The sequence below is a fragment of the Falco peregrinus genome, chromosome 5, assembly GCF_023634155.1.
Source record: "Falco peregrinus isolate bFalPer1 chromosome 5, bFalPer1.pri, whole genome shotgun sequence".
Lineage (NCBI taxonomy): Eukaryota > Metazoa > Chordata > Aves > Falconiformes > Falconidae > Falco > Falco peregrinus.
In genome coordinates, this window is record NC_073725.1 from 60,037,161 (window position 1) to 60,181,339 (window position 144,179).

At 39.2% G+C, this 144,179-nt stretch overlaps 1 protein-coding gene across 1 annotated transcript; it reads left to right on the forward strand.

Moving 5' to 3' along the window:
- Positions 1 to 19,819: 19,819 nt before the first annotated feature.
- On the forward strand, positions 19,820 to 102,242 carry MINDY4 (MINDY lysine 48 deubiquitinase 4). The gene is made up of 18 exons (XM_005240965.3): positions 19,820 to 20,094; positions 22,223 to 22,342; positions 23,843 to 24,051; positions 27,832 to 28,090; positions 29,124 to 29,542; positions 44,942 to 45,000; positions 45,349 to 45,458; positions 46,598 to 46,714; positions 50,223 to 50,311; positions 54,788 to 54,889; positions 55,872 to 55,935; positions 57,297 to 57,362; positions 57,616 to 57,683; positions 75,363 to 75,426; positions 77,318 to 77,479; positions 88,770 to 88,950; positions 93,729 to 93,801; positions 98,614 to 102,242. Exons 1-18 carry the CDS (start codon positions 20,032 to 20,034, stop codon positions 98,660 to 98,662), a joined length of 2,274 nt encoding a protein of 757 aa, XP_005241022.1. The 5' UTR covers positions 19,820 to 20,031; the 3' UTR covers positions 98,663 to 102,242.
- Positions 102,243 to 144,179: the final 41,937 nt, after the last annotated feature.

Genomic DNA, 144,179 nt, shown 5'->3' on the forward strand with positions numbered 1-144,179 from the left:
GGAAGACAAAGCCAAATTATCCTCAGAGGTGCACAATGAAAAGACAAGAGGCAACGGACACAAACTGCAGCAACAGGAATTTTGGAAGGATATGAAGGAACAGCTTTTTTCAATATGAGACTGGTGCAGCACAGAGACAGGTGCCTGGAATCTCTGTCCTTGGGGATTTTCAGCACTCAGCTGATGAAAACCTCAAGCCACATGATCTGACTTTGAAGTGAATCCCTCAGGGCAGAGGCTGCACTACAGACCTCCAGAGATCCCTTCCAACCTACATGGTTCTATAATTCTATCAATCATGAGCACAAATCTATAATTCTGTATTTCAACAACCTTGGCATGTAGGGGCAAGGCTGACTCAAGCAAGATTACCTTGTTAAGCTGAAACCACATGAACAGGGTCTCTAGTGCTGGGATCATAGAGGCCCCTTCAACATCAAGCCATGTAACTGAGGTGAAGGTAATGTTGAATCAGAATTTATTGAAAACCTGAGTACAACAGTTACCCAGTGACATTTTAGGCTTAAAATCACTGTCCTCTTAAATTACTAGAAAATGAGGAAGAATGACTAAAAAAACCTTTAAAACAAATTATGCATGCAAAAATGCTTCTCCTTACCCTCCCCCTTCTCTCCCCCCCCCCCCCCCCCCAAGTGTTATATCACTCAGAGGACAACACCTGGGCTCAAATCTCACTGTGCACACAGCATCTGACATCACCATCACCGAGAGCTTGTCTTCAGCAGTGAAGCCTGCTGTTGCAGGAAGGCTGCTTTCTCTCCCAATCTATCACGGAAGTGCCATGCCTAGCTCCACACTAGCATCCACACATATTTCAAAATGTCCCTATTTTCACAAAGCAGATGTACTGTTTCCCAGCCAGTTCTACTTGAGAGAGTCCCTATACCTCCCTCCATCTGCTCCCCAGGCCTACGCAGGCAACAAACTGTGCAACCTTGTAATGATGATCTTGGCTCTATGCCTCCACGAAAAAAAAAGAAAAAAAGAAAAAAAAAGAAAAAAGTCATCTGCTTCAGCTAGTTTTAGTATCTATAATTAGCTTCTACCAAAAAACATGAACATAAAAGCATAGATTTTTTTTTTATAATCTTTGAATGATGATCCTAAAGACAGCACAGGAATATTTCAGAGCCACAAACGTTTCAAAGCTACCTTATGGGTAATTTCTAACAAGCTTCTGATATTGAAGGCATGCTTTCAGTAAGAACAGAAACAGAATCATAAATGCTTGCTTGGACTGCTGGAAAGGCAGGATACAATTTCCATTGGAATTTTACCTTTCCTTTCCCCCAGTGAAAAACTCAAATGTTTCTCCAGAAGAGCAAATTCCAATACCTTTGATGGTTGGACAGACCTCAAGGTCTTCATTCAAATTAGGTGAACATGTGAAGTAGGAACAGCCCTCAGGCATAAAACATTTTAAATCCAAATTTTAAATACCTCTGAATTTTGAAAGAGATTCAAGGTTCGGGAACTGTCTGTTACAGGAGGGAAGAACAAAACTGACATTGGAGTCAAAATACATGTTTGATATTATAGAAGATGAACACTCTTAACATCTGAAAGTTTTAATTGTAGGTTAACTGTAAATTACAGATTGTTTGAAGTGGAAAGTTTTAGCCTTTTTCTACAGAATCTCTATTAAAAATTATTTTTACTTCCCCCACATTCTCCTGAATTTTACTGCCTATTTTCAATTGCATGTTCTTGCTGTAATCAATTATTTAATCCCTACACCACTTTCCGATCCAATGCCACTTCTATGAAGGTTTTCACTAAACAATCTGTAACACAAACAAAACCTCCCCACACATCTGGATGAATGGTGAGGGAAGCAGAGGCTCCAACAATTAGACGCTGTTGTTGAACTACATAACACTAATGAGGACAGTTGTTCAAAAAAGGAACAGCATTGTTAGATGAAAACAAATGGCCCATAAAAACAGAGCAATCAAAAGAACTGACATTCAAAGATATGTAAGCAGCAACTGTAACCTTATAGCCTCTTATCCATGCTGGAGTAAACAGATAATTGCTGATGCATAAACATAAGAAGGCCTTAGGTCTCAATAAACAAAAGGATTAAACTGAGAACATTCACAAACAGGAGAAAATGAAAAGTCCATAGACTCCTCTTGAGAGGCAACTATGCAGCATTGTGCTATGACCTCCTGCACTTACAGCCCAGTTCTGTGAAGCCTTTATCACTGAAAGCTAACGATCCACTAGGCTTTCTCCCTCAGTCTGATTTAAAACATGGGGAAAGCAATGGGTAAAATGGTAACATCCCAACTAATCATCTCCTCTTGAGGCTCCCTTGTGCAGCAAAACCTGTGTGACACAGGCTGATGCACGTGAGATGTTAACTTACCTCCCTCACTCAAACACTTGCTATTCCTGGACTTCACTAAACTCATTCACTCGATTTCTGTGAATCTTCGTTTTTAAACCCTTTTATGCATGGAAAGATTTCCCCATCATCAGGTCTGTTCTTAATATAAGAGAATCCAATCAAAGTGACCTTGGTGCAATTCTATATAAAATAGATATACGATGCCACACCAAAGGGTGTCATTAAAGGTGTATTTAAGAACAGAAATAAGGTTTTGCCAGACCTGTCCACTGCAGATTTTCTTGCACCTGCCAGTGTGACCTGGAGAGATCTAGCCTAAAAACCATCATGATTTCATCCTGTTGCTACTCCAAATTGCAGAATTACCTCCAAAACTTGGACTCTAAACGCTGCAGTAGGGTCTGGATCAGTTAATCTAATTCTGAGTTCAGGAGCTTGCCATAACCCAGGGTTGTGGTGCAAATATACAGTACAGTTGTCTTGTATTTGAGGTAGCAATGCTGAGGACTGAATAAATGACCAAGACAGCAGCCACAGAAACCATATGACTTATTAACATATGTACATACACACAAGTAAGTGCGTGCCTGCAAACCTACAGATAACTTCAGCCTTATTTTTCAATCCAAACATTAAGCATTTTCAGTTCCTGTGTAGTTTCTGCAGATCTCATTTTTTCACACAGTCTAGGTACAAAATCCAAACAAGTTTGTAAGCTGCTGGACTGGAAGTGATTCAAATTACAGTGCAACAAATGCAACTAGGCTTGAATTCCTGCAGGACCTTGGGACAGACATCCTTTTACATTGGCTCTCAGCAAATACCCAGGCATTCCTCTTTTAGCAGAAATACTCATAAGAAATTAGTTTCAAGATCTCATGGGTGCATATTTGAGGCTCCAAAGACTATCTGTACACACACAAGTATGTTATTCATGCCAGAACTGCTCATCCAATCAAGGAACGGAAATGCTACTACTGTTTGTGGTTCATTTACCCAAATGCTCCCAAATACTGCAACGGAAATTTAGAATAGTTGGGACCACTACGACAGTGAAAATATTCAAAAAATGCATGACAAAAATTCTAACATTACACTAAAAATCCTGTTCTTCTCTCAGAAGGGGAAAAAAAAAAAGAAAAAAGCTTATGCTAAATGGGTTCCAAAACACCTGGAACTGTTACTGGCCAAAAAAAAATCATATGTTTTTGAATAAGCAGTGGATAAGGATCTGTAAATAATATTTTCCTAATTAATTATTGAGAATATTATTTATGTTTTTTATTAAATTACATTTCAACTTCAATTAGGCAAAAAAATATATTGCTACAACATGGAGTAAAAGGCAGTATTTTATTTAAAGTTTCTTTTTTATTTATGGTTAGGAGAACATGAGGAGGCTCAGCTCCCCAAGCAAGCATCTGGAAAAAACTAGAAACCATGAATCACGAGCTCACCCTAGTGTTTTAAAGTAAGACTGCAGTAAGGAACTAAAAAATCCTTCACGTTAGATTTAGCATCTTCATAAATCATTTCATTTGTCTAACTTTTCCATATTAAAGCCACATTACTTGCCTGAACTCTGATTTCTTTTGTTGGTATTTATCAAATGGTTACTGATCTGGATCCCCCATTTTACAACAAACTGAATATATTAAAATGTTTTGATGTAGATTTTTACATCAGTTAATCAATTAAGGCCAAAGCAGTAAATTCCTGTTTAGTTTGCAGACTACAAGCATTGCAGAATTTATCATGGAGAATCCCTAGTAAATTATTAGTGAAGATTTCACTCTGTATCTTCAGCATAAGACACAAGACGGGAGAGAAGAGAGGGGGGAAAAAGCAATCGCTAAAAATCTGAAGCATTTCATGTGGGATTTATAAGAAATTCCCAATTCATTCATGACCTGGTTTTCAGAAACTAGTCCATTTACATAAGTACAGTCTGCATGCAGCTACACGCTGTCTTTCTAATTTTTCCTCCTTTTCCCTGCCTATTTTTAATTCCCAATAAAACAATACATTTCAAGCATACAGTTTGATGCCATTAATGATGACACACTCCAGGGAGGAGGGGGAAAAAAAAAAAAAAAAAAAAAGAGACAGGTTTTTTGCAAAGCAATACCTATCAGCTGTTAATTGGCACAGCAACCCTCTTCAGTCTGCCTACAAACAGGAGGACAGAAAGTATCAGGAGGAGTGGGATGGCAGACACTTCAATTTCAACAGAAGCTTGCAGTAGGCTGCAAATTGTGGGAGAAAAGGAAAGGAAGGAGATGTCAAGCCTTTGAAAACTACAGTAGGAAAAGCTTTTCAAGGCCAGATGCAAAAACTTCTGCAGATTGCTCAGTACTGAGAAAAAAACCCCACAGCTAGCATGTTGTCCACAGCAGGTGAATTTCTTAATAGAAGGTGGCTGCACATTTTAGGGGAAGAAAAGAGTGTTTTGCAGCACGCAGAGCACTGTTCTCAGTCAGTTAGCCTGCAGAGTTGGGGGGGGGGGGGGGCATTGTAAATTTGCTGAGCCAGAACTGTGCTCCAAAGACATGCCATTATTCATGCATTTTCCAGTAGAAAAAGGGACAATAGGATGACACCAAGAAGAAAACTGCTTGACCATCCCAATGTGTCACTGTAACTGTGTATAAAAGAAACAAAATAGCAATGATCTGGTATGAGATGAGGGTTCTCAATTCATACCAGAAGTCAAAAACCACTGCAAACACACAGCAGGTGCAAAAGCTTGAGATGGACTGACATATTTGAGGGCAAAACTAAAGGAAGTGGAGCATTTCTGTTTATTCTTAACAGCTTTAAAGGTGTTTGAAAGGATGCTAAGGCAGGGCCTTCTGGCTGCTCCGTCTTCTCAACTGCTTCTTAAAATCCTCCCCCAAAGAAACAACAAAAAAGGGATCTCAATCTATTTCTGTTTCAATCAGAACAATTAGATTCTGCAAGAAGTTACTGCTTGAAGGTAAAGGTTTTAAAGACAAGATATGAAAGCAAGGCTAGTCTGGAAAGGAAGCCCTACAGAATCCATAAAAGCAAGCAAAATCTTGAAAGAGTCAAGGCAACAATTTATTTTGTTGACAATGATATGCACAGAAAAATGAAACATCTCATCTATTCTTTTGATTCATACCCTTGTATTAAACATATGTTTTATCAGAAGGGAAAAAAATCTTAAAAGAAAAAGGATGTTTGAAAACTGACTTGACAGTCAGAGCATGTATTTTGTACCTGCAATTTTATTCTGCATTTTGTTTATTTCCCAGTCTATCTGCCAAAGCATATTATTGTTCACTACTGGTTAATTATTTTCCTGACAACAGTGCCAATTTCTACTTAAATAACAGAATATACTCTTGATTTTCCACACAGTCATACAGCTGTTACTAGAAATCATTCTGAACCAGTGAAATCTTTCCTCAAAGTTTATCAGTTTTTCTGGATCTTTGAGATGCAGATCATTGCAGAAAAAAAAATAATGTGAGCCACTGAACTTAAACTGCTTCTGTTAAGGTTTGCAAGTAGACTGGGCACTGCCTTGAGATTTAGTTAACTGAACAGACCATGAAAAACTACGGGACACAACTTGGAAACTCCTGCCCCTTAACTCCTGTCCAGAAATAGGTATCAACAGCTTACTGCACTGCATGAACTGCTAGGAGAGGTATCTGTTCTTTCTGAACACAGAGTAGCCCTATTCTGATTATTTGACTTTTGGGATGGTGGCAGGTGGACTCAGCAAAGGTAGAGCGGTCATTATCAAAGCATTTCCATGCAGGAAAGTAGCAACAGTTCCTATGAAGGGTAGAGAGACCACTGAGAGACTTCCAAAGGGGTGGGAAAGATGCATTTACTGAGAGTGCAGCAGCCACCTAGATGAATATCCCCTCATACGGAGCAGAGGAATTCCTATCTTTATATTTGTGATTTACATAGGCAAGAAAAATGGGCAACGTTTTTACATACTGCACTTTGTAATGGGCACTTGCAAACACTACACAAGAGCTTCATACTTTCAGGATCCTAAGCAAGCCATCTAAGTCACCAGAGTATCAAGCCAATGGAACTTGTTCCCATGGTAGTATGGGCTCAGAATTACTTCTATGCCCACACAACCGCTCCAGCAAACAAAGGACGCATATCATAACAAGGAAAAAAAAAAAAAAAGAAAGTTTGGTTGAAGTACAGTCATCTAAAATAGACTGTAGTGAAGAGAGGTTGGCCGATAAGAAACGTCCATCCATGGCCTCTGTGTTCTCTCTCTTCTCCTGCTTTACAAATTGCAGGACAACAAAGTTCTGCAAGAACCTCAGCAGACATCAGGACAGTTAACTCATTAAGACAGGATGAAATAAAAAAGGGGAAAAGTTCAAGAAATTTAGGCTATCAGCAACTATGCAAGAGTTGCACAAAGAATGAGCAGAAAAGCCTACTGTTATCAGATGCTGCATGAATGCTACAAAACAGACCCCAAGTTGTATTGCTTCCATATTTCCAACAGAATAATGATGAACATTTGTTTATAACTATTATCCCAGCATTAAGACAAGACTAGTTTCTCTGACTCCTGCTGCTTAACATCTTGTATTAGCAAACAGTCCCAGAGATTTTGACTAAATTAGTTTTTAACGATTTAAAATGCAATATTCACACAATTATGACAACCTGGTGTTGGGAAACTAATAGCACCATTGTTCCCAAGATACACATCATTACACACAGGATATCCAGTACTCTCTTAAGAACAGGGCTGATGAAGAACAAGGCATCCATCACATTTCTAGATGAAATATTACAATATTAAAAATTACACAGCTGCTTACTTTCAAGGCCTCAGATGCAATTATAAAACTCAGTGGTAGAAAAGTACATATTGTTTGCTTTCATTAGTGTGCTTCTAAGAAATTTGTACCTTTGTTTTATACTTCTTCTGTAATAGAAGGCTGTTCCCATTAATCCAGTACTCATTTTTCAGAGAAGCAAGACAAAAAGATAGATGAAGTTTCAGACTGAAACAATGCCATAACTCACACTTCATGAGTTATACAAGGGATTACATTACTGTATTTCAAACTGCATCTGGCATCTCTGTGATTACTTGCTCTATGTTTGTAATTCTCAAATACGCAGAACTGCACAGACCTTTAGGGAAACAACCAATGCTACCATGCAATACAGAATAAAGGCTTTTTTGAAGCATTTTCCTATGTTCCCAGTCCCCCTTAGACTGACAAGGAGTAAGGAATGCTGAAAAAAAGCATGGTGCCATGCCTTTTATTTTTATAAAATGAAACAGCTTTTCAATCGCACATCAATAAAGTTCTTAAGAAAACACTAGCCAAACATTCCTCCTGAGTCCAGGGCTGGGACTGCAGCAACCTCAATAAAGCAGGTGTGCTCTGGTCAGATTACTGAATCCAGACCTGGTAGGAGGCCAAATGAAATGCTTGACATCTAATGACTGCCCCAATAGCAACAGACATCCCAAGGATCCAGGGAAAACAAGGTCCTTCAACAATGGGATGACAAATGCCAAGTAATCAACCTTGCAAAAGTAACAGAGGCAGGTGTATAATTATTTAAACAATATTGGAATACATGTTTGTAGTGTAATAGCATGAAGATGTTATAAGAAGAGAGAAGCGTGGCAGAATCCTTGAGGTTAGAAGTCCCACAACCTAATTCCAGTTTAGCACTGGAACTGGACACTACTGATCCCCATAAGGGTAATGACAGTGATCATGAGATGCTGAACACAGAAACTGTACATTTTGGACTGGTAATAAGAGGAGTTAAAATACCAAAACACAGAATGGGTCAGCAATTTACCAGGATGATATGCAGAAAAAAAACTCCTAGAAGAACCTGCATAGGAATGCACATAAGAGATGCTATTTTGGATTTAGATTCAAGTGGTGCTTGGGAACCAGTTCAAGTGGAATCACTGGAAGAGCTGTTCTTTAGCAGTGATCACAACACAATTAGGCTACTATAGAAAAGAGTGGGTGAGTGAAGAAAGCACTAGATAAAAAGTGTGAAGAAATGGAACAATGTAAAAACAAGGCTATTAGTCAAGAAAAAGATGAAAAGAACAGTCCCAAAAGCAGGAACAATCAAATCTACAAACAATCTAAAAACTGTACAGGATACTGGATTAGAAGCCCAGATAAAACATGGACCAAAAGGAAAAAAAGGAGGACCCTCCCCCCCCCCCCCCCGCCTCCTTAATTCTTGCTTGGCTCAAGAGGGAGCTAAGAAGGCTGTCAGAAGGAAAAGGTCAGAATTTAAAGAAATGGAAAGCCTGTGCACATGCAGAGAACAGAAAACCCATACAACATGCCAGGTGAAATGTAAACAAGAAATTAAGATGGAAATGAATTCAAACAGCACCTTTCAATAGATACTCAACTTCATAGTAAAAAGTTCTTTAAAACCACTAAAAGCAGGAGGCAAGCTAAGAAATCAACAGGACTGCTTGATGAAGAAAGCATAATAGAAGCACTCGAGGGTAGAAAAAAACCACTCAGTGAATTTCTTGCACTGGTCTTGTCTGATGAAGGCCACGGGAAGATTCCCACATCTCTGACATTCTCTATAGTGAATCAGCTTCAACACACAAGTACTGGACCAAACCAATAATGCTACTGAAATACCCGAACGGGGCAGCATTCTTTCAAATGTGAATCTGCAGAACTGCTGGCAAAGGCCTGCTGCCCAGCCTTACAGCTGCTCTGCCAGAAGCCTGCAGCACTGCTGACACAGTTCCCATCCATAAGGGCTTCAGTAGGTACCTTAGAATTATGGGCTTATTAATGTCCTCCCTGGCAGTGACAGTTCAAAATAAAGAATAAATTTTGAGCACATACACAAATACAACTGTGTTTGGAATGATTTGGTACAGATTTGCAATGAGAAATCCGGCCTGACTAGGCTGCTGGATTTGTATGACTGTTATCAGTCAGTATTTGGGTAAAGGGAATCCCATGGACATGATATATTTGTATTTTCAACTAACTTCTCATTAATAAGCTATGTTGCCTCAGGGTTGGAAAGAAGATACTACACCCAGGACATGACCAAAGAGCATCCATGCCCAGAAACATGCTAATACCACCACCAGGTGATGAAGAAAGTGCAATACCTGCTTCCTAGAGCAACTACTCTGGGGACATTTAAAAGCCTTTCAAGTTCCCTTGTGCAATACTGTTTTTTTATATGTATTTTAATACTTCTGCAGCTTATCAGCTGTAATTTCCTATATTCCTGTTCACAGCAGCTCTAGAAGAGAATACAGTCAACACAAACTACTTTACTTTTAAATAAAATGTACAACTGCAGAACGGAAATGGAATTATTTCTAATGAATATCTGCATTAATGAGCCAAGCTCCAGCTAAACACACCATTTTTCTCAAAACCAAATTCTATAATTTGAAGTGGGTGTCATAGCCTTCAAGAGCTTAAGCACTGCTTTAAAAGAATCTGTCAATTATTTAATAGAAATCCTTTCCTAGTACAATGTTGCTGATCTATGTCTCACATCCAAGGTTAATTTAATGCTTAAAATGTAGCATTTCAAGTACTGTTGCATGAAATAATTTATCTTGGAAAAAATGTAGAGAACAAGGCAACACAATTATTCATGTGAATAAGAGAACATGAATCACAAAGGAGAGAAAATTGTTTCTCTAAAATGCAGACATGCAAAGATCAATCCATTATACCAGGAGTAACAAAGCAAGGAGTTTTAAATTGTAGGGTAAAATTATAGCTACATACAGTACATTTTAAATACTAAGAATCTGGTTCACCATCTGGTCAAGTCAGTCAAGGCGCTACCATGCCACCCAGAAGATCTCTTTAAACTCACTCAGGTATGTCTGTACTGTCAATACACACTCTTCCTTCCAAAGGTCTCAAACAATCAAGAACACACATGAGCACTTGGTAGTTCCACAGAGGAACCCACACAAAGGTTAGCCCCAAGGAAAAACCAAGGAGGGTAAGTACCAGGAACAGGACCTGCTTTTTCAGCAGAAAGAGGATCAGACACCTAAATTTTAATTTATCAGTGAGCCTAGATGATGATTAAAAAAAGAAAAAAGAATAAAACCCCCACAACCCTCAGACCTCCCATGAAGTCTCAAAGGCCAGCTTCATCCATTTTCCAAGGTCATTTCAGTAAGTGGCCAAGAATCAAACCACTGCTCTAGAGCAGGCTGGTATAGCTGCCCACATTGTTTGTGACCAGGACTCCAAATCATTTCAAAGCTCCTACCTTGGGGTTTGGCCCCGTAATGTGGAGAACCCCAGAGCCAGATGACAAGGCAAAGAACCAACTTCCTGTCCAGAGAGATTTGGTACTTCCCCTGGGCTTGGATCAGGGATGCCAAGGAGAGACTGCCAAGGCTCATCAAGCCCTTGGGCACTTGCTGCTCATTCACATGGGCAGCAATGATACAGTCAAGGGAGACCATGAGCATATCAAAACAAAAGATATTTTGATAATCTGAATGATTAGAGCTCTGTGATAGACAGATTACAGGTTATAATGGAGGAATTCAGAAACACTGCAAAGGCATATGGAGATGGTGTTAGAAAAGCCAGAGCTCACCCACAGTTCATGCTTGTAGGACACTTCAAGAGCTAAAAAAGGAGCTGCTTCTCTCACATTAGTAATGAGAGGCTGACCAAAGAAAACAAGGGCCTGTTGCTCTACAATGCAGGTGACTTTATAATGGCAAAGAAACTTAAGCTTAACCTAGACAACTTCTTCTTTGCCTCATTTGCCGCTGACAAGGTCTCTCAGGCCTCTAAGATTCTCTCCAAGATGATGAACTACTGGCAGCAGATATGATTGAAGTCAAGGATTACCTGTGACAGCCTGACTTCACCAGTTCCATAAAACCAGATGGGTTTCACCCATGGGTGCTAAGAACTGACTGATATCATACCAAGGCTGCTCTCTGTCATCTCTGATAAGCTGTGGAGATCCAGGGAGGTCCTCAGTCATTGATGAAAGACAAACATAGCAGCTGTCCTAAAAAAAAAGCCAAAAGTTCTACCCAGGGACCTGTGAGCTAGTCAGTTTTCCTTCTGTCAGTGTGGAAATGGTGGAGTCCTCCTGGAACACAGGTCTGAGTGTGTGAAGGAGATGGTGGTTATTTGGAATAGTCTGTGGAAAAGGACATGGAGGTCTTGTTAGTCAGCAGTCTGCACACCAGCCAACAGTGTGCCATGGCAGAAAAAGCAGCTGACAGCATCCTGCACTGTATTAAAAGGAGCATGACCTGTTAATCAAGGAAAAATGACCGAGGGAAATTATTATCCCCCATGGCTCACTAGATAACATCTACATGATCTGTAGATGTGAAACATCACATACATTTTTGGGACCCCTGGTATGAGGAAGACATTGAACAACTGGATTCAGTTCAGCACAGGGTCACCAAGATGGTCAGGGGCTGGAGCACATGCCCTGTAAGAAGCAGCTGAGGAACAGGCCTTGTTCAGTCTGGAGAAAAGCCGCAGGGTGGAAGAGATCTGTTAGGTTGTGTGAGAAAAAATTCATCTTCACAAACACAAAGAAGCACAGATAGTGGTAAATAGGAGAACCTGAATATTATCTTGCCCTGACTATTCTGAGATACCACAGGAGTCATCAGCTTGAAGGAGCACAGATGAACAACAGGTAAGTGAACCCCAATAACTCACCCAGAGAAAAAGAGCCCCTGCCACAGCTCCTCCCAGGGTTATCACAGGAGAGCCATCAATGAGACAAGATGAAGCTCTCCTGTGCATCTTTTCAGACAGTGCAGGAAGAAAAACAGGATTGTTCAGAATTTACTGGGGACACGAAGGAATGAAAGCTTTATTTCTAAAATGTCCTGGGTAAGTGTCTCTCTATTCTGCAGCTACGTGTGTACACAGAGGTCAGAGTCATCTGTTTCTCTCTTATGCTTTGAACTTGTTTTTTCCCCACACCTCTGACTGAGCTAAGGGGAAAAAAAAAAAAAAAAAAAAAAAGACAGGCAACAGAAAACCCAAAAACAGTGGACCTAAATAATGCTTTGGCAACAAGGAGCTCAACCAGCTTTCTTGTTTAGCAACCCATATACCAGTGAAGTCCTTTCCTGTATAAATCAGTCACTCTCCAAAACTCTTATTTACAGAAATTTCTTCTGTTCACAAAACATTTATGCATTTCATATTTAGAAAATCTTTACAGAACTTCACTTTCTCCTTTAACATATAATGAAATGTTCTGCACTTTCAGAAAAAAAACAAACCCCAAACACCCAGGAACACTGCCTAGCCAAATAAAGGTAATCTCAAAAAGCATCTAAATCATCAGGCTTAAGTGCAATTATGTTCTCCACAGCACAAAGCTGAGAACAATGGGAGTCAACAAATTGCAGCACATACACAATTTTGTGCAATTATACCAGCAATATATAACTTGTTCTAATTACTTTGCATTGATATCAGACTCTATTGTATTCAAAATTCTGTATCAAAAAGATGTTAGCTAACTCCAGGTGCCTTTTAAAAGCCAGATCTATTCTACTCCTTGTGCATTACTCAGGAATTATTCATATTTACAGACACCGCAATGTTCAAAGCGTATTTTAAGAAGTCTTTCCAGACCTCCCATTTGCTGGATTGCTGGAACTGTCACTCACATTACTGACAGTATTTCCCTTAGCCCCTAACCAGAAGAATGTTTCTGGATCGCACATATTTAGTAGCTAGTGGTGCTGAACTAGTCAAATTAAACTACACACCGTGCTACCCCAGCTGCTATGTGAACAGGCTGTGAGCTCAAAGTGTCTACCATGACTGTCACCAACTGGGATCCTGAAGCTTGGACAGTGATACTTGTGGGGTTGGTGACTAATTAGAAACAGAAGCCTATAAAGCAGCCCCAGTTACTGTTGATTAATAGACCCACACAGACAGGAGTGCCATTTCCCCAGAGTGTGACCATTCAACAGCCCTTTGCTCAGACAGAGATGAAGGATACATGGGAAATTTGCAGTTAACAGCCTCAGAAATGCCTCTGCAGCAGCTGTGGAGATGCTGGAAAACCAGAGCAGATGGGATGCAGCTGCACTGGGGGAAAGGTCAGAGCACAGTTAAACCATTGGAAGCTGGTGCCCCATCTATGGGTTACACAGCATCCTGCTGCCAAACTGGGCTTGCTGCATTAGGGGCTGGCTGCTACTGACCCGGCAGCTGATTAGGAGAATCAAGTTTACGGGACTATACAGAAAAGGCGGCTGAGCACCCTTATGCCTCAACAGCATCACATCTTGGCAGACCCTGTCACTCAATGCAACCAAAAATCATTCTGGAGACCTTGGAGAAAGGGAATCTCAAGGAGTGTAAATCTCAGCTCCAACAAGCTATGCAGTTGGTTAACACAGTCTGTAATCTACCATAACAGCTCTGCAGAAAATCAAACACCCCAGACTCATCTAGGGTCATATACTACCAGCCAGTCCCAGACATGCTTGGACCAAGAGCTGAGGCTGCATCTCTCCACCTGCAGCAGTAGAATTCCCTAAGGATGGAGACCCTACAATCTGAGGACCAAGATTTACCTGCTGGGTGGAACCTGAAGGCAATGAAATCAATACCTTTACATATAACAAATATGATGAAGTACCAATAAAGTTACATTGATACAGAAGGGAAACCACCAGTGGTGAAATGCCTACACTGTAATGAATCGACATTGCTTAGAAGCCACTCTGGTTTCACATGTAGCCTCAGAGTTGCTAGGCCCATTAGCCTAGGGATATATCCCGTAACAGTGGTGCCTGTATGTTGCTTACTTTGCTGTACATTACTACTATAGCCCTTTGTTTGCATAAGTTACAGCAAATGGCTCAAACTGTTAGGATCTAGACAATCTAGTCTTCAGTATGTATCTGACAGGGGGGATGGAGTTTGCAATGTTGTAGGCTGTAAGCAGTGGGCCATAATAGTGACCTCTGGGGAAGGAGACCACAAACCACCCTGTGTCAGGCAAAATCACTTCCAGTCTACCCCAAGACAAATGAAACAACAGTGGAAAGACCCATGTGTGCCAAAACTTAATCAGATCAGAGTATCTGAGCTTAAATATATTTAACAAAACATCAGGAACTTTTTAGGGAACTCTCAAGGGGAAAGAACACAGCATGCCAGGTCAGGTATGTTATATATATATATATATATATCAGGTCAGGTATCTCCTATATATCTATATGAGAGAGCTCCAGCCTGTAGCTGACACCATGCTGGAGCAGGAACCACCACACTTATTGCCTCAAACTCCCAGATTGCCCATCTATTCATCAGAGGGATTTTGATGACTCCATCAGCTGGTGAAAATAAGGGAATATAAAACAGTGAAATGGGAAGATGGAAGTGTTTATCTGTTTTCTCCTTCCCTGCACACACACCACACAACCAATGCACCCTCCCCCCACCCCCCCCACCCCCCACCCCCGACCCAGTGCTCAAATCATGGTTCAAGAGTGGTGGACAACAAAGTAGCTCAAGTAAAACAGGGCAACTATAAACTGCTTCTCCTGCAATGCTGTTTCTGAAACTCAAGGAGCACTGGCCATGTAGTGCTCCAAATACTGTTCTATGATCAAACTGGACTGTAGAGCACATATGACAAGATACTACACCGGTAACACTAGAGATGACTGAAGTTGGATTGCTGTTGCAGAGAAGCATCTTAGCATTATCGCTACTAACTCCCATAATCAGCATATGCAGTCATGGAGATCTAGAAGGCTGTGGCTACCGTGCTCCAGACTTGGCAATAAGTTTGGAGAAACACAGTAAAAATAGCATAGCCAATGCTTTTAAGTAATTGCTTTTCATTAATATAGTCTGGATTATCTGTCTATAAATACTGCATTTTCCAGATAGATCTGCTATGCTTGGGAAATGTGGGACTGCACCCTTGCCGATGTCACCACCCCCAATCATGATGTGGTAACCCTTGACATCTCGCCCACCTTCCTCTGCAAAGCAGATCTGCTCTTGCTGTTCTCGGACACTGGAAAAATGGATATCATCAGCAGAGACTTCTGATTAAATGTTCTCCCAACAGTGCTCATGCTGAGCATGGTACACATCCCCAGCAGGTGCCCTCAAACTCACATTACCGCTGATCAACAGGAACCCAAAAGGCAGAGTGAGGGCTTGACAGCCAGCGTCCCTTATCCCTCTGTCTGCATAGAAGTGATCCTGCCCAGATCACTTGAACATACAGGTTTTTGGAGTATGTTGTAACAAGGTTACTGGCAGAAAAACTATATAAAGCAATAAATATACTACATAGTAAAAAAAAAAATATCCCCTTCCATGGGATTACACACTGAATTTTCTTAAGTTAATTTTCTACAGAAATAGCACATCCCCTTTCCCACTGCCTGACACAACCTTACTCAGCTGAGGAACCCCATGATCCCAGGGGTGCCTGCCTTGGGCTGCAGGGAAGTGGAGCATGCCATTGACACCTGATTTTGCAGCGGGGCTAGGTTAGGAGATTTGCCACATGCCAATGCAGCAAATGCTTTAGACCTCCACCGCTCGGTACTGCTCTGTCGGTAGCTGCATGACAAGAGCTTTTCTCAGTGCTGCAATAGCGACTTACAGGAGCCAGAGGGCATTCCTGGCACTTTCAGCTCGGGAAAATGCACTTCCAAGAGCCATTACCTCTTTTAGAAGGAATCAGAGGTATCAAAAGCTGGCAATAGGCAAACGGTCCTGTACTTTTTGTAAACACGTAACAGCATCCATTTTTTCTAAGAGAAACTGAGGGTAAGACACTGTAAGAGATTCAGAAGTAAAAGCTCTGAAGACCTTACCTTTGTCATTCTATATTACATTATCTTTGTAGTTCACTATCTGCACCTAGATTTTTTCCCCTCACATGCTAACCCAGACTCTTGATATAGCTTTCTCCACAGGCCTCCTGTGGCTTCCCACTGCACGAGCACCTGCAGGACTTCCCTCTGCCATCTAGTACTCTCATCTGATAATACTGGTTTCCCACCCTTCTCTTCTTCCCACAAAGAATTAGGGAGTTCTTCCTACTCTACAAAAGTAGGTCGACGTAGAATCAACTTGTGAGCATGTCCTGGTTTCAGATGTCAAGACATGTTCAGTATATAAGATGTGGGAAGAAGGAAGAGGTGGTGGTGTGTCACAGCACAAGCAAACAGCGAAAAGGCTTTACCATTGGCCAAACTCTACTGTCCATGCTGTTTCTCCATCCTCCAGAGGCCAGACCACGCTCCTTACCTCAGCTACATTGAGGTTTTCCTTCATCCAGCATCCTCCTTCATCCATATCCTCTTTCTCTCTGCTTCATCCACCACAATGATGATGACGATGACAACCACCCCCTACAGCTGCACATCATCCATGTCAATCAACCCACTGCCCTCAAAGCAGGGCCACAGCTGCATATTATCAGCATCAATCAATCCACTACCTTTATTCCCCTTCTGGGGAGTTATTCACAGTGATGGCATTTGTTTTCCCCAGCAACCATTAATGTGGGATGGAGCCTGGCTGTCCTGGGGATGGCTGAATGCCTGCCAGTAGGAAGTAGTGACTGAATTCTTTGTTTTGTTTTGCTTTGCTTGCAGGTGTGGCTTTTGCTTTACTTGTTAAACTATCTTTCTCTCACCTCATGAGTTTTCTCACTTTTAAGCTTTGGATTCTCTCCTTCATCCTACCAGGGGGAAAGTGAGTGAGTGGCTGTGTGAAGCTTAGCTGCTGGCTGGCTGGGGTTAAACCACAACAGAGCAGAGATTCTTCCATTTTTGCAGACAACATTTAATTCTAAGTAGCTGAAAATACTGTGTGCAATGTCTTTAAATAGTGCTACAAACGCCACAGCCAGAGCTGTGCTGCAATCACTGAGCAGTCATTACATTACACTATCCCTGTTCCTTCAGGCATTTTGGTGATCAGTGTATTGGGTTTACATTGCAGCAGAAGGGGGGAAAAGTACAGGAGCCAGTGAGGAGGTACATTAAGAGGCTGGCAGGAAGCAGAGCCAGGACAACTGATCCAATTAGCCAAAGGGATATTCCATACCATAGAGTGTCATGTTCAGTTTATAAACTGCGGGGAATTGGCTGGGGCCTGCCAATTGCTGCTTGGGGACTGGCTGGGCATCAGTCAGTGGGTGGTGAGCATCACTTGATTTTTTTGTTTTTTTTTTTTTTTCCTTTGGGTTGTATTCCTCTCTCCTTCTCTCTCCTTTTCATTACAATTGTTGTTAGTATTATTATCATTAATAATTCTGATTTGTTTAAATTATTAAATTGTTCTTATGTCAACCCACAAGACTTTAGCTTTTTCCCCCAACTCTCCTCCCCATCCCTCTGAGGAAAGGGTTGGGGGAGAAGGGAGTGAGTGAGCAGCTGCATGGTACTTAGCTGCTGTTTGGGGTTAAACCAGGACACACTCTTTTAATGAACTCAGGGAGAAATATTTACACCACCAGCTGATCTACTCAAGTGCTGACAGTCATTTACCTAAAACAAAGTCCACCCTCCCAGGTCCCTTCTGAAATAAAATCTGCTTTTTTGCATTGTTCACTAAGCTTCACAGGCACATCACCCTTGCTGTCTCCACTGGCTGTTCTTCCATTGTAGGGGTCCTGTGAGTCGTGTTCCACCCTCTGTCAGTCACAGAGCTGACATGCACATGTGGCAGAATAAAGGCTGGTATTTCAGCCCTACCAAGTAAAATTATAGAAAACCCAGCCAGTTTTTTCTTGCAGGTATACCATTTGTTACTTCTGGATGCAAAGTTAACTCATAAGTAAGCAAGACACCAGGTCTGAAGTTGCTAAAAATGGCTCACCTGACAGGATGGCTACAGGATTTCAAGAGAAGAGAAAAGAAGCAAAGAAAAGGGGACAGGAGAACTGTGCTGTATGCAAAGCAGCAGTCTGAATGCAGAGACCTGCTATGCAACAAGTGATGAGCCAGGCAAGAGCTTATGGGTCAGGACCAAAACAAGGGTCAAGAAAAGAGCTATTGCTGTGGGGATCTGACACAGTCTGCTCCATCGAGAGCAAAGGACTTCTTCAGAGAACTGGAAAAAGATTCACCGTTACCAGATCTTGCTTCTCATGCAGGATTTCAAGCATCTCAACATCTCCTGGGAGAGAAACGTGGCCTGACACAACCAGCCCAAGAGACTTCTGGAGTGTGTTGACAACGTTTTGATGTTGTGCTGGATAGACTAGCTGCTGAAGACGGGTGCTCTGCTTGATCTGCTACGCATGCATATGTGAATATGGGTGAAGGTGAAATGCAAAGCCCTGCAATAAGAGGGAATATACCCACTCAAAAACACAGCCTGTGACTTGGTTACGCAAGAAAGCAACTTTGCAGAAAAGGCTCTGGGAGAGCAGGTAAACAAGCTGAAATTTAGTCAGTAGGATACACTTGCAGCAAAGGCACCTAACCACATACTAGAATGCACTAGTAAAAGCACAAATGCCCCTCTGTGAAGCACTCCTGAGGTCACACAGGGAATACTTTGTTTTATTTTCCTTCCTCCACTGTTCAGTTTAAGACAGATGAAGTGGATCACATACAGCAAGGCACCAGTCAGGCAATTAAGGGGCTGAAGCACACAAGAAGCAACTGAGAGGGCAGCATATGCTCAGCCTAAACATAAAAAGAACAGGTAAGGCTCTAGATGTTATATGCAGCTATTGAATGTTGGTTAAAACAAAGATAGAGCCAGACTTGCCTCAGAAGGCACAGTTAAAGGGGGTGAGACAAAACAGTCAGTAACTGTAGCAAGTGAAATTTTAACTAGATAAGAAAAATAGCTTCCCCACCCAAGAGTGGTCAACTATTGGAAAAGGAAGCCCAGGCTGAGCAATCTCTATTCTGGGACAATACCTTTCAGTAGAGTACCCTTCTATATGACCTCTGCAACCTAAATCAGATCCCCAAGCCCAAAGTGTTATCCACCACAATCTCAATTTAGCATATTGTATTACTGGCCAACATAGGTGTAGGCTGAAAGGAAAGACTTAATTGATGAGTGCTCCCACACTAGATGTTGCCAGTATGACAGATTAGGATTAATTTAGCAGCTGGATTGATTGTTTGTTTTACACCTGAGTGTAATTTTCCTAAAGAAACATACATAGTTAAAAGCTGCATTAGCACAGAGGTAATAGGTTGCAAATAACTATGTATGCCTCTTTAAAAAAAACCACATATATATATCAGGAAACTGTCTCCTCTCTCAGATTTGAACATTCCTTTCTCTAATTTTATTTAAAACAATTACTGAGATGCTTGCCGTAGTGTTACACCACGAGCTCTTTCAATTTTAAGTCTATCATCGGCTTCCTTCCCAGGGGGAGGAGTTCTCTCTGCTTCCGATGACATGGTCTCCACAGCAACGTACCTCCAGCAACTGGACTGCACACAGCCCTGCCGCTGCCAGCCAGCCCGCCGCCGCCCCAGGACTGCAGGGGCTGAAAGCCGCGCCGAAGAGCTGCAATGCTGGCAGACTTGCTGCAATGCTGGCAGACTTGAGTGATTTGTTAGACGAAGTAAAGAATACGCCCCCTAAGCACACTTCGGGCTAAACATGGACAACTCCTTTGTGGAAGAAGTGGCTGCATCACTGGTGAGAGAATTTCTCAGTAGAAAGGTAACTTGTCTTGATTTTCTCCAGCTAGTACAAATGAGAATGACACATGAAAAATATTACGTACTAAAAATTGAGGAATGCTGGGAGGGGGGACTTATTCCTGCCTTAAAGCAGCTCGACTTTAACAGTAACAAGCCTGTCGGGTAAGTATCTGCACTACATTTCCCACAATGCCTTTTTATTGCGGAATATGGAAGCCAGCTTCCTCCGTGTTAGAGAAAGCCCGATTCTTACCCACACACGCCTGCAAAACCCAAGATTAAATCAAGTATCAGTTTCAGGGTTTCTTTCTCATCAATTCCCTGTCTTGCTATTGTCCTTGTCTTTACAAGAGGCATACAACACTTCCCAGGACAAATATATGTATAAAGTCAAAAGGTACCGGTTTTAGACAAACTGGTAACAGGTTTTGTTTTTTTTTTTTGTTTTGGTTTGGGTTTTTTGTTGGGTTTTTTTGGGGGGGTGGTGGTGGTGGTTTTTTTTCAGATTTCAGTCACAGTTTGGCAGACAGCAGATTTATCTGGGGGGAAGGGGATGGGCACAAGGGGAGCAAAAAGGCCATTGTACTTTTCACAAACTTAGTGTTATAAAGGAAACTTTGTACTGTACCTAGGTGTGGGGAATGTGTGACTGAGCAGAAGAAAGGGCACCTTCACATTTCCAGGTGAAAGTACCTACCACCTTGTATTACATTTAATCCTAAGGAAATATTGCTGATGTCCAGCCCAGTCAGTGCCCCAGTGTCAGGAACGCATTAGCCTGTATCAGAAATTAAACAGCCACCGTTTTATTAAGTGCTACATAAACCTCCATTTCCTTCATCTGCTTTGCATCCAGTCTCCAAATGCACATTTTCAATGTTTGCAAACAAAGCTGAAACATTTGCCAGCAATTTCAGATGAAGAATTCATTATTTGTCATTTACTACTAGAAGTATGAGGCTCAAGTCTCTCAGTTCAACTGACTGCAAAGATCTTTCAAATTAAAGACATTTACGTTTCTGAGTTAGATACCTTTAAAGGTAAAACTGAGGGGTGGCAGGGAGGGAAGCAAAAAAAGAAAGGGAATGACCTGCTGGTAATGCTGGTAAAAGAGACCATGCAGCTTACAACAGGAATTTATACTTGAATTGCCACATCTGTTTCCTATGATACCCTCTGGAGTCAAAAGAAGGCACCACTAATAATCCTTCAAGCTTCTGGACAAGTGTTCCCCTGCTTCCCCCACATACTTACTACGTATCAGTGCCAACTGTGGTAACAGTCCTTTATTCACCACAACTTGTCCATAGCTCCCTAAATCTGAGCCAGACAACCCATTCACAGAAAAGGAAATCCTTTAACACTAACCCTTTCATGGAAGGAATCAGGACTTTTTTTCTCTCAAAAAGGTGGTCTGGTGTTATACCACTTGAATTAGTTTGGGATCTGTCTCTGCCATTTCACAACGGATCAGTCTCTCCCTCCAGAAAGTGAGATGCCCATACATTTAGTTTCTGAAGTACCGATGTATGCTGACTACAGATTAAAAGTACCTGAGGAAGTTTGAAGACCCCAAATCAGATGATTGCATGGAGATCTGACTGATTTCCAACCAGAGACTGATCAGAATAACTTCAGCTCATGATAAAGGTTCTGAACCCACTGAGAGCTAGATGTTCAGACTTTGTAATTTCCCAAGTCAGAAGCACATTTATGAAAAGCTTTATCACATCTCCATTGAAAAAGCAAACACAGTATTTATGCAACTGTTTGTACCAGAAGACCAGGTATTAGCAGGGGCCTTCCTGCAGACCAGTCACTCTTATGAGGCTATTTAGCAGCTGAAGTCACCTGCATAGAGATTTTTTCTTTTTTTTTTTTATTTTTAATTATGATTTTCTTTTTATTCTTCATTCTTCCATGTTTGGTAATTTCCATCTCACAAACAATATAGCTACCTTAATTATTTTCAGATCTGTGGGTAATAATACAAGATTGTACCATTTAAGTATAGGTTGTAAGGGTTCACTTGTTACTAATTACTGCCATCCAGAAGTTTCACATTACATCCAACAAAGTCAAGAATAAAATACTCTGTAAACTGTACTGTCTCACGTACTCCAAAATCTGACAATTTTCCTTCTCAGGGTTTGAAGAAAACCATCACTACCATGGACCGAGAGCTTCCACGTTCTGCACTTAGCATCAGTAACAGGAATGAACTTCGAAATGTCCTACATCTGCACTCCTTGTACAAACAGAACAAGGTGGGCAAACAGATTATGTTCCCCAAAATGTGGTATCAGATATCATGAAACTAGGCCAACCAGATCAAGATTAGTGTATGTCCAAACTTCAGAGAACTCAAGCTCGTGTCTAGTGCAGCATTGCTGTGGGAACACTGACAGTTCTCTGAGGAATGGAGAGCTTAACATTTAGGTGAGACTGCAGCTTGTGGGATGAAGCTGAGGACTTGGTGGTTCATGAACCCTTGTTACAAGATGCAACCTCCAACAAACCAGGAGCAGTTACTTTAACACCATTATGGCTAGATTATTCAAGTTTGGAAGTACCCTTCAATGCCCATTTCAACTTAGAACATTGTATGTTGTAACATGGCAGGTAAAATTACACTTCTAGCACTTATTATTCTTTGAAATGTAATACAGACAGCAGTATTTGATGACAGGGACATTGATGGACAATTTCCATTTTCAGTTCACTCATGACTTAAGGCACCATGATGCTTTTGGTAAGCATCATGACACTATCCTGTAGTAAGTCAGTTCAAAAAAATCTGCCAGTGTAGTTGCATCACTATAGCAGACATTGTAACATTTTTTACATAAGCCCTAAACTTCTGTCACATTTTTTTGTGTGTGTGTGTGTTTTGTTTGGTTGGTTGGTTGGTTGTGGTTTTTTTTTTAAATGACATTCTCATGTACACAGGACACATTTTCAAGAGCACTGTTGAGAAACAATATAGTAAGTGAGGTGGAGTGTTGTCCTGTATCTCATGCACACGAACAGAGTTCTAGAGTCCATGCTTCACACCGAGTTGTCATAAAATAAACCATGGGTATTAAAAATACTTGCAGTTCATTCTATGTTTTTCTCAGCTTGACCAGGTAACATTAAAAACAGTGTATTCCAGCAGTTACCAAAATGTGCAGTGTTTAGCTGAAATCTCATATATTTTCGAGCCACTATGCAGCTTATCGGCTGTATGGTACCATCATTTTCCCAATCCTGCAGGGAGTACAGCAGAGCCTGGCCGCGGTGTCTCCACTCCGCTCCACCCTCCACTGCTCCTCTAGGACAGCAGGGCGTGTGGTTTAGGGAACTGTGGTGATGTAGATTCTGTGCATGCCAACCGTCCGAAAGCCGATAGCTGTATTTTACTCCCAAAAGCCTTCTATAATACTACACTTCTATTAGGACCCAATTTTTCTCTAATTCCGCCCCTCTCAAAGTGATTTTCTCACAAATGGGGATAAGGAATGATTGTAACAGGTCATTCATGTATCATGCTTACTTCCTCTAATGCAGCAACACCTTTGAGCTCTTGACATTGTCCAACTGACATCTTCCAGTTATCTGGAAGGTTTGTACAGTTACAACTGGGATACACCCAGAGGCAGCTAACTCTGTAACATAGTTAATACGTTCAACTACTGTATGGTGTGAAAACCACCCTATCTTAGGCTGCAGGTAAGACTGACAGAGTTTCAAAGTCATCAAGAACATTCATTTTTCTTTTTGGATAGGCAAAGGAGAACCCACTGAAAACACTTCTTGAAATAATTACTAATTACTTCCTTGAGCACCGTGGGACTTCCAGAAGCATTGGTTCAAGTTCTGCTCTATCAACTCCTCAAAGTAAAAGCTCAACATCTCATCCACCCGACTACTTGGATGAAGATCATGTACGTGGGAGTGCCACTATGCTCGATGAAAGCGGAACTCAAACCTACAGGTACAGTCTTACTTATTTTTGCTTCGTCTAATGACTTTTTTCTTTTAATTAAATAAGGGAAATGGTGTTAAAAGTTTTATCATTTATACCTTCAGCTATACTATCTTTTATTAATTATCCTAGTAACACAAAGCTTAAATTTCCAGATTGAACTCTCCTATGCAAACCACCCCTCGAAAAGGCTTTTATGTTCCCTACCAATTACAAAGCTTGATAATCCAAATGACATTTTTCAGTCACTGAAGCAAACAGAAATCTGAGCTTGTATGCCTTGAAAATTGGAAAGACTCAAATTGAAGCATGTTGTAATGTGACAAACTATAGGCATATTCATGCCTTACATAGTCAAAAGCAAGGCCCATTATCTTAAATTCAGTATTGTTACAGTGTAGGTTCAGTTATTTCCATCTTGCAAAACACCTGAAACCAGCATGTAACTGAATCTTCAATTACATTTATTATTGCCTCAAGGTGGAGGAACAGCCCTAACTGTGCTTCAACAGAGAGCTTTTACAATGGGCACGAAAGAATAATTCACCATCGCAGCCTTGACTCTCGGGGAATAAATCCCAATTTTATTCCTCATCCTACACACAGCATGCTCCAAGTAGCTATATCTGAGTGTCAGTACTTTGAAACCCCCAGAAAGTCCTTTCTTATAGGGTAAGAGAGCCAAGATTTTGGAAGTTGATGCTAGCAGCTGAGAAGGAATGTTTGAAAAGGAGGCAGTGCAAAGACTTAGTTGCTTCTTGTTCAGGTACAGGATCTTTTATCATGTTGTTAGTGATGTTCCCTCTCCCTGTCTGATCCTATTCCTCCTCACGCTGCCTCAGAGCTTATACCTGCCTCACTGCCCTAAACCCTGAAGTTGTCCCATTCCTCCAGCGAACCTCCCCAGCACCTGCTGAGCTTTTTTTTTTTTTCCAACAGCAAAGCTTTCTCCTACAGAGGAATGCACTAACACCCCACTGCGACAGCTATCAGCGGAGCTTCACAGCTACTAATTAAGCCCCGATACCCCCAACAAAATGGCGGCTCTCCCCTCAGCCCGCAGTACTTATAGCCCGCCAGGCGCACGCGCACTGGCAGTCAGCGCGTCCCGCCACGGCCCGCCGAGCTAGGGGGGGCGGGGGGTGACGGCAAAGTGAGTGCTGGGCTGCTGGCCCGGAGCGGCCGTCATCGCGCAGGAAGTGCTGCGTTATGGGGCCGCTCTGCTTTACGCTGGAGGGTACTCTATGGTTTTAATTCGTCACGGGCGGGAAAGACGTGTAGTGCGAATGAGTTGCACAGCCTCCATCACCACAGGTGTACCGCACACACGTACACACTCACTATATACACATCTCTGCACACACACACGCGAGAAGAGTTAAAAGTAAAGCCCCACGTGCAGAAGCAACATGTGTGGGTGGTGGGAGGGAATGGGGATGGCACCAGTGCTATGACGAAGGGCCAGCATGGCACAGGTGTTGGCCCTCAAGGACTGAAGAATTTCTTCACTGAAAGGGTGGTCAAGCATTGGAACAGACTGCCCAGGGAGGTGGTAGGATCACAGTCCCTGGAGGTGTTTTAAAAACTGTAGGTGCAGTGCTTAGGGACACGGTGGCCTTTGCAGTGTGGGTTAACGGTTGGACTTGATGGTCTTAAAAGTCTTTTTCAACCTAAGTGATTCATTGAGTCTAAGTGTTCCCCACCCCTGGCCAACAACAGGGTGGGGGCCAAAAATGTCCAAGTAAAGGAAAAGTGGAAAGCAAAAACTGAAATGCCCAACCCTTCATATGTATGAGCTTGGAAACATTACCCAGCCACACACTGAAAGCTGCCAGCTCTGAAGAGGGCAAAATCCTGTACTGACTTGCAGGCTTCCATCTAAATCCTGTGTGATTTTGTGTGTATTTTCTTCCCTTTGTGAGCACCCACCTCGCCGGCCGTGCCCTCCCGAGGCGGGGGAGGCCGAAGCTGGCTGGTGGCACAAGGGAGGAGAAACGGCCGAGCGGGTGTGCCAGGGGAACATGGCTTTTGGCACCTGTCCTGATGCGCATCAGTATTTGTAACTGATTTTTCTTTCAAAACCAGCCAAGTATCTGGCCCTTGGGCACAGGTAGGCGCTCCTAGGCAGGTAGCTGCATTTTTCCCTTGGATCAGGACCTGTCCCAGCCGTTCCGTGGGGCAGCATTTCTGTGACATGGCAGTGAGAAGAGGCTGCAAAGTTGCCGTAACAAGGATTGTCACGTCGGCAGGTTGATGGGTTGGCTCAACCACATCCTATTTCACCCCACAAAGTGAACCGGTGAGAGAAACACCATGGCAAAGCACAGCTCTGTGATCCTCCCAGCCATTTCCATCCCCTCCAGCAAGGAAAAGTCAGGCATTACCAGGTCAACCAGCCAGTGCCTGAAATTAGTTTTAATTTAAACTACCTGGATAATTTTTAACAATGCTTTCAGGAGTGGAGAGTTTAATTAGACAGGCACTTTGCACTGGTTCCTTGTTAAAGAGTCTTCAGCTTACCTTTTGAAGTGTTTTTGAATGTCTGTAACAGTTAAAACAGCGTGTAAGCTGTCATGCTGTGCTCTTTGGCACTGAGGGGTTACATGGTCCTAGGTCAGGAGTAACAGTCCTCAGAGTTCCTAATGTTCCCAGAGACTGATCATGCTCCCTTCAGTTTACATCTGCAGCGTGCCTTCACAACATGAGACATAACAGTTCAAAAAACAGTTTTTAACGGAACATTTTTGTGGTACAACTCATGGAATTGCTTTACTATGAAAAAGGTTGAAGGAAAACATCCTAGAGTGAAAAACAAGTTAAAAGACAGTTATTGTAAAGAAAGCTAGCATTTTCACATTACACTAAATATAAATTCACATTACACTAAAATAAATATAAATTTATCAGCTCACACAAAAGAGGTCTCAGTGAAGTGGGAACTACTCAATAAAAGAAATTTCATTTAACAGTGATCTAGTATTATGCAGAGAGTGAAACAGATCCTGATGAAGAAAATCAGACTCATCATGGTTTCTTACAGGCTCAAATGATAACTCTTTTTTTTAGTAAGAAAATGATTTGTTAAAAGATATTCTAAAGAAAGAAATGCATATAGTGTTGTACAAATGGTGTCACAGACCCAGGTGAATCTCACTTGCTTTTCAGAAAAGTTTGTTTATAGTATCAAATATGTGTAGGAAAAGAGATGCAAATGGTGAACCGCACCTTGTGTTGCTACATGGAGGACGAGGCTGCAGAAATCGGAAAAGGTCAAATGAGAGCACTGTAGCAACCTATTATCAATGAAAAGCCCAAATATAAGAACAGCTTTCTTTTTGAACTAAAATAAGTGTTCTACATTTGAACAGTGAAAGGGATCGGTAGAGTCAGTCTAAATTATAACAGAGGATGTTAGCAAAAGTGTTAACAAATTTTCAAACTACCAACCAAGCAGATGGAGAAGGAGCAGGAGCTGCTGGTGGTAGCTAAGGACCTGTCTGGGATGATATATATAGTTTGCTTTCTGTTATGATACGGTACCTGTCAAAATACGTAAGCATAACATTAAAGTGTTACACATATTATAACCAATAGTGATGCATAATAATGATACTGAAATAATGTCCTGAAGACATAGATATAGATGTTTAAGTGAAAAGTGATCGTATTTAAGTACCATTGCTAGATAATAACTTGACAGCAGTGCTTTAATTGGCCAGACAGATATTTTCCCTGATTTCTTTGTGCATTATTTTGCTATTTGAAGTTTTGCCTTTTTCTTCCTTGTAGATACGATGTTGAGAATCCACTTGATAAAATCCTTCCATCCAGAAAACATCAGCACAAAAGTGAAAAATGCCACACAGGGACAATACACAACATCCACTTACCCTCTGATGGGGATAAAAAGTTAAAAGATAGTCGAGAAGATTTAAAAGCAGCAACGATTTCTGAGGAGCTGAAATCCACAGTGAAGGAGAAGCCAAGGCCCAGATCTGGTCTCTTTGTCAAAGGAATGATGGCTGGACCAGTAGCAAGTTCACCAGAGGTGATTTCCAACACTTACAAAGTATTTGGCTTGGCCATGGATTTTATATCTAACCTTCTGTGATAAAATTGTTTACAAGTAATATTAAACTGACTTCTGCATGCTAATCCATTAATTCTGCAATCTGAAAATATGTGGTAAGTTAGGGAAGAGGTTCTGCTTAACAAACTGTTTCAGATATAATCACTACATGCAACTACCCCCTGCATGTTTCTGATCTTAGGTTACAGAATTTCTTTATAAATCATTTCTATTCTTGATGTCTCTTGAGAGATGGGATTTTCCATTTTCCTAGGAAAATTGTTTTTTTACTTTAGCAGTATCTATAGCTTTCAAAGTTTTCTTAGCTATGGGTATCTGTTTTACTGTTTTTTTTTTTCCCAAAGCCCCACATTTAATCAGTAGCAGTTTGGAGTTGAAAATTACTTTCAGTTAGAAATATGTTTTTTAATTGGTCCAATCAGACCATATTCCATCCATAAGTTTTCAAACACAGTTCTGCAATCATTGCCTCTTTTTTTTTTTCCCCCCTTCATGCTGCTTTTATATAGCCAGGAATGTTCCCTGTGTAAAATAAGGCTTGTAATAATGAGAAAATGAAATATTTTAAACATATCATTTAGATAATACTGAAGAGAATATGGAAGTTAAATGAATTACTTGAATTTTTCTAAATATCTCTGATTTGAAAATATAGACTAGGTACCTGTGGTGGGTGTTTCTTGTACAGTCTTTCCTGTAAAATGTCTTATATGATTTTGTTTCCTGACTTGGGTACAACCCCAAAATTAAGCTTTTAGGAGGTATTTCTTTGATGTTCTTGGGTAGAAGAAAGCAATTTTTAGCAGTATACAGCATCTTCAGTACTTTTCAAATTTTAAGTAAAAGTGTGTGTCTGTCTTATTACTGATTTTTAAAAAAACTGATTTACTATATAACCAATCACTAATAATAAATTGCCTAACTTTGCTTTTCATGTTTATTTAAAGATGCTCAAAGTTTAATCTAGGGTTTTAATGGCACTTATTTCTAGGATCTGCAAAAAAGGAGGCTTTCAAAACGATCCACTAGCATAAGCAGCACAGCACGGTTCAAGGGTGAAGAACATGTAGAAGATGACCCAAGTGTCCCAAGTACTGATTTTCAAGAAACCAAAGGATCTTCAACACAAGTAAATATGGAGTTTGCATCAAAGACTATATCAAGCTCATACACAAGTTCAGCCTCAGAAAAACTAAGACATATCCCCAAAGATACAGATGACTCTTTTGCCAGACTGCTGTCTGAAAGAGAGAGGACCAAGACAGAAGAAAGAAAACCGGTTCCAAGCTTTGGTACAGACAGCAGTGAAAAAAGCCTTAAAGTGAGTGCAGCTCACAGACATTCAGGGACTGGAAAGGAGAAAAGAGACAGATCCCTCAAGAAAAGTGAGAGTCGATTGTCAGGCCATAGGTAAGAATATTTATAAGAATATTATACTAAAATATTGAGGATATCTTATGGAGGACTAGGAGCGACTGAGATACACCTCCTGATTTCATTGAGAGGAAGCAGCTGGAAGAGGTGAAGATACTGAAAGGCAGACAAGTTGATTTAACTTACTATCTTTTGACATCCCAAACCACTCAAGACTCCTATCTTGGTCAGTGGAGAGACCCTAGAGGTGCTGGTTTCTCTTTTACTGCAAAAGGGAGCTAGTTAGTATTTCAGACTTAGACTGCTTGGACATCTAAGCAGTACAGGTGACACCCACCTGTGGAGGTTATCTGCAGTTTTCCATGGAGACATTGCTTGCTCCTTAGGAAACAGTGTTGATTATATTTAAATATTGCAGTAGTACATCCAGAAAACCTCAGAGGATAATATTAAGGAGTACCAACCAAGTGCATACATATGTCCACATGGTTCAGTGCAGTGCTGTGTTGAGATATCCAAGCCAAGTGCATACATATGTCCACATGGTTCAGTGCAGTGCTGTGTTGAGATATCCAAGCCATGCCCAAACAGGCTGGTTTAGCTACCAGCACAGTGCTGTACCACGTGGAGACACTGCGGGGTGTCTTTAAAGCAGAAGAGCCTGTGTCATTGCAGTATTTAGCCAAATTAATGTCCTCATGTACCATAATGCTACAGCCACACAGTCTCAAAGTATTTTACTCAAAAGTTAGCTTAGGTTTTTTTTTTTACTGTGCTGCATTGCTTCACATTGATATAAAAGGTTTAGAAAAGCCTGCTTCTGTTAGCTCCAAATATGTATTTTTGGCTTTTCTCTGTCTTACACTCTTAATTTTTTTTCCTGTGCAAAATTTGAGTGGGAGGCATGGGGTTTTGTTTATTTGGGAGTTGTCAAAGCATTAGGACCCAGACTGCCACATGTGAAAGCTAGCTTTGTAGTGGGGCTGTGACTTGATTTGGATTTTCAAATGCTTCAGGTTCAGTTATCCATCAGTTTAACCAGTATGGAATTCTGAACCACTGAGGGTGCTCTAGGTCTGAGGAGTGCAGAGCATCTCGTCCCTGTCTGTGCACATATAAAGTCTGCATAATAAAACCTGCTGTCTCATTATCTAGCCCCTCTCCTCAGCAGCTCTCAAACAACTTCAAGCAGGAGGTATCACTCTGCCCATACTATGGATGGGAAAACTGAAGCAAGCAGAGAGCAACCTGCATGCAACAGGCCACCGAGCATGTCAGCAGTAAAATAATGTATAGGGCTCAGGCACCCTGAGAGTTGGTCTTGTGCAATCTCCAGTGCTAGAGGTGAGCATGTGTTATAATGGGTAGAAATGTTTTCAAGTTTATATCACCTGCTGCTCCATAAACTAAGGCACATGCCACTTCTTTGATCACTACTCCTTTGAGGAGAACCTGAAGCAGGTAAAAGGAGTGGTTATGTGCCTTAGTTTATGGAGCAGCATTCCCTTCTGTGGGCTGTAAAGTAGTATTTCTGTTTTACTAAATATAACAGCAGCCAGGTTTGCTGCTATTTTTTAAGTGCTGAAAAGGCTCATTAATATGCTAAAAATACAACCTCAGATTTTTAAAAATTATTATTACTATTTTGTTTCCCTGTTTAATTACCTATAAACCTTGAGACACAGTATGTGGAGGGCCTGTTGAGATCATGAGGAAGCAGTGATGTATTAGGTCTTTCCACACTTATGTTAGGGGTACTGGGAGCTAACAAACTGAGGATCTAATGGGGTTGCAGATGGGCCAGGAGTGGCACTCACTTCCTATCTGGAACCAAAAAGCAACTGAAAATAGCCACCAGCATTTAGTTAGCTAACTTCATTTATAAAACATTATTGAGTAACAGACCAAAGTACTACAGTCTTATGTTTTAAAATCCGAAAGAGGTCAGTTCTCCATTATGTACTGTACTGGAAAGCTGAGCTATGTCAGGTAATGGCTGAACTCAGGCATTACATGTCCAGATGTTGCTGGACTGGAAGTGGTGCCTGCAGATCCACCTTTGATGTTCTGCTTCCAGAAGGATTTATTAAGTCTTGCATGTCTCTGTGTGAATGCAGAAAGCCAGATCCTAAGTCGCTGGGGAAGCAGAAGCAATGGAATCTGACTCCATTAAACTCTTGTTTCATATGACTTGTCAAGAATGTATAAGGCAGTGCTGACCCATCACTTCACCCTTTCCAGTTTCAGTATGGTTTCTTACCTCATTTTCAGAATGCATTGAGGTACAGAACACAGCTTCAGTGGGCTTTTGACAGCTCTCCAACAAAGCTGAGAGGAGCAAGTGTATTCCTGGTATTTGATAATCCATGAATATATAGTACCTTATTTATGAGTGTCAGAGGCATATTGGACTGGATAAAATTCTTTGGGAAGGCACTGTCTGATCAGGAAATCTCTTGTACTAACTTCACTCAGCTGTAGTTGGACGTGCTGACACTTCCTAACCTTATGCAGTAATTGTGGAGTGGGCAGAAAAGGAGAAGCTGCTGAAAGGGAACTAGCCCCTGTGTACCATTTTCTGCAATGTGCTGCAGTACTGTGCTCCTTTGCTGTAGTAAGTGGTTTGAAATAGTTTGGTGGGTTTTTTTTTTTTTTCCTTCAGAGGGCTGGTTTGGTTTCAGCAATAACTGAAGAGGGAGCTATTTCCTAAGCAAAGTACATGTAATCTGTTTCCAAAGCAGAACGGGGACATTCCTGCCAGACAGTTTGACTTAAGGCCAGTAGCAGAGCATTTGAATTCATGCTGAGCTCTGAGCTCCTGAAAACTCTCACTAAAATCAGCAGGACTGCTGATACTCCTGAAGTTAAGTGGAAGTAACAGAGAGTTGAAGTGAGACTCCAAATAAACATCAACCATTGCAATATTAGGCCTGGCTCTTGCAAGACTTCTGTATCCGTTTGGCCAAATCCTGCAGTGTTTGAAAGCCTTTCAGGATTTGGCCAGAGTGCTTGAGCATTTTGATGCATGAAAAATTACAATGTAGGAGTGGATATTTGTCCAGACCCTCCATTCTCTGTTACTGCTACCTAATGCCTCTGATATAAATGCTAAACTAAGTATTTAGATGAGTAGCTAAAAAATCTATATAGGATTAACCACAGCTGGCTCATCCACAGACACTGCAATTCAGGTTTTTGTTCCCATACAAAACTAAAGATATAAAAATCTTATTTTTCCTTCCATTTGCTGTAGTTTTTCATTCTGTTTTCTCATATGCAAAAAATGCTATTGTTGCATATAGGCTGCAGGCATCCATTGCTACATATGAGAAAAGCAAAACGATTGCCATGCTTCAAAAGACAAGCTGAATGTTATCGAATACATGCTTGCAAACTGAGTGGACAGAAATACCTAGCTATAAAAATATCCTGTGGAAATACAGATCCACAGTATTTTGACTCACATGTTTTAATGAAAGAAATGATCATGCTTTTTTTCCAACTGCACTTGGACTTGCTGAACTTCATGAGGTTGGCAGGGGCCACCTCTGAAGCCTGTCAGGGTCCCTCTGGATGGCATCCCTTCCCTCCAGCATGTTGACTGCACCACACAATTTGGTGTCATTGGCAAATTTGCTAAGGGTCCACTCAATCCCACTGTCCATGTCACCAATAAAGATGTTGAACACCACTGGTTCCATTACGGACCCCTGAGGAACACCACTCATCACTGGTCTCCACTTGGACATCAAGCCATTGACCACGACTCTTTGAGTGTGACCATCAGCCAATTCCTTATCCACTGAGTGGTCCATCCATTGAATGTATGTCTCTCCAGTTTAGAGACTTAATGTTGATCCCCTTGCAGACATACTGTCATTACATAATGAGTGCACTATATTCCTTTAATCACAGAAAGATAGAGGTGAAAAGCGATTTGTTCACCTGCATCTTCATTTACCAACATAGTACCTAGCATATGATGCCTGAATTCTTCCCCAGAAAAGGAAGAATAGTGGTTGCAAATAAGTAGAAAAAAGGGATTATTTTCTTCCTTGTATTACAAGGGGAACAGAAATTTTTCTGTTGGGTCAGTGATAGCTCTCTATGTCCTGATTGTGTTGTTTTCCCTGTTACTAGGAGTTATTCCATAAAGAAAGTATAATATGCTCTAGAGTTTGCCTACCTACTCAGATGTCATTGTGAATGCAATCTATATTACTTTTTTGTTAAGAATTCCTTTATTGTTAATTAAACCAGAAAAAAGCAATATATAGGTGACAGCAAATCGTCATGTATCCTTAGCTATAAACAAACAGCAGCTAATTTCTTGATTCATAGAATCATAGAACACCAGGTTGGAAGGGACCACAAGGATCATCTGGTCCAATCTTTCTTGGTGAAAGTATGGTCTAGACAAGATGGCCCAGCACCCTGTCCAGCCAGATCTTGAAAGTGTCCAGTGCTGGGGAATCTGCAACTTCCCTGGGAAGATTATTGCAATGGCTGATTGTTCTCATCGTGAAAAAGTTTTCCTCTTGTGCCCAATCAGAATCTCCCCAGGCGTAACTTGTACCCACTACCCCTCATCTTTTCAATGTGACTCCTTGTAAAAAGGGAGTCTCCATCTTATTTGTAGCCAAATACTGGAACACAGTGATAAGCTCTCCCCTAAGCCTTTTCTCAAGGCTGAACAAACCCTGTTGTCTCAGCCTTTCCTCACCTGGCAGGCTTCCCAGCCCTTTGATCATCTTTGTGGCCCTTCTCTGGAAATTTCCAGCCTGTCCACATCCTTTTTCTATAGCAGGAACCAAAACTGAACACAGTATTCCAAGTGTGGCCTGACAAGTGCTGAGTAGAGTGGGATGATGACTTCTTTATCTCTGCTGGTGATGCCTTTGGTGATGCAGCCCAGCATCCCGTTGGCTTTCTTTGCCACAGCAGCACACTGTTCATTCATATTGAGCTTGTCCACCAGGACCCCCAGGTCCCTTTCCACAGAGCTGCTCCCCAGCCAGGTAGGTCCCAGTCTGTGCTGCACTGCTGGATTATGTTTTGCCAGACACAAGACCTTACATTTGTCTTTGCTGAACTTCTTCAGGTCTTTGTTAGCCCACTCTTCCAGCCTATCCAGGTCTTCCTGCAGAGTGGGCCTCACTTCTGAAGTGTCCACTTCCCCACTCATTTTAGTATCATCAGCAAACTTCATTAGGGTACACTTGATCCCATCATCCAGATCACTTACGAAAATATTAAACAATGTTGGGCCCAATATCGATCCCTGGGGGACCCTGCTTTTGACAGATTGTCTGTTTAAAAAGGAGCAGTTTCCACCATGGTGGAAATGCCATGGGTGCGGCATTGTGTTGTGGTTATTGTACTGTGTATATTGTGGTGTTGGTAATGGTAACTGGTCCTTGGAAGCTGTAGGTCCAGGAGGTTATTACAAGGACAGTGTTTCAGTCTGAGTTTTAAACTTTTCTCGGGAGTTGGTTTTCTGAGTTTTCCTATTCCATGACTTTAGATATAATGCTTCAGTGGCTGCAGTATATTTCTTCCTTTTTGCCTATATTATGTAATAGTAGTACAGTCATGAATATATGAAGTAAATAAGGAAAAGTAAAAGTTTGCTTTGACAGAGAAATCATGCAGCAGAAGTAATTAACAGTGAATCAGTTTGTAATACTTCCCTATGTGACTTTATCATGCGAAGGTAGATTGTTGATGAGTTTTCTTGTTGTATAAGCTAATACAATGTATACAGCACTCCTATTATTTTACTGTAGAACTGTCCATTTTAAGGAAAAGAATGATGTTTCTCCAAGACCATAGGGAGACAAACACAAAACCAAGAATTTGTATGTTGATACCAAATTGCACACACACACACACATCTATACAGAATTATATCAGTAATTCCTTCATGCTCTTTCATAGCAATTTTATTTAACTTAAATTAAAAATCACATTTTTGTCTCAGTGCCACTTCAGTGGAGAATTTGAAACCCCATCCATCCTTCCATGTTATTTTGATGCTGGTGTTTATAGTTAATTCTCAAAGGAGTACTTCTTACTGTTCTTTTTGTTGAGTCCATGTTCCTCCCAGTAGCGTTAGTTGTGTGAGAGGCACAATCAAAATGTGGATGACTCACTACTTTCTGTTGTTTTTTTATTTTATTTTGAGATTTTCAAGGGAATAAAACATTATGTTTAAAAATACACAGTCAATATGAATGATCCAAGATTCCAACTAGAAAGTTGCTGTATCTATACTTACGATTATGTTAAAATGCTTCAAGTTCCGCAGGAATTTGGGAGACATGATGTTGAAGGAACATATTCAGGTCAAAGGTGCCAAACTATGAAAGACTTTCCTGAGTCTTTGTACCTGTGCAAAGCCTTGATGGACAGTGAGGAAAGGTTCTTTGCCACCTTTAATACCTTGAGGTGGGGTCAGCTCTCCTTTGAGCAGGGGGGTTGCACCAGATGACCTTGAGAGGTCCCTTCCAACCTCAGCCATTCTGTGATTCTGCTTAATGCTGAATTCCCTACAAGAAGGAAGTATTCATCACTAAACTGAACACACAGAATGAAGAATGAGGGTCTGTAGTGGAATGGAATTAATGATCTTTAGGAAGTATAAAAAAATAAATAACTGTTAAAGTTGATGCCTGACCTTGGATTAAAAGTTTTCTGGAAAAAACATGGTGAATATGAATAATGAGTTATTTGGGAAGGCTAAATGGTGTTAGAAGGTCAAGATTTCCCCATGTTTCGTGGCTTTAGCAAACAAAATGGAGAAAGGCAAGCAAACCCACTTCACAGCAGTTGAGAAACTGTTCTTTTGTCTCAGCTACAGAGAAATACTACAGCTGTTGATACAGCCTCTGAAGTTGAAGTGCTCTCCTGATTTTCCATGCCCCTTAATTCTATCAATGCAAGGTGTGTTACTGATGTGGAAACCCTCCAGTTCTCAGCCAAATGGTTTCTAAATGAGTAAATGTGAGCTGCCCAGCTGTGTTCTGACTGGGCAGTTCTGCAGTGTAGTGGAACCACATTATGCTGAGTTAGATGGGCAGATATTATCTGTAGACCTCAGTTTCACTTCTGGTAGTTAAGAAGAAGAACATATTGGAATGTCTGAACTGCTAATTTTCATGCATAATGTCAACCACCCTCCCTTCCCCAATTTTAAGAAAAATAGCATAGAAACTAGAATCAGAGCAATGAAGGAAGAAAAAAGTGTAAAACTGGAATCAGAGACTAAAGGGAATAAAACAATTTAGCAATTGACTCGAAGTTAAGGATATCTTGCCAATTTCATAGAAACTGAAAGGGAATGGCTATCAGAAGGGCAAAAAGAAATCTGAGTATCTTTACATCAGAACAAAAATTTCCTTCTGCCATTAGCAAAAGGATACAGCAATAGATCCCATTGTCCAAAGGCAGAGATCTATAATACAGTTTCAGGAGCAAGGAAGATAATTGATTCTCCACTCATCCTTTGATTGTGAACAAGCAGCCTACTTATCCGGTTCTTCTAATTGCTTCTGCCATACCCTCCTTTGCCTTGCCATTAGTCTTGGCTGCAAACTGAATGTGAGCTAGTGGTTTCCTTTCAGAATTCTGCCAGTACAGATGACTATTTCAGACAGTAGGGACAGTTTTATGACTGTGTAGTTTGGCTTCAGATGCCTTTTCCAACCAAAACCTAAGTATCTTTGATGCACTTCATCTCCACCACCAGGAAAGCAAGTGCCAGTGAGTTCAGAGCCAGGGTTTCTCTTACTGCAATTGCCTCTCAACTGAGTTCACCTTACATGAGGACTCTTCAGTGGTTCCCAAAATATCACTCGTTATTTGGTAATAAGCGTTTTTCTACCAGTGCTCTGCATTCAAACACAAATAGGGTAGGGTTAGTGAATTGTCATAGATACCAAGTTCCTTAGTGGAATATTACTCATATTTCATAGAAACTTAGAAATTACAGATGGAGAAGACCTTTTAAGGTCATTTGTTTCTATGACAGATTATTCATTACTATATATATCTATTTGCTGTAATACTTTTTCCAGAGTTTTGTCTAGTCCAGTCTTAAATGACTCAAGTGACACCTCTCCCCTAAGAATATGTTCCAGTGTCTAGCCTTTTGTTTTAGGCTGATTTCCCTTATATTCACCTTACATCAGCTTTCTTTCTGGCGTGTTATACATAGCTGAAGTTGATTTTTGACTGATCTTTGTGTTCCTTGCTACATGTTCGCCTCTTTTGAAATACTTACAAATATTTTTCATGTTCCTTTAGGCATTTTTTGTTTTGTTCAAAGCTTGTACTGTCTGCTTGTATTTTTATCTTTCCTGCTCTGAAATTTTGCTGTTGTTTTTCTGTTAGGTTTTGTTGATTTGTTTATATTACTTCCATGTATTTAAGGACTGCTCTAACTTTGTCACTCTGTGACTCTCACTGATAAAGGGTAAGAACAGTCACCTTCTGCTCATAGCATGATTCTCAGCATTAGAAAATTACATTAGCACATTTGTCACTGCAGTTTATCACAGGCATATGCCTTCTTACTTCCAGTTTCAAGCACACTGAATGCACAATTTCTTCTCAATGTTTTAGTGTGTTTTCCTCCAAAATGGCCTTTATAGTATAATTATGAACTCAGTCTAATCTTCTGTGGTAAGGCAATATGTGTTCATAGAGCAAAGGTACCTGCCTTCAACTCCCTGCATTTCTGTGTAAGACTGACAAGGAGGGAATGGCTTGGCTTTGCTTTGCTTTCTGAACTACCTATGGCTTTCTTCATCCTGAATGGAGACCAGTACAGGTGAACCCATGGTGGTACTGAAAATTCCTGCCAGTTCCCTTTCATATGTTCCAACAAAAATTCCCTGAAAATTCACTTTTATGGAGCTGGGAGATCCTTAAAGGAAAACAAAATACTAATCTTCTCAAAAAAATCCTTTACAAATATATGCAGGTTTTTTGTATTCTTTCAGATATCTGAGAATTTCACAATAGTATTTTGAAAGTGTTATGGTCCTTAAAGGGTAAATATTCACACTTTCTGTTATTAACAAGAATAAATGAGCTTATTTTCTATGTGAGGACCAAGCCTATATACCTGTCAGTTATACATGACTGAATGCCAAAAACTGCCAAGATCCTCTCACACATTTTTATCCTGGACACAAGCTGTGCTGATTTACGTTGGAACATTGGCAGAGAATGTTGACTGTGAATTTCTCAGCAAGTCCAGTGCAGGATTTGACTTCATCAGCATAAGCAGAACACAAGCAATCCAGGAGATCTCTGGACTGCACTGATGATAGCTTCATGATACAGGTGATTGGGAAATATTTTCCTGTGGGAGTGGAAACAATGGAACAGGTTGCTTAGGGAAGCTTTGGTGACTCCATCCTTGGAGATACTCAAAACATGACTGGACATGGCCTTGAGCAACTTGCTCTACTTGAAGCTTCTCTGAGCAGAAGGTTGGACTAGGTGAGCTCCAGAGGTCCCTTCCGACCTCAGCTATTCTGTGATTCTGAACTCATGACAGAAATAAGAGAGCTGAAGGAGCTGACCTTTTAAATATGGGCTTTCACTGAAACAGGAAAATACAGTGCCTAATTATAGTTAATATATGAATGTCAGATTTCATAAAGAATACTAATCAACATTTTGGTTTTAATTGTATTTTTTAAATAAAATTGATTTCCAACTCAAAGGAAAAATAGTTCCAGCAAAGTTATGTAATGTATATTATTTACCCAACAGATATGATCAGCTCCAGTCTTTTCTACTATGCATTTTGTTGTAAAAATAGGTTTTCTAGGAGTCATGAATTCTGTACTGTTTGCCCAGTGGGCTGTAATATTTCACTATTATATACAAAATCAATCTGTCACATGAGATTGCTTTGTCTAAAATGATATCTGGCATTTTAGTAAGTAATAAAGTTTTGATCCTGTGAGATGATGAACAGTTCCTAAAAGTACTCATCACCTTGATAGCGTGTTCTGCAAAATGTGGTCTGAGCTCAGATGGCCATATTGTTATAAACTGTTATAAACAGTCAGAAAACCCCAACTGATTCAGTATATGCCAGCATACTCATTCACATGCAGTATGCATGAGCAATGTCTGAGGAATTCATTAATTTTTTCCCACTGTGAGAGGAAGAGGATGTATGGGGCAATAGTGGCATTTCTAGGAAATAGTTTAGTCAGAGTGCAACATTTCAGATAAAACCAGAAAAGAATGCAGAGTTGGAGCAGCCTAATAGTAAATTACCTTTGCATGTTTCCTTCCATCTTTCTTTGTGATCTGTGTGTAGCATCAGGCGTTGTCCACAAGCCACATGAAGAAGCACATGGCGTCATCTCAAGTGTTCGTCAATGCTTCGGTGTGGCTTTGTTGGCAGGAAGCACAGTAAGAATAGTGCAGTTGGCACCTTCCCTGAGAGACTTAACCAAACCCTCCCGGAGTGTGCTTAGCGCCAGCCGGGGAATAAGTCTTTATTTGGCTCTTGCAATTGGCAATCAGAATGGCTGTCAAACAAAATGGGGTCACTGTTGGGCAACATGGATTTAACTAGCCCATATATAGAAAAAGAGAGAGAGAGAGATACTGAGTGCCAAATCACTCAGTAGTGAAAACCTTCAAGTTACATAACACCTTTTATAACATAATGCTTGGGCTGGAAAAAAGAACCTAAAATAAAAGTAATAAACTATTGTGACTTTTTGTTTTGTGCCAATGGATTTATGGCATCAGAGCCTTCGACATAACATCTGTGTGTGCTGCCATTTGCCCTTTTAGTATTTTTCCAGCACTCCATAGGAAGAAGCACTTTGCAATTACTGGAAATGACAAATGGCTTCTGTATAATTTCTTTATTTTTGGAAAGGATGTAAAGTGGGAAGGGTCCAGCCCATTGCCTAAAATGCGTTCAGTCAGTTGAGAACTTGCCTTGTTCATGCAGACATAGAGGGAATCTAGATCTTCTCAAATGGAAAGCAAGAACAGACAATATACATCGTATATCACTGATAAAGCTTCACACCATTTCCTTTCACTGTGTCTACATATGAGCATCAAGGAAAGCATGGTAGGAAGCAGCATAAGAAATCACCTGCTCCTTAAAAACAATTAGTTGTTTGCAGGTAGTACAGGGAATTTTTGTTTCCTTATCTGTTACTCTCCCTAAGATTAGATTACTTTACCAGGCATTAAAATCTTCTCTGCAATATGGGTGCTCATCACTAGGCGGTTGTATGTATTTACCTTTTTTAATAATAAAATAAGAGAACTACACTACTCCTCAGTGTAAGCTTTTGTCTTCTTCCAATTTAACACTTGATATTAGCTTTCAGGAAGAGAATTTATTTTGCTAAAGTCTGTCAAGTTACAGGGGGTTGGATTGTTAAAAATCTGAGGTTTCTGACAAGAAGTGTAAGGCCCTGAAAATTCCACATCCTTAAAAATAAATGGTCTAAAACCTGATGGCCAAAACCAGGCAGAGTGGGTGCATATGCCTGAAAAACAGAATGGAGGGTTGTATTCACCTCCACTGATGTGAATTGATTGAGCGTTGAAGTCTGGGAACTCTTCTTAATGTTTTATACAGTGTCTCTTAACTGGTATCTTGTAAGCATCTATCTTTAGTGGAATTTTAGCCCTTAGTTTTAATTTACTGATACTTGTTTATTTTGCTGGCAACTGTTTTGAGTTGCTAAATGTAATGGTCAGTTCACACAAGTGGTTGGTACTGTGCTCCTTGAAAATTCCATGGTAGGAATGCTGCACAGAAAATTTTTTGATAAAGTACTGTATGAATAAATGAGCTACACTTTTATTATAGTAGGTCTGGTTTTACAGCTGGAGATAAATATTTGTTTCTTGCCTGTGAGAGAGCATTCTATTCATGTGAGCCCAACTCATCATGCAGTTCAAACGATCTTGTAGCTCAACTCGTGATTATCATCATTATTTTTTCCATACACAAACCTTCTCAGCAAAGGTGTTTTTTTCTCCTGAATTGTCACTACAGTTAAAATGCAGCAGGACAGATGCAGATTCGTGTGTGAGCTTATTAGAAATGACTCTTTCTATGACAAAGTTTTTTTAATTTACCTTGTTCATGTCTGTCAATGAGCCATCTGTTCATGAATTATCTTTCATACTGCTAATGTGCCAATCAAATCAGGTGCAGGCCTTAACTAAAAAAGAAGTTTGGAGAAATTAAGTGTATGAGCTCTGTTGCCTTTACCAACCAGGCTTGCAAGCATGTCAGAATTTTTATTAAATCTTCTTGACAAGGCCTTTTTCCTACGGAAATATATTACCTGGTATTCATTATGATGCTTTGCATCTTTACAATTGCTTTTAATAATTCGGTTCTTATAATTTTGCCCTAAAGCAGTGGCAAGCTGCATTGCATACAATGGCCTTGTTTACCCTTTTGCAGACATTAGCAGTCTAAATTTTCTTATCTACTCCCCAGATCTTACTGTACCAAGAATGACATATGTGTCTGTATATGGTGTAACAGCACAAGGCTGGAGGATTGCAACTTCTAGACAACCTTCTGACACTATATTATGATGCAGAAAATATGTATGTCCTGTAGAAAAGCTGTTGTAATCAGGCAGTGAAAATAAGTTTTACCAACACAGTCATCTTAAAGCCAGTGATGGTCAGTGTTTATTTTTTAAGCTCCTTTGTTTATTTGACCTTTTGTGTATTGTAGTATAAATAGGAAATAGTGGAATGTGCATGCACTATTGTGCCAAGAAGTGATTTCTCTGCAAGTTCAGCTATTCTTCGTAAATTCAGTTTTCTGCAATGCGTGAAGATCAAATAGGACTGTTCAAATATTTAGAGAAAGTACTGTATACTATGTTTATAATGAAGCATATTTTCTTCCTGTCCCATTTTTCTGCCATGACGGATGACTTCCCCCTTCCTCAGTATTCTAACTGTATGGTTTTATGTGTACAATAAATTTTCCTGAACAGTAACCATCTGCTGAAATGGAAATTGCAATAAATGTCCTGACAGCGTTTTGAGAAACACAAGTTACCCTTGAAGGAACATACACCTGCAAAAATACCCCACTTAACCGAAAAACACCCTACATCAATCTTTGATGTCCGTACTTTCCTCAGCTTGATGGGAATTCCTAGCCTTGAGAATTCAAAGCACTTTGCGTCCTGGGCTTGGTTCTTCCTGGAATGGGTGTAGAACCAAAATCTTCTAGACTTTCCAGAACAAACCCTGGTGCCACGTGGGCTATATATCAATTATACCACAATTGACTTGACTTTCTTTTACAGATTTTTTCAGATGAAACACTGCTGAGGAGAAGTGTTTGGGACAAAAATGAATCAAGGCTACTAATTTGATGTAGGGAGTGATCTATGTGCCTAAACAAAGGCGCATAGTGCTATTTGACACTCTAAGGTATCCAAGACATCTAATGAAGCTAGGAGATATGATACAGTACCTATAGGAGACCAAGCCCTGAAGCAGCAGTTGAGGCTGGATAGTATGCTGTAACCTGTAGTGCTGCATTCTTAAGTACTAAGAGCTCTGCTTTTTGCAAAACTAGATTGAATTGGATTGACCTGGGGAGAAACACATTATTCTGTAGGAAACAAGAAGCAATAGTGTACAATTTCAGGCAGAACAAAATTGTGGATTGTGGCTATGTTTAGGTGTAGTTGTGACATGAGTACCTGGCTAAAAAATATTTTATTGGCAAATATAGTGTCATTGCAACCCTTTCCCTGACCCGGAAAGATGAAAATACTAGCAGGTAGCTAGCAGAAAAAAATCTCCACTGAAATTCAGTATTAGAGAAAGCAAGAGGAAATCTGATTGTATTTTAGAATATACCACACTCAGCTATTTGAAACTCTATATCACATTTAAAGTACTGTTATATTCAGCAAGAGCTCAATACTGTTTACGCCACTACACAGATTTGCTCTCAGCCAGCCCTTTTATATTGACCTGCTGGGCATCCTATTTATTTTTACCTCAAATCCCTACTAACAAAGTGATTCATTTCTATTTTATCTTTTTTAAATTGTGGCCATCCACATTTCATTGCATAAATCCTTTACCTTGTTTATAGAGAAAAAAATGTTTCTGTTCTTATAGTATCAAAGACTGCCAGTGAGAAAGGTGCCAAAATGCTTTTAAATGGGCAAAGTCCTGAATGTGATAGGTCTGTGTTCTGCTTTTGTTCATCTTTCACACACTGAAAAAGGAAATTAAGTTAGTGGAAAGTATGTGATATGACAGCAGTTGTTGCTATAATAATATCATGCATACAAAGAATATTGCTGAGGAAATTATTCCATACTATTTTTGAAAGAACTGTCAATGCAATACCTTTTTTCCAAAGCAAAGGCCAATGATGCAGTATTGCTCTTTTGAAAAAAAAAGAAAAAAAAGAAACTGAACCAAAAAAAACCCACAACCAAAATCCCCCATGTTTTTACAGTAGTTATTTGAAACTTTTCCTTGGTTCTGAATTCATTTTGGTATCAATTCAACAGGAAAAATAAATCCATCTAATCTCTGAAAATCTAACATTCTATTTAAGTTCTGACTTCTCAAACAAGTTTAAATGCTTAGTCCTTTTAGTAGTTGTTTATATGCATTTTCTACCTGTTATTTATTTAATATACAATTAAACCACAAGGGCAGTTGGACAACTGCTACCTATTAGTGCATTAAAAAAATTACCCTGGTAAAGGAAGCTAGTCTAACACCTAATCCCACTTATATTATTTGGATATTTCAAGTAGTTTAAGGACGAACTTATATCTCATCGTGATCCTGATCAGAGATGTAAATTTTATTTTAGGTCCAGATCCTTTGAACTCAGAGGCAGTCACATATCAATTAATTTCTTCACTTGAAATTCAGGGCAGTATAAAATATGCCCCTGTACATGAGCTTACAGGACCTGACATATACTGAAATTACAGAAATTAAATGAAACTGATGTTGAAAGAAGACTGAAATTCTGAATTAATTGCAGCATACTGCCCTGTGCTGGCAGTTTTTACTGATGAGCTCTTGAAGTTCAGCTTTCTTCCACTGAAAAAGTTTTTTTGCTCTAACACCATTTATTTCCTTATTAAAAAAATGTTAGTGAGACTGAGCTTCTTTGTATGGAACATTTTAAAAGCTAAAGGTGAAAACCAATTAATATGGTTTTTAGCTATGTGCCTCTTTTATTATCTTTCTCTACTCACCTACACACCTTTCTATGTGTGTGTATACATATATATACACACATAAAAATTGTATGTTTGTGTGGGCACACTCAATATTTCTCTTTGTTTCTTTGAACAACTCTTCTCATTAGAAGTGAACATTTAGTCATTCATGTTTTGTTTAATTTTAATGTAGGAAGTCTCCAACATCCACTTGCTATAAAGAAGACCAGATGAAAGATGTCCTAGAATTAGGTAAGTTATGTCAAGCTTCAGTTTGGCTTTTGCCACTGTATTCTTCAGAGCAGCTGTAACCAAATGTGTATGAGTCGCTTCTTTGTAACTCTTCATTGATTCAGAATAATTGCATTTGATATTAACTTCTTAGGTAAGACTGTGTAAAGAAGTCATTAAGAAGTAATTAAACAAAGGCTGGCTCATGTGTTTTTTATCTGTCTTTCCTGGCTAAAATTGTGTTTTCTTTTTTATAAAGACACATGAGAAGAAAGTGTTAATTGTCATATTGATGAACCCCTGTCACCGAGCCTGCTGGGGGAAGCAATTTTTTTAATCCAACACATTATATGATTTATTTTTTTTCAGTTGATGTTGAGGATGAAGGAACAACTGGAGAAGTTAGTAAGAACCCGGATCTTTCAACACTGTATATGCTTCAAGTAGTATCAAAGGCAATTGATATTTCTCTTGCAAAAGTAAGATGATAGTGGATACGAATAGATGTGTGAGAATGTTATTTTACTTCAAGTTAGCCAAAGCTGTGATGGAATGCTCTGTGTTGCATGTTTGTGTGGGATTTAACGTGCTCTATTCATTCCCGAGTATATTCCTTACTTAGTGTTCAAGTGGAAAAGTAATATAGGGATGCCTGTCCAAAATTCAGAAAAATACCAGAAGGGCATGCCACTTGAAACGCAGATAACAGCTTTAATTAGTGAAGCTTGTATTATTTTATTAATGCCTCTAATGAGTTATTCACATGCTTATTCTCCAGTCCTTAAATTGACAGTGGTTCAGAACAAGTTTATTATTACCCTGTGTGTATCTGTCCCCATATCTATGTTTCTCCCTTGCTTATCGTCCTTATTTTAAGCAGAGATGGAACCATTAAATACCTTTAATATTCTCCATCCCATTCAAACAGAGGGAATAAAAAACAGAGAAAAGATGGCGAGGGTGCCTTCCAATTTCATTTCTAGATCAAAGAGCTCCGAGTAACAATACGAACACCGAGCAGTCTGTTCTTACTTACTCAGCTTTACTTTAGCATGAATGCAATTTCTTCAGTTTAGCTATTCCTGAGTAGTAGTGGTCTGCAGTTGTTCAGGGCCAAGACCTGAATTTGGCTTATGCTGATATGCAATCTGACATACGGTAGTCAAACGTTTGAGAAACATTTATCTTGTATCAGCAATTTTGAGGGGCAAAACTGCCTTTTCTCAGTCCTGCATCCAGCAACAGTGCTTTTCTCTTCAATGTAACCATTAGTAGGCATTGCTCTTCTAGCTGTTACATTTAAGGCAACATTCTGTAATGCATTCATGGGAAACTGTGCCCCAGACAATCTGCATAAACAGTTTCCGATGCTGAGCAGCACACGGCATTATGAGTTGAAGGAATATTGCAGGAAAAGGAAAAAATTGCTCCTTTTCATTTGGGTGTTGCTATTTACAGTATGTATAAAACAGAAAAGGGTGGGTATAGTGAGTTAGTCATTACCCTTCCACACTCCTCCTTTCTTTTCTACAAATAACTGTAAGAAAATGTACCCGTGTTTTGGATTTGTTTTTAAAATGAGAATTTTTTTTTCTTTTTCTTTTTTTTTTTTTATTAGGAATTAAAAAATCTTTTGTTTGGCTCTAGTCTTTCTTGCTTCAGTGAAGAATGGAAAATACAGAGTTTTACATTTAATAACATACCACAGTTAAAATACGGCATTGTGCAAAAAAAGGTACTGTAAATTACTTCCTTAAAGTCATCTTTGCTTTTTACATTGAGTTTACAAAGGCTGTGATTCAGCAGTAAAAAAAAAATGTCTTCTAAAGACTCTTCTCTTTCTTCAACTTCTCTGGTTATCACTGGTTGATGTCAACTTGTCAATCTTATTAGAAGACTTGAGATGGGTGGAATATTTCTGAAAGAACTTAAAGTAGCTACAGAAAGTGTGTAAATGTGTGTGTGGCAGGGAGTTATTTGTAGGGAGGAAGACAAGCCATCTCAGCTGAAAGCTAGTGGTGGTAAAAGAATAAAAGCACATAAATCAAGGGTGGAGTTTAAGAGAAAAAAAGATATGTGGGAGCAATGTTTTATAAGTTTAAGGTGGAACTTGATCTGTCTCAAAATGAGGGGATGTAGCAAGAATTGCCTGCAGTGCCTGGGAAATCACAAGGAGATTTTTGCCTCTTAAAGACATGGGTTTCACATGATAAGGCTCATTTCTAAAATAAAAAGAGAACAAATTCCCCTGCAGTGTTACTGGGACTGGGGACTGGGACTGCTGGTGGGACCACCTCTTTTGCAGCCATGTTTCTATAATTGTGGACTGCAGCCACAAGATGCAAGCTCCTCCCTAAAACAAGGTTTTCATCAGTTCCTAGGCATCATCTACCAGATGGCCCTTTCTAAAATCCCCAGCAGGTCCCTGTGGTGACCAGATCTGGTAAAACCACCATACCATGACCAGGGTCAGCCTGGAAAGCATGTTTCCAATCCACAGAAATTTTTGGTGCTAACAAAGGTCTCTTTGGTCTAGGGCATTGAGTGGGAGACTCACTCATCTGGTGTTTATCTTGTCAACCTTGCCTGAGCACCCGATTCTTACGGACTGAGACTGCAGTGCTTCAGACTGTCCTTCTACTCTGTATGCAGGATGCAGTTGGTCAGTGTGGTTTCTCAGCTGGTCAGTGCATAGACCCAGACCAGGGACCACACATAGGGCACAAGATATGTAGCTGCCTCCAAAGTCAAACAGATCCATCATAAAAATGCATCCTCCTCAGCTGCAGCTTAATGCTTTCGTCTCTGTGGCTCCATACATATGCTTCTGGGATATCCATGTATCAGGTCTCTTCTCTTAAGAGCAATGATCTGAGGACTTCAGTAAAGACTAGGAAAGGAGCAGACTGCTCGTTACAAAACACTCATCAAGCTTCTGTGCTGATGCAGAAAATCTTTATCTGGCCTGAGAGAAGTAGACCATTACGTACTATACAGAAGTGAGAGGAAGAGAAGCTTTGGGGCAAGGAAAATGGCTAACAAATGATGTCATTAAGATTTTTAATTAACTTACCTTGTCTAGTTAAATATTTCATTAGGCTGATTATGTCAGAAGAAAGCTGCCTATGTTTAAGCAAAACCTAGCAGGAAAAAATATATTAAATGTTAATTTAAACTCCAAAAGGAATCATGGCAGTAATGTTTACTGGTGCACAGTAAATTTTTGGTGTTTCCAGACCCTGCTGCTAGAGAAAGGATGTCTTGTCACTTTTAGCAACTCACTGGCCATTAGATTTCCTACTGCAAGTTCCACAACAGGAAGGGTAAACCAGAATGTTTTGCTTAGATGCTTTTATTTCACATAGTTAATATATGCCTCCTCACTTCCAAAATTCATTTCAGCTGAACATTTGTTTGATTCTTTCCTACGTTAAGTTTCTGTGGTGCTATAAGAAGATATTCAAAGTGGTTCCTATAGTTTTTTTGACTGGGAGAATTTCCCTGGTGGACTGAAATAAACCTTGTTTTTTTCCTTAATGTGTTTCAGATTATTCACTCATTAGTTATGTGTGTAATTCCAGAGAGGTAGCATGCATGTATTACAAATGAGAAAATGGAAGTTATCAGTATCTAAGCTATTTTCTGGTTACAGGACCTTTATTTTCCAGGTTGCATACTGTGCATAACTGCATGTACCTGCAGGTCTCATCCCTTTAGACAATGCTATACTTGAGACAACTAGAGAATTAAACTGATAATCTTGATCACATTGCTATCAAATGCAGCACTGCTGGCTGCACTTTTAATTCTTCTCCAGGGTTTTGAGAAGAGTTTGACAGATCTTAAACTGATTCATCACAGCCTGGTTGTGATCTACAGAGGAAATCAGAGGTGCAGCTGTAGCATATGGCAGCAGTGTAATCCTGGGTTAATCTCATGCTATGGAGAGTAGCAACAGCATAGACTTTGTCATGGGTTAAAATCAGAAAACAGACTCTCCAGAAAACTTTCTTACCCTTATTGTTGGTTTTATTTTTTATTTTACCTGGCTAGACAAAGCTAGCACTGATACGTCGGCCAGTATGAGATGCTGGTTTAGGAGGGACCTGTGTTAAAGTAATGGACTTCCTAATGTTAAGAATGAGCCCATTTCTGAGAATGGCAGCATGTGCTGACAGACACATGGGAAAGCATCTGCGGGGTTTAATATACTGAATCCTCTGTTAAGTTGCAGTAATTCCGAGTACTGACAATGTGACGTGTGGTATTGTAGTATCTGTGATAGTCTTGTGTCCTGCACAGCCTGCTCCGTTCATGCATAGGTGTTGCAGACAAATGATGGCTTTTCTGTGTCTCCTCCGAAAACTACTTGAGTAAATAATATGATATGAGCCATCTGGGAGAGAACTGAATGATAAAGGAGGGAGACTTGTGCTGGAGGAAGTTTTCTAGGCAACAAAAGGGCATACCTTTTACTTCTCAGGACAGCTTGTACAGCTGTCTGGCATATAGTTAACCCATAGGAACAGGTCTTGGGCATGCCATATGGTGGGCTAGATGGCAGGGAATAAGCAAGGAGAATGAAATACATTGCTACCCCATCTCATAGTCTTTCAAAACAGCTATAAATCTATTTTCCATAAAGTTTAAAGTTAATATGGTATTTACTGGTATTGTGATTTTTTCCTAACATTAATAATTTGAAAGGTTCAAACTTCCTTTGTTTTCTTTCTCTTCACCAGTGAGATAGCTGCCTTGTACAGAGGGCTAGACATAAAACTAAAATCTGTGTTAAGTAATGTAAATGGGTTCTAGAAGGGAGGCATCATGGTCAGAGGAGGTAAAAGAGCAAGGCTTATTTTCACTCTTTGGAAAACAGTCAGATTTGATTTCTCTTTGGAAGTTAAAGTAGACTGTGGGTCAATAGGTCCACATAATTGCATAATTGCAGATCTGATTTTTAAAAAACTTTCCTTTGATGTTATATGTCAATATGTCACGACAGATGTCTAGGCATTTTCAGGAAAAATAAGTGGAAAACACAATACCAGCTAGTAACAATGATTTTCATTGGCTTGCAAAAAAACCCCATCAGCCAGAGGGTAGTACAAAGTCATGGATGGAAAGAGAGAGATGAAAGAATGACTTAAGCCTCAGTGGAAGCATATGGCTCGCAAAAGTTTTCATCAGCACCAAACAGTGCAAATTGTTTTGCTCATAGAGTGTCCCATTATTCCCCTCAGGGTGGCCCATGTGGAGTACTGGCTGCAGTTCAAGCTTGTGTCCTACAACAGCTTATCTTTGCAGACAGTAACAGGAATAAAGACGCTCGGTAAGTCAGCAGTTGACATCAGAAATATTTTCCATATAAAAGTATTTTTTTTTTTCTCTGCTGCAGCCACTCAGGAGCCTTTTGAGTTTGAACTTATTGAACTTCTCTTTGTGTCTGAGAAAGAAATAAAGCAGCATATGATTTGCTTGTATTTACTTCCCTTTCAACTGTAGGAATTTAAAGTTGGTGTTTTATTTGTATAATTACTTGCTTGTCATTAACCCAAGAATCTCTAAAAAAATTGAACAGCTTGAATTGAGGCCAATGAAAATTATTTAACTTTGAGATCCCATGGAGATGTGATTTCAAATAAAATGTAATCAAGGTTTGAAAGACCATGAATTTCGTGCAGTTTTTGACACTAAGAATCTCAGGGAGGGTGAAAAATTAAAGTAACATCTATAATTATTTTTTATTGCTACTGTCTTTGATCTTTCACGGTTAAACTCCTTAACAGAATTTTAATTTAAATTCTGTATGTACTTAATTTAAAAGAATATTACTAAGCATTGCTAGTGTCAAGGAAAATTACTTGGACTGCTATAATACTAATGTACTTGTTACTTTGCTAAAGGAACAGGGTTATTCAGTGAAATGCTAGAAAATAATGTCTAAAAAACTACTTTATCACCAGACTGCTTGTATTTGCCTTTTGTTTTCAATAAGAAATTAAATGCAATACAGAAGAAAAAAAAGTTTTCCTGTGTTTTATAGGTACAGTTTGTTGAATAGGGATAACAGTATTTTACTGGTTTAAGCTGCTATCACCTTGTGTTATTTGTGGGTGATACACTGAACACAATTCAGCCAGAAGAAAAGATTTCATGCTGAGATTTTTCTTAAATTTCATTACCTTACAATGTAAACATGTTCATCGTGTACAAATTTGGCCTTAAATATACCCTTATCTGCTTGCAACTGTTTAGGAAAGGACGGTCTCTTTTGATTTGTCTTAGTTTTGTCTGTCTGGCATTTAATGTAAATTCGTTGTTTGGGCTTTTTTAATCAATAATTGAAAGAATCGGGCACCTGTAGAACATCATTATTTGTCTTCAGCACCCAGGATGGGAGGTGACAGTTAATCAAAGGATTACCAAGTCCTAGGGGTAATCCAAGTCCACGCAAGTGCACAGGTCCAGCAGTTCTAGCAGATAGGCAGTCCTAATGTGAGACACCTAGTAAGCCATTAGAAATGTTGAAAACCAGGCTTAGAGTCTGAACACAATACTGAAAGTTGTACCATTACTACTATTGCTGTGGCTAGTTATTATTGGCACTGATTGCTTGCGGACCCCAGAACAAGGGCCAAATAAGTTGCTATGAATTCATCACTTGAAAATTGCCTGTTCCTTGAAGTCACTTAAAAGCAATTAGCATGGGCTGATAAAGAGACGGGGTCAGTGATATAAGATATGTGCAGGGTGTAATGTCAAGTTAATTCTAAAATGTTATGCAGTTTAGGTTTTTTCTTCTTCAGTTCTTCAATATATCTCATTGTTAATTCATATCAAGAGCCTGCTGTACAAAGTACACTTTATAAAAGTGCAAAAATTAGCTAGCAAAACTTTATTATTCTAATTCATATGATAATGAGAGGCACATTAAGGCTCTTGTCCACATAACAGAGAAAAGTCAGAAACTTCCATGCAAGAAAATCAGTACATATTTAGATTTTATGAGCAGGAATCTCCACAGAACTCACTGAAGAATTATTTCTGGTTATGAAAACCAAGAATTTGTTTCAGCTTGGAGGACAGCCTTTGATCATCTGCTCCTTGGTCCCTTTGAGTCTCAGGTCATCCTTAGTGAAAATAGAGATGTTAAGCTTTTCTTCTTTCAACACAGTTCAGTGATTGTAAATGATATAAAAATAATGTGGCACCCAAATAACAGGATTGAGGCCAGATTTTTTATACTACTAATGTCCGAATGCATGCCAGCTACAATGTGTCCTGTTTACTTGGCAATATTTGCCTCTCCTATTTTTCCCTTCCTATTATCCACATGGTTTTAAAAGATTTTGTTTTATTCATGAGATATAAACATATTTTTCTTATGATGTGTTTGCCATGGGCAGAAACTCTTAGTCAAGCAGAAAGAAAGGGAAATCTCAGAGCCTGAAATGAGAGGATTAATATTCCTTTCTAATTCTAACCTAAATTTTCAAATTATTAGGCACTTCACAGTAAGTGTTTGACTTCAGGCTTCTTCAATATTCAAGAAACAATTATCATGTCTCCTTCTTACTCTGTTACCTCTCTCAGAAACAAAAAATAGTTGCTATGCTTACCATAAATTTCTGAGTGCCTGTATTAGAACACAGGCAGAGATAAGAGAAAATTATGATTATATATTTTTTACTTGAAAACTCTCACCAATTATTTCCCATATCTCACATCCTTCAGAGAAGGAAATATTCTCTAAATGAACATTATGTTCAAGGCAGACATTGTACTTGAAAGTCTGTTTAATTTTTTGATGTTTGGTGTTTCTTGTTTAGTCTTTTGAATTATTAGATCTTTTACTGTAATGCTGGGAACAGGTTTTGACATCATCTCCCATACTGGTAACACTCTTAAGACTGATAATATCTGAATTTCAAAGACTGCCATTCTTGAAGCCACTAGAGAAAATTCCAGTTCTATACTTCCCAGGGGTATGGATCTGTTGTCCATTTCTTTAGGCTCATGAATGTTGGGTTTTATTCTTAAATCTGCATTTTCCATTTTCTGACTTTTGGCCTCCTTGTCCTAATTTCTCTGTTCATATCTTGGAAGTTAGAATAACAGGAGGTATTAGAAGACTTCATAAAACACAGTTTGTAGGAAATGTGTTGACAGCATTGCTTCCATGTTTGGGATCAATAGATTACTGTAAACATTCCTTAGTTTTGCGCATCATTGCATAAGTTCCAAACCAAACATCTAAGTAAAAAAAAATATCCAGAAATAGTGGGGCTCCACAGACCAATATTGGGTCAATTACTGTAATGTTTTAGGTCACCACTTTGAGCATACCTTATTTAAAAAACGCAAACATAGTGTTGATTGCAGGTAGTACTTTAGATAGTTTAGTAGTAGGTAAGAACATTATGGTGTATATTTGTTGAAAAGAGTTAAGAAATAAAAACTTAGAAAGAAATTAAGTATGAGGGCCTTTATAAACTAAAAAACATATTTAATATATAAAACAACCCTGTTACAGAATAGTGAAACAACTTAATTACAGATTTAAAGTTTAATTAGCTTCTCTTGTCCATTATTTACCAATACATTATTGATTTCCTAAAGTATATTTACCTGTTTTTTTTGTCCAACCATTTATAAATATGTATTCTGAAAGAGCATCCACTATTTCTTTTAGAAGATTAGTTTTCAGGGTATGCTTATAGATCTATGTATAATCAGTTCTTGTTGTTGATCATACCTTATTTAGTATTCTCTTGATTTTGGTCCATTGGTCTTAATAATATTTTTGTTATAATCGTTCCTTATAAACTAGACGCCATCTTTAGTATTAATCTCCTAGAAACAGAGATTGTGTATTTCATCTCTTAGATTCACCTGTATTACAAGGGTATTGTCATAGAACATATAGACATAGGCTAGCAAGCTTAAAATTTCATAGCTTAAATACTCATAACAGTCTAACCATCATTACAAGCAGCAAAAGCTCATTGAGATCCCCCAGACGCAACACACTGCTGTTAACACTTGACCTAGGTGAATTAATTTCCCTTAAATTTCTCTTTTGCTTCTGTCTTCAGAAGAGACCTACCCACTGTGGCCAGTTTGTTTTATTAGCAAGCTAAAAAGGAAGTTGTTTTAGATACAACTCTATTCACCAGATCTGATCGTCTTCAGTAAGATCCAAGGTACCTTCTTAAATGCCTAAAATAAGATTTAAGGTGGTTCACCTCAAAGAATGGTTCCAGAAAGCCCATACATACTCTAGTGGCAACTTCAGTTGCATCGCCCTCTGTAGAGCTCTTTAGGTGCTCAACATCAGCGCCACATTCTCCTATCAACTTTTCAGCCCATTGCTGAGAAGTCTTCATAGTGCGTGCACAGCGAGTGCTCTCATGGCATTTCATTCAGATGCTTTATTCTTAGAGAAAGGTCAAATTCAACTGTACCTTTATATTGGCATGTGTTCTCAGTAACAATACTAGCTCCCTGTTTAAATCAGGATTTTTTTTGCTTTGGCCATCCAAGTTGTCTATTTCTTGACTACAGAAGGAACTGAGATACCTAAATGATCATTTTCTGAGGCAACTTGACAGAGCCTCATTATTAGGCACTACAACACCTACGTAGTCTCTAAAAAAAAAAGAAAAAGAAAAAAGCTTTGTTCTTTTGGCTGCAAACCTGCTATGAATTTGTGTATATTGTATTTGGGGCATTTTGCCCTCTGATGAGTGAGCTTCCCAATACATATTTTGGTATTTCTCTGTTTCCTGCATCTCCTGGACTGCAGTTGTCTTCAGCCTTCAGAAGTTCACAGGACCAAATGCCTTACCATGGCTATTGCAGACATACTGTGGCGTGCAGGAGGCAACGAAAAAGCAATCGTGGCACTGTAAGTAGGAGAAGCAGTTTTAGTTGTTGTACAATGCTCCTGTGCTTGTGCCTGTTATATATGTACATGGTTTATCAAATGAAAGTTTTGTAAGATGTATTTATGCAGTCTAAAATGGCTTAGGGAGAAATGCAAAATGTCATTCCTGCTGTCCCAGTAGCTGGGACAGGATAGTCAAATTCTTTGAAATTGCTGTGAAAGATACTGTAGATATCATTGAGGCTAGGGTTCCTCTAAAATCTTTACAACAGTTATTTTTCCAGACACAGCATTTTCCTCCAACAATTTTATATTGCAGGATATTTTGTTATGGCTGGGATTATTTTCCTTGTGCTGTAGCTGCCTACGTTACTTAGATTATACTATGCAGTTAGGCTGTTTGTACACAAGTCATCTAACTTTAAGATTGCTAGCTTTGGCTGTACTGGATCCTACATGATATTTTTAATCATGTAAAGTGAACCAGGTTTTGTGAGAATATGTCATATCTTTTATTAGATCAACTAAGATAGCTGAAAAATAACAGAGAAGCACGTAAGTCCTTCTTCAAACCTGAGATAGAAGCAGCAAATTCAAAGACATTTCAAGTGATATTTTGCATATTTTACATCTATAAAATGCTTCCTTTGTGATGATATTGTAGATATGTTCTTCTGCTTGTTTTAAAGTATTTTTAAAATATTCTTTTCCAATAAAAATGTTACTAACATCTTAAAACTATATTTATCCTCTTTTGTATAGAGAAACTCGTAATTCATATTAAATTGACTGGGAGAGCACAGCACAGCTAAATTATGTGCTTCATTGATAAGTTTGTTTAATATGTAAAATGAACTTATTATACAAGAAGTCCTTTTTAAAAAAAGTAGTTAAAAATATTAATACAAAATCTTTGGCTCATCATTCAGTTCATATAACATGTTGATTTCTCACTTTGTTCCTTTTAACATGAGCTTTGGTTTTGTCTGAGTATCTTCTTCAGGCCATCAGGAAGACAGCAGTTCATTCCCATAGGAAAATACAAGGCAGATGGAATCTTAGAAACTGTAAGGCTCTGTGTAACTCACAGTAACATTCTCCATATATCCTCTTTCTAGCTATTCTCATTTTAGTACAATGAATCTGATTTCCATTGCTCTTTTAGTGTTATAACATCTTTTATGTCAAATTAGTTAGTTGTGATTCAAAACCCAATAGGAAATAACAAAATCCTGTAGCCTCTTTGGCTCTGAAGTGTCCCAGTATCTGTGGGCGATTGGTCTCTCTGAAGTCCTTTTTGTTCTGTCTACCTTTCAAGCTTATAAACTGTGCCTTTTATTAATATGTGATAAGAGTGAACTGGGTCCTTTCAAGTTGACCAGCATGGCTGTGAGCATTAAAAGGCAGTATTTTCTTCTTGTCTTACATAGAATTCTTTGCTTTTTTTTTTTTTTTTTTTCCTTCAGAAGTTCCAAATGGCAAAGTGCTTTCCAGTTATGTCTTGTTTCCGTCTGAAGATCTCAAGTAGTTTTGCAAACAGCAATGCAATAAGCCAGGCTTCAGTGGTTTGAGGAATTAGTGGCCTCCTAAATGGAGGAACGGATGATCTTTTAAGAACCAGCCAGTTTTGGAAGAACTGGAAGTGAAAATCTGTATAAATAGGGTGAATGCAACAGAAAACCTTGGCTATAATATGCTCTTCCAAGAGACAGGATAGATTATTTAATTAATATGTTATCATAATTCTGATCTGCTGGCTATTTCAGAGTGCAATGAACACCATTGTGCTGCCTCTAATATTGCTTAACAAAGGTAATGTGGGCATAACCACAGAGAAAATGTGATGGAAAAGAATATAATCCAGACTGCTTGATCTTTCCACACACAGTATCCACAATACCATCATTTCTGTCAAAATCTGAAGATGGAAAAATAGACAAAGAATGTTGAAATAAGGGCCTGGATCTGTGAACTTCATGTTAAATAAGAGTAGTCATGGGAGTATTCTCTTGAGTATGATCAGAAATGCTCTGATATATGGCTGCTATAGATGGCCCAGCACATACATACAAAATCCTGAGCTACTTTCCATTCTGTGTTTTCTAAAGCTGCAGTATTCCTGTGTTTGTTGTAGGAATTGTTTTTCATTGCATAAACAATGCTTAAAATTGACTCAAACTGTCTGTTTAATTAATTTAAAAACAAGAAGCAGTATTACAAAATTCAGAATATATGAAGTGCTGAGATACAATATTATACCAAGAAACAACAGTAATAGGTAGAGTTCATTAGATCTTTATTCTATTTTGTTAGTTCAAATCTTTCCAGTCAGATTTAAAGTTTTCACTACTTTAGCTCAGCTTTCAGGTTATAAAAATGCATTGCTATTGTTTCAGTTACTTTTTTTTCTTTTTGCATTTCTTCCCAGCTAATACTACATAGTGCCACAAGATACGAAGATTTGGTTGTATTTCTTCAGCAGAATATTCACCAGGTACTCTGTATAGAGAAGATAATAAACCTGTTATAGTTCAGCTGCTATCTTTCTGCTTTTATCAGTCTCACGTGATAACATCTGAACATTGTTTCAAACACTATATGGGTATGTCTTGCTTTTTAAGAACCAGAGCAAGAAATTAAATTTTGGCATAAATGAGAACAATTCTGCTTTCTGTTTGATTTGCATTTCTTTAGAATTGGTCAAAAAATGTGCGTAACAAAATAAAACGTGTCCTTTTCTTTTTCAGTTTGAAATTGGTCCCTGCGGGTGCATCCTTCTGACTGTGTCTGTCATCTTATCAAGATCTATCAATCTGTGAGTGTCTTTGTATCTGTGTTTCATAAACTGCAAAGCAAGAAAGCTGTACAAAGTGAGGAAATAACTGTGATGTAGTTAACTCTCTGGCCTTTTTAATCTATCTTGATGTTTACTCTGAAAAATATAGGGAAGTTATGCAGATTTACTCACTTAATCTTCGTTTCATTGTATACACGCACACACACTTGTGTATATATATATTTATATTTGCTGTTAAAGTGGCAGTGATCAGCCCACCACATCTGATACAAATGACTCCATCTAAACATTAAGCAACATGTTTAAGGTAGTTGCCTATGCTCCCTGTCTTGACAGCTGAAAGCAAGACTCATTTAGAGAGTTATTTACGTCACATACTTTAGGTATCTGTCTTAGGTAAGGATGAATAACTTGTTTGTGCTGCCACAATCTCTCCATCAATGATGATAAAGGAAGGCTAGTATACAGTGGATTAGCAGCTCACTTTTAGGTAGCTATAAATAAGGTATGACATATCTGGTCTCAGTTTATTGGTTGGATAAATATACTGAGTTCTAACCAACAGGTAGTTGTTATAGCCACTTTTAAAAACTCATTGAGGCTTGCCCAAGCACATTTGCAGTTATTTGTGCTTTTATACAGATTAAATGTATTTCTGTGTTACTGTGAATATCGGAGTGGATCACAATATAAAAGCTTTCTTCATTTTTTCAAATTCCACTTCTGTAAAAATCTCCTAGCATTATCTGCAAGTGAAAAGAACTGTTCCCTGACAACTTGCAATAACCGCTGACATGAAGAGAGCAGTTGTTCTTGAAAAAAGCATGGGTTTATGTAAGCTTTTATTTCTTACTTCACTACATTGTCTTGAAAATAAATAACAACTTAGTCCGAATTTGTGATAAACCTTCAACTTCTCACCTACTGAGATTCCTACAAGCATTTACAGATTTTAGTTTTGGTTTTGTCATTTCTTCCTTCCTTCTACAGGCCATTGGCTTAACTCCACTTTTGCACCCTTAACACAAATGATGTGATAATTTTATAGCATAAGTAATTTATTCTCATTTTTCTGAGCTAGTTACCACAGAGAGGTCCAGATTAGTAAAGGTATTTGAACAAGTAATGGTATATTTCGCATTTGGTAGGATCACCAAAAGCACCAATGTTGCTAATTGCTATTGACTGCATTGCTTTACTTGCTATAAAATGGTAAACATTCTTTAATAATATAAGCAAGGAGCTTATTTTCCCCATCACCTCTCAGTTCTTAACAGATGGATTATGACAAGGCCAGTCAATCATCTGGGTTTGTGTTTGGGGGAGCTAAGTGTCTATAGTGAGTGTGAAAATTCCTTATGGTACCTATTTGCATTTTTAGGTATCTAAATATTTTTACATTTCTGGACCACAGTGTCAAAATTGTTTATACAATGAATCAAGTAGGATTCATGACTTTCTCACAGAACTTCATTTTAAAGTACCTTTACTCTTCTAGCTTGGTACTGTGTAATACATTGCTTTGCTACCTATCTTTTGTTTATAAGAATCAGGAATTTTTCTCTGTCATTAGATACAGTGGAATGTGTTTTCAGATCTTTGCATATTTTTTTTTAGAAGTGCAAACTGAATTTTGTTTATGTAGTTTTCAGTAATAAATTTTAATGGCTATGTCATAGTACTTCCCTTAGGGTATTGCAAATATCAAGACAAATAACTGACTGCTCATATCATCAAGAAACATGTACCATTTAGTGAGTGTTACAAGCATTGTAAGTAATTATTTACATAACGGGCATATTTCTGGATGAATAATTGAAGACAAATAAGAGTTGTTTTAGGTAATGGAATTTTCATCCAGTAAGAGATCTCCCTTGGATTTTTGTCACAGTATTTTAAAAGAAAATCAGTGGTTTGGTTGTTTTGTTTTGTTTTTTTTAAAGAAAACTCCATGGAAGTTTCAATTATCCTCATTTTTGTGTGCATATTCTATTGAAACAGCTAGATTAATTGATTAATTAATTAAATAATTTTAGTGGAGAAGCTGACATATTTTAGTTTCCGAAATCACATTGAAATGCTTCTGTTTGGGTCAGTTCTTCACCGTGTGCTCATAATGCTGACTCTCCCCCCTTGGTAAATATCTCTTCTATAAATAACTGGCATTTCCTGTAAGCAAGTTGAAGGCTGAGAATGGAATAGTCTCGAACCGTGGTTACCATAAAGATGCAGAGGTATGTCCAATGAAACCAAACCAGAGCATTTACATTTTGTACGACAAAGAGAAGACTGGTATTTTGATTAATGAATACTGAAACGTTTCTTTCAATCAAAAATATCTCTCCCAATGTTTTCTGTTCCATGAATAAGATCCACTGTTCATTAAAGCTTGCATGTTAGGATATAATTAGAAGAAAATAATAATACTTTATTTTATATGGAAGCATTAATTACAAGTTAAAAGGCAGATCACTGAATGTGGACTAAATGGTGAGGTTGTTTTATTGAAGGGTAAGTACCACTTTAGCAAGACCTGTGCAGTTCAACCCATCCAGAACTGATCTAGGAGTGACAGATAATGACACCACAAAGCTTACAGACTCCTTAGAGCAGTCCCATCTGCTTCCTGTCTCTGTAGAGATGGAAGATGGCATGCAATTGTGACATGCCATGTAACTTGGGAATGAAAACTGCAGTGGTTGGTATGTTTCAGAATGATCAAGACCTGTTAGCACCTTCCTAAATCTGTGACTAAGTTTTAGCAGTTCAGAAAGATCTCATAGTGCCAACAATGGAGTAATCTCATATGAATTTAACCTTCTAACAAGTATGCCAAGTCTCAGTCCTCCCAGCTCCCTCTGTAATCAATGAAGAGAGAAGCTTTTCCAAGAGTCAGCCCATTCAAAAATAAGTGTCAAGAAAGGTGAAGAGAATTGCTGTGGACAGTGCCTATATTTTTTCTTTGATTTTGGAGGGAGAACTACTAGCTAAGACTCCTATTTTTTTAGGTGTTTACTGTTTTGAGGGTAAAGATCTACCTTACTTATCTTTATTTACTTTCTATGGAAATATGTACATCTAGGCTTTCTTTATGCCCCCAAAAAAGGAAAAAAAATGTCACTGTTGAATTGACTTATTTTGAATGACTAGCTTAGAAAGAGATAAAACGTGTCCTGAAATGCTTACTTATCTCCCCTACATAAAAAGAAAATCTAAATGACCTACTCATAGAGGCTTTACACTGTAAACATCAAGTAGTGAAATGAATTCTGTCTTACAGTGACTGGTCAATAAAATGGGAGATGAAATTCGGTGTTAATGCAAAGCATTACACATGGTCAAACCACAGTCTGAACTATACTTACCTAGTGATGGACTTTAGTCTTTTATAAAAAGGAGAGAAAATCTGTTACTACTACTAATAATTTAATTATCTGAACATATAAATTCAATTTTCTGTGATAGACAAAGAAGAAATTATGCGTTGGGAGTTACAGTGATAAGAAATGAGAACAGAATAAAAACATGGTAATACAGTTGTGTAATATATGATCTTCTCATGTTTTTATCTTGCATGTAGTCTTGTCTCGCAGGGTCAGTAAAGACACATTAGAACTAGAACACACTGGAAGACAAAACCAAAGCTTCTCTAGTGTGGACCAGCTTCTGCATGAGGACAGATAAAATCCTTCCTCTTTGGCATTGATGGATGTGATAAAAGTTTAGACATCTTTGATAAGATTGAACAAGGAGTGATTATACTTTATTTCTCAGAGTCCAAAAGCTTGGGCACTGTCATGGAAATGCTCAGGCTTCAGTTTTAAAACAAACGACAGTACTTTTTTTCCACAGCATAAGTAACTTTCAGTACTAGAAGATGAGGGCAAAAGTATGAAGAGGTTCAGATAAATTTAGACAAATTACTGGAACACACATGCTTCGGTACCTTTAAATACACCTGTCTAGATGTAATCTCTATGTGCCCTGTTTTTGTGTTCTGCCTTGATGTTTGCTACTGCTGCTGCTGACTGTATGCTGGGATAGGCTGACTTTTGGTCTGGCTCCATAATTTTTACATTGTTACTGAATTTTCTTGTAAATGGAAATTCCAGATTTCAGCCAGGTCTATTGGGCAGTTGTTCTAAATCACTGAGAATATAAATATTTCTATTTAGCACTGCTTTGTAGGTTTTCATAATGAGTTTATCATACTCCATGCACTAATGATCATCACTGGTAGAACTGATAACAAATGGCCAAAGAGGAGTGAGAATTTTTGAGGAAGTTGCTGAGAACGTGTTGTTGCTTCCGGTACAGGAAGGAATGCTAGTCAGTAACAATTGTAACCTCTTAACAATTGTAAGCTGTTTTTAAATTTTTTTTACAACCAGTGAAAAATTAAAAAATAGTAAGCATATTGTATTAGCTCAGGGGACTAATCTTCCTGAATGTGCAAAATGTGTACTAAAATCTTCATGTTGTTAAAAGCTACAAAATATTTTTCATGTACCTGGGAGACACTGAGCGTAAAGGTGGGCTGTAAGCCCCAGTGTGGGCCTCACCATTGCATCCAAGACTGGCACATTGTGTGTAGGAAAGTTATGAATACTCAGGAGTATACTCAGGAGTTATGAATACTCAGAATCACTCAGGAGTGATTTATGCTGACCCCCATAACGGCAGCTTCAGTAAACCCAGGTTTAACTGAAGTTGCAACGTGTACTGGAACTGCAGTGCAAGTTTTCTCTGCTAGATGCTGCCTCATCACCTCTAACACTTGGCACCTTCCTCATTGTCCTTACGCATGCAAAACCATTGCTGCATTGGGATGTGGCTGATTCTGATCCACTCGTTGAGAAGCCTTCGTTAAGTTTCAGCTTCTTACCAACCAGTCACACTGTTTTCTTTGCCATATTTTTCTTGATCAGTGCAATAACTTTATTGCATAAATCCATCATTATTAGAACCTGCTATAGCAAAGAACATATTGAATGAGGAAATTCCTTAGGTCACATTCCTTTGTAGAAAAGCAGTTTATTGCCATTTTCAAACTACCTGGAGAAAATAAACACAGACTTGTGTTACTCACAAATTTGCTGACCAATAGAATCAAACCTCCAGTGTTTGCAATCTCTTTTGTCAGCTTAGGGATGTTATCATTTACTGATAGCAGATCACAAATGTAATTCTGCAGTCAGCATTGGTCATTTGGGTATGTTTTCAGTTTTTTCTCTGAAGTGTTTTTGTGAGAATAAAGAAAACAATGGTTTTTTCTGTGGAGGAAAAAAAGCAGAGTGGTTTCTCAATTCAAGAGGAAGCTGTGTACTTCATTAAGGTTGGCCTTTTATAAACCTAAGAAAATGCACAACACCGTTTTCCTTATTGTGATCCCACAACTCTAATAACTATCTTTCTGTAGTCTTTACTGCTCCAGAAATGTGTACACCCTGTTTCAAAATTCTTCGTGCTGTTTCCATTTCTGAGTTTGGGAGTTTTGATTGTTTGAGGGTTGGTTTGGTTTGGGTTTTTTTGCTTTTCTTTTCTTTTTTTTTTCTCCCCCCCCCCCCCCCCCCCCAAAAGCCAATGCTGTACTATTAAATTATTAAATGTAATAAATCACATCTTGATTCCTTAGCAGTCAAGGACTTCTCAAAGCAAATAAGTCTGCCCTTAGTTATCAGCAATTTATCTAGTTTTCTGAAATCATCTGTCATTTAACAAATTTTTACTAAGGGGAATCAAGTGATGAAAAATATGTTGTTTTGTGCCCTTGAGCGCTTATTCTTCATTCCTTTGCTACCGTTTTACTGAATGAGGGAAGTTAAATTTCTTTCACCTGTCATTCTAATCCATCCTTGAAATGAACACACAAACATCAAATCATGTTAATCGCTATCTGGTAAACCTGTTCCATCTCAAAAAAAATCCTTCCCATAATAAATGAAGCTGAGCTGCACTTGACATATTATAGGACAGAGAAGTTTTTTCTTCTTTGAACTTCATGTAAGAGGAAAGCCTAATCAGAAGAGCTAACGAACCAGTGGCTACAATCCCTCTCTGGCTGTGCAGAGCATCTAGCCTCAGCATGTACAGAACTCTTATACCTTTGAATTAACAACTTGCTCATCTGAGGAATCTGATTTTTAAATGCTCTGAAGATTTTGGATGAACTATGCATTGTTATCATTATTATGGATGTATGCAAATACATCCATTTGTCAACTTGGTTTTACTCACGTAATTATTTGTCCAGTTTCAAGCCATATTCCAAGAATCTTCCTGCTTTAGTCCATTGGCAAACTATTTTATCGATTAAAAAAATTACTCAACACTTCTGTCCTTACTTCCTGTGTAGAACAGCATTTCACAGTGAGACATACTGTCATGTACGTACTTTATATATTTATAGTACAGTGATATTTATGGGCTGTAATGAAGATCAGAAGCTCTCCTTGCCAAGGAGTAAGAAAGAGTAAAACCACATCCAGAGTCACCTCAGCATACCACTTACTACTCCCCAATCGCCCTGACCATATATGCCCCGATTTATGGGGCAAACAGATGTGTTCATCCTTATTTCACACAGGAGAAAGTTATCTCAGATTTGCTGCAGGGTAAGAGCATGTATATATGTAATTCCTATGGGTCACACTCTACCTGGCATCAAGATCAGTTGTTTGCCCCTAGCCACACAATTCCTGCTCTACAGAGTTTTCATAGAACAGGAGAGACGTGACAAATGGGAAGCAGAAGCCTGTAGGGATTTGTCAAAGAGCTTCCAGATGTGTATAATTTGTTGGGCATGTGCTATAAGCATGTGAGCACATTGGTTTTCTGTGGCCAGAACGAAGTGCCACAAATCAGAGAAGAAACCATAAACTGACTACTGAACCTTGACATCTCTGGCTGTGCTGTTACCTGCCTTTCAGACTTGATTTGCTGCTCCATTTTCATCTGGATTATTTCATATTGATGCAAGAGCCAAAGAAGGTGCAGAATAAGCACTCTTAATTAACCATAAACATCATTATGATTAACAATTTTAAATAATCTCAGGTAACCTTATTAACATTATAAAATATTAGCGCAATGAAAACATATTTGAAGCCAAGCATTGGGAAGACTACCTTTACTCAATAAGACAAGTTTTTATAGAGTTCTGTAACCAAAAATAATCATCACTGTGGTAATCTGTATCAAGCCATTTTCTTCTGTATCTTTTCCTATATCCTTTCTGTATCCTTTTTGATATCTTTTACTGTGAAATAACCCTGATTCTGACGTATTACTTGACTTTGAAATCCTTCAGTGACTTAGGACACTGAAAAAGAAAGTGATGCTCTGTTGGCACATGAATTGCGGATGGAACAATGGGTCCTCCACCCTCAGTCCACTTTCCTTAACTGATACCTTTTCCTGTCTCAGATCCAATCTTTAATTTAGAGTTCCCCTAAAATGCACCTACTTTCCTCACGCTATTTGGCTTGTGAAGAAAGGCTTTCTGTAAAATGACCATTTGGCTTTTCCAATGGTAAAAGCAATTAGAACTTTACATAAAAGATCCAGTCACATGGGGCATACTCAGTTCTTGATGGAGATATATTTTTCTGTGAGCCAGTTTTCTGGGAAAACTTTTTCAGAGGTAGTTCCCACCCCACTTGAGAATGCCTGGGAGACCAACAGCAAGGGGAAATTACGTGTGTGAGCAGTTTTCACTCTGTCTAGAATTATGTAATAAAAATACACATATTTTATGGCTTAGTCTTTTGGTGTTTGAAAAAGATAGGGAAGCAGCTATTTTTAAGGGGAAACAGCTGTCAACTACGTTACAGTGCTAAAAACAAGTAGCTTGACCTAACTGAAAAATCCATATTTGAGAGTCTCAGACCTCTCCAAGACCCATTTGTGACTTTACAACATGGAGGAAACATGAGATTAGATTTATCAAGAACAGTGGGAGGAGAGCAAATGGGAGAGTTTGTGTGGGATCCAGTCCTTGGTAGGGAAGAACTGAGTCCTTGTTTGTTTGGGTAAGTGAACTTCTGTGCTTCCTGCTTGATAGGTTGCATGCAATTCATAATCTTCAGGATCTTCCTTGTCTTTGAGGCTCTCATGTGTGAATTAGACAGAGGCCTGTCTAGCTGAAGTATTCTGTGGGCAAGAATTGCTTTCCACATTAATAAATATATTAATAAGTGTAGAACTTTGATGAAGGACAGATTTGCAGCATCAGCTGCTAAGAGGTGATAAAGAAGGGAGTTTGCTTGGAAGAAGTTTATGTTTTTCCTTCAAAGAAAGACAAGACATGGGCAGTAAGTGAGGCAGCCTTAGCAATATTTGAAGGTGGATGTGAGACCAAGATCTGATGCTATGAGATTTATATTCTTTCATAAATGGATATGCAGTGGCATATATTGATGTATGAAATGTCATCTTATAAAACTTGAGGAAGATGGGACTGAAGAACAAAAGAGTAAAGCTAGAAATTATGATAGAAGGGGATATTGAAGACAAGATACAGAAAGGGAGAGTAGGGTCTGACACAACACAAATATGTAGCATCTGTGAAATCAAATCTGAAGATAAGGAATCTATACAGATGAGGAATATGACCCAGGTGGAAACACAACCACAAAGGCAAAGAAGAGGAAAAGTTGAATTAGGTTTGAAGAAGTTTGCTGCACTGAAGAACAAGGTTTAGTGGTAAAGGAGACAAAAAAAAAAAAAGAAACCAAATTCAGAAAAAAAGGGAAGAATCAAGAAAACAAAGAGGTTTTTGTCCTGACTCTGACATATTGCTAGGTAAGGGAATGATAGATATATTGGTACATAATGGGGGTGTGTTTGTGTGTGAAGACAAAAAACGTGGGATTTGAGCAAATAATAGAGAGAGACATGTGACTCTAGTCTCCCTGTTAAGAAAACTGAGGAAGCCTGTCACCAACATGGGTCCACAGAACAGAGTAGTGGACTGTATACTGGCTGATAGCAAATTTGGTGTGGAAATGCAACAGAAAGATTTCTTATGGCAACAGGGGAAAAAGTCCAGATACATCCCCCAACACATCCAGTTCCTTCTAGAACAGACAGAATAAATCATAAAGTTGAGGAACATGCCCAAAGAGAAGGAACCTTATTAGCTCGTCCTCTGAAGAATTTTCTGATTTCTAAAGAAAGAGTGCGAAAGAATGAAAACAGAGAGGTGCTCAACAAATAGCTCTAGCACTAGCAGTCTGAGTCCTGGTGTTGGAAAATACAAAAATTATGTGATGCAGATGAGGTCAGACCCAGACCTTGACTCACAGAAATTTAAAGCTAAGCAATTTCCTTATTGTACCAATAAAACAATATCAGGAAAATATGTGAAGTTTCTGTGTAGAGTGGATGTGGCTGTTACTAACAATAAAGTAAAGAATGCTCCAAATCTAAATTAATATTCTGCCTTAAATTTCAGTAAGGAGGTCAAGATTTTCAGTGGTGCAAAGTCAGTGTGGGTAACTGGAATCCGTGCATAGAAATTGAATTAAATTTGTAGGAGGTAAAACTGAACCTGAAAATGTGATGGCTACACAACATGAAGAAAAAAAATAAACTAGGTATCTTTTTGCCTGTATCTTATTCCTAAACTTAGGTAAGATTTTCTGAGCTCTCTTTTGCTTTGTCAGACTTTATGAATGGACTTGATGCTGAAAGCTTACATACTTCGTCATATTAAAACACTTGCCCCATTAAAACATACAGTAACCTTGTATCTGTGGGGCAGTAAGTCTGGAGAAGTTGGTGTTCTCCATCTCCAAATACTGAAATAGCTAGCACCTAAAATCAAAGATACAATGACAATAATGCTTAATACCTTTTCACAATACAGGTCACCATATAAATGTGTGACAGCAAACAATGCTTCCATTTAAGAAAGATGGAAAGGCAGACCAAGCAACTTGGCCTTTATCTCAGCAAGTTGAAAAGCTGTAGGCAAAATTCTGAACAAAATGTAACTAAATACAGAAATAAATGGAAAATGTCAGGGAATGCAGTCTGATTTTACAGAAGAAAACTTATACAAGACTGAACTGATATTCTACTTTGATAAAAGAGCTGACTTTTTAAAGTGGGAAATGAGATAGGTGAATTCTATCTGAACTTCAAGAAAGCACATGCAATTATACTACTAAATGGAGAATTTTTAGTTAAACTGAAAAAAATATTGGAATAAAATAAGTTAATGGAGAGGTAATAAAATGCTTTTGTATTTGATATTATGCCAAATGAGAAGTCATTTGCTAATGTGAAAATAAGAGATCTTTTAAGAATTGTAAAGGTGATAAAGGTGCTCAGAAGAGTTATTACTGTGGGGGAGGTTACTGACAGAGTTCCTCAATGATCAATCTGGGATTAAACTGAGGTTTTGTTCCTTACAGTAATGTTGGAAAAAGGGAGTGGTGTGCTCATGAAATGTACTGATGACTCCAAAGTTGAAAGGTACTGTCAATACATAGAACAAATTGTGTTGCACAAAAAGAGTTGGCTCAGCTTCATGAGGGATGGTAATAAAAGAAAAATTTCTTTTAACTGCAGAATCGACAAGGTCATGCAAACAGAGACTACTTACTACTGTACTGTGGGGATTCATAAATTGTAAATGGCAGGATGAGCAGTTGAGAAAAGTAGTGGAGCACGCAGTGACTTTGAGCCAGTGTAATAAAATAGCATTGAATCTACTCTTTAGGGTGTATCAGCATAAATAGTTTTAGGAGGTGAAGAAATATTGATAGATTGTGCAAGGCACTCGTGTGTCCTCATTGAAATACCATCTCAAATTGGGATCACCCTTAAAACTGGGAGAAGTGTAGGGAAAGGGAAGATGAGGGGAATGAGAAACTGTCTCATAAAAGAAAACCAAAAGTTTTTATCTTACCTAACCTCAAAGTCAAATTTAGAAAGGGAACATAACTATTTTCTAAAAAATGAGAGGGTAGCAGTTGTAAGTAAACAAGATGGACTGAGAAGAGTTATTTAATTTAAAGAACAATGTTGGTACCAAATGAAAGTGTATCAGTACATTTAGCCTGTCATTCAATAAACCTAGTCAAAATGTGACCAGATTTCAGGTTCCTAAGCTACCACTGAGAAAAGTATGGAAAGCCAAGAAAGCATCTAAGAAATGTGGTTTTCTATGAAACAGAGTAACCGGGATGGCTGGATTTTACCTGCCAGATGCAGAGAACATGGTCTTCCTTTCCTCCTCTCTGCAACTCTGCTTTATCCCAGTGTGGGATATGGCTGTATTCCACACCATGGCTAATACAAGCTCAGAGTATTTGTTCTGAGAAGTATTTGAGATGTGAATTTTGTCGCCCCTCAGTTCCATGAGACTGTCCATATAGGGTCCAAGGAAAGGTTCATCTAGCCTATTAGCCTGTCGTTGATAGTGGAAAGCTGCGGCTGCTGAAGGAAACTGCGTGAGAAATGGGGTGAATATGGAGCAATTATTCTGCTGGTATATTCTCCATATTTCCGATAATAATTCAGAGACTTCCTAAGCTGGCAGTTGTATCCGGACCATTAAGTTTATTAGCCCTTGATGAATCTATCCTCCATGAATTTTTCTAAAACCTTTTTGAACCCTTTAATTGTTTTGGCCTTTGCACATCCTGGGGCAATGAGTTCCCCAGTGTAGTTATGTGCTTTGTCAAAGATTTTTTTCCCTTTGGTTTGCTTGAACCAGTTGCCCAGTAAGTCTACAGAGTGTTGCCTAGTTCTTGTTATGAAAAGTAGTGAGAACATGTTCCTTAATCATCTCCTTAGCATTGAGAAGTTTTTGAACTTCTGTTGCAGTCCATTAGTTGTGTCCTGCAGTGAAATGGTTCTCATCTATCTAGTCTCTTCTCATAGGAGAGCTGCTCCGTATCTTGACAGTAATTTCTTCTGGCCATCTGAACTTCCTCTGCTTCTACTGTCTAAATCCTCAAATTCTGTTACTGTTGAGCTAAAATCTATAACAAAGTGGCTATTTGAAACCGAGTGTTCATGCGTTGGCTTTAATTGACTTGTCCAACTGAGGAGTCTTTTTTTCCAGGCTGGCTACCCAGTGTTGTCATTTCTATAGCAACCTTATTTCTTAGTTGTATTCTAAAAAAAATATGCTCATCCTGTCTGCAGTGCCGGCATATTTGTGAGTATGATTTATCTGTCCAGCCCCTTGTATATCACAATTAGATGGCAATGCCCAAGTCATGGAAGGTTCGCTTTACTTTATGTTAGTCAGATGGAGAAAAGGAGTTTTCCAGTATTTTCTTTTTCTACTCTGCAAATTATGCAAGGTCACATAAATTACCTTCAGAATGTACCAATTTCTCTCCATGTACAAAAATGTAAAGAAGACCAGAGTAATTAACTGATGTTTATGTGTCCATCTTTAGATATAGGAGAATTAGTGATATGAAGCCCATCTTTAAGTGATTGATTAGCTTTGTCATTTTCCCAGTCTTGTTTTTTTTCCCTTTCAGGAAATCAAAGCAGTTCACAAATGAACTCTCTTGATTTTAGGGACATAAAATATGTTTATTTAAAAAAACCTCCTAAGATGTGAAAGAATAAGTGTGGTAATACTACAAAATAGAGCACTAACAAAAACTTTCATATTTTTGCCAAATATCAGCCAGTGTACTGTCATACTGTGCGCTGTTCAGCTGTTTGATAAACATAAGGGCAATATGGTTAAGCAGATCTGGGTTTAGGATCTTTGCTTAATGTGTTGCAGTCAGGAAGACATATTGCATTCAACAAGAAAGATAATTTATTTTTTTAAAAAAGTAGTGGATTGAATGTGCCAATAGATTAATCATTTCTCACATCAGATCTATCCCTCAGAAATACAAATACTTCCTTTAGCATGTTAGCACCCTGTAGCAACAAAGTTGATGAATTAGATGTGCATGATTGCCTCAATACATTTAAGAACTTTGTGAAAATAGCAGGTACATGAAAAAAGTGATAAATAAAGAATGAAGCCATTTCTTGCTTTCACTGCTTTGAATCCCAAGCAGCAGTCTTTTTTTGTCTTTTTTTTTTTTTTTCTTCCCCCCAGAGGAGCCTTTCCCTTCTTTTTTGAACATTCATTTGAAATCTTTGCAGTGTGCCTGTATATAAAAAAAAAAAATAATAAAAATGGAACATTTACACAATACGCCAGTCACCCATCCTGTCATTTTCCACATCCCCATTGTAATTATTTGAAATCCTTATGCTTGAAGATGAATTTTTCTCCCTCCCAACCCAAATTCTATTTTCAGAGTAGACTTGTAATTGTGTGTTTGTTAATATAGCTGTCTGTTGCCATGAACAAAGTGAGGTCACTTTTATTACAGCTTTGCCACATGGCTAAGGACTATAAAACATCTAGCACTTACTTGAATGCATGATTTTTTCGTTTATATTGTTTTATTTTGTTCTACTGTCAATCCAAACGATATCAAGGGTAAATAACTGACATGAACTAACTCATATTTTGATAGTCTGGAATTATTCCTAGTGTTACAGTTTGTATGTGACTTTTGTATTTAATATTCAATGCTCAGATGTTCTCTGTTTTAGACTTGGCAATAGTTTTCCTGGAAGTAAATTGAGATTTAAGGTGTATGAAGCATTTTAAAAATATCTTATTTATCTGACTAAATGTTATTTGCTAAGAAAAATTTAATCTGACTACGGATTATTATAGCATTGTATTGTATTATTGTAGTATCCAGTGCTCAAAATATTTATATTTATGCACTTTTAAAACTTCAGTAGAGCCCATACAGATCACTGTAATTTGTTTAATCAATGCACCATCACTGCTAAGGTTTATACTGCCATTACAGTTTCTTCTAACTGTGGTGGTTTTGTCTGTCTGTCTTAAACTCTTAGAATATTTTTTTAGAGTTTTCATGTCCCAGAATGGATGAGCAAATTGAAAACATGAGGCAGATTCCTAATCAGAACTGTCATGGCTACGCTGAAGTCAGCAAGTTATGTCAGTGTGGCTGTAACAATTCAGAGCAGTCGAAGGTTCAGCTAAGAACATCTATACATCTTCAGTGCTTTACATCCTTAATAAACACGTTATTTACAACTTGAAACTAACAGTTTCAACAAGGCTGAAGATAAACATAGAATCACCAACAGGAGCGTGGAGAGAATAGGAGATTTATAATACTAATGGTAATTTTTGGAAAAGCTATTTCAGGCATTCCAGCCCCAAAACCAGCAGCATTAGAAAACATGAAAAAATACATATAATTCACACCAGATGTATTTAGTTGATTTCTGTCATGACAGGATTTCTCCAGTTGCTATAAAGCAGGTATTTTCTCTGAAGCCATCTTACACCTCTTTTGGTTTTGCCCCGTAATAACATTCCTTTTATGTGATAATAATGTGAGAAAAAAATATTTGGTTGCATGCTGAATAAAAAGACAGTGAAGACCAAGGATATAGGTGCCTTACCCTGATCATCCTGTTATGGAAAAAAGAAAATATTTAAATAGAAATATATTTTAAAAGAACAGCACAGAATTAATAAGCCATGTGGAGATAAGTTTTGCTATGTTATGTAGGTTTTGTGAGTGTATAAACTACATTCACATTTTGTCAAGGTACCAGAAAAGCTGGACTAAGCGATTCCAGATGAATGGAGAATTCAGCAGTTCAAGGGTTCCAGGGCAAAAACTGAAACAGCAAAAGGTGAAACTATGCCTAGCATTTAGGGAGTACGTTAATCTGGGTGTATTTGCTGCAGTCTCTCTCTCCTCTCAACAGGCTGCTTCTGCCTTAGCAGAAGTCACATCTTCACTGGCTCCATAGAGAGTTCAAATTCCCTTCTCCTTGGTTTCAGCGCAGACGTAAGACATGTTACGCACATTACAACTGCACATAAAAATCAAGCTGGGAGATCTTACAGAGTGATCTGAAATCTAGCAGATCACATTGCCAGCTTTTTGTTTGTGTATCAACTCAGGAAATAAATTCTGCTGAAGATTGCACTTAAGCATAATTGAACACATGCTTAATTTTAAATATTTGTCCAGGAGATTTTAAAAATCAGTATCTTACTTTCTGAGAATTTCTTTTCCACAGATTTTACAGGATTACCAGGTGAGGCAAACACCACCAGTCTGCCAGCAGTCAACATCATCCTAGCTCACTCTGCAGTTAGAATTAGGTTTACTACCATGACACTGGAAAATACTGACAATATAACACAAGGAAGAAATCTTTACTATTAATGCTGTTCTGTTTGGTGTCTTTTTGCTGACTATTTACTTTATAATTCTGTCAAAGCAGCATGCAGAGCACTGGGCTGTAAATTAAGGAGGGATTCAGTAGAGTCCAGGCCTTTAACTCATTGTCTGATGATGACCGGCATACTTAAAAAGTCTGCTGGCTTAAAATTAATGGGGTTTTCTGTTTTAAAGTGTTTTAAAAATTATAAATGGAAAATTCCATGCAGGGACAGGCTAGTATTAGCAGTAATGATTTATCCATTATGTCTATTTTGACATCTGATAGCCAAAACACCACAATGAACAGATGGTTCAGATTTGCCTGTCATCAAGGAATGTCTTCACAGCCTGGCAGAGAACAAAATGCATTGTTATCATTATCTGATATTTTTACAATGCATAGAGTGTACTTGCAAGTAAAAGCTGAACACTTTTTATTCTAACACAATAAATACACCTGCACAGAAACTGTTAAGTCTTTGGCAGGTATGAATAATAATCTTAAAACCATTTAGAATAGGTGTAAATCTCCTAGCTATATGCCTGATGTTTGTTTCCTCATTAGCAAAAATGATTTGAAAGGCAGATGTTCTTCTTGAAAATCTGAGCTACACCTCTAAACTCCCATATTGTTTGTACCTACAGATGAAATTAGAACTTCCTCCTATTGTCTTTGTCGTACGTCCCATCGTCCCTAACTGACGCATATTGTATAGTCTACTCATTTCAAACAAGGCTATAGCATTTTCAAGATGAAACTGTTTCTAAAACTAAAAAATGGCCAAAATCCAAAGATTATTATCGCCTCATCCAATGCTTGCAATGTTGCATGAGAGAATTTTCCGTATTAGAGGCATACTTTCTGTGGTCTTTTCTTTGATTTCACGCTAATAAGAGATGTTATTGTGGCATGTTATCATTGAGACTGACTTGTAAATGATCTTTAAATTAAATTCTTTTAAGAAGGACATTGTGATTTAATGGCTATGACTTGATTGGAATGTTTTTAAGCATCATTATGGCTCAAGATCTTGTATATTATATATTACATTCTGATCTTGGCATTCAAAGAAATCTCATGAGAAAATAATTATGTAAAGTTTGGGATGAAGTCAGTGAATGTCCCAGCTTTTTACTTAAGGTATCAATTTTTTAACAGAGCATGTGTAGTAATATTGAAATTGCTAGCTAGCTCTACTCTAACCATGTACATTCAACTCTTACTTTGTCATAAACAAAATATTTTCTTTTTTTTTTAAATAATCATGCTAATTGCCAGGAAACAGGAATACTTGGGTGTATGGAAATTTTACAAATCAAATGAGAGTGAGAAGGCCAGATGTATGTAGAATAGCTAAGTTTTAATTGAGGATTGTTCAAGCATTCTCTCTACCTTTGTAATACCAAAATAAGGAAGTAGCCAAAACAATTGAGATTGACATATTTTATACTAAAGGGAAATTGCTTTTTTATGAACCATAGAATTAATCTGTGGAGTTTATTGCCATAGCTGTGTCAGAATATAGTACATTCTTTTTTCTCAAAACTAGATTAGACATTTATATGTACAAAATAATATTTGCAATTACATTTTATATGCAGGATAAAAATGATCACAGTTACAACCTTTCTTTTATAGGTTATCAAACAATCACTAATTCAATAATTCCAAGAGTTATGGGAGAGGGAACTTAGTTCTTGGAGATGTTACTCCATAATTATCAATAATGCAATTTCATGGACTTTTCTCTTTGATGTTATAAAATAGAAGAAGGAGTCACACAGTGGTATTATAAATGTGTACACCTAGAGATCTGAGTATTTTCTTTTTCTTTTCTTCATTTCATGAACAATGTACAGATTATATGATCAGTTTGTGGTTATATTCCAAGTATTGATGATAGGAATAACAAATACATGCCTTTGTGAGAACAGCTTATCTAAGTCCTGGAATAAATTGCCCAGGTAGGTTGTAGAGCCTAACTCATTAGAGATAATCAAAAACCATCTAGACAAGGTCCTGGGCAACTGGCTCTATGTGGCCTTACATCAGTGGAGGGTTGAACAGGGTCACCTCCAGAGGTCCCTTCCAACCACAACCTTCCTGTGATTCTGCAATTCTGTAAGACAAGTAGTCCAGCAGTTCTAATTTCTAAAGTTCTATCTAGCAGTAACAACGGCTTCTTTTGTCCTCTACAGCTATTTTCTTTAGTCTACTTCTAATAAACTTTTGCTTGTCACAGGTTTTGTTGATATAGACACTTTTCTTTTTTCTGCCATGCAAAAAATCATCATGAAAGGATTCTGAAATGTAGAACTATATTAATGGTTGAGAATCAGTTTGGTGTTTTTTTCCCCAGGATTTAGACATGTTAAGTCTAATGAAAAGAAGCAATTGTATTTAATTTTAATTGTATTCTCCATTCCTTTTCAGGGTGCGCAATGATTTTGATGTGCTTACAAACCGATTGATTGGCAGCCATGGCTACTGTACTCAGGTAAGTTAAGCATCTGGTCTTTGGGGTGTCATATGGCTCTGCATGCAGAGCTGTGAAGTGACCTTTGGGAAGAGATGGTATTTTTTATTTTAAGCTCCTTGTGCTTTTCCTTTTTCCCCATAATGCCAAGCACCTTCACCCTTTATTTTTCTTTCCATGTGTTTTCTTGTCTTAGCTTTCAGACCCTCTGCTTTTTTGCCTGATCTTATGGTCCACGTGTGTCTGTATCTGTGTATGCATGTTCTCATACTCTTCTCATCTGCTTCTTTTGAACTCCTTACTTGATCTTAGTGCTGGGATAGCGCTGAGACTGCAAATTCTGTTTCCTCCCTGCTGTTTCAGAAAGGTGGCTGAGGTTGCATGTCTGATCATACAGCTGCTCCATAAACGGTCACTGCCCAGCTGACTGAGCTGATGCTGACAGAAGCTAACTGGTACTTCAAACTGGAGACACTGACTTATAGGTGTGTCTCAAAGACATGGTGCTTGAAAATAAGCAGTCTGAATTGCTGTTTGACAGTTAGGACCACAACTTCATGTAGTCTAAATTCCAGTTTGTGTCCTGGACCAAATGTGTCCCTGGCTCTAGGCCTGTGGAGGCACCCACAGAGTTGGAAATACTTTGCCTTGGACACATAAGTGGAATGTAGATCCCAAAATTCTGGGACATGGATTCCCCCAAAGCTGTGACATGGACAATAGTATAGTCTGAATCTGGTCCACAGATATTAAATGTATTTTATTAAATTGTATTTAATTTTAATTGTATTGCCATTTTGGCTGAAAAAGGCAAACTTCATGTTCTTCTCTTATATTGTGGTTACACAGTGATTTCTCAAGAAAGTGGTGGAACACCACTGGTGGATTAGAAGTCCTAAAAACATCCGTGAAAACCTGTAAATTTTTGGGAGTCTTTCAGAAGAAACATGGGGCTTTAAATGTGTGTGGTATTTTTTAAAATCATACAAGTCCAAACTGGCAATACCAATGTTATTCATCTTTGGGCATGGGCATTTGGACTATTTTCGCTGGAAACTTCTTTCTTGTTATTTCCCCTCATGTTTCTTGACATATGTTATTTATTAATAGTTAGCTGGTTGATTGCTGTAGCGCACAGTCTGCTGCGAGATATTGTTACATGCTGATTCAACGTAGCTGGCCCTTGTGGGATCTTATGCTAAGCAAAATGTCTGGTGTCTCTGTTGCTTGAACGTTACATGCACTCGCATGTGTACATGCACACACACACCTCCTTTCACACATATTTAGCTTCTGACACACCCATACTCCTAGTTCAATTGGAGAAGAAATAATCAACAACCTGCTACAGTAAGTATACTAGTGATATGAACCAGATGTGATGCTATATGGGTGACTGTCTTACTGAATGAGATTAAATGCATCCAGAAAAAAAAATATTAACAAATCTTGTCCAACATGCAAAATACATCACTGAGCACATGCAGAAATATCAGATAGTACTGTACCGACTTTTAATTGACGCAATTCATGTAGTTGTTTTCATTGTATAAAAAAAAGGAAAAAAATTATTTAATTTAAAAAAACCCCAATCTTAATATGAGAAGGTTGAGAGTTGGATGTAAGAGTAAATTGATTATCAGCAGTTTGCCTCTGGAAAGATGAACACTGAAAACTCTGCTAATATTTCCTCATTTTACTTTGGAAGTAGACTTTAACCAAAATATCTTGAAAAAAAATTATAAACAATCTTAATCCTAACCCTAAACTTAAACCCACCACATAAGTTAAGGTTCTGGTACATGTGTAACTTTATCAGTCCTGAATCAATCTTGTATTGATGTCTGGTAACGACAAGACGTTTAACTGCTGTTTGTTTTTGCTTTGGATTTTTTAAACATGTCACAAACAGGAATTGGTGAACTTGCTTTTGACTGGCAAAGCTGTGTCCAATGTTTTCAATGACGTGATAGAGCTGGACTCTGGAAATGGCAATATCACAATTTTGAAAGGTATCACAAGCCGCAGTGATATTGGTTTGCTGTCTCTCTTCGAGCACTATGATGTTTGTCAGGTATGCTTTCCATTCTTCTGATTTTAATTAAAAAGGACGCAAATTTAAAATTGGCTTGGGGCGAGTGTAGCAGCTTAGAAATTATGGGCTTGATTCAGTAGCTCACTCAGAGGCATCTAGTGCTGGTTTAAATGCCCCAAGGCAGAGCATGGTCTCCCTTCCGGATGCAGGTTCTGTGTCACGACTGCCACCCCTTGGTAAATGACTTGGTTAGTCTACAGCACCTAAAATCTTACATGCCTGGGTGGTTTTCTAACAGATCTCCTGAAGTGGGAGTCATTTTACAGACTAACACACTTCTATTTAAGGGGCTATTGTATAGATCTGTATGCGTGAACTAGGACCTGCTCAGTGCAGTCTGTGGAGGTGAAAGCTGTTCAGCTGACTAAACATAATTATGTAGTCTAGGCTGAGCTGAACAAGTTCCCCTGACTGTATTCACTAGATCTCCACTTACTATAGTGGAGTTGAGACACGCAGCTCATAATTGGAAACCTATGTGTTAGTCAGGTGTATGTAAGCAACTGAATCTGGAGTTGAAACTCACCCTAAGTATTTGGTTTTCCATGAGTTCCTGTGTGATGGGAAGCTAGACTGAATACTCCATGCTGTAAGGGTGATCATATTGTATTAGCAGTAAAAAAAAACCACCAATAGATAATTAAAATAGTTGTCAATATAATGGGACCATTCCCTTTAACATGTCTTTGAAAATAGTACTTTAACTGCAGTCATCACGAAAATTAAGAGATAGATTAAAAGTTTCAAAGAACATTTGTTTTATGTTAAACAGACAATCTTGTGTTTGACGCAAGGATGCATTTTGAGATTCTCTTGCTTGTGTTAGGTGCTGGATTAGATAATTGTAACAGTCCCATCTGGATTTGCAGTCAGTGCCTCTATAAAAATTAAAAATATAAAAGTGATGAGCAAAGAATTTGTTTGTACTGATGTAATATAAATGTGCGACTGAAAACAAAGCTTGATTTTAACTGTTACTCAGCTAAAGTCAGTTACATTTTCCTAGTACTGACAAATTATATTTTTTTGTTATTTTAATTAACACAATCCTTTACATTATTCACAAGATTATAATGAGGCTTAAATTCAGGCAAAACAGCATATCAGTGTATCCAAATCAGATTACTTCAGAACAAACTGGACTAAAAATAAATTAGCTTCTGTGTCTAGTTCAAGCTCCTTGCCCTTTTCAATAAACACTGTAACATTTAAAACCTAAAAAAAGAAAAAATTAAAAAAAAAAAAGGTTAGGCACCACTGTAGCATTTTTTCCATTTTCTAGTGAGGAAAATGACTTCTAAGTAGCAAAATGGTGAGGTCAGTGCAGGTAAGAGCTATTTCTTTCCCATCTGCCCTCTAAAAATAAAATAAAAGTTACCCAGCGAATCAGACACTCTCTTCCACTTGCTCTGCAAATTACATGGTGAAGGGGGGCTGTTTCTGCTACTGCTGTGCTCTTCACTGGGAGCTGGACTCATGACCAGTGATCTGTTTTCCAAGCCAGTGACTCTTAATCAGTTACAGAAACTCTAGTAGATGTAGTTTCCGTTTTCTCCCGTCTACACTAGTTAGGCATCTGATGCGAATTGTCTTGCTTTTTATTAAGAACATCTGCAAGCGCTCTCCATTTTGGTTTGTCTCAGCACACGCTGCAATGCCTGCCTTAGGACTAGGACAAAAGTCAGATTCTGGCCTCAAGTCTGCGGAGTCTCCACTGTGGCTTCAGGATGAGGGGCCAGATTCTGCTTTTGGTTAAAAAGGCGTAAGTTTAGAACAGTTTAGAAAAAAATAAATGTCACTGATAGTTTGCAGTAGTGGAACTGAGAATAGCATTTGGCTGTAACGCTTTCAAACTGACTCTTTCCTTCCTCTCAGTGTTTCAGTAAGTGGATTCAGCATCCAATTACATTGTGGCTATGAGGATGGTAACTGAAACCAGTCATGGAAAAGGACTGTCATTTTTGGTTGTTTGGGGTTTGGTGGGGGTTTTTTGTTCGTTTTTTGTTTTGTTTTCAGGAGTAAGAAAATCCTGAGCATGATATACGTATGGTGAATCATAGACATTAGAGATGGAAAACTCCCTTTGGGTCATATCCAGCCAATCTCTCAGAGGATAATTCAGGGCATTTTTATGTCCTCTTGTATAGTAGGCTTTCTTTTAAAATCTGTGTCTGTGAAGTTCCTGCCTTTTTGTTCAGATAGCCATTTTTTAGGATCGTAGTGTGTATAACTGTGGTCTTACCTTTTTTCTCAGGTCTTTTTTTTTTTCTTTCTCTCATGCTTTAAAACATGAGAAAGTGCAAATACAGATTTACAAATACAGGCACTTGTGAATGTGGAGATTTTAATATCTACTACACAGCTTGTGCTTTGGATATACTAATATTAAATCTGACTGTTCATTTACTTAGTTTCCTCTGATTATCATTTTTACTTGTAATCTAACCTGCCCCCTAAACAATTAATCCCCATCCGCTAGACATTTGCAAGCTGATGTAACAGTTCCTCCCTTTTTCATCAGTACATCCTGTCCAAAGCTTATTTTTATTGCTCTCTTCTAGACTTCTTCCAACTTACCAACACATTTAGGAAGGATATGCAAGATTCCAGGCTAGATGCAGTAAATCTGCATGGAGAAAGATTTCTATACCATTTTATCTCCCTTATCTAATATATGGAATACTTGTATATAATTCACAATTTCCTTGCCATGTCTTCTGAGCTGAAAATATCATGAGGGCATGAGGATGGAATTAATCCTTTTGCCAAACTTCAGCAGTAGCAAAGCAAAACAAAATGATCAGTCGGTTTTTCTCCAGAGATTGCCTGAAGAATCCATCTGTTGCTGATCCATTAATCTCTTTCAGTGGATCATGCTGGATGTGTTATCTCTGCTGATTAGAAAAATGTGGGCTTCATGTAATTTGTCTGGAATTGTTAATGTCTAATCATCACTCTTAGTCCTAATGTATCACCAGACTCCGTATATTTTTGTAATGCAATTACTTGTTGCAAATTGTTTCACAGTGACAGGTGGATTCATTCAATCTATTTCATATGCAAACATTTAGTTTTGTAATGAGATTCTGTATTTTATTGCAAAAAAACCTAAAAGCCCAATTCTGTTACTTTTTGGTAAGCAAGTTACACATCTTTGGATTTCTTTTCTTTGTGCTAAGCCCAGATTTAAGCTATATTGATTCCATCTCATCTTACACATTTAACTAAGAAGCCTAACTTCAGATTTTAGGTTTCCTGGGATTTCTTTAGATCTCTTAAAGCAATAGGAACATTTTCAAAAGCTGGTCAGTCCACATACAATTGGTGCCAGCTTTCCTGTTTGCTGGGCTGCAGCACGCAGCAGTTCAGCAGTAGTGTCTTTTCTGCATCGGGGACAAGACCTCAGAGAAAGGGGTGAGGCACAGAAGTGGGCAAGGCCAAATACAGAAGTCATTAGTGAAAAAGTCCCTGCATTTGGGTCGGAGTCTTTGGCCTAAATGTCATGTTAAGATTGCAGGTGAAAAAACTTTGAGTGATAAAATGCTCTTTAAAACTAATTGTGACATTAAAAGTAGAAACAGATGCTCATCATATTTATACCAGCTCACTTAAGAGACTAACAGCAAAACCAGGGAAAACTAATCTGCATTCTCATCTGAAAAATTTAAAATACACTACTACTAATGGTAATAATTATCATTATTATGATTAATAATGTTAACAATAATAATATCTAGCATTTGTGTGTCATTTCCTATGGATAGATTTGTGCTTTGCAAAAGAGGCAAGTATAATTTCCATTTTACAGGGCAGGGGTAACAGAGAAACAAATGTCGAAGTGCTTATCCCAGTAAGTTATCCACTAAGCTAGTGGCTGAATTGGGAGGAGAGTACAGGTCTTCTGAATCTCTCATTCTAAAGCTAGTATGGTATTGGCTGATGGAACTGGCTATCCTTCTGAAATGCTTTTTGAAACCACTTCAGTAATGTGCTACTGTACATGAAGTGTTGGAAGTATTCAACGTTACTTGCCTCTTTTGAACCTTGACTCTGATTCCTCTTTGTCTTCAACTGATTCCTGCTTTTAACCTGTCCTGCTATAGTAGTTAAACCTCCTGTCAGCTGACCTTCCAAACTCACCCTACTCTGACTCTTGACAATGTCCAAGCCTGCTTGAGCTGTCAGCATTTCAAAAGACTGATGCTTTTTAGTTTTTGCATTTCTGAAAATGATGAGAGAATGTGGCATTGACAAAGATGTTATGCTCATTTTTGCTGTTTCTTTTCAAAAGGAGAGAGAAACATAAATAAACAATTTTTTTCATTAAAATTCCACAGATGGGAAATATTATCTTTGGTCCTTTTGATGAAACCAGCACACCCTGTGCTATAACAAGACCTACTTGAATTATTAAATTCAGCACACATGCTCTGTCTTCTGGCACCTCACCTGTTTATTTGTCCTGTGGAACGTCCTTCCTATAACCTTCTTTGCTGGGAAATATGTCTGCTAAACAGGCGCCTTTCTCAGTCAGATGGACTGGATTCAAGCCAGGTCATTGGTGGGGCTGTGGAGGGGACGAGTTAGAAAGAGGTTTAACCATCTTGTTTAAGAAACCAACAACAAAAATATACATGTGCAAAACAGAAACTGATGGTTGGTTTTAATTTTTCACTTATTTTTCAGTAATGGGTATACGGTAGATATTGTGCCCTGTAGACGCGTTCGGCAAGGGGCCCTGCTATTTCTGTAAGACATTTGTGAGCGCCAATGTGGGCAAAACCATGTGATACGTATGAGTTTGACTGAAACAAAGCTGACAAAGCATTGGCCATTTAAAAAGTCTGTTCTTCATTCCTCATTTTTACATCTTCCTTTCTAGCCTGGAACTGAAATTTTCCTTAATGAAGTCCTGTTGTCCTCCTACTTATCCATGGACAGTTATTTTCCCAGAGGCCAGTCACTGTTGCTGGGATATTGGCATTGATTTCTTGTCAATGTCCTTCCAAATAAAATAAAATAAAATCACAGAGTATTTATTTAAGACAGTAAGAATAACAAACCCCACATGTTTAAAAGAGTTCTGAATGTTTTGCATACAGACAAAACAGAAAATGATAAGTCAAATACTTTCCACATGTCTCTCTAGACTGTAAATAGCTGCATTTGGATCTGGATTTATCTCATCTACCTTTGGGTCCTTTATAGTCTGAAATTGCTTCAGGTAAGAGGCTAGCCAACTCCTTTTATAGCTGGTGAACAGGCGCATCTAAATTTCTGACAATACCCATTTCTTCCTTGTTCAATTTTACAGATAGCCAAAGCCTAGGGGCCAACTGAGGTTAGAGGGCTTAGAAATAAATGCTGAAGAATTAAGTGGACTGAATCTTAACCTATCTTTGTCATTGCAATGAAGTAACTTACTGAAGTGAATTATAAACTCCTTCATGTGTATTAAAGGAATGGCAAAATACTGAAGCCTGAGTGAGGGTCTGAATCTCCCTCAGCATTTATTCACTTGATGGGACATACCAGAAAAGCAGCAGAATGGGACAAGGATAAAGAAAAGTTCCTGAGGCTACCTGGCACCCTGACATCTATTTCCGTTGCCACAACTGTTATGTTCTTTTGTGTTGTGGCAGAAAAAGAGAACTTTAGTCAAAAGCCAGTGCTTTCCAGGAGTCTTTGTCCTGGGATTGAACACATCACTTTCTATTCTTCTTCATTAATGTTGTCCTTTCTCCCCCCCAAATTCTTTATCAGAAAGATTTCCTCTTCTACAACGAAAAGGATTCAAAGCTGCAGAGAAATTATGTAGGGCTTGCACATAGCAGTACTGGGTTTTACTACAATTTATAAATATCTAGCTAAAAACTCTTCAATTTCTGTCTAACCTGGCATACTCATGAAGTTATGCATACTCTGAACGTCAGATCTTGTGAACATTAGTTTTGTTTTTCTTAATCTGATAGAAAGCAAGTACATATCAATGGCAATAACATTCTCCTCACAATGTCCTTTCACTATATGCAAATGTAATAGCAGTGTGGCTGACCTGGTGTTCTAACACTGCTGGTCGAGTAAGTGAACTGAGTCAGTGGTGTTCTTGATCACCCAAGACCTTTTGCAAGGGTATCTGTTTTTACAGAATTGACACTTTGGTCTTAACACTGTTGGAACATCGTTTAATATTAATTCAGCAAAGGTCATTGCAATTTTGAGGAAAAAATGTTGACAGAAGAAATATGCTGTGGACTGTAACCATGAAAGCTTTGTCTAATTATCCTTTTGTCTATCAATTCTATTGCATTCAGTACAGCTAGCAATTACACAATTTGACAGAACGCAGACCTTTGTGGAATTGTGTGTGGGTTTCAGTACTGCACTGTATGATTACTTTGGAATATAAGCATCTATAACTGTTGTATTCAGGCAAACAAATATAAAGCAAGAAATGACTGAATATTATCTCAATTTTTTTAAAAAAAAAGTCCCACAAGCAAAGAAGTGAAATTATATTCAGTGATAACAAAACTAGAGAAAAATACCATCACATTAGCCATATCCAGTGACCCTCCTTGGTTTTGATATCATCTTCTCTTCTTCTTTGAATCATAGCCACTGTGTAGGAGTGATAACCTCATGCTTGTTTCTGTTCAAGGTAAATTGTGTAATGGAGTCACAGAAACACATAATCTAGGTTATATTTCTTGTTTGTTTCTTTTGTTGTACACATGGCAAAAGATAGCCCGGTTCAATAAGCAAATAAAAACTGAATGGCGAAGTATCATACACTCATTCCAGCAGATATACTGGAATAATTCTCCAGTAATAAGTGTTTGTCTGTAGATAATTTCACCATTGTGTGAATACACATTAAAGTCAGATGTGGAAAAAGACCGTTCATAGTGTTGAAAATGAGCCCTTTAAAGGTGCTTGCTTTTGAGAAGTTGACATTTTCCAAAGATGAAAATTGTGTTCCTGAAAGTTATGAGCGTTCTTGCAGGATTTGTAAGGGAGAGGATTAGGGTTAGTGAAGTCTCCATAGGAACTGAAAACATACAGCATGAAAAGGCACCTAATTCATTCCTCCCCTCCCACCTTTTTTTTTTTTTTTTTTTTTTTTTTTTTTTGGCTATACAGGATTCATGAGCATCTTTGAAAACAAATATTTTGAATAGTAATGCGTTGCTACTCTTCAATGCATTATGATACTGCAAGCAGGAAAAAAAAATTATGTTTTGCAAAGTAGAAATACAGCCATTGAGCCCTTAATAAAAATAATAATATTTAGTAACATAGATTGAAGTCACATATTCCTGATTAGCCTTTGGAAGTCAGAGCCAGCATTACAGTCATAGAGCTGCATACAACAGCTGGAAAGAAAAGCCCCATTCTCTGGCAAGCACTTGCTGGATGACACACACTCTGACTGAGTTTAAGGGGTTTCCTAAAGATTCTGTACACTGAGTATTCATGCGTGTTCTTCCCTGTCCTGCTTCAAGGCCCTGTTATATTCCAGGCCAGGAATATCATTCCCTATAATATTCCAGCCTGGCCATGCAATTGAAGAAGCACTCACCACTCACCAGATGGACCAGTTAAATGAGGGCATACTTTTAGTCCACTCAATAAATAATGCTTGAAGAGGCAGGCAAAGGAATCCTCACAATAAGAATTGTCCTTACTTTGTCAGTAGCATGGTTTCGTATAATAAGTTGTAGAAAAAAATCTAGACATGTTTTGGGGAATGACATGGAAGAGGACAGTTCCTTATATGAAGTCTAGACAAAGTAACATGTTTGGGGAGAGGAAGAAATTTTCACCTTATGGATAAAACCTATTTCATGCTGCTTGACCTTAAAACTGGAGTGTAGGAGTAACGTGAGGTATCTGGAGAGCCAGAAGTCCCTGGAAGGTTGATGGTAGTGGGACAGAGTGGCCAGTTTTGGGGAGAAGTAAACCTGCAGTCCTGCAGTGACCGGCCAACAGCTGGAACACAACTAGATGTTAAAGGCAGCAGCTAATCCTCAACTACTGTAACTGATGTAACTGAAATGAAGACTTCTCCCTTCATAGGGGAGATGAGGATTTGACCTGCAATGTTTTTGAGTTCTCCTTATTGTCTTAAAGTTCATGACCTTGTCTTCTTGTGCAAGCATTGTACTTGAAAACTATACATATTTGGAAAATGTTCCTATGGACCTTACTCATCTGAAGGGTTTGTCCTGAGTTCAATAGGACTGTTCATGTGAGTAAGAGCTGGGGTGAATGTGCGCTTTGAAGCAGTTCTGTATCTCTCTAATCTTGTTTTGTCAAATGTTGTTTGATGAAACTTAGAAGTTACTTCAGCAGACGTATGTAGGAAGACATATTTTTAGGAGAAGACTGGTTGTTCCTTTTAGGCTTTGATCTATCTGCATATTAAAATATGCATGTTTGTGAGAATGAACCTTTTCATCCATATCCCTCTAATTTGCCATCTTTTGTTACATCTGTGTATTTCCCTTCTTGATAAGTCCTGTTATGAGTATTTTTGTAAGCCTGTAAAAAAATGTCTTTACTTTTAAGCCAAGAGTTTACATAAAAAACAAAAGCTGTTGTATAAAAGGCTGTTTTAAATAGATATTAGCAAAGTAATGAGTCAGGGAACAGTTACTTAATTAGCTGGAGACTTGTTATCTAACATAAGAAGACATTCCTATTGGGAAAGAAAATTGATTTTGTGCTCATATAAAACTTCAGATATAAATTCTAAATCTCAATAATAAAAAAACCACACACACTCCTTATCACTTAGGATGCTGTTTAGATTTTTAATTACAACAGCATATATGTTGGCTTCTGCCTCTTAGCAGTATATTCGATGACGTTTGCACCTGTGTGCTCAAGGTGAAGAACTGTAGAAGCTGTATCTGCAAATCTGTATCTAGAAAACATATAAGAATTATTCTTTTTAAAGTCTTCCAGTTTCCACTATCACCCACTGCTTATGCTGAAGCATAATTTAAATCCCATAGTGGTAAAGTTAAAGGTAGCAACAAGCAGACATGGTTTCTGTAGATTGTATCACTTACCATATTACTGTGCAAACCTCTTCAAAACTACCTTAGCCTCTAAACTAGCAATGTGTCTTTGATCCATGTGTCTGTATTAAACAGATAGAAACTGATTCTGTATTTCTATGCAAATATATTTGCAGACTTGTGTGCCATTCCTTGTTTTGCATAGCCATAGTATACCAGCTACGCAACATCTGTTTAGCAAAGGATACATAAAATCAGGGGTAAAATAAAGATGGTTATACACAGTGTCCTGCACAGTAGTGATTCTGTCTACTGTAATAGTAATAAGCAGAGCTGTCATCAGAAGCATTCCACTCAAAGCAAAAGTTTTATGTTATTTTTTAGTTTGTCTGAGCAAATTATTGATGATACAAACCCCAACAATACAATGAGGGGAAAACCAGCATTATTTGGAACTTAGAATACAGCTTTCAATGACAGGACTATAGCTAATAATACATATTTGTTGTAGCTGAATATTAAAATCCTAGCTAGAAAAAATAAGGTTTCTTTGCTACATTAAGCAATCTAATCACCATTTTTACTCTTATTTACTACTGAAGGGGCTAATATCATTAACTGATACTGCAGCTTTACAGCAGCAGCATGCGATAGGGATATGGTGTCTGTCTCAGAACACATTAGTGTGAGGTGACAAAAATACTGTAAGATACTCACTGACTTCATGAGATGCAGGAAATTTCCATGACTCATTTTATGGCAGCATATATTAAGTTTGAAAAACATGGATAACAACCCCCCAAGCATTAAAGCATAAAGATATATATATCTGCCTTAAAACATGAATTCCATGAGAAATAATAAATATGAGCCTAAATATATATAAAACTAGCCTCAATCCTTTGCTGGACTTGAACCTTAAAGACTATGGAGTGACACATCAGAAAAAAATGTTTAAACTGATAAGTGGATACATGTATGGATAAAAGCAGTTACTCACAAATCCAAAGAATTGCTGCAGTATACCTCATTTTAAATAGCTGGTAGATTTAAGGATAATATTTTCAATTCATTATTTTCAGTTGAACAAAATAGAGCAGACTATTTCAGTTGCAAGGGATCTACAAAAATCATCTAGTCCAAGTGCCAGATCCATTCAGTGCTCACCAAAAGATAAAGCATGTTGTTAAAGGCATTTTCCAAATGCTTTTTAAATGCTAACAGGCTTGGGGCATTGACCACCTCTGCAGAAAGCCTGTTCCAGTGTTTGACAACCCTGTCAATAAAGAAATGCTTCCTGATGTCCAGTCTAAACCTCCCCTGGTGCAGCTTTGAAGTATTCCCATGCATCCTATGGCTCTCCTCGGGAAGCTGTAGAGAGTAATGAGGTTGCCCCTCAGCCTCCTTTTCTCCAAATGAGACAAGCCCAACATCCTTCTCATAGAATGTTCCCCCATTGTTCCCAGATTAAAGCTCTTGAGTATTCCAGTTTAAAGCATCTTACCTATGAAAATACTTTATATTCAATTTCATACAGAATACTTATGGTATTTAGAAATAAGTATTCTTTCAAACTTTCAAAAGGAAGGCAAAGGCTTAGAAAAGACAACTGTTACAGAAATCATTGGGTTTTTTCAGATGAGAATATTTCATCTTTAAGAATAATGAATTGAAAGAAGTGCTTCTGTTATTGCTTCCTTCTAGTAGCTGAAAATATTTTACATACCTGGACTGTGAAGCTAGAAGAAGGAGCTAAACTGTATTTAATTTTTAATCCAGGAGAAGATTTTAGGCTCAGTTTAGCTGCCCACACAAGGTTGTTTTCATGTCATCTGAGATCCTATGAAATCTCTTGCCTGGCTTCCAGGTACTGTTGCATAAAAGCACGGTCTCCCATTGATCTCGTGTAGTGTTCCTGACCTAAACTCACTTTAGTTTTATAGCTGTTGCAAAGCTCAGGTTTTCTTTTGGTTCTGATCATCTGGGATATGATCTTTTTGATATAAAGATACTACAGCTGGATTTCATTACCTGTCTATAACTCAAGGCCAGATACTTGTTTTATATATTCCATGATTTACCAGAGCTATCCTGGTCTGCTTCACCAGAAGTACATAATAAGCCTTTATTAATATTTTCAGACTATAATAAATAGGTAATCTTCAACATCTCATGTTTTCCACAGAGAATTGTTTCTCCCCCTGCGCCCGGTGATGTTCTAATTTTTTATATCTTTCTTTTAGGTTGGTTGTTACTTGAAGACCCCTAAGTACCCAATTTGGTTGGTATGCAGTGAAAGCCACTTCAGTGTGCTTTTCTGTTTGGAAAAGGATTTACTAGGTGACTGGAAAACAGAGCAGAGATTTGATCTATATTATTACGATGGCTTGGCCAACCAGGAAGAAGAAATACGTTTAACAGTTGGTATGTACAACTCAGTAACTCTGTGTTTCATCTCTGGTGGTGATATCATCACATCAGAAAGAATCATCCAAAAATACGGACAATGATGGTTTCAGGCATTAAAGATTATTAGTATGTCTATTCCCTAGTTTCTGTGATTAGTTTTGGTGATTAATTGGAAATTAGATTTCGCAGGGGAATTTTGAGGATAAGCTCTTGAAAGGGTTAAGCGTGAGCATGTGCTACTTTATACAGACTAGTAAATCAGTGACACTGATTTCCAAGGAACAGATTGTGATCTGGCCTATTCATGCTCCCAGGACTATAAACCATATTTAACTACTCCCATTCTCCATCACATCTTCTCACATCATTTCTACAGGCAGAAGGTGCAAGTCTCCTGTTCCTCAACCCTACATACCTGGACTAAAATGAGCAGAGAGGGTGAGGAAGCATGAAATCCTTGTCTCCAAACCCAGCTATTTCAGAAAACAGCAGTGATCTGCTAACAAAATCTAGTCTCATAACTGCTTGTAAGCATACCTGGAAACACAAGCATGCAAAAGATCTTGCCAAATTATGCAGCTGTTTTTACAGCAGTTATCTATTTCTCCAGCTGGAAGGCATTCAGATGAGAAGTTTTCTGATGCTTAGAAAGCTCCTACTTATTGCCATATTAAGATATTCTTGACCGCTAAATTCCTATTTGCTAATAATATTCTAATCTTTTGTTATCTTTCCTTCAATATGTTTATACAATCTAATCAAATTCCTTCTCAGTCTTAAGAAGCCACTCTATTGTCGTCCAGTCTTTAAAAATCAGCTGTCTGTATTCCTTGTTTGCATCTATATTCTGGCTCTTGGACAGGATGAGTTATACATGAGTGTTGTATGTTCTAATTGAGCCCATGTGGCAAAGCTGTTTGTATGGTGGGAGTGCTGGGTGCTTTGGCATCTCACAAGATTTGGTAATGAATTCAATAGTCTTTCTGCCTGTTATTTATCCTCTTGTTTTAATTAAAATCCCTGTTATTCTATTGTAGTGATCACATTATATACTATCTCAAAAAAATGTCTAACCTTTACAGGACTATAGTTGCCAACTGGTTCCCACATGGGCTGTCCCAGCTAAAAGATTCTTTGTAAGTGATACCGTTGATATAGTTCAGCATAGGAGAGACTGAGACACATTTTTTCCTGTTATGTTGTGTCTTGTAACATACAGTCCAAAACAAGTGTCTTTCTCTGTCTTTTCATCATTAATAAATCAGGAACATTTGCAAAATCTATAGCTACCAAGCACTCAGATCCCTGGATGAGAAAGTGCTCAGAGTATGTATGAATTTTTCACTTTACTGCTCAACCTGTCACGGAATATCTGCATAATTCTCCTCAAAGCCTAAACAATGATAGGTAGATATCTTCTTCTTGTAGCTATAGCCTCTTCCAGCAGTGTGTCCTAGTAAATCTTTTGTTATCTGTGAAATACTGCAAAACGATGTAAATTGCAAATAATTTCATCATTCCAGGGAAATGCTGTCCCAGTTCTGGCTGTACAGTAGTAATCTTTTGTTAGGTCTGGAGAAAGACTGAAATAACATCCAAAAGGAAACATTGATCATACATCTAAACCTTGCATGCAGTACCAGATGGAAATATCAGAATGCTAAGTGTTACTGGTATTTCCATCGTGGAAATATCAACAAGCTATGATGGTTAGGCGTGTTACCTAGAGATATGACGTAAAGTCCTGGGTGCTGCACAGCCATATCTCACTGGTGCTGCATAGCAAAATTGTTTGCTTTTGACTAGCAGGAAAGTGAATTCCTTGAAATAGGAATCTTGTTTATAATTAGGAAAATCACAATCAGAGTCACATTTCAGGAAATCTTGATATTACAGTGGGAAAGAAAGGTGAAAAAAGCCAGAAAGTAAGAGTAGAATTACATTTTGGGGGTAATAACAATTGCTACTTTATATTGAGAATTTGCCCTGCTTCTCAAGCTCATAACCATTTGCCAAAATGTACACAAGAAATATGGAGTTCCTTCCTAAAAGCAGGCAATTCCTGCTGGTGAATTCAACATACTATCCTACACAGATAAAGTCTCTTTAATCCTTTCCATTGGGGCAGAAATTTCTGACAGACAAAGCAAGCAAACCAGTGTATCTAAATTAATAACCCTCTGCATTTTGCTCATCTTTTTTTTGTCAGATTTTTAGGGACTGGGTGGAGATTCCATGGTTTTTGTTATATGTCACAGAGAGTACTTGCATGAAAGAGTGCATTGCACAGTTCATAGAGATACCACTCATCCTTTCTAATATGTGCTATGTTAACATTTACAATATGATGTCTCCAAGTGAACATTCGGGGAACTTTTGTACAATCTGTTTTAATAAATCCTTCTTATATCTCATTGGTGCATACTTTCAAGTCAGTACCCTGTTAAAGATGTTTTCAAAAAGCAGCTGAATAATTGCTAGGAAGAATGTAACTGAATTTCTCAGAATATTCTTACAGAGTCATAGACACTATCCGCAGCCCCTTTGCAGATCCCACAGAAGGTAGCACTAGCAATGAAATTAGCAGAGGTTCAAACACTGGAGGCGGCTTCTAGGGAAGGCTGGTATGTTGATTACAGCTCTCTTCCAGAACAGTTTTATCGCAGTTAAGATGAGATTGTTCAATGTGCAAAAGTCTTCTGGAAAGGTGACTAATACACCATGGCTTCTGGTGACTAATACATCCTAAGGTTGCCATTTAAATTATGAGCAGTATTTCTTCTCTCAGTGATTGTTCAGATTCCACTCTTTTGAATCCGTGCTCATCATATCTCCTGAATAGCAAGTTTGTCTGTAACTGCTGGCACTCAGATTCTCACTACAATTAGCTTAGAATTTAAGTGAAGATACAAGAGATCGTATCCATATCCTTCTTGCTGTTGGTGACTCCAAGATGGAAGAGCATAACTTCAATATTGCTTATGCCAAATGAGTTGTATAAAACACTTTAATGCACTTTGTTAATGAATTAACTTGGCTAAATGTCCCTTGCCTGCCCATGAAAGATACACCTTAGTGATACTTTTTTTCCTATTCCTTTGTATGAAAAGCCTCCATTCAAACCTCTGGGTTGGAAGAATTCAAGTCTAAAAATGACAAAATTCAGCAAGTTGGCAATGAAGAGGAAAGGCAGCCATCCCATATGCTGTCCTGCTACCAGTAGTATGGTCAGGACAGTGGCTGTTGCTTCTCACTCTGTGAGAAGACCCAGAACATCAGTATCAAGAATACCTAGAGGGGTCCAAATACTCTTGGAAGCTTCTAACGAACCATTATAAACTCTTCAGTATTAGGATGAGGCCCTTTGAAACTTAAAAGATTCCTCTAGGTTCCTGAGGATCTAGGAGAAAACTGCCAGTACTTTATGTACTTTTAAATACTGTCTTTTTCCTACTGCTGCAGCCCTTACAGCCATTCAGTTTTCTTCATGTTTTTGTACTGACAAGATCAAGAAGCAAGGGAGAGCCAGGTTCTCTCTATGACATGAGAAAGCCAGATATAACTGAGATTAGGAGCTGTGAATGTAAGAGCAATTGCCTCCCATCCTGTCTACATCAGTCTCACTGAAGCAGACCCATATCCTACACCCTGTCTTGGCATCGTTTGTTGCTTGCAACCTACCCATTGGCTGGATGACAGACAGAAAAGAAGAAAAAGAAAAAACCCTAGTCTGCTGCAGTTTAAAATGTTTCACTCCAAAACAGGAAACAGCTGAGCAGACTGACATCCAAGCTGGTTGCAGGATGTTTTCTCCCTGGGAAGTTCAGCGACTACTTTCACTGTTGACAGATCCAGTGTCTGAGACACTGACCTCTCTGTTTTCCCTGGAACAGTGCAATTGCCTCTCCGTCCCAAAGGAATGCTCGCAGCCTGTGGTAGCTCTCTTATAGCCAACACAACATTGTCTTCTCCCATCTCCGTGTTACTTGCTCAACAGTCAAGGGACAATCTTCTTTTCCAGGGTGAAAGAAAACCCAGTTTGGACTGGATTTGGAGTTTCCTATTCAAGTGTAAGACTACTGCCATCCTTAGTAGTTGAGTAATGAAAATTGCTTTCTTAGTAATTACGACATCAATTGCAAAATAAAAACCTCATGACAGCCCTCCATAATATTCTTTCATCTAATCCATGTTTTTTCCTGAAACCATCTCTACATTAATAACCTAACCTCGGTCAGGGCGTGAGTCTGAACACTGTTCCACTATCATCCTTACTGTTAAGTAGTCAGTACAATCCTGGACAAATTTCTGGCCCAGAATAACTAACACTGGGCACAGTCTGGGGCTCATTCGCCACAGCATTTGCATTCAGACATGCCCTTTCAGCCTTTAGCCTGCCATCACACGACGAGGCAGCAGACTGATAGCTGAAAGAGTTCAAGAGATGACAAAGCAGTGAGTGCCACTGCCCACTCTAAGGTCAGCTATACAGTCCATGCTGTTTGCAAAGAGCCATGGCCGTGGGGTCTGCTCTGGGCATTCCTGGCCCTGTCTGGGGCCGCTCTGTTCAGATAGTGTAAACGAGGGCATGAAATGGCATTCAAATGCCAGCAGGGCTCACCTTCCAGGGTGTTTCAGTCCAAAGTAGATATGTGCCTATTGTGGGCTAAGAGGTTTATGGTATGAGTGGAAGTCCTTCGCTTCCATGGGTGGAGTTTCTAGAAGCTACTGCAGTATTCTATATGAATAGAAAAATGGTGCAGCCGCTAATAATGTCTAATATGTCTCTGCAGACACAACTCAGATGTGCGCTGAAGATAAAGAAAACGATCTTACTCCTCCACTTGAGCACTGTATTAGGACAAAGTAAGTGAAACTACAGTTTTTCATACAGATATATTCAGTTTTTTGCATAAATAATACATGTAAGGCTGGAGTGCGGTAAAAAAATATTGCAGCAAGTAACCTTGCAAAATTACTGCTTAAAAATCAGAAAGAATCTGAATAGGCCAAGCTGTGATAATATGTAGTATACATTTAATTGTGTGTTATTGTAGTTAACATCAAACTGGCTGAGATGTTCACTTCATTCTTAGAGGAAATCTTATTACATCACAAGAATTGACTGAGCCTAATTCAGTTTGAGATCACAACTTGATTTCAATAGATCTAAATTTAGATTCCCAAGGGTGATTGATTCCTCTTGTAGGGGTATAATGAGAAAAGGAGAAAATTTCTTCCAATTTCATCAGTCTTTTCTGAAAAATATAATTGCACTGGGTTACTTGGGTACCACTTTTGATGCGTGAAGCCCTGTGCTCAATGGTCTTAGCTTTCTCAAACTTTCCATGTGTCTATGGGCAGCACAGAGTTTCTCAAGATCACAAAACACTGTGTCTTGTGAAGTCATTCTTGACAGTTCTCAGGTCATATTCTCTACTTAAATACAAGGCTAGTTCCTGTCATGTTAGGATTTTCATGGCCATTTTGAGGTCTATATGTTATTAAATGATGGACTTATAAGCAATTTATCCAAGTCATACTGAAGTTAACGAGAACATTTTCAGTTTAGTTAGACATGAAAGAAGCAAAATGAAGAAATTTAACTGGGTAGAAAAATCAGCTTTATATCAACTCCATCAGCATGACTTTGAAAGCTGCTATCTGAGTATCTTTGGAGCAAGAAGTAAAAGCCTCATTGTCAAAGACCGTAACATTTGTTAAATCGGCAAGCCAAGCAGCTTCATATTTCTCTTGTAATTTCCCTCCTCTCCTTGCCACAATTTATCCTGTAATAAAACAGAAAGAAAAAGAAAAAGAAAAAAAAAGACAATGGCTGCCAAACAGTGTGTTCGTGTAGGGCTGCCATTATAAAGTTACAGAAAAGTAGAAGAGGCATCCTGTGACGTGACAGCAGTGACATTAGTTGGGCTTCCCGCACATACAGATTGTATTGATTCCTTGGATCCAGTGACACATAAGCATGACTACAAACCAAAATAAATAATATATAGCCTCAGAAACCCACACGGTGGGGGTGAATAATGCATGCAATGACTTAAAGTTATCTTAGAACATCTTCCATTGCTGGCATTGTATCAAAGTTATACAGTTTTCACAATGGTGATGTTTGTTTATTTTAAATTCCCTGCTTTAATCTACTGGAGAAGTAAATTACCAGAAAATTCCAGTATCAATTTATTTTGTTTGTACCATTCTCAGGACTGTCTGATTTACCCTGATCAGTCTGGCTCCTTGTTTTCAGTGCTATCCATTTGCTTTGAGGGTATTTATTTTAGCATGGCCTTGCTGCTAAAGGTTTTTCATGTTATATTTTTCCTTTTTGTTCTAAGAACTTTTTCTTCCAATTATGAAGCAGCACATAAGGAAAAGTAAAAACAAACCAAACTAACCAATATTTTAACAAATTGGGAGATAAGAAAGAAATGTTTTCTATCATACAATTATGGAAAACACTCCTCAACTTAATTTTAAGTACAGCAAGCAAAGATCCATTACTTATTTTGACCAAGCATTCATGTTGAATCTTCTTATCAATGAACTTATTTTGATGATTTCTCATCAAAAAATGCAGGAAAATTTCTCAGGAAGTATCGATAATTTCCTAGTCTGAACAATCGAAACTGAGAAGACTCACTGTTGTTTCCAAATGTTTACTGGGGTTTTTCCTTCTCATTCACATGACCCAGTTCTGTTTTAATCCATGAAAAGCCTTAGCCATTGTTTACCCCAATACCTGAACACCATCATCCTGTAATGCATAGAGTTATATGCCTAACATCTGTCTGCTGTTTGTTCTCTTATCCCTCCCAAAGGGAAAACTGCATATTTAATAGACTGTTTCTGTATTTAGTTTTTTTCATTGTTATTATTATTATCAGGGAAGGGTTGTTTTCCTTCTACAGGAGGAGGAGGCTCATGTTTTTAGTTCTTATTCTATAAAATGTTAGATAAGCAAGATCTGAGTTTAAAACAGGTAACATTTCAGATGGCTGGCATGGCTAGTCACCCACAGGTATCACTTTAACCTGCCGGCTCCCAGCACAAGAGTCCGTACAAGTACATGCGCTTTTATTGTGGCTTTCAGCCCTAGACATCTGTAGAAGCAGTGAGATTCTGACCAAGGGATGTCTGGAATGTACATCCCTGGGTTGTTTGGGAGATGCCATGCAGACATCTTATCCCATTCTTCTATGAATATTCTTCTATCTCAATCACGATCCTTGGCATCTCCCTGCACTGGCGGAAATAACATCTGTTAGCCCTGCCTGAGGGGAATAAACCTTTGATCTGATATTATAATCTGAATTCAGTGGTATATTTTCTTAACCCTCTAGCATCAGCTTTCCTCTGTGGTGGTGAGGCTGCATGATATATTAGTTTATCTGTTTGGCTTTGAAGTGACACATCCGGTGGAAATTTAGTGGATAAGAGGAGAGCATGGGCATTTCATCCCAAATTGTTGGTGTCCTCTAAAACAATACCAAATTATTAATACAAGAGAGAGTCTCTAAATGTTATTCCAGACTGATCATTCTTCAGTGCCTGAACCAGTTCCTCTTGGGTTCCCATTAACTCCAGGACCCTTGGGTAAGGTTGTAGTTGAACCAGATGGGTCAAATGTAGTTTTCATTTTGCTAATCTGATAAATTATAACTGAATCAGCAGTTATTTTTTGAAATATGAAATTGAAATATGAAAAAAAAAATTGAATTTTTTTGAAATAAATGAAAAATCAGCTTCCATTTGAATTACATTGTGGCAGGATAGTTTGAGGAAATGATCATGCTGCATTGCCTGGATGGTTTTCTTTTGGTCTGTAAATAAAAGACATGTTCAGCACCTGTGAGTGATGCTCCTCACTATTTGACACCTTTTCTTGTGAAGATTCAGTAGGTGAAAAAAGTTATGAACTTTTTTTTTAAAAAAAAAACAAACTTTTTTTGCTCCATAGGAGCAAACATCCAAAGACTCCTTTTTGGTCTACAAATGGCTCAGCAGATATGGTTTGAAAATAAACAAAGACAGTAAGGCTTGTTATGAAAGTTACCCTGAGTCCTGCTTCAATATATCGTTTTCTGCTTAAGATCTTTAATTACCCTTATAAGATGGAAGGTGGTGCCTTGGAAAGGTTGTACACAAGATAAGGGATGATTTGATGCCATTACCTGAAAAATCCGATGGGGACAGAAAGTGTTGTTCTACTCCCCACTTACATTTGGTTCTTCTGGGGGTGGAAAACTGGCAGGGACAGTTCTCACCACAGGCAAATGCCAGACTAAGTCGAATATACCCAACTAGAACATATTCTGCTTTTAGCTTCAGATGTGGGGCATCACTGCTATGTATTCTTACCAAGTCCTGGGATGAGGACTTAGTCTGTCTGATTTTTTTTAATTTTTATTTTCTCAGCAAAATAAAAAAAAAAAGGAAAGAAAAAATTCACAACAGCCCTCAGATGGTCACTTCCTTTGATACTTTGCAGTGAATACAGCATAAATTCAGCCTTTGGTTTAGTTTTACACTTAACTGATTTTAGTCAGGGAAGGGACTGAGCTGCCATACCCTTGCTGACACATTCTTTCCCCAGTGGCAGAAAGAATGTGGCAGTCTGGCAACTCACTGTTGTCCCCCCCCCCCCGCCCCCCCCCCCCCCCCCCCCCCCGAGTCTTACTACTGTTGCACATGTACTCTGAGACAGATTTTCAAAACAGATATAAATACTTGATGCTGGGAATGCACCAGTTTAGTTCTCAGAAGATGTAGCCCATGAACTTGCGAACATGAGAAATGCCACAGACAAGGGTGCAATTCATGCAGCGAATGACTGGCTGTACAGTAAGTTGACTCAGTTCAGCACAGTGAGGTCACTGGAGAGCATCACCCTGCTTTCACCAAGTCTTTGTTCAGATCTTTGTCTTCTGCCATGATTTGAAGACACATTTGGCAACAAATGCAGGACTGATAGCTTCTTTGTATTCAGTGTTGGTCACATTCCTGGAGTAGCAGCCAGTACAGAGACAGGAACTAAAAATGTGGGGCTTGTGCACACGTGTGTGGAACATTGTTCGCGGTATATATCTTTAGTGTTTTTCTAAAGAAGGCATGAGGGCAGAAAAAAAGCAAAGCCTCAGCATAGGAAAAGCAAAACATTGCCATTAAAATGAGCCAATACCTCAAAGAAATCACAGTCAGTAGCAAAGATGGCTGCTAAATGAAATTATCTGGTCTCAGGGTCTGAGAGACACAGAGCTCCTAATCGGAAGCCTGCCTGTATAGGAGTGTGCAAATTGCCTAGTAACAGCTGAGACTGAGCATTCTGGTTATATAGGGTTAATTCTTGTACCCATCTTGGGGATTCCCTACGGTCTCTGCAACACATAAGTACTTGTTCTGAATCAGCTGCTGCTGGGGACTCTTTCTTGCCTAGAAGAGAGTAGAGGAAGGGTAAGGAGGCTGACCTCCAAACGTGGCACCTAAAATTAGGGAGCACAAGTACCTCACTTCTGTTATTTCCCTTTGAGAAGATGTGATTAATTATCCCAAATGAGTCCATCCTAATCTCTTTAAGGTTCATTGGATGGTTGAGGGGTGTTGGGTTGCCTCTCCAATGACCTGGTTAACTGATGGATGTGAAACGATTGCTTTCATTTCTAGGTGGCAAGGAGCTGTTATTGACTGGAATGGCACAGAACCGATCTTGTGACCGAGCTGACCTGCATTTTATTTGTAAAGACAAAAAGGAAATGACTGAATTAGCACATTCCTATTCCCACCAATACAGGAAATAGAACAAGAATTGTGAAGTTTACGATGAGGAAGAATGACATGGTTTACAGGCTGGAAGAGTTTCACCTCAATCACCTCGTGCTTCAGATATTTTGCTTATAATATAAACAACACTTACGTAAATTCCTTGTCACTGCCTTTAACATACAGCTTCTGAGAGCAGACTGATTTTCCACCACCAAATCAAGGTTACAGATGAAGCAGTGAAGTCGTCAATGTCCCCTTGAGGTCTCTTTCTGGATCCACTCTGTATCCTGCAATTGTTTGAAAGCATCTGATGAAAGATGGTGAACAGATGATTTCTGTCACCGTACATGCCTTCTCTGTACTGCCTAGTTCTTCCCCTACAAAACTCCAGTGCAAGTAAAAAATATCATCCAAGAAATACATATTCACTTCTTTACCTGATATTAGTAAGTCTTGTTTTGCACTAAACAGATTGGCAACCATATGGAATTTTCAGATAGCCTGACCTAGATGAAGTTCTTGCTGTGTCATAAAATTTACAGCAAGCATTGTGGTTTTGTGTTACCAGAATAATAACACTAGTATGTTCCTTATACTGGGGTGCAATTGCTGTGTAACCGTGCCTCACACTGATGTTCATTTTCCTTTCTGGATGAGAGGTAGCTCTATCAGTATCTTTGCACTTATGCCATTGTAACTACTTACACACTAGGGTTTATTTACACCAAAATGATAGATCAGATCTGTGGTTTACTTCTTCATAATTTCAAGAAAGCAGAAAAGCTGTTAGGTTTAAAATTTAAATGATCCCTATCTGTGATAGATACTGATTTTCATGATGAAATAAAATATATGTACTGAAATAATGTACTGTGGAGATGTATCATGAAGTACTGAAACAGCAGTTTGTATTCTGAAATGAATTCTTTAACTGACATATTTTGGCAACACTTAACCAAAATTGGAACAAGTTACTGAAGATTCGAAAAAATGCCTTTGAAAAAAGGCAGATAAATGGTGTTTCTAGAAGTATTCCTCTCTCTTGAGAGTGAATATTTCATGAAAGTTTAATAAAGAACTTTTACTTGCTGATATTTATCTTAACACCTTCTTCCTAGTCAGTATGCAAAATCCTCTGAGTCCTGATAAACTAGTTGCTCTTTCTAAAATCAGTTTCCAAGAAAAAAATCAGTGTCCTGTGGTGTGTAGTGTGGAGATACCAAAGTGGCTATGCAAATATAGATCTCTGGGAATTAGCATTTGAGCTAGATTTGTAAACCAACCTGAATTTAAGCCATAATGGAGTACCAGAAAGGTTTATATAGTCTCTGATGAACATGTCTCCCCCTTTGCTTCCCACATCAAACTATCTATATGCAGTAAAGCACCTCAGAGTTTCAGTCATTTTAATTTTATTTAATTCAGTGTAATGTAATTTGTTTGGTTTACATCAGATAGGCAAACTTCTTTAAACTTTGTGAGATTCAGATCTCCCATTCAGCCTCTGAGGCACAGGCAGCATCAGATCTGAGCTCATTCCTGGCTCTACTACAGGAATGTTACACGGCTTTTGGCAAACCCTTGCACCTTTGTGTATCTAGGGATATGTTTGTACTGTCAGCTATAGGTGGACTCAGCACTGCCTTTAGGATACACTTATCATCCATACTTCAGGCACTCCAGTTTCCCAGGAAGAGCTTGGCTTAATGGGAGCTGCAGTGTTTCTGGGAGTGGGACATCCCAAACAGTCAAAGATCCCAGACCCCAGACTTTGTTCCTCTTGACATTTCTATGAACTATAGTTGACGCTTTGTTTCATGAAGCAGATACAGTTTGATTTTCCCACCTACCTCACAGGGCATCTGTAACGTAAAATAAGATTTTTTACAGAATCATTTGGACAGAAAATAGTGTAGAGATGAAAAATGATGGAAGATTTTTGGAACCAAGTTTAACAAAAGATTCCTTTCTGGATTTTCCAGTCTAGTAAACCTACATCATTTACTCTAAAGCAGTGCTTTAAAGTATGACAGTTTGGAGATTGTAACTTCCACCCCCTGATAGAAGAGCAGCAGAGATAAGTGTTTATCTGGGGAAGGAGGGAGCTGCCTTGTGACAGGCCAGATTTCATCTGACTGAAGTATGGATGTTGACAGTGCAGATGTGCTCAGAGGAACTGTTCTCTGTTCAGAGGAGGGGAGGTACCATGGTGTGATGTATCTTTAGGATGAGAAGAACTGTGCTCCAGATTGTGGGATGATGAGTACAAAGGGAGACCAAGAGGACTACCTCAAGTGGATTTCACCCATGGGGATGCCAGGATTTTTCAGGGTATAAGAGTATAGATTAGTGATCAGGGCTTGGAAATAGATTGTATTTTATGGTTTATCTTGGAAGTTAAATGAAGATGAGGAGAGGCCCTGAAGTCTGACCCTTTTTCTGAAGTTTTTTTTTTGGCTGCAAATAACTTTGAGGCTCCGTCATCACTGGTTATGGAGAATATTTTTGTTCAAACTTAATTTCTATGACAGCAGAACCTCAGTGAGACAGATTTTTCTCACCTGTTATCTGTCATTTTGTCCACCTATCTTTGTTGTGCAAAGTCCACCTGTCATCTGTTTAAGATGAACTAACTGTACATTCACCTGTGCTCTTGCTCACAACACCAGAAATAAAGCATTTGGACAACTTCACCAAGCCACCGCCTATATAGGGTATTTCCACCAAGCTGGAGCACTGAGAACCTCAGCATTGCTAAGCCCCTTCCACCATCCTTACTCCTGGAGCCTAAAAGCAGTACCTTCCTTCACCAGGGTTCAGTGCCAGTGTCCTTACTAGGTGAGAGAGGTGGCTTTTGAGATTTGCTAGGGCATCCTTCCGTAAGGAAGAAATGTTCCTGAAGAAACTAGAACATTAATTTAGATCTAGTTCTTCTCTAGAAAAATGCCAGAGCAATACCTCAATCCCTATCTGCATCAAGAAGAAGACTTGCATATTTTTATTCAATATAAAGTGCCAGAAGTTATTTCCCTTAAGACTTTACAGGGATTTTTGAGTCAATCAGACAAGGCAATGCAAAATGTTATACGGCAATGCAAAAACCTCTGCACAAATCTGTGTAGAATCATATCCTGTTCGAGCGGCATGCGTCTTTTTTTTTTTTTTAAATTATGTTTTCCTCTTCATTGTTTCTTGTATTCTTTTTCATTGCTCAATGAATGTGACTTCCTGAAATGAACAAAACAGCAACCATTTGATAATTGAGCATTAAAAGACACTGGTGACATTGGCACTTAGTCTGCATGATGTCTTAATTTCATTCTCTTTTCTTCTGTGGCATTAAAAAATATACCTTCTGCTGATAACTGATCCCTTAGCTAACAACAGACATGGCATGTTGTGTATGTAGATGAATATGTAAGTAGAGGAACTATTTTGGTAAGGTGTCGTACGTATCACCTTTGTACAAAATGTATATTTAACTTTGTCTTGTACAGAATGTCCCATACCAATAAAACATTTAAAGCAATGGTAATAGTAAAAGCCCAGATTTCCTTCTCATTTTTTTAATAATTCATTTGCTAATGGGGTTTAATCTGGGAGACTAGATTATAAATGTTTCATGGGCCTCATCAAGTCATTGGAATAATAATGAGAATTTAGGCCGCCTCTTCTGTGAGAGGAACCATAGCACAGTCGGAGTGGGATAAAGTTGCCCACGCTGACCTCAGTGGTGTTGCACCTAGGCAGCTGCAGATGCTTAAACCAACGAGTCTGAAGCTAGTTTAAAGCATGAGGTACTCTCTGACTCCATGTACACATGTCCGCCATGCTCTGTTTGAAACCCACCCAAATGGCAGTAAAAACTGCAAAGATCTCTGTTACTTGTCCTTGTTTAGTCTGATGAGAGTCGCATCACCCTGATCAAAACCAGAGCAGAAGCAGTCACGGTGCGGTTTTGTTGGGAGTCTGGGTGGGATGGGTGTGTGCCTACACTGAGTAGGTTTTTGGGGCATCCACGGGTCTACCGTAAGGCAGAAAAAGCAGCATTATAGCAGCAAACACTTGTGAAAAAGTTATCATTGTGGGTAAAATACCGTAAGGCAGAAAAAGCAGCATTATAGCAGCAAACACTTGTGAAAAAGTTATCATTGTGGGTAAAATTCAGACTTAATCTGACAAACCTGCTGGTGTTTTTTTTTTCCTATGTAACTGCCCTCACGCTGGTCAAATCTGGGAAAACTGAGATATGACTGACTATAATGAATGAATCTCTGCTGTCGCTATGTGCTTTGTTCCCAGATAAAGCAAAAATGCCAGCTTAAATCTGTTGTTTTCAAGCCTTCACTTTTCTGAGGCAGATTTACTTCTGGTTTTATCCGAAACGTATCTAATGGGCTAATGTGAAATGACAGGAAATGGTCACTTCAGCAATCAGAGGAAAGCTGAAGAGCTTGGAAAAATGACACAGCCACCAGCCAAGTTCTGCAGGAGTGAAAAGTGGCTTAGGGGCTCAAAAGATCGCGTTGCTGAAACAGGACCTGATCTTCTGGTGGTGGTTGGGAGCTCCATTAAATGGGGAGGACCTCAAATCACTGTGGTGTTTTTGAAAATGCAGGTACCAATTTTTTGAAGGTGTAAAATAGTTCTTTAAAGTGCCTACACAATTTAGGGTATGATTATAAAAACGTAATATGATAGAAAATACAGGTTTACATCATTTCAGTAACTATCATTTTCCTGTCCCGGGATAAGTTTACTATGGAAACTGCCCTGAATTATTTCCCACTGACCATACCTGCTACGTGGGCAGTTATTGTTGAGGAGATGCTAAAAAGTTAACCCACACCAAAGTTTGTCCTGTAATAACTTGCCTCTTCAGTTCATATTTGTAGAAACATAAAACTGAAGAATCAAGCACCAAAGCCTTTATGACCGATGTGCATTATTTTATTTTTCTTTCATCAGTAAGTTCCTGTAGGAAACATAGAAGTTTCTTCATGGAAAGGAAATGATTGCTCCTGGATGTCCATACGATCCACAGCCGTCTGCTGCACAACCTAAGGAAAATTCTTCCCATTAAGAACACTTTATATACTAGCATTCTTCATTTATTTGTTTTCATTGGCTAAAAGATAATAAATCCAACTTTAGCTCTGAAATAAGGAAGCAGTTTCTCCTTAGCAGCTTTGTTTATAAAACTAGAGAAGGAAAAAGGGCATTTTCAATCAGGTATTTTATTTGTCATTTTAACCAGGGTGGGGAGGAATTGTTGTTACAGTGGAAAGCAATCTATTTTTGTGATGCCCCTCATTAGCAATAGTTGCTGACTGTATCAATTTGGAAACGAGCTCAGATTTTTAAAAGACCCCCCCCCTCAAGTATGCAAAATGACTTTTTTTTTCAAAGACAAATATTTATCAGTAGTCTAAGATTTCATGTTTCATCTGCTGTTGTGTGTTTGGTTTTTTTCTTTTGCTTGAAGGAATTATGCTAAACTGTAACAGATGACACTTCATGGAAGTTATGTTCAAAGGCACAACTCTTAGCTATTCATAAGAAAGATAGCATTGAGACGTTTGCAAGACCCTCAACCTAGAGCCTTATTTCTTTGATCTCTGGCTCTTGGCTTCAAGGTGAGTTTCAGTGAGTGTGTGGTTTCCATGGAGCTGTACACATTATAGGCTATTCACAGCATGCTTTTCATAGCACATCTGTGGTTTGCGCAGATTAAAATGTCTTACAGGAACTCATGTATCTGGGTGCTTCAATTTTCAAGGGCCATTTGAGAAACCTGAGACCATTTATGAAAAAAATCAAATATAATGAGTTGGCTGTAGACAGTTAGAGATGAGGTGGTCCTGTGCAAAGACTAGATTCAGATGCTTGGGGATAATAAATCTGAAAGCAGCAGTGTGACATGAATACAGCTCTGAAGCTGAACTTATGAACCCTCATTCTTTTATGGAGACTAATTGCCTGAGATGCAACAAGGCTAATGGGTTCAGATGCAACACATTTCATTTTTGCAGCTGGTGCATGTGTTGCTTACTGAGAGATGTTTGTAACACAATCTGTTTACTTGATGTACCAATGCCTATGAAGGCACTGGACAGTAGTGAGCATCCACAATCTCTGACTAAAGGTCTTTCACATGTCTAATAAGTGGTCATCCAAAATCAAAACCTTCTAACATTGTCAACTAGCTTTGGCAACAGCAATTCTGCTCAGGTGGCTTCCTGCTGTAGGAAGCTTGGTTTCTTCTGTGAATCTCAGGCAGGATCCATCTAATCTAGTCAGAGTTATCTATGGGGTAGGTATCATGATGTAAACCAGTGACCCCCAGGACTATCTCCAAAAGCACTGGTGAGAAATAGGCACAATATGGGCATGAGCCACCTGACCTGTTTTAGATGCCTACTGAGCTGCAGTTTTCATTTCCCTGCCTGCTGCTGTCTGGATCTCTGCTGATTGTACTGTCGGGAGGCTAGGATGACTGATTCAGGTGAATCCCTCTCTGTGTGAATGATTAAACTAGAAGAGAAGAAAAATGTGTTTATAGATCCATATACTTGACAAAACAAGTGAATGAGATGATGGGTTAAGACATTCCTCCTGGCTCCCGCACCTTTCTTACCTCTGTCTTCCACTTCACAGCTTTTAGCTGTGAGACAGAGAAACGTCTCTTTGTGACAGAAATCACAGGGTTGAGCCACAGGAATTTGCCAGCATTTTGAGAAGGAGCTGCTGATACAGTTTGGTTACTCACGTGGACACACAGGAGGCATATCAGAGTTGAGACCTGGACGTGAGATATGTTGTATAACAGCACTAGGACTGTGTCACAAACAGAAATCCTGATAAAACACCCAAGATATCTGTACCTTGGGTGGGTGTTCTGCTTGTTTTCTTATCATTATCTTATCATTTGGCAAGGACTTCCAAAATAATCTAAGAAATATTCTGGGCATTTGTAAAAATACTCTGCACACTGGAATTCAGCAAATATTTATTAATTGACCAAACACTAGCAAAGAATGCGTAACCAAAAAAAGAATAAAACTGTTCAGCTCCTCTCCGTACAATACACAAAGAGTACGAGGTTAAAAGTTACGTTCTGCAAACATACCTTTTGCTGAGATGTACTTGGTTTGCTAAGCACTGTGGATATGAGCCAAGGTCTCCAGACCTTGAATTCTCAATCCTTGCTGCAGGGAGAATGGAAAAATATAGCTTCTGGCTAAAGGAAGGGAGCAGTCCATGATCTCCACCTGTGCAGATCTGTGTGGCACAGTTCCTCTGAGGACGTACGGGTTTCTGCAAGGTTATTTCCACAGACAAGTTAAAACCCCAACTGAAGGTCACAGTTACTGAGTGGCCACACAGTCAGCTGTGCGTGTGACATGGGTCACGATAGTGAAGTTTTGGTAGGGATTAAATCCTAAATGTGAAAAAGGCATCATCGTAAGTGGGGTGGAAGGTGCAGCAGTAAATAAATTTTAGTAACCCAAGTAAAAAGAAAAAATCCCCCTTAAACATTGGACATAGAAGAGGCTACAAATCATTTTACTCTAAAAGTGCAGGACATCACAAATCACTGATTTTTGTGTTACCCAGATTTTTTTCTTTGTGATGCAGTTTTAGGCCTACACTTCAGTTACTTTATTGACCATAAATTCAGGAGAAAAACATACTGAGGGCCAAACTCATGCCATGTGCAAACCAGCTAAATACTGTTTTCAATATGCTCCATATTTTTAATCTCACGTGGAAAAAAAACATCTTGCAAGCCTTCACATTTTGGCTGAGAAAAAGGTTCACATTTTGTGTCTTCATGTCTTATTGCCTATGATACATCTCCTTATTCCTGTTTTTTAAGAGGCTGTGATACGTTGTTCATAGGATTTCAAATCTGCTGTCACATGTTGTTTGTGTTTGGTTAACAGAAGTAAAAGGGGAAAATATCACAATAGCAACTTGTGGCTGGTAAATGTCAGTCCTAGATGCTGTGACATATGAGTAATGCTTTGCAATGGCGTGTGAAGAAAGCCGGTCTTTTATGAGCACTTCAATACAAAACAGTTTTATTATGACTGACATCCTTCTCAGGGCTGAATTCCTATCATGCACAATATCCTTCCTGACTCGCTCTTGCTCAAGTCAGTTCTGTAAGAAAAGATCCAGTTTTATTCAAGTTGTGATTCCACTTTGCAAAGCTGATAAATGCAACGCACGTGTTAGAATCTGCTCTGCCTTTTTGGTGTTATTTTTCAAGAGATTTCCATGTCAGTAGCAGATGAACATAATAGGTGAAAATCTGAAAATCAGGTGGGTTTTTTATATATATATATTATGAAACAGCTATGGATACCCAGCTGTTTAGTCATCTAAGAGAGAAAATAGGCATCTAATGTCTGCATGCCATATGCTTTGAGAAATAAATGTGTGTTTCAATATCAGAGGGCACAGAAAGAGGAATTAGAATTATTACATTTCTTTTAATTATTGGTTGGAATTTGTTAGGTTTTATGCAGGTGTTGAGGCACCCATGAATTTTTAAACAGAAGAATGAGATAAAAATGCAGAGAAGCATCCTGAAGAGTGAGAGACTAAAGGGCCATGAGGCCATGCTGGGAGCCGTTAAAAGTCTCCTCCAATTGCACTAGCCTAGACTTAAATTCTTCTGGCAACTTGTACTCTCCAAATAGGCATTGCTCCTGTGCATCCTCCTTTTGAGTTTTCTCTACTGCCAAGAGCAGCGACAGGCACTCCGTAACTTACGGTATAAAGACAGCATTCATTTTTACTCTCTCCTTGCTTGTTTTGTCCTCTTGCCTATCATCTATACCTCACCTGTAACCAAACTTGGAAGCCTCTGTCTTTTGTGATTTCTGACAGCAAAATGTCAGCATGGTCTGAGAGGCGAAGGGTGATTTATGAGCTTTGCAGGATGCAGGGAACAGGTGACTTTTGCTTAAAGGAAAAATTACGTTCCTTGCTTAAAAAGATAATCAAGTACAAGTAAAGCCATAAGGAGAATATATGTTATCGACAATTGTTCCAGGAAGAGTTTCCTACAGAACAACAATTACAAGTCATTGTAAGTCTCTTGGGAACAGCAGTCAAAAACATCAGCAGTTAATTACTAGAACTTCCTAAATCAACCTTCTTTGGCATGACATGAAGTGAATGAAAGCAATAAAAGTAAGGAAGTGCATTGTGCTTTGTCCTGTCCAACTCCTGTTCGGACAAGCGTAGGTCACAAGCACAAATGTAACCAGGCATGAATTGTTGTTTTTTATTTTAATTCCTGGCCTTGGGTTAAATTAAATCAGCACACTGGAAAGGCCAAGGTGAAACGTAGGGCCATGTCTTCAGACTGCGTAAATCCTCTGACTTCAGTTGAGTTGTACATTGCCACACCTTTGGGATATAGTCCCTGCTCTAGTAAAGCATCGGAGTATGGAAAAAGTACACCCTACAGTGGCTGGTAAAATAGAGAGAAACCGAACAATCTGCTTTTGTTGGGGTCTTCAAAGTATTAGCTTTGGAGAATGTATGTTGGGGTGCTTCCAGATTTTATTTTCATACATATATATAAAGTTTTATATATCTATAAAAATTGTATTTTATTCACAGCTGTGGGAGGTGGAGCTCGCTCTTTGCCTTGCCCTGATTGTGGTCGGTCCTGGGGGCTGCAGAAGGGTTGTGCAGACTCTGTGGCTGCTGGAATGAGTCTGGAAAGAAGAGGTTATACACCCTCAATTCTGTTGCCAGGTTTGGGAAAGGGAAAATATTTCCTATGTACCCTGCTTCAAAGTCAATGGCTTTAAAACCCATCTGCAAAACCTAGACTGTCTGCTTGATAGAGCAGTTACTGTGGTTTTTCACCGAGATCTTCACTCTTGCCCTTATATTTCACAGTGGGATGAAGAAGGAGTTTCACCAGCTGATTTGGTGCGTTTTCCAGGGAAAAGGATTTCTGAGTAGGGATGTGAATGGTGCAGAGTTGCAGCCATCACACATCTTTGACTCAAAGTGAATGAGAAGGAAATCCCAGGTAAAGGCTAGTGTCTTAGGAGGGAAGGAGCTGAGGGGAAAGGCGCACAATAATGAATGAGACAAAAGTTGCATGTCAGGAAAAGTTTTATAGAATCTCAAAACCTTCCCAGATGTGGGTGAGAGAAGCTGGTGATGGATATAGGGTGGCTGAAAGGAAGAGACCACAGTGAGGTGTTGGCCAGACAGGGTTCCCCAGACCTTGGGAGCTTAATGCAGCCTGGGCAGTGGGAAGCAGCAGAGCGTGTTTTGGGATCAGCAGGTGGGGAAATCATGCCAGGTGCCATGCAAGGGCTGGCCAGAAAAGCAATACACTAGGCAGCAGGCAGGATGTGTCCCTCATCCGTTATCATACGTGCTTAAGAGCTAATCACCGTAAACACAGAGGCTTGTCAAGAGGCTGAGGAACTACAGTAGGTGGGGGAACCCCAGTAACGTAATTAGTGCCAGGGGTGTTCTCTGAGCCAGCCACTCCTGGGGCTACCCAGGGAGGGTGGTCAGCCCATGGTCAGGGCTGAGATCCACCAAAACGGGTTGGTGTGGCCAAGGAAATGCTTCCCAGGTGGCCTTGAAAGCTGCAGGATTTACTGCCTTCACCGGAACAGGACTCAGTGGGATGCAAGGGAGGAGCATTTGAGGACTGTGTGAAACATGTTGTGGGATGTTTTCACAGGAATTGTGAGAGTGTGTGAGGCTTATTTTAGGATGTTTGGGGAAAGGACCAATCAATGTGGCTTGGGGAGGAGCAAGTGTGGGAAAACAGCGAGAGAAGGGGATAAAAGCAGTTGAACAGAGACAAACCAGGGCTGGCCATGCTCTTCGTTTCCTCAGCTCAGTCTGTCCTGTCTCCCTGTTAAACTCCATTTCCAAATATTTCCCTGGGCAAGGGGCTCCCTGTGCTGTGTGCGCGTGTGTGCGTGGGGCCTGAGCGCCAGCAGCTGGAGAAGTGGCCGTGGCTCACAGGGCTTGTGTGTCTGTGGAGCCAGGACCTGAAGAGACCAGGGGGTGTGAGTGTTTCCCTACGGAACTGCAGTCCTCGGGGTGCATGCATGTGGGTATACCTAACTTGTTAGCGAACTTCAAACCAGCCTGGCTGGTGGCAAGGGTAAGAGGTCTGGGAGCCAGGCATGGGAGAGACCATGGCCCTGGGGCCAAATACTGGCAGAACCAGAGGGTTGGCGTGTTGGCTACTGGAGGGTCTGGAGGTCTGGAGCAGCTACTGGAGAGACTGTGAACCTGCTGGGAATCTGCGTTGCGCCTCACAGCTGGCTGACCATGGGGACATGGAGCTGTGGGAGCCTCCCATCCACCGGGCTCTTGCATCCAGCTGCCTCTGACACCCACCGTCCTGACCTGTGGTCTCCTGTCGTTGTCTGCCTGATCCCTGCTGGACCTTGGTGCCTGTGGTGATCAGCTTGTGATCACAAGGCATCACATAAGCCACTAAGAAAGAGACCAAGCTTTTGGATACATGTCTTAAACTATTTAAAAAGGGAAATAAATTTGATGTTGATACTTTTAGGGGCTTTTAACAGCACCACTGGACAACAGCAACCCCCTGACACTTTTCTGTGCTTTGAATCTCTGGGATGGGAACTTGCTCCTCCATCAATAAAATTTCCTGGAAAGGGTTGTAGGACATAGTGTGTTGAGTCCAGCAACTTCAGGAAATCTCTAGTCCTTCAGTCCACTGTAGACATATATGAAAGTCACGTCACCAACTGCTTTTGGTCTGGGGAAGTTTCAAATTTCCCCCTCCGTGAAGTCAGCTCTCTGATTTCTTGCTTACTAAGCAATTCAGATGGTTTTTTTTCACCGCGTCTCTGAAGATCTGACTTCTGTGCAATGGACTAACAGGTTTCTGATTTAATATGTCCTAGCATCTTTTCTAAAATAAAGGTGAGCAAGTATGAAATGCCATACGAGTATATTGTGCCTCACATCCAGTATTAATCACAAATCCAAAATTAAATGTCAGGTGCCTGAACTAGAATTGTATTATTGAATCTTAACTCCATGGCACCTCAGTGAAACTCTAACAAATACCAGGTTCTGCTTTGGTGTGCTTTTTAACGATATGTAATATGAAAAGACTCTCCTTACGAGAAAACATTCAAGGCCTAGATAGATTCAAGCAAAGAGAACTGATACGATGTTTAACTTTAGTCTGTGACCAAATTCAAAGTGAAGCCACTGCCCATGGTCTTGCAGTAAATGCAGATCTACTCTCTTCTGTTCTTCATGTTCAGAAATATTTTATGCTTGGATGTGCTTACCTGCTGCTTACCAGTGCATGACCTTTATTTTCATCTGTGGTTTGTGCTTTTCAATTTATTGCTAAGGATTTTGAAAATAAAGGACTTTTTTTTTTTGAACAAGCAAGCTAATAAACACATCTCGAACATGGTTTCTGAGGAAAGCTGTTATACTCATGGCCAGTTGTGCTGTATGAGTCTGCAAATCATACAAAGAATTCAAGTGTGAAAACAGAAAACAACTGAAGAAAGAAACCATGCAGGCAGGGGAAGCGATAGTTATCCAGAAGATTTTATCAGTTTCTGTGCCAAAACCATGGCTATCATGTTTCATGTAATCACTGCCACGTTTAAAAACAAGTGTGCCTTCAGGTGACAGTAAAATAGCATTTCTTTTATGGCAGCACTAATCTGTTTTCTGTTGTATACCAAAACTGGAACAAAATGAGGGAAAGAGCTTTGCTTTTTCATCCCCCTATGAAAGACGAATGGGTACCTTGGGCTGTCAGTGTGTGTGTGAAGTGATGGGCTGGGCTGGAGCACCCCTAACACACCCATACCTGAATAACATAATTCTGTTAAATGCTTTTTTCCTCTTGAGGTGGAAACTGTCGATTTTAATTTTATTCTTGTAATGTTATGTCTGAACTGTAGGGTCAGACGAGCAGATGTCTAGTGCCCTACCTTTTACAGCTACTTTAGGAAAATATACTTCTGAAACTGGAGCACAGCATACAAGAGGTATCGTGATACAGCTACAAGAGGTATCATGACTGAAGAGGATGCTTCCAGGGCCCCTCTGCTTGCAACTGTAATAGTATAGAGTATTTTTCCAGTCCCTCTGATTTCTATACATAGACCATAGCCAGTGGCATCTATGTGCAGACCGTAAATTGGTGGGGGAAAAAAAATAATTATAAAATCAAGTGTAATTTTCTGGGCTTTTTCTCCATTCTCTGTCTGAGCTTGCAGGGGTTTAGCTGCTTGTTCCAGCATCAGGATCAGTGTCATTTACGCAAGAGAAGCCCTTTATGATCTCAGGCCTCAGCAAGCTATTTTCCAGCTGAGATTTTTGAGCAATTGCAGTGCAATGTGTAGGAAACGGCCTCTGGTGACTTTATTCTGCTTTCAGTGCCAGTGCCAGCATCTGCCAAAATGATTGCTGCTGTAACAAATAAATGAAGGCCATGCTGCAGTTGCCCTTTGTGTAAATTAGGAGTGAGAGCTGTGAATGCCCCTAACATTCTCCAGGGGCTGCACTATAAGCCTGCTCCTTTATCCAAAATGAACAGCATGTGGCACCCCCACTGAAGGTTGTGTGTGTGTTTCTGAATGCACCCGTGTTTTAAAAAAAAAACAATTTATTACTAACTTGTTAATTATTGATTAAAAGGCCCAGTTTATTAATCTTGGGGAAGCAAGCAAGATTTATGGAGTGCCAATATAAAGATTTAAGTAGATAACAGCCAGCAGTTGTGCTAGGATAGTCACAGCACGCAAGAGTAATCATTTTGTTCATCAGACCCTCTGTACCTGAGAAGTTTAGGGAGGACCCATTCTTTTGATAATTCCTGAGCACAGCAAGTTACAAAGCAGAATGACTCCGAGCAAATTTCGTTTAGTTAGAGCACTGGAGCTCTAAGCTGATGGTGACAAAAAGAATAAATCTCACAAATTTTTAAGCAGTTCCATACTACTGATCCAGGACGCCATTTAATATAAACAGATGAACAAATTGTGATGTTCTAATTGTTCTCACTCTGAAACTCACAGTAAATATGCAAAAGAAGAGTCAAGTCCATGTTGAATATTTCAGAAAATACCGCTATACATCAAAATAAAAAAGAGAAACTGAAAATGAATAACCAAAACTTCCTGGTTGCACTCCTGCAATTTAAAAATGAAAGAAAAACAATAATAACAACAGCAATACACATGATTGCAGTAAAGTGAAGGGAAATTCAGAGAGAAAGAACGTAACTCAAATCAGGGGCATCTGGAGTACCACTGCCCAATTATCTTACGTTTATTTATGTCTTGATATACTTATCTGATATTTGGAGAAATGCTTGTTGACTAAAGTCTATTTTTCCTTTCTTATTTCTTAACAACATGGAGTTTGAGAATAAAACTGACACCTTTGTACTCTTAACATGAAGGATCTCATTGCAAAATCAAAAATTTCCCACATGAATCTGAGCGGATATTTTAAAATTAGAAACAGAAAATTTCTATGAGAATTAGAGAACTTCTGACTTGCCTTAAAATATTCTCAGTATTCATCAGTATCATGATGTCTTAAATACTTCCTGTAAATGTTGGCATAAGTGTAGAGTAATTCAGAGCAGAGCCTTACAGGCCTACACATTGCTAATACCCAGCTGATGAGGTTGACTGCACCTCCACCCACGGGCTTCTTTGAGAAATCAGCAGTTATGACAAGGAAGGAGGGAAACTAACTATGTTTAAAAGATCAGCATCCCATTAAAAGGCTTTTATGGTGAAATTCCATCCCTGTTGAAATCAATGTTGAAATCAAGATGATTTGGCTCTAATATGAATAGCATTTCACTTTAAAAGAAAATCAGCTTTGGGGTATATGGAACCAAATATAACGCAATAATTGAGAAGGGGTTCTTAATTTAGTAGCTTCCAAAGCATAAAAAAAATAAAATAGTGCGTTAGCCGACTGAAGGCAGAGATCTATGTTTCAGTCGCCTGGGCTGGGCTAGTTCAGCTGCATTCGGTTTTACAGCTGTGGTGCACTGTCAGTACTGAGTTGAGGATGATATGTATGTCAGTGATGTATGGCTCCCCATCCACAAATGATCATATGGCTGCTTTCAGATGGATTAATCGGGTGAGCAGTTACATAGTCCTAGGCAAAATACAGCCTCAATTTAAACAGAAAAATTCTGTTCATTTGACGTAAAAAACCTACAGTCATTTGACTAATGAATAAGCTACAGTAAGATATTATTTTTATCAGTTCATTGGAGTGAAAACTTATGCAACAGGGAATAAATTGCTACGGCCATACGGTTTTTACCAAAGAAGGAAAAATGCGGTGTCATCAGCCAGGTGAAAATAATCAGAACCTGACAAATGAAGAACTGCTTACGGAGAAAAAAAAATAAGAAACCTTGGAATTGAAGCAACCAAATCACTGATTCAACAGAAAATAAGGATATGAAAAGCCCCAGTGCTGTTACCAAGTCAAACGTGCCGAAAAATTAGTCTGTGGCAGAGCAAATGGGATGTTTCCCCGCCCAAGGAGGCACGAGACCATCGTTGCTGCCTAAGCACTCGCTTCACATCCCCTGGGAGGCGATCCACAGAGCACACCGCATGCTCTCCTCTCCTTTTAGGGAAGCTGTGTGGAGTGGATAATCCTGGAGCCTTCTCATGCCAAGGAGCAAAAAGAATCATTACTCTCGATCTGCTGTATTTAATCAGCCTCTCCCGAGGCTTATTCTGTAACAAGAACAGAAACCTGCCACACACGGTTCACTCTAATACTATAATCCCCAAGGCATCACAGCTCCCCACTTTTTAAAGACTTTTCTGGAAAAATAATGAAATTTCTAAATGTTGTTCACAATTTTAGAGCTGTCAAGGTAATGAGAGCTATAGGGACTGTTGTTGCAGTGACAGGAATCCCTTGCTTTCTACCTTCATGCTTAGCAACAAAGGACCAGATCAATACCATTTCCACTTAAACATCTAATTGAAACATTGAAGTTATAATATAGTTGCCTTACATTTCCAATAATACTCAGAAAGATGTTATTAAAAAAAAAATATTCAGATTTTATGTTCTTCTCTAATGACTGGGTCATGTAAGCAATAAGAGCTTGTCGCCAGACAACAGAGTCCAAATGATTTGCTTCATGCTTTGAATCCCAACGTCCCAGGTTTTCCCCTACTATCCACCTAGGTGAGAAAAATATTTCTCTTAATATTTCACTTAATTCTCCCACCTACAGCAAATTGTGCCAGTGCTATCTGAACAATTTTCTTAAAGCATACTAATATTTGAGGGAATCCTGCAAGTTACATTGTAAGCGCTCAGTTGCATATGGTAAGGGAAAGCGTGTTTCTGCTGCATGACAAATACGAGAGAAGAGTCCAGGCCAGTGTTAAACCACCATCAAGAAAAAAAACCCCAAACCACCACCAAACCTGGACTTATGTTTGATGGTTTATTCCAAACTCAAATATCTCACGGAATGTGATCTGATTTTCAGAAGTGCTTTTCTTCCTGAACCTTTCCTTACTCATATATATAAGCATCTCACTTGAAATAGATGATAATGAAAATATGGAACCCTGCTTTGTAATTTTGAAACATCAAGAGTTAGTAGGTAAATAATGGTTAAATTCATAATGGATACAAAAAATCTTCTGGAAACAGGGTACAGCCCAGGAGATGCCTTGTAATTATTCCCTTTCCATGCTTTTCTGCTGATATTATACAATAACCAATACTCAGTAAGCACAGCCTCAGTTGTACATCATAGTATCTGGCACAAATCATTCTTATCCCTTACTGGCTCCACAACACTATGGAAATGAAATAAAAATAATATTCTCCTTTCTCTTCTCGTAAATCTATGGTAACTTCTCATTTGGTTTTATTTTACATGTCGGGATAAAACATGAATGGGACTCTAGGGTACACGTAGTCCCAGGCAATGGTTTATTTTTATTAAAATTATTTGCATCTATTAAGACACATCTGAAGCTTACTTGATTTTAATTTTCTTTTTCTTTCCAAAATCCCTGGCACTACACCAATTTGTTGTAATTTAGAGTTCTGACCCTTAAGACTCCTGTCAGCAAACTGAGGATGTAATTTGCCTGGGAGTTATTATAGCTCCAAAAAGACTGGGTTAGATTTAACCTGATATTGTTTGAATGAGTTTACAGTTGAATAGAAAACCAAAGGTAGAGCAATCGCTCATATTTTTTAATATAGACATCTGAGATTATTTTTTTTTAAATCGGCATAGATCGGTACTGTTGACACATTGGAGGGTTTTTTAGATTATTTAATTTTTCATTTGCCTAACCAACTTGGTCACACTGGAAGATTTTTGCTCTGTTTTTCTCACAGAGAGACTAGGTACTGCTGAAAATATTGATTTTTCAGTGGCAGCAGATCTTACAGGGATGCCTGAAGCTAAACAGAACTCTGCGGAGAACATCTGCCTATTCTCAACAGGTAAGTCTTGTCAAGGACTGAGGTTCAGCTCAGATGATGCCTCAGAAGATCTTATTTGGGTCTGAAACTTAAACGTTCTGGAAATCAGCCTGGAACTTGCACAGTTTAAGAACAAAACAAAACTGTCTGGAAGTTACTCCTAAAGGTGATCAGCGTGTTCTGTGAATTTAAAATAGAACAAAGCTTGCTTAATTGTCCTGACTGGGTCTGAAATACCACGAATCCTACGCCTTCCGCATAGTTCTGGCAGATAGTTGTTCTGTCCTAGCCAAATCTCAGTTGTACCAAAGAAAGAAAACATGTACGAGAAAACATTATTTCACAGAGTTAAGTCAATTTTTCACTTGTCAGGAAAGGTACAGATGAAAACTTTAGCGGGTTTTAATTTGTTCAAAACTAGTTCATTATGGAAAGGATAAAGAAAGGAAAGTCTCTTTTTCACTGGGACTAGATCTATACCCTGTGAATAAACCTTTGACAACGTTCCAGTTTATGTTAAAGTGATTCAAATTCCACACTCCAATTCTGTACAATATTTGGCTTCCAGAGAGAGAGAGAGTGAAAGTGGGAGATACATTGACAGACAAACCACAGACTGTACATGTTGTGGTTTCTGTCAAAGGAGTTCGTGAAATTCCTGCTATCAAGACCATGTTACCTGTGTGCAATTGCAAGAATTTGCTGCTGAATGACTAAATTAAGAGTTTTGAAAATTTTGTCTGGGTTTGGGGAAGAGAACTCTTTTAGACAGATTAGAAATAATAATTAAAGAAAACAAAACGGCAAGAGTGGAGCAGATGGTAGATGAGATATGTAGCCCAACAGAACTCTAGCAAACAGTGTTACAAGGAAGCCTTCAGCCAGGCTGTCTCTGACAAAACGCTTTCCCAACTGTTCAGCAACTATGTGCTTTTCTGCCAAGGCACATGAAATCGTTCATTGTAAATAAATGCCTTTATCTATTGGCAAAGCTATTGAGAATGTAGGTGGGGTTATGGCACTACATCCTACAAGTCAGAAGAGTCCAAGCCCCCATGAGAGGTGAGGCTGAGTTTGGGTGAATGCCCCTTCTTGTTCCTTGGCTAGCCCTCCATCTGCAAACCTACCACCTTGACCTCTCCTAGCCCTTTCCCCTTTGGAAGTCACCTCCAACTACATCTCTACTGTAACCTAAACTGCTTTTCTGGTTACATGCCTCACACTACATAACAACATTTCATCAAAACACAGTTCTAATTAACATGTTCTGGATTTGATCCCACCTTAGAGAAAAATTCCAGCTGATTCAAGTGGGAGGAGGATCAATCTTTGTTGTGTTCTTTTCCATTAAGAATGTATCAAGATCTTGTGAAGCATAACCAAATAAAGCAATTCTTCTCTGACAGTCTCTCTGTCTCTCACGAGCATTTAAGAGGCTGTTCAGTTCATTAAAAGCACCTTGGAAAGTGTTGCTCTTGGAGACAATGAAAGGCGCAAACATGATTAGCTGCAGATGAGCAATTTCTTGTTAAAAATCAGGAAGTTAGAATTAAGCCTTGGAAATCTTTTTTTTTTTTTTTTTTTTTTCTCTGTGGCACCAGCAGTTCCTTCTCATTGCACTTGGGAAGGATTATCTCAGTGATGTTGCTTTCACTGTTGCGTGTTTCAGATGCCAACAGACTGCACCGCAGCCAAGCCAAGCAACACACACCTCCACCACCCTGTCAAGCCAGTCATGTTCTTTAACGGCATGCTGCCTTCGAGTCAGTATTTTCCTTCAGAAAGGTGCTCATAACTAGTGATTTGAATTAATAGAAGCCAAATCAAAATGTGAGTTGGAAAAAATACAGGCTTTTTTGTTTTATGGTAATACCGACAACTCCCAATCAAACTTACGGACCTTTGTCTTAGGCATTGTACACTTCAGCTCGCTCTATGCACTTAAATTAAAGGTGACCAGGACTGGATCTGCAGTCTTGTATAGTGATCAGCTGTTGGCACCCTCCCTGAAACAGTTTTGCTCCATGTCACTTTTTCCCAGTCAATGCTCAGAGATGGTTCAAGTAATAGCACAGGTCAGAGACTGTTCCCAGTAGGTGGTATGGGTGAGGCCATCCTTTTTTTCACATGGAAGAAAGTTTAGCCGTATGACCATGAAATGAATTACACCACTTGCCTTCAGGGCCAAGGAACAGGTCCTGGCCTGTTTGTCATATTTGTGTTGATGTATTCTTTTGTAATAAGAGAAAGGGCTTGCCCTTTAATACTTGTAATCTCAAAAGAAAAGAAAATCAAAAGGGAAAAAAATCAAAGAAATATTATTTTCCAGATGGTGCAGAGAGATTAAAGACGTGTTTACTTAGTGCAACAAATCATTACACAGACATCCTCAAGCTGGTGCTGATCGGTGGTTGATACATGTTCACCACAATAACGGACAGAATATCCCTGTTGGCCCATCAAACTTTAGAGGTTAGCTCATATTCCATATAACCCAAAGACCACTGAGAAAACAGTATATAAGAACAGCAAAAAGACAGCTGACGAGACATAAAAGGCTTTACTATAAGCCTTGTATTAAATCTGGAGTGTGACTATATTAGGTTTGGTTCCATGCAAAACCTCTGCTTCTACTGAGTAGCTGCCAGTGTCATTCTCTGATGGCATCTCCCTACCTCGAGCTACAAGTCTCTTCAGTTTTTGACAGAAGGATCATTAGACTGTAGCAGTACCTCAAGGTTCATTCATCACCTTCAGTTTTTATTGCTGTGAATTATGAGTTTCTTCAACCTTTTAGAGATTTGAAAGAGTTTGAATCTTGATAGAACTGGAACATGAACTGTTTAATATGACAGAGGACATCTCCTAGGCTTTCTGAAGGTTACACATTTATGCCATGTCATGCACTGGCCCAACACTTCTACAGAAGCATGTCTCCAGTGAAAGTATATGGAGGCATCCCAATCCAGCTTCCCTTCTGCGTGGGTGGATGAATTGGCTTCCAGCTTTCCAGGAGACACACAATGAAAATATGCTGTTGGCTTCATATGCTCAGGAAGCAAATCTCATCATCAACAGGACCAGTCTGCAGGGCTCACATGTTTTACTCTATCAATTAGAAACTTGGACCATGAGTTAAAAAGCAACAGGACTAACTGAGCTCCTCCCTGAAAACCTCCAGCCTTCTTTTTTGCAGGGTTCGGTAGGTGTCTTTAGAGCTGAATGCAACTTATCATTAATCAAATGATAATTTCAGCAAAGTTTATAGCTGTTTGTACACTGGCTTTAAGCATCTTCATGTCAGTATTATTATGTTACGAGTGGAGACCTGAGACATAGAAAAGCTACAGTGACTCTTGAGTTAGAGAGGAAGCCTAGGCTGGACCAGGAGTCCACTCAGTGGAATGCACAAATGAAAGTCCATTGTGGTAACCACTGGACCATCCTTTGTCTAAAGAGGTTTATGGCCTGGTCCTATAGGAGTTTTAATACAAACAATATGTTCTTCATTTTTGCCCCGTTGCCTTGACCACTAGTAATTTTTCCTAAAAAACTTTGGGCTGAAGACTTGTTCTGTATCTCGATTGTCCACCCAGCAGAATACTTGTGACTAAATTTATCTGCCTTTTAAGTTGTTTTTAAATGGCCTTTAGCGTGTGATGTTTCCTTATCTTGGACAAGAGAAAGGAAAAAGGAAGGAGTCTATTTCTGCCATCTCTTTCCTCCTGCAAGAAACCTCCCTCCCCCTTCCCTTCTCCTTGCCTTCCAAAGCTTTTGTTAATTTAAAATTAGCCCTTTGAGATGTTCTTGGGAAAGTCAGGCTCCACACTGTGAGCAAGTCCCTGTGGAGAGTGCTGTTGCAGTAAACATGGGGCAGAACCTCAGTGAGTCACCTGGCTGGCGTTCCCCCACTGCAGGAGGGTGAGCATCGTAGGAAGCCCATAAAGAAACATGCCACCACCACCAGGGAATCCACACGGGATACTTCAGCAAAATCATTTCCCATCCTACCAGCAATTCACTGCAAGCGTCGGTCCAGATAGTAATTAGCGGGCACTAGGTGCCTGGCTCCGATCTCGCTGCCATTGTTTGACCAAAGGAAGGATTCAAAACAAGGCTTGGGGCCAAAAATAAGTTCTGAAATGCTTTTTTAATATTCAGGTTTTCTTGCTCCCCTGCTTTTTTGTTTTCTTTTTTATTATTATTATTATTTTATTTCCCTTAAAACTAATTTTTAGTGACACCCACTGGCCAAGGCTCAGTTGTACTAAATCCCTGGTAGCTCTGGTTGGCTTGTAGAGCAGGTGTGGGGGTGTTGGCTTGCAGTGCACCAGAACAGACTGTCTAGCTGCATGCAACACACATGCTGTTGATGTAGCCACCCAGAAATGCTTGGAAGCACCGTTACTTCCAAAAATGCCTCTGTCTCAACCTGTCCCACAAAAGACATTGCAAGAGGGCTGCGACAGTCAAGCCATTCTTTGTCAGCCTTTTGATGGGGGAAAAAAAAAAAAAAAAAAAAAAGCAAGTGTGTAGGATGTTTTATTCAAATCACCTGTCATGTTTTTTTCATGGAAGCTCTGTGAAACAGGAAGAAAGAAATTACAGAAAATAACCTTTCGTGGAATCTTTTTTATCTGTTTTGTTGAACTGCAGTGGAACACACAGATGGAGGGTTTGTTTTGCAGGAGGAGGATGACAAATGATAGCAGCCTGTTTCAGAGGCTTTGCTAGGTGGAAGGTGTATAGAAGATTCTGACATCTCTTTGAGGACAGAGGGAAAAGGCTATGCACCCTTGAACAGGGAGGACAAATATGTTTAAGTCAGGGGTGATATGTGGGCAGCTTGGAAGAAAAACTCCCTCATTTTCTTTCTTTTCCCACTTTTCACTAAACATAGATCAGACTTCAGATTTCAGGAATCCCAAACCTCAGCTTTCTAATGCTGCAGTCATGTAGACCTTCAGTGCTTGCTGTGAAACGCTGCTTGCTTACATCTTCTTCCAAACAGTTTCCTTACATTAATAAACCCCTGTTTGCAATGAGTAAGTGTGAATTTAACTCTGAAGTCTTGCTGGGCACTGTAAACGAGACACATCTGGTGCCATGGCACGTAAGCGTAGCTTGTACCTTCAACCAAGCTAGCTCTCTTTCTGGAGCTGAAGCAGCCATGGTAGCGCAGATCTCAGCGCAGGGTAATTATTCTGCCAAGGGATTTTTTGGTCTGGTACATCAGACACCAACACTACTGTGCTGACATTCACTGCTCACAGCGCACAAGGGATGGGAACAGGACATTGCTTTTATAGGCTGTAATAAATGCATGGACTGTTTCTGAGCAAGTGGCCATTACTGCAACACTTGAAGGATACAGCTTATGGTGGGAATAGATATATGTTTTCTGCTCCCCTCCTGCTCTACCAAACAGAAAACTTTTCTTCAGCTAAGGTTGAATATTTTCTTGATGATTTAGAATTGTGTGGTTTGATGGCCTGGACACAGTTAGAGTTATCATGAAGTAAAAGAAACAAAAAAATCAATGGTAGGTCTGATATTTCCTCCAGAATAGGACAAAGGCACAGAACCAGAACATTTCATATTACATTTTCATCTTAGGTTTTCATAGACATTTTTTACATTTATGTTTTTAAAGCATCCATAAGTTCATTTTCAAAAAAATACCCCAAAACAAAAACAAAGCCAGATGTCACCTGTCAGAACTATGATAAAGAGCCTTTTCAAATCAAAGATTTTATCAACATGAATAAATAACAGTGATCAGAAATAGAGCATATGTACACCACCAGGAAAATATTTTCTGATTTTTTTTTTTTTAGTTCCTTCATTTCTAAGGAATTTTGGATTAAAAAATGAATTTTTCAATTTAGCATTTCAGAACAGCTATCAAGGAAGAGAAATGGATAGAAAACCATGCCTGAAATAAAACAGTAATGAAGAAATTAAAGGCAGTGAATGCAGTAACCAAACAGGTGAATGAACATGAAGAAAACCAGAAGACTTCATAGACTGAGATCTTGCGGTGATGAAGATACTGATGTGTTACTCTTGCTTGGATTTGAGTGGCCTTTATAAACTTCTAACCAAGGGCTCAAATTCAGGCAGAGTAAAGAAATGCAGAACCCAGCTGACTATGGCTGATTTACACCATTTTTCCATTGTGATGACTAACAGTATGTGGACTTTTATCCAAAAGAAAAATTTAACTCTACCCTAAAATAATCCTCCTCCTTCCCATATCTGGTGCAAAGAGAACAAGTAATATCTCGGTGTTTCTGTTGCCTCAAATGATTTTACATGGAAAAGCAGTTTGCAGTTATTACTCTGATGATCTTGATATTGTGTATGTTAAATGTAAAGACTATTTAGGGGTTTTAAAGGGAAGTTTTCTCAGATTTCTAAAGCTACGTTTTCCTGAGCACTGAAATTCAGTATCACTAGTTTTTGCTGTCAAGAACTGTACAGCCCTATGTAAGGCAACAGGGAATTCCCTTGATTCTATATTTGGAAATAAATAAATAAACAAGCGAAACATAGAACAACTCTCTCCTTTCACATTTTGCTTAGGGTTTCCATAATGTTTTCCTTTTGGGATGCCGAGGCCCCATAGAGACCAGTAGGTAATATTTTTTCCTTAGAAGCTGGATACTGGTCTCTCTCAGACTCATGACCCTGTACTGGGTAACTCAACGTGATGAACATTGTGCTTTTGAGGTTCAAGACAAAACACAGACAGGTTGCTGTTGTTAAGTACATAAGAAAGATGAAGTTGTGAGCCGTGATTGGATTCCCAATGGCATCACCAAATGTTAGCAGTTCTTGGAGGCTTTTAAAGTTGCTGTTGGTAGTTGGTCTCTGGCCCTAGCTCATCGATCTCAATGTAAGCACCTTTCCCAGGTCACTCTCTGGCCTTTGACCATGCCTGGATCTTTACAGCAATGTAGGCAGTCCCACTGAGCTCTCTGACACCTTGCTCAGTCCTGCCCTGCTGGTTTGTATCTCTTGGAAATCTTTCCAGGCTATGGGAGCAGTCAATGTGTGAGAGTTCAATGAACTGTAAGCCACCCACTGAGACTACCTTCATTATGCTCTGAAATGTATTCAGGACTTGTCTTTAACAACTTTATTTCAGTGTTTTTCTAAAGACAATAAAGAGTTGAACCAGCTTTTAGAGGATAACACCTTATCCAGCAATGTCCAGCACAGACTTCATTTTGAAGTTAAGCAAACACAGGTGCATGCTGGAAGCTGGTTGCAACGATGCATCATCTTGGTCCCCTTCCAGAAACACTTAGTTAAGAGGAACTCCACCTTTTAGAGGCACCCAAGATATACCATCCCCATGCATGCCTCTGGTGTTATGTGTAACATGCTGTGAGCACACTGTTAAAATGGACAAGCAGGTGACAACTCCATTCCCTGTCATGATTCCTCAGGATGCTTTGCTATACGTGAAGGAAGGGGTGGAGGGGTGGGGAAAAAAGAAAAAAACCCAGGGCATTCCTAGGAGCATCTTGAGGACTGCCAAAAAATCAGATGGGACATGAAATCAAGCCCTCTAGCTACAAACAATAGTTATTGCTTTCTGTTTGGAAAATCATTACAGATGTTCAACCAAATTGAAGAAACCTCAGCAACAGCTTGTGGAATGAAACCATGTATTCCATTATTGAAGCTTGTTTGGTTTTGGTTGGGTTTTTTTATTTATTTATTTTTATTTGAGTCCCAGAGAGCATTTTAAAATGCTTTAAATTGTTTACCTTGACTTAAGTCAAGATTAATTAAGTTTTCCTTGGCTGCAACTGGGCATGACCCGAAACTATGGGATGAGCATGAAATAAAAGCTGCATGGTAGGTAAGTAGGCTAACTTTTCATATAACTAATAAATCCTGAGGCAGATCCCTCCAGATTGCAATATTTACTTGGAAATTATTAAAGGAAAGGGAATCTTTTGTTCTCTTGATGCTTTTAAGCTTTTCTTTGCAAAAAGATTTCTGAAAAGATGGTATAAAATGATATTGCCACATGAATTCCAGAGAAGGAGTTAGCAAGTTCAATAGTTGCAAGGATCTGTGGATTTTAAAGCTAAAAGAGACTGCTTTAATCATGTGGCTTGAATGCTTCCTAACACAGGCCAGCGTATCTAAGCCAGTAATTCCTGTGGTGAGTTTAATAACATCTGGTTGAGATAACCCAAGTGTTTCTTAACTGGGTTTCATAAGAGGCCTCTTCATCTCAGCCTTCAGGCCTTATCGGTATATGTTATTATATGAAATATTCCTGGTTTATCAATAGAATAATGGAAGGAATTTTCAAGGATGTCTCAGAGAGGAAAGCCCCTGCATTTCAGCATATAGACTGATCTCAGACTTGAGCATCGTGAAGAGCTCTAATGTATGTATATGAAAGGATGTCTCCTTAAGCATAGGATGAGGAGATGGATAACGAGGAAGATCTCCTCTCAAGCCTTTCAAACTTGCTCAAGGTACTAGTTTTCCATCCCTTGGAAAACCTAATGCGTGGTGAGACTATCCCCTTGCCTGGCTTGCAAAGGGGAACAGTTCATTCCGAGCTGTTCAACACACTGCTCCCTCTGTTTGCTTCACGTTATCAGCACACTGGCTCAAAATTAATCAATTTGCAGGCAAGCAGGCTGGCTGTGGAGGTTTGCAGTGTTTTCTTCAGAGGGTGGGTTTGCTTTGGAGGCCAAGTAAAGAGTTGCCAAGCAGCTGCCAGAGCTGATGGATAGAAGGCAATTGCAGGAATGTCCAAAAATGTTTCATTGTTCTTTAGTTGTTTAAACAAATGGATACAGGATGAACTCCAGGTTGTGCTGGGTGTGGTCATTGGCCAAAAGGAGGGGAGACTGCAAATGTATGTGCTTTTTTAAAAGTAATTTTGTTATTATTTCCTGTGTTTCTGCATTACTGATTGTTGGAGAAACCCAAGAATATAATAACTTCACTTTTTTTGTTGTTGTTGCTCTTGAAAGAAATGATTCAATGCACTGGTGAGGCTGCACCTTGAATGCTGTGTTCAGTTTTAGGCCACTCACTGCAAGAGGGATGCTGAGGGGCTGGAGCGTGTCCAGAGATAGGCAGGGGGCTGGGGAAGGGGCTGGGAACCAGTCTGATGAGAAGAGGCTGAGGGAACTGGGGAGGGGGTGAGTCTGGAGAAGAGGAGGGTCAGGGGAGACACTGTCACTCTCTACAGCTGCCTGACAGGGGCTGTGGGCAGGTGGGGTCGGTCTCTTCTCTCAAGCAACAGGACAAGGGGAAACAGCCCAAGTTTGTGCCAGCGGAGGTTTAGGTTGGATATTAGGGAAAATATCTTCACTGAAAGGGTGATGAGGCACTGGAACAGGCTGCCCAGGGAGGTGGTGGAATATCCATCCCTGGAAGTATTTAGAAGATGCATAGTGTGGCACTTATGGACATGGTTCAGTGGTGGGCTTGGCAGCGCTGGGTGAATGGCTGAACTTGATGATCTCAAAGGTCTTTTCCAACCTAAATAATTCTGTGAATCTATATATGAAATTGAGACCTAGTGGGCATAAATGACTTTGCTCTGTTATAGTGATTGCTAAAAGTACTTCTGATACCACCCAAAAAAAAAAAAAAAAAAAAAGAGAGAGAGAGAGAAAGAAAAATTGAAAAAAAGAGAGGCTTACTTTATCACAAAACAGTAACAACATAGGTAGTGGTGCCTTTTTGGTGTCTTTTATATTTGAAGATTAAATGGGCCAACACATAAGGGCACACCATGTACTTTGGTTAGAAATCAGCATTTTCCATTCACAGCCTACGAGAAGAATAATTTCTGTATCGGACTGAATCCTGGAACAAATGTCCCTTACAGTAGACTGACTGAACTGGCAAAGAAGTGGAAGGGGAAACTTGTAAACGCAGAGTTTCTCACATACATAAACTGCACGTGAAACACAAGTATTGTATCCCTCCATTGTGCCCCAGGAATTTATTTATTTCACAAATATTCATTTACAGAATGAAGAAAAATAATGACAACCAAGGATCATTGGAGTGCCAGGTATTTAGGCATTACAGCTATTACAAGAAAATGTTGTCAGCTTAGAAATTAGGCTTCTGAATATGCCTCGTAACCAGCTAGCTGGCTGTGCTGTTGAAACCAATGGTGCTGCACACCTGGAAAATCGGACAGTGTTCAAGTGCCTGAAAATGGGAATTGTGTCATGTTTTAGCTCTAAATAAATGGCAAAACATTCCTTTACCCCACTGAGGCAGCACCAGGCATTTAGGCAGATTAATTAAATGTTGGCAGCATTACTGGCAGATGAAGGGATAGCTTGCCTATAGAGTGTTTGTTACTAGTGGTGATAGCTGGTACCGGTTACTACAATTTTAGCTAGGCTGAGTATTACATAAAGAGGCCAGTGAGGTCCTATCTAAAGTGACTCATTCCCTACTATCTTAAACGGTATTTGCAGACTTTCTCATGTGGTTCTGGTGTTGCTGAAAAGGAATGCAATGACTCCACAACCTACAGTATGAAATATTGTTCTTCATTCTGACCTTTTGAGAAGGTTTTGGTTTTTAGGATGTTGGTTGGTTGTTGGTTTTTTTTTTTTTTTTGGTCTGGCTTATTCTGTGGAGAAAAAAAAAGGGATTAAAAAATTCAGATAAGGAAACAGTGAGTTTGAAAAATGAGGCTCCCTGAAGTATTTGCTGTGTTAGAAACCAGAGTCCCTTCTTCACCTCACATTTTGTGCTTCTGGACCAGCTTGTTTTCTTGCATTGTCTTGTTGTGAAGATGTTTTGGTTACATTAAGCAGACACTGAAAAATCACCCAAATAAGGAAGAATCAAGTCTTGCCATGGGGAAAATGTTTCTCTGAGTGTCTTGCCTTTCTGTCATCACTTTTTGTAGAACAATGTGCATTCCTCAGTAGCCTGCATATAATACAGGGGAAGAGAATTTGTACTCCTTGAAGTCTGGGTTGGATATTTCTATTTTCTGTTGGTATTAGAACATGCTGCCAATGTTTCAAGTATTCTGTACAGCTGTGTCACCTGGACCACCATTTTCTTGATGAAAACACACTCTTCCACCTCTGTGGCTAAGGACCTCAACTTTCCTGGATCCTTATGAAAGTTGATTGTAGCAGAGACTTTGTGGGGAGGGAGATATTCATGTCAGCTAATTTCAAGCATCAAAGTTTGACACAAAATTCAGTAGTTCAAGCTCCATGTACTTCTCCCTGTTCAAAGGAGAGGGATGAGTGCTTGGTGACAGCCTCTGGAGGTGCCTCTCTTTGCACTACCATCTAGGAGACAAATCACGTAATTATCATCCTTTTCCCATAATAATCAGTCCCTGGGGAACACAGTATACAGATTTGCAGCCCAGCAAAAGCAAATCCTGAGGAACAGATTTCGTTTTTGCAAAGATGGTAACTTCCCAGAGAGGACCATTTATCCTGCTGGCATTGGATTGGAGCCAGCCTGGCTGAATCAAGCATTTGATAGATTTGAAAGATGCTTTTGAACAGGTTTTCTGCTACATTACTGGAGCAGAGGGAATCAGTACAGTCTTATGGAGAATTTCTGACCTGAGGCAAGGGTGTTACCTCCTACAAGGGCTGAGTAAAGCAATGCCATACGTCCCTGTGTCTGGAATACATCCCTGTGGTTGATACATGAGGGCTGGTTATTCGGGTTGTGACTAGCTTGTTTGCACTGTGAAACCTGGGTATTTGGTTGTATAGAGTGAAAGAATGTTTAGTAAGCAAAATCTTTACTTCCTCTGGCCTGTGCTTAATGCAGCTGGGCCTGTGCCTATGATGATGTCCTAAGAGGCTCAAATACTTTTCCTTCTTTCTGACAAAAATATTTTGTCTCTCAAGTAACTCATCTGTCTTTAGTTATGCGGTAGGAGTGGCTTCCTTTGAGATTTATCCCCCTCCACATCTGCCTCGGTGAGCGTTGCAGTCCCACCTGGCCAGGACACTTGTCCAACTTCCAGTGAAGCCAGCAGGATCCTTTTCATGGTCATCAGTGGGCAACTTTGATTAGCTTCTGAAGACCAAAAGACAAACATGAATAAAATTGCTAAGCTACCACCCCATTAACAACACAGAGTGAAGCATCAGGAAGGCATTTATTTCACATTAAGGATAAAACTGTCAGAGAAGTCAGAATCATTAAATCTGACAGGACATTAACAGCTAGAAATGATTTGGAGGAGGTTGTCAGGGAAATCCCAAGGCTGAAATATAAATTATGCTGAAATAGTTTCTATTCAGTGATAAGTTAATGCTTAGACATACAACATCTGTGCAGTTTTCTCAGAGTGATAAATCCTGAAGCGATTCCATATGAAATTACAGCTTCTTCTACCGAACCATCTTTCATCTGATGACCGTCTCACTCTTGGAATGGTTTTAAATAAATGCACAGAAAAGAACAGGAACAACATAAATAATGGATTCATAGGCAAAACTGACATGCAGTGGATACACAAGGTTGTTTGTTGGGCAAAGCCACTGCCCTTGGCTATCTGGTTGCAGCCTAGGGCCTGGAGATGGATGGGTCAACAGGGGCGCACTGGAAAGAAAGCTTGGAAAAAAAGAAAAATGCTTTTCCTCTGCCACAGTAATTCCAACTGTCTTCATTCTTGTTTTCTGAAATTTCCTCATACAATTAATAAAGAATTAATGAACAATGTGTTTGCTAATGACAGGGCACAGGTCTTTACAGCAAACCAGTATGGGTAGCATAGTCAGATGTTACATGGTATTACTCACATGATCCAGTTCCTTGCCAGTTTTCTCTCCAGTGTACACTTGTTGGTTTTGGAAAAGCTCATGTTTAGTATCTCAAGAAATTATGCGCTCATCACTTCTCCAGAGGGGGCTATTATATACTAGGTCTTTTGGCAAGGTTTCCCCTCCACTTTGATAATTTTTCCTACATTTTCTCTTCTTAAGGGTAGACATATATATATTTGCACACACACGTGTATATATACATTTTGCTAGTTCTGTTGCTGTGTTTGCTGTTGTTTTTTGTTGTGTTTTTTTTTTTTTTAAGTGCAGGTCTATGTTTTAGAGCACTATAAATAGACAATCCCCAAGATGGATAAATGCAATACTGTTTTCCAGTTTCTAAGTTTGAATAGTAGAAAGCTGGCAGCAAATAAATTCTTTGACATGATGGTGATAGCAGAAAAGGAGGTCTAAACCACCCTGAATGCTAATGACACAGTTTACTTCTCATGTATGGAATGCAGTTAGCAACTGGCATCATATTCCTCCCAGATTTCACTTCAATATAAATGTCAGAAATGGTGTCGTGTCTGTGAATCTTAGATTAATGTACTTTCCTGTGTGATGATTTGCATGAAATACCAAAGGGCTAAAGATGCAATGAGGTTTAAATGTAAAGCAAAAATGTACTTGTTCTATGAGCAATGGAATAAATGAAGACTGGTTTGCACCAGTCATATTTGTGTTTATTTTCTCTCTCTTTTTATTTAGTTATTTTCCCCAATAAGTAGGTTTTGTGATGTCTGTGAAGGTAGTTAAAGTTTGCTAAGAGGACTTTTCTACTCAGCCATCTATTTTAATAAGTGTTTTAGAAATTTACCATCTGAGTTTTCCACCCTTCTTTTAAATGTGGTTGAAATCAGCCAAGGTCTTTTTCCATGAACAAACACTCATGTACAGAAAACTATACACATCCTCACATGGCATCAAAACCACTCAAAGAAGAAATGAGTGAAATGGGCTTAAAAGCTCCATGTTGTCCATCTGCAGGCACAGCATAGTGCACAGAGCTGAAAAACAAGATTAACTGAAAGAGTGGTTTCAAAGAATAGTCTTATACAGCTTGTGATTAATCTTGTCTCATAGCAGTGGTGAAGGCCATGAAAAAACCCAAATGCTGTACGTGTCTCACAAGTAAAAGTCATGTTCAAGCTTGTACATCTTCCAACATGCTCTATTCTCTCGGTGGGTGTGCCCCTCACACCTTGTTCAACAGAAGACATGCCCATATGGACTAATGTTGCTTATGATGACTTATCTGAGTGTCACCTTTATCCATGTTTATGCCAGTGCCCTTTGGTTTGGCACAGCTGGATGTGTGCCCCATAAGCTACACCTACACCATTAAGGTGCCGATGGCCAGGAGAAGGACTCAATAACCTGCTCAGCTGTCCACACTGTGTCATTTTACAGCACAATCCCTAATTGTTTTTTGGTCTGGGATGAGCAGCACCTTCCCAGAAAGGTCCTGGGTATTCTTTGGGTGGGTAAGACAGACCAGGTTCACAACAGGTATGGATAAGGCCATCTGGGGAGCAGAAGGGCAGTGTAGGTTTTAGCTGGGTGGCTTTAAGGGTTTGGCCATATTTTTATATAGTCTCTAACCTCCCTGTTATTCACTGGTGTGGATGTGGCGAATGAAGACCTTCAGGATACTGTGCTCCAGATAAATTCATAGGCTGAATACATGTTTGTGAATTAGAGAGGGGCATACTGAGAGAGGTTTAAAATTATGTGAAGGATTCAAATAAGTTCCTGATTGTGTTTTTTAACACATCATTAAGAGATGTAATACCCCAAAGCCCCGCATAGCATACAGCCTGGATAAAAAAAATTACTTTTATGAGTCCCTTATTAATATTCATAAATTTCTACAGCTTGCTTCTAGTAAGTCATCACAGCCCACACAGTAATAACCAGGACTAGGAAGACCTAAATTCAGTTTCTTGCTCTGCCATATTCTTTCCATCATTTCCATCTTTCCATCTGACTATTCACCTCTAGTTCCTTTTGTTCCTTGTTAGTGTAAATGTTCTGGATACTTTTCCCCCCCCCTAGCTGTCTCAGCTTTACCAAGATTTAATCTCACTGCTGTTTTCCCGTTTCTTTTCGTGTCCTGTTTAGAGTAGGTCCTTCTTGAATTTGCTCTTTTTTGTGTTGGTTTCTCTTCCCAGATTAGTCTCCCCCATACCTACAACTGCATTTAAAGCTCCCATTTATTTTTGCATCACTGACTTTCCAGGCTGACATTTTTGCTCAGCAAACATTGACAGTTCTGGCCAATAAGTGCTCCTCTAGAGGGGAGCAAAACTTTCTTGTCTTCATTTATAGTGTGGTTTTGGTACAGGAAATAACCCACTCCCTTGCTCCTGATCCAATTCATCCAGTGGTTTCAAAGAAAATAACAGACAATAATTTGAAAGGAATTATGGCAATTCTTGCCTGGTGTGCTTGAGAAATTTTGCAGTACCTTTCTTGCACTTTTGATAAAAACTCTGAAGGTTTCTGTCTGCAGAGAGATCAGCAGGTTGTTTTTGTTGTTAAGGTGAGATAGCAGTGTGTGGGAGGAAAAAGATTTTATTTGATTCAGTGCTGGGAGATGGGAGGACTTAATCTTGACTCCAATATCCTGCTTCTCTGCTCACTGAAGAATACTTACTCTAAGTGAACAGCTAAAAGTCTCTGAGAAGAGCAAAGTTCTTGACAGCGTTGGTTAGCATCCAACAACAGTGCCCAGAGGTATATAAAAAATTATATTCTACATCTGAAAGCCAAAGGGAAAAAAGGTCTGAAGGCTGTAGTTGCAGAAGTAAGATTTGCATGCTATTGTTAAGTAATATAAACCACATGGAGATATTTTAACCAGGGGAGCATTAATGGGTCATCACCTCCCACTTTACCCTTCCCAGTATCCTTAAACTGTGCAGGTCCCAAATCCAGCCGCTGGCTCCAACCAGCCAGGGGGAATCTGCTGGTGCGTCCCTCTGTCTCACACACAGGGAAGTAAATTGAATTCTTCATCCCAATAAGCAGTACAAGGTCAGGCCTGATACAGGTCACCTAGTTTTCTTAGTTTGTGGCCATAAAAGACATTGGTGATAATTTAGTTCAACTGTCTAAAAACCTAGAGAAATACGTCTTTATTGTGCCAGCAAAGAAGGGCTTGTCTGGACCTTCTTATATTGCCCATAACATAACATGGAATACGAACAGTAGAAGGAAAAAATGAAGAAGGTGCTTCCTGGTAAACATATTAACCAAGGAAATACATTTTTCTTCCCCAAGCATAATTTCATTTCACATGAAATGTAATCCAGACTGCATAAGGATGTTGTCAGGCTCTGCACATGATGCCAAAAGATGCCCCATATGGAAGCAATCTAGATTAGAAACCAGGATGGCTGCTTGAGTTCAGTTCTGGAATATTTGATAACCATAGGGCTTCCAGAAATTATAGACAGTTTGAATGGATATGTGAGAAGACAAGATGAACTTTAATAGAAATACAATTTAATTTGACTCAAAGCTCACCTTTATAAACTTTTTAAATCTTGCCAATTTAGAACACTGAAGTGTTTCTATGTCTATTTTAATTTGGTCATCCTGGCTTCAGAGCAGGGAGTATAAGAACTTGACTAAAAGCAATGGGTGAGACAGGCTTTGGCTGTTCATTTTAACTACGTTGAGAGAAGATGAAGGAGAGAAAGAGAAGAATTGATTGAGGTAAAGCAGGGCACAGGAATAGTGGGGATTATCTGAAAAGTAATATGTATATATTTTGACATTAGACTTTCCTAACCATGCTTCCACTGAAGCATGTGATACACCAGGAGGCTGCAGTGCCTTTCAGCAGGAGCTGGGCAGGCTGGACAGTTGGGCAGAGAGAAAACTTATGAAGTTCAGCAAAGGCAAGTGCAGGGTCCTGCACCTGGGGAGGAACCACCCCATTCACCAGCACAGGCTGGGGCTGACCTACTGGGAGGCAGCTCTGTGGAGAAGGACCTGGGAGTGCTGGTGGACAGCAAATTGCCCATGGGCCAGCAGTGTGCCCTTGTGGCCAAGGGGGCAATGGTGCCCTGAGGCGCATTAGGAGGAGTGTGGCCAGCAGGTCAAGTGAGGTAATCCTCCCCCTCTGCCCTGGCAAGGCCACATCTGGAGTGCTGTGTCCAGTGCTGGGCTCCCCAGTTCAAGAGGGACAAGGAACTAATGGAGAGGGTCCAGCGGAGGCTACCAAGGTGATGAGGGGACTGGAGCATCTCCCTGATGAGGAAAGGCTGAGAGAGCTGGGCCTGTTCAGCCTGAAGAAGACTGTGAGGGGATCTTATCAACATCTATAAGTATCTTAGGGGTGAGTGTCAAGAGGATGGTGCCGGGCCCAGCGACAGGATAAGGGGCAACAGGCACAACCTGCAACACAAGAAGTTCCATCTGAATATGAGGAAGAACTTCACTGTGAAGGTGATGGAGCCCTGGCACAGGCTGTCTAGAGAGACCGTGGGGTCTCTGGAGACATTCAAAACCTGCCTGGACGTGGCTCTGTGCAACCTGCTCTGGGAGAACCTGCATTAGCAGGGCGTTGGATTAGATGATCTCCAGAGATCCCTTCTAACCTCGACCATTCTGTGGTTCTGTGAAGTTTGGGAACAGCATTGTAATGGGAGAAGCAGAAGAAGAGGAGAAAGAACTAACTGTTTGTAAGATGGAGCTTTATGTGTTTACTGAAGCAAGAATACAGTACTGGTTCTTTTTTAACAGTGGTGAATTTAATTTGATGGTGGAAGAGGTCATGCAGCTCACTTCCAAGAAACAGATGTTGCCAAACCCACGTGTCCTCTTTGTGGATGGGCTAGCTAAGATATTCTGAACGCCATTCACATCCAAGCAGAGGAAACACATGAGATGAAAATGTATCTCCATGTTTTTCTCTCATATTTGTGCTTCAGGGCTGAGATGGCTTAGGAGATTAGGGACAGGATATAGAAGACGTCAGCAAAGGACAGCTTTTGAAATCAGGCTGTAGTTCTCAGCAGCTGAAGAGACTGTTTTATGTGCAATAAAATCGTGTTGTTATCTCAGTCAAATTTATGGGGATGCATACCTAAGACTATTCTTTCATGGCACCATTTATCGCATTCAGCAATATCAGAGCCCTTTTTTTTTTTTTTTTTTCTCAATCAGCTCATGAATTTGAAGCAGTCAAATCAAAACTGGAAGCAGGTTATAATTTATCCCATTGGAAAATCACACTGCTTGTCTCTGTACTAGGCACTACTGGCCAGTGCCAAGGATGATGGCTTTTAAGTCTAATTTAATTCAGCTGTCCTCTTAGGGTCTTTCTTTAATGTGCCTAAGGGATTTCAAGCTGCATTAGACTTTGTTGGTTTTCAAGGTCAGAAAAGACTCTAAGGCCATTTATTCCTACCTTTTGTACTGCACAAACCCTTTGCTGTCATCATGGGAATTTTTCTAGTGCTTGCCAATTATATTTCTACTGTTTACTGGTAGGCTACTACTAGTATACTACTACTGCCATATTAATCCAGAGAAGACAAAAGTCTAGAGTAGAGAAATTTTGTCTGCATTTTTCAGTGTGGAGACTGGCATTTGTTGCTTCTGAACACTGACCACAACAGGAAGATAAAGAATCTGGAAATAATATCTCATGCCCATCCCATCTCCTGTCTACCCATCTCCATCTAAGGCTCCACAGTGACTAACTTAGTTAATAAACTTAAGTGATGAATCAGCCAGGCATCAAGATGCTTGATCTTACTACCTGATATTCTTGTTGCATAACATTAAAGGAAAAAAATACAGAAGCCCTTTGGCCAAGCCAATGGAAATGGAAAAACACGGCAGACTGCTAGGAAAGATGAGAGATTATTGCAGTGCAGTATAGCATAGTGTCTCCCCTAGTATAGTTAGGAGCAAGCCTTTGGGGCAGGAACTGTATAATCACACCACCACATCTCCTGTAGCAGTATGTTGTGGATGCAGGTGACTGAAATTGTCTGTGTTTGCACTACCAAACTCAGTGGGTCCAGGAGACAACCATTTACATCATTAAGTTGCTACCGTCAACTCTAGCATGTTGTGGCTGCCTTCCCAGACCTTCCACTGGGAGAGGTAGGATAACAACTCTTCAGAAACACCAGGGAATGATTTCAACCTGCCAAACTTCTTGGCTGAAACACTGAAGCTGGATGAAACTCCACTGTTGCAGGCCCTATCCATAGTTGTGGGAATGGGATGCTGTAGCTCACTGGTTTCTCACCTGTGCTGGTGGAAGTCACGTAGCCAAATTTCTAATCACAACTCAGTCTTGTTTTCCCTGCTGAGTGTACAGAGAAGTTTAGCCAATGTGGTTTTCGTCCATGTATGATTCTCTGGAACAGCACGTGCTGTTCAAGTGCTGTAGACACTTGTACAGACATTTGATTTTAGTGTGGCCCTACACCCTCAGAGTTGCTTTTGAATGTGGAGGAGAATGCAGGAAAGTAGGGAGCAGAAAGTTAAAAACATACTTTTGGTCATCGTGTAGGGTCATGCTCAGTTGAACACTCACTAATACTGATGTATAGTACAGTCCCAATAATATGTTTCCTGGCAGCACTGAATGAAAATAGTAGAAAATAACAATAGGTTACATATCATGATTTTCTTTTCATGTTGACAAATAGTATACTAAAAGCTGATCTGTATGACTATTAGCATGCATCAGTGCATGCCATCTGTCCCTTGGCACTGAGAACTCAACCAAGATCAATATCTGCATCATCTACCTCCGTGCTTTTTTTTTTTTTTTTTTTAAATTGCTTCAAGTGATTTTCTTAAGAACAATTTTCAGGCTTTAATTCTGCATACTGAATCAATGTATTTATAAATCCTAGAAAACATCATTTGAATAATTATTCATTTAAGCATACCTGTCTTGTCCATGTTGCTTAGGAAGCTCAAAATGTAAACCACATTTCTGAATGTTTTGCAGAAGAAGAGGGTGTGCAGAGCAGCAAACGCTGAGCCCCTGGCTATTGGATCACCCGGGAAATACTCCGAGAGCTCTGTAGCCCCTATGTCCTTTACATCCCCAGACTTGCTTTTACCATATATCCTTGACACAAGATAAGGACTGGTGCACTCCAGGATCCCATCCAGACGAGAGTTAGGAATGTGTCTCTGCCCGCCCCCCTCTTCTTTCCTTGGCTACACAAATTCCCAGTGGTTTGTCAAGCCATTTTTATTTTATTTTAAAGCACAAGGCTCAGTCAGTGACCACTGGAAGTCTTCCAAATACCAGTTAAACCCCAGCCTGAAATATGTTGTTTTTTCCTCCTTTGAAACTTTCAAAACAATGCAAGAAATCTGCTTTCACTCTGTATCCTCAACAAGGCCATGTATCACTGATTAATTTCTGTTTCTTATTTTCTAGGACCTTTTTTTGCCTCTTTTCTCATATTCTATTTCCATCCATTGTCACCACAGAAGTTGCTATCGAAACTCTTCTGCTATAACTTAACTTTTTATGGGTACTTTGTAAGAAGTGCAGCAGGATCAAAGAGTGTTTTCCAACCTCTCTCAGTGTTTATAGTAATTTTAAAAAATGTTGTGGCCCCTGAAAATCAAAGTTTGTCTTCCTAAGCCCATCTTCTCGTGACCCTACACAAAAGGAGTTCCACTGTGTTAGGAGACATAAAGCATAGGGTGGATGTGCCACATAGCAAGGGAGGCCTTAGTATATTATTTACATAGTGTGGTGTTGCCTTAAAGAGGGTTTATATGTTACTTAATCTCTCTGAATATAGGTTTTGCTGTAGACCATGGCCTGCTGCGGTCAGCGACAGAATAACTAACCATGAAATGGCAATTCATAGCATATGGGAGAATTGTGCTGGGATGGAGCCTCTTTAAGGAGCACTTTTAGACTTGAATCAAAGGCCCAGGGCCAGCGTGTTCACACCACAGACAGGGTGAAGCTGACAATCACCTGGAAAAGAACCAGGCCTTGGAGTAAGTTGCTGTATAATAGCCTATTCATTAATGCTCTGCTTTTTAGAGAATTGATTACAGCATCACAAACACATTGCAAGAAGGGTACCTTTACAACTCCAGCTGCTTTTTCCGACAACAATGCTTTTTCTCTGTTATTCTTTCACGGTACACCACCATAGATAACTTCATTGTTTTCTTCTCTTGGATCATTTCCATTTATTGTACTGGGAAACTCTGTGCTAGCAAATAATATCGCCTAGGGGTCCCAACATACTATTCTTACATTCTATATGTTCTCAGTTTCAATTGCTTATTTACATTTGGGTAAACTGGTTCAAAATTGGACCCAGGTCAGTTAGCTTCACATTTTCAGGTGGTAAAGGAAAAAATGCAGCTGGAAACTGTAAGTTCACCAAGTTTATATCTAGCCGATTATTTTATTCTAATTTTAACCTGTGGTAAGAAAAAAAAAAATAGACTGGATATTTTGAGTTCACTGTGTTTTTGTTCTTGTGAATAACTGGCATATTACTTTGCCAAACGGCACTATAAATCCATGATGGAAAACGTTATGCAGAACCTCTCATTTCTCTTCAGAATAGATACAGCTCCTTACAGAAGTCAACACTTGATTTAGAACTGATGCAACACAGAATTTAGGCATTCAGACTTATCATGTTTGCCAATTAATGAAAGGTGCTAAGTGTGCAAGAAATGGCAACATCATAATCCTAAAATACAGATGGACAATCCACAGAAAGACTTTTTTTTTTTTTAATGCTTAATATTTACATGTGACATATTGTGGCTGGAAAAAACTATTGTGAACTACATTATTCTACATGTAAAATATGTAAATGGAGAGAGACTGGAATGAATTCAGAGAAACAGCAAAGGCTATGAAAGAGCTAATATTTCTGGGGGAAAAAAAAATTTATAAATAACCCAATCCAACAATGGTTCAGGGGCCTAAAAGCAATCCTAGAGTAATGGGAGGGTAAGTGCAACAAAGAAAAAAAGGACTTGGCACTATTAATGTCATGGAATATAACCAGGAATATGGCATAAAATAGAAGCAAAAGGTAATTTAAATGTAATGCAATAAACAACTTCATAACAGTGAGTTCTGTCAGGTCCTGGAACAGTTTTCCAAGTAATAAATAGGTCTTCAAGTTAAAGAGATCTAAATTCAGGTTGGATAGAGAAGTATAAAAATATTTTAGTAAGCAAGTGTACAATCAATATGTTAACATTACAATTTAAAAACACTCCTAATGGTCTGAAGTGAATGCATTTACTTTATCAATGTTTGCATCTAGGTATCATTTTTTGAGAAGTATCTTGGAACAAGAAATAAACTGATCCTTTCAATATGACTCTTTCAGTTTCATATATAATCGTCCATAACATTTGGCTGTTGAACAAAACCTAGTATATGCCGATCACACTTTCCTTGGAAGGCCTCCAAACCTTCTGCTTCCAGAAAAAAATAAAAATAAAAGCCCTCAAAAATAATATCCAACAAATAGAGAAATATATGGTATTTTTTTCTACAGGTGTTTTTTCCAGCTGTTACTTGAAATTGTGCCATCTCAAGAAACATAATGGGATGCAGGCAGCATCCTGTGAAGCAGGTTGTCTAGGAATATGTGCTGGGTTTTACCTCAGAGATGAAGACATTTATATTTAGGTGTACACATCTAGATGTCTACATGGAACTGGGTCCCATCTCCCACTGCAGTTTGTGGATGTCCAATCAATATAATCAGTGGAGTCTAGAGAATAATTAAACTGGTCAAATGTATGCATTTTCTACAATATAAGCTTCAAAAGTCCCTAAGCTCTATTGGTTTTACTAATTGATTCAGTTGCCTAAAGATAGAGTCTAGTGCCATTTGGAATGAATCTACGTGGAAATGGTGGCCAATACAGAGGATCTACCAATATCTCTGAATTTCTCTGATTCTCTGAAAAGGCAAGTAAAGAACAATAAACATGTTCTGAACATACATACAAATAATTGTTGAGTGTGAAAAACTTAACCTGGGAAAAAAAAATCTAAGGTGAGATCGCTTGAAAATTAAACAGATAGGGAGGTTTGTCCTCCCTGCCTGCTTAGAGATTTGTATCAGCTTGTTAATACTGGATAAAAAGAAGATAAATATGCTCCATGAAAGCATCTGAGATTGAAAACAAGCAGTTTGGTTCATATGATAGAAAAGCAGTGAGGCCAGGAATCAGAGGAGAAAGATGACATAGCAATAACTCCCAGTTAGGCAAAGGTGGATGAGAATTCAGGATGTGTAGTAGCCAGGTAAGGTTGTGTAAGTTAAGATCTGAAACAAAAGATACAAGATGGTAAGAGCCCAAATGAGATCTGCCTTTCTGTGGATGGACAGAAAGAGTAATTTCCAATAATATATTAATTGCAGCAAAGTGGGAAGGCTAATGGCATGACAGTCTTTCCCAACAACATGGAAACTTTGAAAATGATGAAACTTTACAGCTTATCTCTAGTTTCTCAAAGAGAGGTGAAGAGAAGAAGCCACACTGAGCAGGATGAAAATTCGGAGTGGACAGGTCTGTATGCCACCTGCACAGCGGTGGCAGCTGGAAAATAAGACTATGCAGAGTTAAGATGTAGAAGGGGAAACATGAGGTAAGTGGTGATGTGAGTCATTCTGACACATCATTATGTTTCCAGCCCCGGAATGAGGTCGTGTCAGTCCTGTGTGTTTGTGAAGGTGGAAAGTGCTAGCACAAGCCTGTGTGTGTGTCAGAGAGGCTTCCGAGGGCAAGTAGGTGAGGCTGAAGTGATTCCTTACGGCTGAGTTACAGGTCATCCTCTCCTGGTAAGAGAAACAGTATTGGATGAATGTGCACTGAGTGTGATCTAAAGCCTGGGGTCCACCTCACCTCTAGTCCTCTGAAAATGAAGGGGCAGGTTCCCCTCTCGGGAGCAGTTGGTATTTCCAGGGAATGGTTTGCATCATCTCTTTTGTACGCTGTGCTGCAAGAGGCTGTGTTACCATCCGACCACGTTGATCTTTATCTATTGTCAATATAAGGAGCCCCACACAACTGTCATACACCTGGGCACTGATTTTAGATTACCACCCACAATTTAAGCTAGGAATCTCTTTACCATTGGGTAGCTGAGATATCCACATAGGGCTGGCAGATACGACAGAGAGACGGCACAAGGAGAGCCCTCATTTCTGCTGTGCCTGCCAGAGGCCAGGCAAGAGACTGTGATCCATAAAATAGTGCCAGATACTGATGTTTAGACAGAAAAATTGCACCATGCCCTGGTCTGCTGACTGACTCCCCCGAGTCCACTGATTGTGCTATCTGGATTCATTGGGCAATATGAAGTTTCCATGCAATGTGTTCCTGATATAAACTTGTTAATCCATCATCATTTTTCTACCCCCACATCCACTTAAAATGGGATTACCTCACAGTGCCTAATGTAGAGGGGCTTTTTTGTTTTATTTTATAAAAATATTGACATGATAGTTGGTTTTAATATTTGGCTTCACTCCTAACCTGAAGAGTTACCTAATTCTCAGAGATCACAACTGTGGGAAGTGGTCCTAAAGCATCAAAAGTCTTGCACAGGCTTCATGTCCTTTAACACATACACAACTGTAAAGAAGCATAAGGCAGACCAGAAAGTTTTCAAACCAGAATCAGTGTTAGAAATCTTTCAGGTTCCTCCTTTTCACCTCTGTAAACTGGATATACAAGTGCTCTTGGGTAAGACTTCCCCATCTGCTACTAATAGGAAACATATGTGCAGAAAATACACTGGAGAAGCCATTCAAGAACATGTTATTCCAGAAGAAACATTATTTATGCAATCCTGCCAAAGATATCAAGACTTTAGGTAGTTGGCAGTGAATGTGCTCTCTGGGCAATTCAGTACCCACCACTGTGCAAGCAAAAGTTCCTGTAAGTATGAAAGATCTTCATCATTTAGGACTCTGCATTATGTATTATTCTCCCCTTCTTTCATAGATTTTATGGTTAGAGTGAGCCACACTGAGCATTTATCCTGGAAAAGTCAATGCAAACAAACATTTAGAAGAGTGACGGTTTCAGCTGGGCCTCAAGTACATTGTGAGACCCTAAGCCCTCACCTCTCAAATGTCCTGATTCCCATCCTTGAGTGAAACCCATAACACTGGAATCACTGGAGAGTTTTGGAGTGTTATGAGCACAAGGAAGGACAGGAGTGTAAGCCCTGAACCCCAGCCATTCCTCACCTATTTTCCAGACCATGTGGACACAGTACAGTGAGCCAGAGAAGTAATTTCACCAGCTGCTTGTTCTGCAAGTCTGGTTTGTGACTATAGATTTTGACATAAAGATTCATACTGAACATTTTGGAAACTTCTGTGTGACTCAAAATGTTTCTCTTCATGTTGATAATCCTGAAGGAACCAAAGAGTCCAGGTGTCCATGAACTGCTGGCCACATTGCCAAGAGTATGAAGGGGTGATGTGGAGTTTTTTGGATTTTCCCAATACTGCTGCACATTGCAGGTAAGTGTGGAAGAGTCAAGAAATAAGGGGAGACTAGGGAACATACAAACATCAGGAACCTGAGAGCTGGAAAACCCAGAGTGTGTCTTCAAAACCGAAAAGCAACAAATAAAATGTTTGAAGAGAACAGTCTGCAGGAACCTGCCACAGGTGAAGTTACTGAAATAGGTACAAAGTAGAGAACTGAGAAATTTTTTAGCTTAAACTCAGTAGACATCAGACAGAACTAAGAAGGCTTCCAGAACTGGGTAGGAAAGACAGATTATCCTTGTACCAAAACAATAAAGATTATATATTTAAAATATTTTCTAGATATATATTAAAAAATATAATAAAGACTAGACAGAATGTTGCTCAATGAGACAACAGTAGTACAGTTATCTGTTCCCCTGACAAGAAAATGAAGGACCCTACATCAAGAATAAGTAAGATCATGAGGTCAGCAGAAAAGACCCTTTTGGAAGTGATTTATTATGTCAGCCAATGACTCTATATCATCCACTTTTCCAGAGATCTTCCAAGTTCTCAGGCTTCAGTAAAGCACCTAAGACAGAAAAAGCTAAAGATAATCTTGGTCCAATGCTATCTAATGCTTAGGAACCACCTCACTAGAATACAATATCTTTGTGCATTCAGTTTTCTGCCATCACCACAAAGGCAGATTAGTAAATAATCAATAGGACAGGAACAACTAAACATTCACTGTCCAATGAAATCTATTTTAATAATGTCAAACTGAGGGTAAAGTGTCTGGGACACAGGACTGCAGGTTCTGTGTGTGGGAGGGGAGAACTTTGACAGATGGCAAATGAAGCATCGATAGCTGTCTCAGTGTGAACTATTACAAAAAGAAAAGGCCAGTGCAATTTTTGGATGTACATGGAGAACATTCAGTAGAAGATGGGAACTGACCTTGCCTTTATAAACTACATCATTTAAAATATTTGTTAAATGATGTGTCCAGCTCTGGAGTACACATTTCAGAAGAGATATCTAAACAATGGAGAAAGTTCAAAGGAGAACTGCAAATGCAATCCAGGGCAGGAAAAGAAATCTTTAATTATGAAGCCTAAGAAGCTTAATTTTTTCAGCTTGTTGCAAGGAAGGCTAAGGCACAATGCCATCTGATGAAAACAACTCCATGTTCACAAACTTAAGCTGTCCTAATGGCTCTACCTGGAACTATCATCCCCTTCTCTCTGAGACAGCTGGAGAAACCTTGAAGCAGGTTTCATATGTGTCTCTCCGGTAGATGAAAACAGAGAAATAAAATAAAGACTAGCATGCTACCAACTTGAAGTATTTGAGTTCAACTATGTTTTGGGATAGGATAAGGCACCAGAAATTTCTATCCAAATCTTACCTTATTGGATGTTCATGCTGTCCAGATGGCAGGAGATATTTTAAAGATAACCATCTACTTTAATTATTCCTGTGTCCACAATACATCCCTAATATATCTTGATTTTTAGGAGTAGAAGACACTAAATGTAAACAAAATAATGTAAACTGCCAATCCTTTGGAAAACTTAGTATCTGAAATTTTACTGAAGACCATGCATTTAAGTGGTGTGAAGTTGTTCAATCTACATGTTTACTGCCCATCTCAGTCCTATTTCAGGCTCCTTACATTGCACAGATTGAGAGGAAGGAGGAGTGAGGGCTACATTTGGTATGACTATTATTTTAATTAACTTGCATCACAGTCTGTGCCAGTCCCAGTCCCTGTCACGGTGTGCCAGCTGGGCGAGGGGGAACTGCTCTTTGAAGCCATTGCAATTCCTTGTCTATAGAAGCCAAAATGATTGTAAGAATTTGGTGACCTCTGCAGGATTACAGAATGATGGAGGCTCAAACTGTGGTTGGTCTTATATCTATATGGCACTCAGAGGACTCTAGTCTGGAAGGCATGCTTGGTATTCCCAGAGGGCCAGTGTGCTTTTGATTTTGGAGCAGCTATTTAGCAAGACCTGCTGAGCTTCAGCTAATGTTTGCATCTCAATTTGTGCAACATTACCAGCCAAAACTGCCTGTATATGCAAGCAACAAAGTTCAGCTGTTCCTTTTTAATTTCCCTTGGCAGTCCCTCTTTCAGATAAACTGACATTTTTCCTTCCACCATATTCAATCCAAACATAATTCTAATATGAAACACACAGTTGAGCCCAACTTCTCAAGGGCCATTTGCTTCACTATTAGCTTTCCCACCCTGGCTGTACGCTTGTGTGGCTCTGCAGTGGTGGATAGCCAAAGGCAACAGGATCACACCCTAATCCAGATCTGCAGCTGCTTTGCTAACAGAAACGCCACTGCTCTGTGACAGTGGCAGTTGTCCCTGACTTTTAAGTAGTCTAGATGTGCCTTAAGAAGCTTGGGAGGGTTGGAATTCCAGAACATTCAATAGAAAAACCTCTCATAACTACCGTTTATATTCATGCTGTTGACCCACTAGCCCAAGCTACGTGCTTACTCCAACCTGCCAAATTCTATTTGTGTCATCTTTCAGAACACAGAATATCATCCATCATCACTCTTCTTTTCCTCCCAGTCATGATGAGAAAATGAATTAATCACTGGGGCAGACTTAATTTAT

What these genes read in the sequence shown, in the direction of transcription:
- MINDY4 (XM_005240965.3), top strand. Translation starts at nt 20,032, where the DNA reads ATGGACAACTCCTTTGTGGAAGAAGTGGCTGCATCACTGGTGAGAGAA. An exon ending in CAGTAGCAAGTTCACCAGAG is followed by an intron (nt 28,091 to 29,123) that starts GTGATTTCCAAC and finishes ACTTATTTCTAG; the next exon opens with GATCTGCAAAAAAGGAGGCT. An exon ending in TTCAGCAGAATATTCACCAG is followed by an intron (nt 57,363 to 57,615) that starts GTACTCTGTATA and finishes TTTCTTTTTCAG; the next exon opens with TTTGAAATTGGTCCCTGCGG.